This window comes from Chelonia mydas, chromosome 9 (assembly GCF_015237465.2).
Source record: "Chelonia mydas isolate rCheMyd1 chromosome 9, rCheMyd1.pri.v2, whole genome shotgun sequence".
Taxonomy (NCBI): Eukaryota; Metazoa; Chordata; order Testudines; family Cheloniidae; genus Chelonia; species Chelonia mydas.
Window position 1 is genome coordinate 75,541,645 of NC_057855.1, and position 107,330 is coordinate 75,648,974.

Below are 107,330 nucleotides of genomic sequence, written 5' to 3' on the forward strand. Positions count from 1 at the left end.
CGTCTCTTTCCCCAGCTGAGGTGGCCATTGTGTCTCTCAACATACTGCCTTCCAAATGCAGCACTGTCTGAATCACTAAAAACAAACCAAAAAAAACCCATTTACTCAATTGCTTCTATGACTGCCTTTGATGGTCTATTGCATGCATTAACTATTTTCTTTCTAAAGAAATTCCACCTAAATTCCTTTCCTAGGTCCTGACCCTTCCTAACTTAATTCATACCTCCCAGGCTTTTGTATTTTGCACAAGCTCAAATAGGCCTGTGGAGTCTATTCTTTTCCAGAGATTTCTGACCTTGTTTCTTTCCTCTTTCTGAACAATTAAGGTCTGGTCTACTCATAAAACTTAGATTGGCGTAGCTACAATACTCAGGGGTGTGAATAATCCACATGCCTGAGTGCTATAACTATTCAGACCTAACCCCTGGTATAGATGCAGCTAGGCTGATGGACAAATTCTTCTGCAGACCTAGCTAATGGCGCTCACAGAGGTTGAGTTCCTATAGAGAGAGAAAAACCCATTCCGTTGCCATAGGCTGCATCTGCACTATGGGGTTACAGCAGTATTTATATGGCTCTGTCGTTATGTCTCTATATCGCCCAGAGTGTAGATGTGGCCTACGTTTCCTAAATGAGTGCAGGCCCAAATTCTCTAACCTTATTCCCATTTAGCAGTACTCATGCCAGGAGTCCCACTGAATGCCTGAATACATACTACTCAGCAAGAGCATAGGTTGGAAAATCCCACAGGACCCCTTGCGGTCACTTTTCAAAAGAATACTGCACATAAAGTTCCTTCTGATTGGCCTTGAGCCTCCACCTAGTCTCAGCCAGAGCCTTCTTCCACATACATCTATGACCTTTATCTCCTCCAGCAGATGTACCAGAGGTACAGCGGGCTTTAAAGGTGGTCTGTTCTCCTCTGGAGATAGAACTACTTTTCATCGGAAAGTGTACGTGTGGGGTGGCGCTGATTCCACACAGCCCCTGTATAAATCTCATCCCCAGGCCACCAGACCAGCCTCACGTCCCTATCACACTCACTTCAGTTGTTGTATTGGCTCCTAGCATCAATGCAGAATCACACTTGAGATTTTTATCTGTCTTGTTTTATAGTTGGAGCCACATGGGCAAGCACTGAACCCAGCACAACTCCCACCTCCATCTCATTCCTTCCCACATAGTAAAGGAAAATACAGTCAATACCTACAGCCTAAAAATTGACGCCTAGTAATATTAGTGACCTGCTAACCCCAGCTCAGAATACCAGGACAAATGTAGAGTATAAAACTCTGGGCCTCATTCTCCTCCCATGTTTACATACTGGTGGAGTTAATAGAGTAAACATGGTGTACATGAGAGTAGAATCCAGTATTGTGTATCCAGCCTCTCTGACCTAATACAGCCCCAAACTGAGGATTTCCTAGGTGCCCAGAACTTCTGCTTCCCAAGAAACCAATAAGTCCACAATCAATGCACAAATATTAACAAAACATACCTGTTTTGCTCTGAGTTTCACCTGCACAATGTTGAGTTAGAAGGAACCTGAGACTTTAATGGAACTCATTCTTCTGCCTCAGGACGTGAGTAACACCCATTGATTTCAAAGGAGGTTACTCATATCCTGCTGTGGGAGAACAAGGCTAGAGGGGGTGAATCTACACATAAACTGGAACCAATGAAAAATGGAGGCCAAAGCCAATATGAACTGAAACCATTTCTGTTTACACAGTTCTGCATTTCCTGGGGTTTAGGATACTTTTATCTTATGTCCTTCAGGGAGCCTGTTTTTCATTCTCAGTTTCTTTCCCCCATTTATACTATATTGTATTCTTTTTAATATTAATATCAAGCTCACAAAATTTCACCCACTGTGAATAATAATTTTGGCCAGTAGATTAAAAAAAACATTAGTTTTCTTTATTACCAACCATCATGGCAAGGAGGGGCAAACAGATTTTGTGCCTGGGACAGTACCTTTTTATCACAATTTGCTATAGCTTTAAATAATAAAAGAAAGAGCAGGTCACTGTTCTGGAGTGCACTGCAGTTAAAAAGGCCAAACAAAATGCTACATTCTGCTTGTTTCCTTTCCGGTGCAGGGACAGGTCGATGTGGGTATTCCTGATCCCAGAGTTCATCACTGGACTTTTTGGTCTGAATCTGCAGGCTCTGTACTGTCAGCTTTCCCACATTAAGCAGGGCTGGGCCAGGTCAGATAGGATGCACAATTAAGAAAATCTTTAGTGCTACAGAAAGTGGTGTTGATAATTCAGTCAGTGGCACATTTTCGTCTTGAATCTATCAAGAAGCAAACTCCAGCAAAGTGACAGGGAATGCTGTCCTTTTGGGTGAGATGTAGAACCATAGCCCTGACTCCTTGTGGTCATTCAAGATTATATCAAACTTCTGTAAAAATAGAGATGTTGACCCCGGTGTCATGGGCAAATTCTGATTAATAGGTCTGATCCTGCAGTTGTTGCACTGGGAAGTCTACGCACGGAGTGGCTATAGAATCAGACCTATTCCACCTATCTGAATTCCTCTCCCGCACGACTGTTTCAACTGGATACTATATTCACCTGAAACTGTTGTGTAGAGTTGCTGTATCGTACACTATTAGGGAGATGTTAGTCGTATTCCACTCCAGAGGAAGCTGCATTTAGTTGGTGCGTAAAGCGATCCTTTTTCATGTTTTTCCTTCCTAAAACAATGTCTTAATCAGTTATATTTGTAAAGTGCTTTGAGATTCTGTGATGCAAGGTATAAAGAAGTGTAAGGTATTATTAGTAGTAAAAGCTGAAACCCCTTCTCTGTAATACTTTATATCAAGGAGACCAGAATGGAACAAATATTCCAGCTTTGTTTCATGAATTCCATATACAATGATATGTGTGATTTGTGTTCATGTGTCTCTTGATGTCTTAAAGCATTCCCTTACTAGTAAATATAGGGAAATTTAACTAATGTGAATGGAAAGGGGAGTATGAGAACCAATCAAGTGTCCAAGTCAGGAAAACCCTACAGTTAAAGTTTCAATTAGAGAATTAGTGCAATTGTATAGAACATATGTAATATTTTCTATATCTGGTTCAATTGTTACATTTAAACTTTTACACACTATTAGTTCCTTAATCTAGATCATAAAACATACCGGGGCTATGCAGAGTGGCTCTGTCAATATGAATCTTACTGTGACTAGGTGAACTCACGCCGCACTGGACAGGAATGGGTTAACTCCTCCTTGCAGGCTGAGGAAGCCCTGCCCCCACATCCCTACTGAGCATGCCCCAACTCCAGTACCAGTATAAGAGTGAGCAGCTTAGGTCAGTCTGGGCTGACTACCAGAGAGGAAGGATGACCATAGCAGGCTTCAGAGCCACAGTAACCCCCAACAGCAGAAGCCAGAGGAGCCGAGACCCCAGCAGAGATCCAAATACATGTGGACGTGCCAGGGACTTTGGAGCCACTGGAAACAGCCCAGGCAGAGGAACCTGGGAACCCTAAAGCCACCAAGATCACAGATGCAGGAGTCAAAGTAGGAAGTAGGCCGGGGAGGGACTAGCCATAGTTCCAAGTATGGTCAGTGTGTTGCAGCTGGATCCCTGCTGACTCAGTGGTGACCTCGCTTGCTGCTGCCAGGAACCTGAGCTGGGATTCAGTGGGGTCCCCCTACCCAAGCTGCCACCCATCTCTCAGGTGGCAGCCCACTGCCCTGCAAATCAGGGTAACTCTATTGATTCTGTCCCCAAGCCTTGCTGCCTGGTGAACCAGGGTAACCCTATCAACTTTAGTCCTTAAGTTTCACTGCCTCGTGGTACCTTTGAGGAGCAGTGGGCTGCTGTCTGGGGTCCTCTGCTCTGTGTCACCATCCAGTATCCTTGTTTTGAACCTGTGACTATCACTCTGACCCCTGTTTTCTCATTAGTTGCCCCAAGTATTCAATTGGAACCTGGGTCCAGTGGTCCCTCCCACTAGGCTGGGGGGAAGGGGCCTTTAGAACACCTCCCAGGTTTTTCCAATAAGGCCTTGCAGTAAAGGGCAGCTTGAGGGACAGGGTGAACACCCTGCACTGGATGGAGACCTCCCACCCCATCACACTTACATTTTGGAATTTCCTGGCTTTTGAGCCTTTCTCATTGGTTCTATGATGGCTCTGCAAAGCAGGGCACTGCAACTCCCATCTGTCTCCTCTCCACTGCACTTCTCTTTTCCCTGGTCAGGGAAAGGTCCTGAACCAGGTAGTAGCTGGGAAGGCAAACAGGGAGCAAGAGAAAAGCCCTAGGAGCCATAACTGGAGCAGGCTGTGACTGTTGGACATCACAGCTGGGTGCCACGCTCTGTGTAGGATTTACTGGGAAGCAACAGTGGCTGGGCAGGAAGCAAGTGCGTAGGGTCACAGTGGGTCTGGCTTGGAAACTTGTAGGCTCCTCATTGCTTGAATAGATACTGGACTGGAGAGGGAACCCCAGGCACTAGGACTGCCTCTTGATTGGACTGCCTCAACATTTATCACTATTGCTCACTTTGAACTGTAACCGTTTAAGCTTCTGTGCCTACAGCGTCTACAACCTTTCCCTTTCCTGATAGCCCTAGTAAAACACCCTTTCACTTACCCATGTGTCTGAAAGTATGTCTACACTTCTCATAAATATACAGCAACAGGTAGCATAAAATCCCTCCTTACATGTAAAGGGTTAAGAAGCTCAGATAACCTGGTTGGCACCTGACCAGAAGGACCAATGGGCAAAGAAGATACTTTCAAATCTGGGGGGGATGGGGGAAAGGCTTTTGTTTGGCGCTCTGTGTGTGTGCTCCCCAGAGACGAAGGGAGAGGTCAAGCAAGTAATCCAGCTCCCACTGAAATGATACATCTAATATTACAGAAATAGTACGTAATAGCAAGGAAATGCATTAGAGCAGTGCTTCTCAAAGCTGGTCCGCTGCTTGGCCAGGGAAAGCCCCTGGCGGGCTGGACCGTTTGTTTACCTGCCGCGTCCGCAGGTTCGGCCGATTGTGGCTCCCACTGGCCGCAGTTCGCCAGCTCCCAGCGAACCGCGGCCAGTGGGAGCCACAATTGGCCAAACCTGCGAACGCGGCAGGTAAACAAATCGGTCCAGCCCGCCAGGGGCTTTCCCTGAACAAGTGGCGGACCAGCTTTGAGAAGCACTGCATTTTAACTTGTGAATTGTCCCTGTGCTAAGAGGAAGGTTTATGCCTGTTTTTGTAACTTTAAAGTTTTGCCTGGAGGGGAAATCCTCTGTTTTGAGGTTTTTTGTTTGTTACCCTGAAAAGTTGTCTTCCATCCTGATTTTACAGAGGTGATTCTTTTATCTTTTTTTTAAATAAATTCTTCTTTTAAGAACCTGATTGATTTTTCATTGTTCTTAAGATCCAAGGGTGGGTCTGTGTTCACCTGTACCAATTGGTGAGGATATTATTATCAAGCCTTCCCCAGGAAAAGGGGTGTCGGGCTTGGGGGAATATTTTGAGGGGAATAGGACTCCAAGTGGTCCTTTCCCTGATTCTTTGTCTAAATCACTTGGTGGTGGCAGCATACTGTTCAAGGACAAGGTGGAATTTGTGCCTTGAGAAAGTTTTTAACCTAAGCTGGTAAAAATAAGCTTATGGGGTCTTGCATGCGGGTCCCCACATCTGTACCCCAGAATTCAGAGTGGGGAAGGAACCCTGACAACACTACAATAGAAAAATTGTGGCACTGAGTCTCAGAGCCTGGGTCAATTGACTTAGGCTTGCGGGCTGAAAATAGCAGTGTAGACATTCAGGCTCGGACTCTGAGACCCGCTTCTCTCGCAGGGTTTCAGAGCCCAAGCTCCAGCCCTAGCATAAATGTCTACACTGCAGTTTTTAGCTCCCACAGCTCATGCCCCTCTTGCCCAAATCTGTTGACCTGAGCCAACCGCGGGCATGCCACAAGTCTTTTATTGCAGTGTAGACGTACACTGAGTGGTTATTGGGACCCACCAAGGCTAGTGCCTACAAGGCATAGTTGCAGAAGCACTTACAGTGTTTGCCTCTGAGTTGCAGTACACTTGGTGTGCTACTGGCCTCTGGTTTTGCATGTTCCATCTGTAATTTTGTGGATTTTTTCCTTCATTTTTCCTCTTTAAATAGTGTGGTGTAGTGTTGCTTTTTAATATCCTAGTTAATGTAAACACACACCGTTTAGGGTCCTTCTGGGTGAAGCGTTCTATAGTTAAATAATCATGGTGTGTTAGTTGTTTTGCTACAAAATTCTATATATAAATACAGAGCTATTTATCCAAGGACCATAGGGAGAAGGCAGCTACATTGTATCTGAACAATAGAAGCCAATGTTGGCAAGATATGTTTTATTTTTCATCCTCTCCAAATACACAAAAGGTCAGTGTTCATTTCATAATAGGTCCTCCTATTTAGGAATTATGGGCACTTTCTCTATCCGAACGAGGCTTTAAAAATAACTCCACTGTAACCTTATAATAAAGCCAGGGATTAACAGACCCTGTTGAATGACATTGTGAAAAAAGGCCAGACCTTCACATTTTTACCCCTGCCCACCTATCCTATTCTTTGCTAGATGTCATATCATCTTAGCCTTATGAGTGACACTGCTGTGAGATGTCACAAAGGCAAGTAAAATTCTGGTGGAGTAACCCAAGTAACCACAAATAGAATAGTTGAAGGGAATACTGTATTAGTTTCATTAAACAAAATTCTGTATATCTTTTGCAATACACATTTTGTGGGTTTGCTTGTTTAGTTTTGTTTTGTTTTTTTTTAGCAGAATGCTTTTTAGCATTTTTTGTCACTGGCTTCAGTTGAATAGGATTAGGCCTTCACTGAGGAACCAGTCCTACAAACTTTGACACTTGACATGAGTAACTTTATGCTTGTGAATAATCCCATTGAACCCACTCGTGTGTTAATATTTGCAGGATTAGGCCCACCATTAAGAAATGTTGTTCAAATTTCACAGCTGCAAAGGACAGGAATCCTAATGGTCCCACAGAATATACCAGCCATCTTCTGTCTCTGAAACCATTTAATTCAGTATTGCCAACCCCAAAAGTTCAAAACTCCTGAATCAGGCTCACCAAAAATCATGAGTGTGTAAAAATAATAAATTTGGTGTCTTTTTATTTGCCTTCTGCTTTTTGAGCCTTTAGTGAGCACTGGGCTCACAGTTTGGAGCTTTCTCCACAGCCACAAGGTCTAGAAACTTACCTTTTCTCTAAGAATGAAGGCTGAAATCATTACATATCACTCAACTCCAGGAGCTGGAGCTTCAAGGAAAACAATTATAAGGAGACTCATGACACAATCATGAGAGTTGGCAACATTATTTTGAAGCTTTCTCTTCTTTAGAAAACAGCAGCAGGGAAAGGTAGCTATCTCCCTTCTCTTTTCAGACATTGTTATGGCGTAAGTTGGGCCATGAAGTAGGGCTACTGAGGGTACGTCTACACTGCAAATAAAGACCCGTGGCTGGCCTGTGCCGGCTGACTCAAACTTGCAGCTCTCAGGCTGAGGGGCTAATTGCACTGTAGGTGTTTGGGCTTGGGCTGGAGCCTGGGCTCTAGTACCTTGCAAGGTGGGAGGGTCCCAGAACTCAGGCTGCAGACAGAGTCTGAATAACATGGCAATTAAACAGCCCCTTAGCCTGAGCCCAAGCAGCTAGCATGGGCCAGCTGCAGGTTTTTAATTGCAGAGTAGACGTACCCTGCCTATCCGATGAAGTGAGCTGTAGCTCACGAAAGCTTATGCTCAAATAAATTGGTTAGTCTCTAAGGTGCCACAAGTACTCCTTTTCTTTTTGTGAATACAGACTAACACGGCTGCTACTCTGAAACCTATCTGCTTTGTTTCTCTTCCCCACTCTTTTCATGAAATGAATCCTTGATTTGTCCATCTGCATTTAAGCAATGTGCGGGAATGGATAGCTCAGGGGTTGGGAACTGGATATGCGGTCAAGCTATTAATCACTAGGTTGTCCATTTAAATTTGGCCCTTATTGGTCCTGACCAAAATTTGTCACCATCTGATAGCTATGCAGCAGTGTGCATTTGTTTAAAACATGCCCATCACTGCAGTTCTGGGGTCCCAATATCTGGGGTTTCAAACCAGTTCTCATTGTAAGTGGTGTCCATGTCACAAACTACCTAGCTGGCTTATGTATTCCCCATTCCTGTAGTATCTGAGTGCCACACAATCTTCAACGTACTTGTCCTCACAGCACTGTGTGAGGCATGAAAGAACTATTCGTCCATTTTACAGATGGGAAACTGAGGCACAGAGGCTAAAGTGCTCCACGTTGCAATGCCTAACTAATTTAGGAGACTAAATTGCAGTTTCAGAAGGAATTTAGGCACTAAGGAGTTGCAAAGCTGAGCTCAGCCATGCCTAACTACCTTTAAGAATCTGGGCCTAAGTGACTTATCCTAAGTCACACTGAAGTCTGTGGTAGAGCAGGAAATTGACCCTGGGTCTCCCAAGTTCTAAGCTAGTCTCCAAAACTTATGAAACATCCTTCCTATCAATCCCACTTTCCAAACTGGTACCATTTTGGCAGTCTTACCAAGATTGCATGGCTATGGAAAATGAGTACCTCCTCGGCCCTTCAGGGGATCCCTCTGGTCAGGGTTGAGGCACAGTGGAAGGGCATTGTGGGGAAAGCTTTCACTTGTGCTTCTCATGCTTTGCTTTACTTTTACTATGCCAGAGCCTCAGCTGGTGCAAACTGGTGTGACTCCCTTGACTTAAATGGAATTACATCAGTTTACACCAGCTGAGGTTCTGGCCCTCAGTCTCCAGGACAGTCACTTCAGCCTCTTTCATGAGCACTAAATTCACGTGAAAGTAAGAAAAGTAAACAATTGTGTATTTTCTAGAGAAACTTTATACAGTGTGTATCAAAAACATCATTTCCAGCAGCAGCACTTACAATGTGCTCACAAGAGACACTCATAGGAAGGTAGCTCAAATGTTTTTATAGCAAACAAAGATAGGGAAGGCCAGATTTCTTCCCCCTCTCTTCACCCCCGCCTTTCTTTCCCATACACAAAAGGGTCCTTATTCATGTTAATAACAGGGTCTCTCACACAGCAATCAACTCTATCAGCCAGACAGTGGAGGGAGACTACAGATTCCTCATGCAGAATATCACTGTTTGGACCTTTTCAGCTGCGTTCGAGCATGGTAAACCAGATTCATGATTCTCATACTATTTCCCCATGCTAATTTTTCCCCTACTGTTACTCACACCTTCTTGTCAACCGTTTGAAATGGGCCATCCTGATTATCGCTACAAAAGTGTTTTTTTTTCTCCTGCTGATAATAGCCCACCTTAATTGATTAGTCTCGTTAGAGTTGGTATGGCAACCCCCATTTTTTCATGGTGTGTGTGTGTGTGTATACACATACACACAATCTTCCTACTGTATTTTCCACTGCATGAATCTGATGAAGTGGGTTTTAGCCCACAAAAGCTTATGCCCAAATAAATTTTAGTCTCTAAGGTGCCACAAGTATTCCTCATTCTTTTTGCTGGTACAGACTAACACGGCTGCTACTCTGAATCCTGGAGATGGTGAGGACTAAACAAATGAGTGAGCTGCTTATAATGGGTACACAGAATATAACTGGGCCAAACCACAGCAGCACTCTCGTACATTTTCCCCCCATACCACTGCAGTGAAGGAGATCCCAGACATCCCTCCTCCGACTATGAGTTTCCTTCTTTGTATTATTCACTGATATACCTTTTAGCCTGAAGTGCTCCCAGATTCTTTATGCTGTGTTGTGCTTTTTAACTGCATCAGAGGGCTTGCGTTACCTTGGCCCTGCACTTTGTGTAGCAATTTACAGTAGTGCAAAATGGATGTAAAATGCTACCCTGCTGATTTCTTTAACCCACTTTGCACCCACTTTGTATTAATGCAAATAACTACACGAGGTACAGGGCAATGGTCAAGAACATCCAGACTCTTTTAGGACACTTCAGGCTGAAAGCAGAATCCAGTTTGAACCCAAACAGAGTACTGGCCTCCAGGATTAGATCAATGGAAAGCATGAAAAAGGGATGGAGGCAATGGTGCAGAATGAGATTGTCATGGGAGAGATCACTAAGAAGGGGAAGTTGGTTGGGGACAGCAAAGAAAATACCAAACATGAAAGGAATATTCCCCTGGAAAAGCATTAAAATAGAGAACCAGAGAGAGGCAAAGGAAGAGAAAGAGAGAGGAAATAGAGCACAACAGTGAAAAACTAATATTAAAAAATGTCAGAGATCTGACACAGTTTTTAGGCTGATGGTATTTCACTAACGTATCCCATCTTTCTAGGTTTCTGAGGTATGGGGTTGTTGATGGGGTGTAAATCAAAAAATTTCCCTTCTCCTCTTGTTGGGTAGGCAATTAAGTTAATATGGCAGCTTGAGGGGTTTGAAATGACACCGGGGAAGCAGTTTTTCTCCCTAAATTTTAAATGCGGGATGATTCAGAACAGGAAGTGGCCAGAACAATAGGGGAAACCTGAGTCACCTGACAACATAGAAAAACTGCACAAATACACAAAACAGGAAATAAAAGAATTGGAAAATAAAAAGGGAAGAGCGTCACCTTTCTTTTAGCAATGTATCACTGATGCAATTTCACTGGCAGTCCACCTAGATTTGAGATTTAGAGCTGGTTGAAAAAAAGGGACCCATTTTTCCACAAAAATTTTCATTACAAAAATTGACCTTTTTCATGTCAAATTTCAAATGGTGGGGTTTTTTTTTCCAAGTAGCTCTATTGAGATTATAAATTTGAGTAAATTTCTCCTTTCTCCTTCCCCCATTTCAGAATCAGCTGCCGTACTTTACTCCAGCTCTCCACAAGGGTGCTGCAATTGAGCTTCACATAAAGTACGTGTAACAGCAAACCAGCTTCAACCCTTGCCTGCCACTGGGCTCCTTTTATTTTGATTAGAACCAATCTGCTCTTTCAAAATTCTCATTATCCAGATTGGAGATACAGAGGGTCTGATTTTTCACTACCTTTCAATTTGTGTAGTCATTTACAGCTGTACACAGTGAATAAAAAGTATAAAACACTACCAGTCCAGTTCAGTAGTATTTGATTCCCACTTTGTAAATTCATTTATTTCTATGCAAGGAGCAAGGCAGTGGTGAATCAGGCCTGTGGTCTTCCTTGTTCAAGTCTCTGCTTTGATTCCAGAGCAGGTCAAAGGTCCTGATTCTGCTTTAAATCCAGGGACAAAGATGCCAATTCTGAGTTACATTCCTCCTGCCCCATGCCACTCCGGTGGAATAAGCAGAAAGAAGGTGGCTTAATCAGCTTCCTGGAAATTCCTTGTATAAGGAGCTTCCCCAGACGGTATAAAACCAACATAGCCAGCCCTATAATACTTCCTCACAGCTCCCCGTGCAAGGATGGGCCAGAGGGCAGTGACATGCAAACATGTATGCAAGCCTTGTAGACTATCACATCTTTGGGAAGAAATCGGTACCTGAAAGAGCTCACTGGAAATGGGCCATTTGTCAATAAAAGTCAGGCATCAGGAACAAGGAAATGGGGTGTTGGTGGAGATGGGTGAAATGAATACTAGGAAAATATTACTTCATGTCCCTGTGCATAGCAAAAACCAGCATCCGAAAGAGAAGTTTTGATGTTACTGTCAAAAAGCAGCCCTCTCCACTGTTGGCGATGGGCTTTATATTTTAAGATGGGAGGCTACATACAGAGGATCAAATTAGGGATGATATAAATGTTAGTTTCACATCAGTAAGTGGGTGCCAGGGAATCCATGTTCATGCAACTTCAGGCAGAAGAGGGTGTAAGTAAGAGTTGCAAGGCGCCTGCTTTAATTTTCACCTTCTTACCCTCCCTCTTACTTGCTTTTCCTCCTATATCACTAAGTTCCAGCTCCTCTGCATCTACATTACACCCACTTAGATTCCCTAAGACTCAGAACTACGGACCAATGTGTAATTTACACACCACCTGTGAATTTGGCCCACTGACCTAAATTCACTGCTGGAATAAGCAAATGAGAATATATTGATTTCAGTATATTGCACCTATTTATGCCAGTGGTAACTCTGCCCCGAGCATTCTGGGCCTGATTCTGAGCTTATTTTCACCCATGTAAAATCAAAGTAATTCCATTGACTTTAATGGAGTTATTCTTGATTTACACCAGGAAAAAGAGTGTGATTCTGACACTAGCATGCTACAGCTAGCTGGAAAGAGGTCTGTGAGGTATGGTTTTACTCTGTACAAAAAAGTGCAGTGCAAAGTTAGCCATGCTTTCTACAGGATTTGCCATAGCCAGTCTGTTTGTTTTCATTTGTCTTGTTTTGTTTTTCTTTGTTGTAAAATTACCAATAAACACTGGCTATGTTGGAACTAAACTGTATCTGACTCTTATGTGGGGCAGTTGCTGGCTGACACCTTGGGAAGTGGTTTGCCTGTCCTGCCAAAAATGTTGAGATTTCAAAAACTCTTGCTGCCTGAATCGGGACAAAAATTGGAAATGTCGAACGTTTTCACAACCAATAGTCTGGAAAAAAAATTCGGTTTGGGTCAATCAACATTTTTCATTTCATTAATTTGAAAATGGTTCATTTCAGTGCTGACCGTTTTTACTCCCCCCCCCCACCCGCCCGCCTATAATTAGCTTACATTTCAAAACAAAAAGTACCAGAAACAGGATTATTTTCATTCTGAGAGCTTCAAAACTTGTTAAATGTTTAAGTTGATGAAGTGAGCTGTAGCTCGCGAAAGCTTATGCTCAAATAAATTTGTTAGTCTCTAAAGTGCCACAAGTCCTCCTGTTCTTTTTTGTTTAAGTTGAGAAATTCCTCAAGACCACACCTTTCCTGCAAAAAGTTTTGGTTTCAACGAATAAGCATTTTCCAATGAAAAAAAACATTTAATTGAAAAATTCCCAACCAGCATTACTCTAGAGTGCGCCATTATTTGGCCAAAAGGCTGATCAGTTTGTAACATTTCTCTATTTAAGTATGTACACATTCAAGGATCTGCAAAGACAGAAGAACTGGTTATTATGAGTTCTCTCACCAACAGCACTGTCCTCTGGATTCTGGTAGGCCTTTTCAGATAAAAACAAAACAAAGGTAGTGTTTTAATTTATAAGGATTTATTTTGGTCAGAAGTCAGATTGGCTGCTAAGTATCTGCAGCTGGTCATTCAGATTAATAGCTCCTGCTTGCCAAACACTTGCAAATATTCAAAAACAAACAAACACTCTACCTTGATCCCATAGGGATCCTTTCAGTTGTATTGAAGGGCTTCAATCCACCTTTCTTCCTTCATTTTAAAAGCTGCTGTGGTTTAATTCGTTTTCTGTGACTGATTGGCAGATCTGTGTCTGAAACTTCAGAGGAGTCACTCTGCCTTAAGCATGCTCAGCAGAGTTGTCCATCATTATTAAAAGGGCATATGCCATAGGTGAGGTAGAAGCTTTGACAGTTCCAACTTCTGTAGTTTCAAAGGTCTGTCATAAAGAGTGACAAGATTTAGCTTTTGTTTCTCATGCTTCTTTGGGGGCAAGGACAGAGCTGCTGCAAAGAGCCAAGACTTAATTCACCAAATGGATTTCTTGAACAGAGCCTGACTGAAAAACTACAGCTTTTCAGTGGGACTCATTTAAGCTTGAAGTTCCAAAATAAAAAACATTGGGGGTGTATTTATATTTTAAAACTATTTGCAGCATATAGATTCAAAGTCTAGTCTATATAATAAACTAGTTAAAGAACAATAAAGCAGATGCTGTATGCCATGTTCAAATGTTGAACTTTGTTCTTTTCCATTTAGAATAGTCATAAATATCTGAATGTGTCATTCACATGGTGGCTAGCTTTAGTGCAGCTAGAGGTTTTAGAACAAATGAATAAACTGAACAGTACTAAGTCACAAGGACCAGATGGTATTCACCCAAGAGTTCTGAAGGAACTCAAATGTGAAATTGCAGCACTACTAACTCTAGTATGTAACTTTTTGCTGAAACCAGCCTCTGTACCAGATGTTTGAAAGGTAGTTAATGTTACACTGCTTTATAAAAGGCACTCCAGAGGCAATCCTGGCAATTACAGGCCAGTGAGCCTAACTTCAATATCAGGCAAATTGGTAGAAACCATAGTAAACAACAGAATTCCAAGTCCATGCCTCACAAGTCTGTTAGAATTCTTTGAGAGAGTCAGCAAGCATGTGAATAAGGGTGATCTGGTGGATGCAATGTGCTTGGATTTTCAGAAAGCTTTTGACATCCCTCACCAAAGACTCTTAAGGAAACTAAGTAGTCATGGGATAACAGGGAAAGACCTCTTATGGATCAGTAACTGGTTAAAAGATAGGAAACAAAGGGTAGGAATAAATGATCAGTTTTCACAATGGAGAGAGGTAAACTACAGGGTCCCCCAAGGATCTGTACTGGAACCTGTGCAATTCAACATATTCATTAATGATCTGGAAAAAGAAAAGGAGTACTTGTGGCACCTTAGAGACTAACAAATTTATTTGAGCATAAGCTTTCATGAGCTCCAGCTCATGGTCAGGGTCAGAACCCCATGCTTCAATTTAGAAAAGGGATGACTAAGGGGGATATGATAGCGATCTATAAAATCAGGAATGGTGTGGAAAAAGTGAATAGAGAAGTGTTGTATACCCTTCTACAAAAACCAGGGGCACCCAATGAAATTAATAGGCAGTGGGTATAATACAAACAAAAGGAAGTACTTTTTCCACACAAGATACAACCTGTGGAACCCATTGCCATGGGATGTTGTGATGGCGAAACTGATAACATGGTCAGGGTCAGAACCCCATGCTTAGGGCAGACCTAAACCTCTGACTGACAGAAACTGGGAGTGAAAGATGGGGTGTATCACTCCAACTGCCCTGTACTATACACTTCCTCTGAAACTTTGGTTCTGGCTACTGTCAAAGACAGGATATGGACTAGATTGGTGTAACCCAGCATGGTAGTTCTTACATTCTTATAATTTTGCCTTGAAAGCTTTATTGAATAATGTACTGTTTACCTTCTATAAGTAGCTTTATACAAAAATGGAAGCTAAACTAAGAGAACGTCACATAGAGTCCTGTCTTAGGACTTCACATAGGACACTCGTGGGGAAAACCCTCCAAAGAGTGAGAGAGGGACCAGGAAACCATACAAGCTGAACCTTGTGGAGTTTCTGCAAATGTTCCATCAAAGAGAGGGCTTTGGGAGCTCTGGAACTGTGCCTGCAGCCCTCAAGGTCTCTGGGGATCTTCAGTGAAAGGAAGCTCTAACCCTTTGGAGGGGATGCACCTCTGTATTACTCTGTGTGGTCCACTCCACCTCGGACCATGAGTTCCTGAAGAAACATACTGCCACTGGCACTCTGCCCTGTGCTAGGGAACAGCAGGAAGTATGAGTTAGCATTGCTCCTAGACACATTCATTTCCAGGCAGATATCTACTCTGAATGGTTGGTTTACAGGGGAATGTGCTGCAGATGGGCTTCTGTGCACTACTAGAGAGGGGCAGTCAGGCAGCTTCGCCTCTGCTTCCTCACCCCACACTCACTGCCATGCTTCTGACCCCATTTGCACCCTTCTACCCATATTGATGACAACAGCCTACATTACTTCTCCTTAGGATTCTTCTTCTTTTCCCTTATCAGTAAAAGTAATTGCCAACTGTATCAGGATGTAACATCACTCTGATGTAACCAAGAGCACGGCTCATAGCGCCAGGAAGGGTAGCAAATGTTATACATCAGTTCCTGAACTCAGACAGATCACTGTACTTACGTATAACCATTTCATTAAAGATTATATTACTGGACAGTGACACACTGGCCAAGTCCCTGCCCCCACATTGACAAGAATTGGAATGATTGCCAGGCCTCTGATGCAGTCACCTCTTTCTCCCTGGTTATTGTTCAATAATGTGGAGATGACTTACCTCTGGGGTCCATTAATATGTGAACAGAAAATTGTTTGTCTTTGGAATAGATCAGAGTGCACTCAAAATGGTAGGCATGTTTCAAAAATAATTTAGCTGTGAAGCAAACTCCTAGGCGTTCGCCCAGGTCTTTAGCCTCTCGTGCTCCTTTCAACTTACACACGATGAACAGTGTTTTTTGTATCACTAAGCTAGAGCCTCAGCTCGTGTAAACATGTTAACTCCATTGAGCTCAATGGAACAATGCTGATTGATACCTGCTGATGATCTGACCCAATGTATACACTCAGTTTATTTTAAGAATCCAAGCATCCACAGTGTGGATTAATATAAGCGCATTTGCCAGGGCTGTTGCCTCCTGCCTTTTTTATGGATGGTTTATGAATGAGTATTTTTGTGTAGGTGTGCACTACACACAGCCCTGATACACAAGTTCTATCACAGACTCAAGAGAGGGGGAAATTTTGTTAGCGATCCTTGTTAAAATATTGGCATTACTGTGAAGCTATGCAAGTGTTGAAAAATGTTAGTGCCATGTGCCCAGTTCCTAAGGCTTGAAATTCAAAGAAGATACCAGTCAGCATGACAAGTGATTTTTTGGAAATGTATACCTTCCAAACCCAGTTAGTTATGCCCAAGAATGAATGTAAATAGCGGTTTTTAATCAAGTCCCATCAGCACAATATCTAGCTATGCCTTTCTGTTCCCCCTTCTCTTTCCCAGAAATATAGAGTTGTGCCCTGGCTTCCAAGAAAATGCTAAGAAATTCAGAAAGCAACATGATTAATGATTTACTCAACGCAAATCTTATTCCACTTTCTTTTTTCCCATTTTCTTGTCCATTTCTTTATTTTATTTTCACTCCTTTTTTCCCCTGCTCTTCTTTCTGTTCTGATTGGGTTTTTTTAACACACCTTTAATCTTTCATCAAATATTAATACTACAGCTTGTAAGATATTTTCAAATTTCAAAATTTGCTGATGAAGAAAGGGGACACTTTTTTTTCTCCAAAACCTTTTTTTCCATTTTTGACTATCTGTAAATAACATCCACACTTCCCACCCACCCCCATCCTCCTCCTTTTACAGGCCCAGCCCTCCTCTTGCTTTTTCTTCCTTTTCCTCCCAAGCTGTGTTTCCCCATTCCCACTGTTTATTGTTTTCTTCTTTTTCTCCTTTATCTTTTCTGAGTTATGTCTCTTCTCCCCCATCATTGTTCTGATCTTAATTCTGCTCCTTTCAACTTATCCTCCCATCCACAGATCCACTTCTGGATCCAATATACCTGTTTTAGTGCCCCCTGTGGTTCTGCCTTCATTCTGAAGTACCAGAAAATGCTCTGTGCATCTGAATACTCCCATGGTGCCTTGGAAGCTTTAGAAACATGCCATGGAAGAATTCCAATTACACTAGGCATCGGGGTACAGTATCAGCAAAACTATGAAGGACATAAGAGCCAAGTACTGGCACCAGGAAGGGTTGCATGGCTTGTGGATGGAGAAGTGAGAGAACTATTGGTTTTTAAATTGGAGTGGTGGTGCTCAACCCAGATAAAAGAGATGGGTGTCACTCCTGTTCCTGTAATCTATGTCTTTGATGCTCAAGTACAGCAAGTCAGTAACCCTCAGATTCTTATGCATATCTTCATCTCCTCTCACCTTGACTAAAAAGCAATGTCTTAGGCTATAATTTCGCTAAATTCCAGCTCTTCAGATTCCAGCAGGCATAGACTGGTGTTTCCTGCCTTTTCATGTTCAAAGAAACCTGATCATCAATTCTATACTCACACAATTCCACTGGCTCCCCATTAATTTCAAAATCCAGCTCTCCTTCCTTGTTTTCAAAACCTGCCATATACTTTTCCATCCTATCTTATGATTCTTGTCCAATCTACCTTATATCTAGCTCCGGCCTCCTCTCTGTCCCTCAATGCAGACATGCCACTGTTGGTGCCAAACCTTGCTTCTGTGCAGCTCTTGCCATCTGGAACAGACTTCCTGTATGACTCAACCTCACTGACTCTCGGTATCATTTCCAAACTCTGCTGAAAACTTGTCTTTTTCTCCCTTGCCATTACCCCATAAAAGTTTGCATATAAGATGCTAGGCAGCAGATATGCAATCATTTGATTTCTGCAGCTTAGGAATAGCTCTGTTAGCTCTCATACTTGAAGCAATTTGAATTCTAGAGGAAGTCTGGAGCTTGTGGAATGTTGGCAGGTTTTTAGGCCTTTATCGTAAGGCTCACAAGCAAATGGCAGTGATTTTGTAAGCTTTTCTGTGAGTGATGTTGTTTGCTAGAGTTTGAATTACCAGAGAACACCTTGCTATGCTATAACCCACATAAAATGCATTTAAGGAGGTAAATTATGACAAAAAATAATTTAACCCAACAACAACAAAAAGGAAAAAGGAATTTACACCCCCCTGCTAAAGGATAGGCTTATTATCTACAAGAGGATCCAATTCCTTTTCCTAATCATGGCAGAGCTCCGAGACCATGCAGCTTTCAGTGCAAAGAATGTCAAGTATTCACCTCTGGAGAACTTTTGTACTCTGCATATCATAACTTTTATGCTCATGATGAGGAATAAGACACAACACTACTAGCCATCCCTTTTCATGTCAAGCAGGTAATAACTAAAAAGTTGGATCTTGGGGAAATACTTACTGTGCATTCAAAATAAAGTACTGTAGGTTCGTGCTTGAAATTGCAAAATTTATTTTATACAATATATTTTTCTCATTAACAATCTCAAATTTTAAAGTATCTTGATGTACCTTTGTCAGAGAGTCTCCTAAAAATTAAGGGGATATCTTTCACTTAAGAAAATAAAATCCTTAGGGTAGCAGATATGCTTCACTGTAGCTGAGTTAGAGCCTGTGAAGGAATAAGATTCCTGAGACTGAGTGCTGAAGATTCCAGGAATTCTCTCAAAGGTGATATGATTAACCAGTCTTTTGTTCCTAGTCAACAAACACATCATGAAAGCAAGGCTGTTTTCACTGGATGCTGTGCTGGACTCTCTCACTATCTTTCTGAAGTATATGAAGGGCTTAAATTTGGTATAGATTTATGGCTTCTCTTCTGGATATTAGAATTGCCAGTGAAATAAATAAGTTCTACATAAGATATGATTCAACATCCAATAGTAGTTACTTTCCCTCCAAATCCTTTTAATTGATATTTTAATCTATTTTAATATAGATATAAATGTAAGTACCTTTTAAATGGTATGATAGTGAGAGGTGCTGAACACAGCTACTCCAGCTGACAAAAACAGGAACAGCCAGTACTCAGCACCTCTCAGGATCAGGCCATTAATTTAGAGAGAGAGAGAGAGTCAAACCCATGGACAAGGTGTAAGTGGGAGGAGAGCGCTGTATGGGATTTCTCCAGCATCGCTCTATCAAAAGTCAAAATTTTCCCCATTTCGTCCCCATGTAGAATGTGCTATGGGTCCAGGTACCAAATCCCATGGGTTTCTTGGCGTCCATCAGAGGCCAGGACATCCACTAGACTGAGGACAAGGCCATCCAGCTCTACCCCACAGGGAGATAAGTAGTTCTGTAGGTAACCAAGTTCTAAGGAACCAGCACCTTAAATTACAACTCAAAATTAATAGGAAGGCCGACAAAGATCGCCACAAGTACACAAGTACTCCTTTTCTTTTTGCGGATACAGACTAACACGGCTGCTACTCTGAAAAAAGATCACAAAGTGTTCCTTGAGTAATGTGTTCCTTGCAAGAATCACCCTTTAAACATGCAAGGAAGCTTCATTCTGCAGCAGCTGCAGTTTCTCAATTGTGTTTAGGAATAAAAAATAGCATAAATAAATTAAAGGGAAGTCACAAATTCACCCCAAACTTCTACTGAAGTCTTTCAGTACCTACTTATGTACATGCAAACACATACAGAGAAAAGGGTAACACTTTAACAACTTTCCAAATGTGCCCCATTACTCATAAATTTACAGGAGATTGTATCCATTCTTTCATCGCTTTCTGTCACAACATTAACCGTTTTTAATGCAATTTTTAGTGGAAAGTTATTAATTATTATTCAAAGGACCAATATGACTAGAATTACTTATAATGCTATTTTTTCTGGTGGACTCCGCATGTTGAAATAATTAATTAGTTACTTACTGATTCAGCAATCAATAAGACCAACCCTGATCTTCCTTCACCCTGACTGGCTGTTTGAAAGGCATCTAGCTAGGGTAGCTTATTTTAGTGTTGATTGCTTAGTATATCAAGCTAATCATTTCAGACAGTAGTGAGAGGGGTTCCTAACACACAGGAACAATTTTGCTCATTCATTAAAACAGCAATTGTTGATCTAAGCTTAATATAGTGGAAAACACATTAATTCACTTGTCAAATGCTGCTTATACATAATAGACTTCACAACTATCTATGGATACTCAAGTTACAGGGGAAAAAATACGGATATGTGTGCAGATTTGCATAGAACCTTGTCTCATGTACAATGGAATAGCAGCTAGAACTTCACCTACATATTTTTATTTTTTGCATAAGCCTCTAATCACTGCTGCACAGAATGTACCTTGAATGTGTCTATGATTTGGAAGTGTGAGTTGTCAAGTGGAAGTAAGTAGGAGAGAGCAAAAATCATTGCTGCAATGTTTGTGAAGTAAATGAGATGCTGAATAATTTCCTTCCAACAATGACTCTTTCAGAAGAGAGCTTGCTGTTTAGCTTTTCCTGACATGACAAGACTGGGGACAAATCGCTGGTGGTCTTCATCAGAGCTCCAACTGAATGAGGATGGGTGTGAGTATGATTAGAACATGGGTCTCGAAGTCAGAATATCTGGGTTCTATTAATAACTTCCTCACTATCTTACTGTGTGACTCGGACAAGTCATAGCACTTCCCTTTGCCTCAGTTTACCCAATTGTAAAATGAATGTAATACTAATGAGCCCTTTTATGTAATAATATTACGACTACTTATTCCTGTTAGAGAGCTTTACAATGTTAAACTCTTTTGACTTTTTTATGTGCTAATGTAACCCACATATCCACGTAAGTGGTGGAGAAGATAAAATATACTGCATCCCATCCCTGTTCATCATCTTGATCAGCTGTGACAGGCAGAAAAGAACTGGTATGTTCTCTGTCGGTCAGTGGTTAGAGTCTATAATAAGTGCCAGATTATGTATATATTTTACATCCATCTGAATTTAGGGAGTGCTGTCTGGCAGAACATCAGGCGCGTTGGGAATTTGACTATCTAACCACCTCTACCTTCTGGAATTATGTCTCTCAGGGCTTGTACACACTAGCACTTATGTCGGTATAAAGTATGTCGTTCAGAGGTGTGAAAAAGCCACCCCCATCCCCACCCGCCCAGAGCGTCATAAGTTACATCAACCTAAGTGCCAATGTGGACAGAACTATGTCAGCAGGAGAATGTCTCCTGCTGACATAGCTACTGCCCCCCACAGAAGTGGATTTATTATGCCGACGGGAGAGCTCTCTCCTGTTGGCATAGAGTGTCTGCAGTAGGGCAGCTGCAGCAGTGCAGCTGCGCCACTGTAGCAATTCTAGTGTAGACTAGCCCTTAGTGAAAGTACCTCCCAGCAAAGTATGAAATGCAATATCATAGAGTCCTAGCTCTTTTTTTCTTACAGTGTTAACTAGTCCTAATAAAAAGCTACACATCTCACAAGAGTAGTAAAGAATGAAGAGAACTGTAAATTGGCCTGCCAGGTAAGTGACAAAAAGAAAGTGTTTTCTTTCCTCAGGTGAACAAGTTGTCAAAGATAGGTGGTTAAATTACATGTTGTCGAGGCCAGCTCCAATTTTCATACTCTTCACTTTCTCCCCATTGTATTAGACAGATACTGTACTCGAGCTCCCCTGTCTTCTTAGGAACTGCAGTCTTATTCATCTGCTGCTGCTACACTACACCTACCTAAGCACATGTATAATAGAGTTCAACAGGACTACTCATGGATTCATAGTCTTTAAGGCCAGACTCCCACCTGAGTATTTGCAGAATTGGGCTTTAGACCACTATGTCCTAACAACTCCACATGGAAAGACTCGCATGGGGGGCCAATTTTAACCACATATTGGGCTCCACATGGGCATAACGGCCCACACTTGCAGAGCAGTTTGCAGAATAGTCTCTGGTGCTTCCTTTGTAAATTCTTCGGGGCTGGCACCCTGCCTTCATTTGTCTATAAAGTGCCTACTCAGGGTGACCAGGTATCTGGTTTTCAAGCAGGCATGAATCCTGGCAGCTCTGCTCAGCACTGCTGACCGGGCCATTGACTATCCGATAGGTGCTGCTGCACAGTAGGGCTGGCAGGCTCCCTGCTAGCCTCCGCGCGGTGCAGTTCCAGGAAGCAGACGGCATGTCTCACCTCCGGCTCCTACGCATAGGAGCAGCCAGGGGGCTCCGCACGCTGCCCGTGCCCCAAGCGCTGCCACCACAGCTCCCATTGGTTGGGAACCATGGCCAATGGGAGCTGTAGGGCGGCGCCTGCAGATGGGGCAGCGTGCAGAGCCACTTGACAGTGCCTCCGCGTAGGAGCCAGAGGGGGGACATGCTGCTGCTTCCAAGAGCTGCTTGAGGTAAGCGCCACCCAGAGCCTGTACCCCTGACCCTTTCCTGGGCCCCAACCCCTACAGAGCTGCTTGAGTCCCTCCCACACCCTGAACCCCTCATTTCTGGCCCCACCCCGGACCCTGCACCCCCAGCCCAGAGCCCATACCTCCTCCTACACCCCAACCCCCTGCTGCTTCCGAGAGCTGCTTGAGGTAAGCGCCACTCAGAGTCTGTACCCCTGACCCCTTCCTGGGCCCCAACCCCTGCCCCAGCCTGGAGCCCCCTCCCGCACCCTGAACCCCTCTTTTCTGGCCCCCACCCCAGACCCTGCACCCCCAGCCCAGAGCCCCCTCCTATACTCCGAACCCCTCAGTTCCACCCCCCAGCCTGGAGTCCCCTCCTGCACCCAAAACCACTCATCCCTGGCCCCACCCAGAGCCCACACCCACTCCTACACCCCCACTCCTTGAGCCATCCAGGTGAAAATGAATGAGTGAGCAAGAGTGGGGAGAGTGAGAGACAGAGGGAGGGGGCATATAGTGAGCAGGGGCAGGGCCTCAGAGGAGGGGTGGGACAGGGGGCGGGGCAAGGGTGTTCCGCTTTGTGTGAGTAGAAAGTTGGCAACCCTATGCCTACTGCACTGTGGTAGCTATACAAATAATGAACAACAATATGTCAACTGGGTCTTATTATAGACCTACATCTTCCTCTATCCTTCAGTAATCTTATTTTAGTGTTGCTTTTAGTTTTGTAATAATATGCCTCTGATTTTATAATTATGTATAATCACAGTCTCTGATTATACTTTCATCTAGCTTCCCATTATAATCTCAGGGTTTTTTTAATTATAATCTTATTTGAACTAAGGGGTCCCAGAAAGGGTACCAGAAGTTGTTCTCATTTGGAATGTCCTCCTCCCGAGTCCGTTTTGCCGGATTGAACGGCTAAAACTGGAATGCTGGTGTCATTATATTGGTTGTCGCGCCCGGCCGCCCCTCCTTCTTGTTGTCACGCCTGGAGCCGCCTGCACCCGCTGCGCATGCGCAGTGCCCGCATTCCATCATGGCGGAGCCGTCTGGCGGCGTCTGGGGCGCTTGGCAGCGCTGAGGTTGGGTAGCGGTTACGCTCGCGTCGCGCCCCGCTCGGTGAGTGGCGTTACCCCCAGCCCGCCTGCCTGCCGGAGGGACTCCCTGCCGGGCACTGCGGAACCCGGGCGGCTGGGGCAGAGCGGGCGCTCCCCGGCCGGGGCGGTGCGGTGCGTGCGGTGCCAGGAGCCCGGGGGGAGGGCGCCATGGGGCCTGCTGGCGAGGGGGTGTGCGAGGGGGGTGGGGCGCTTACTGGGAAGCTCGTGGGGTGCAGGGGGCGCAACGCGGGAGGTGGGGGCAGGGGGCGCTCCGTGGGGGAATGGGGGCAGAAGGGTGCGGGGAGGGCAGAAGAGGGATGGGGGGCAGGGAGCGCACCGTGGGGGACAGAAGGGTGCAGAGGGCACCGGGAGAGGGGGGCAGGGTGTTGACCGTGGGAGGTGGGGGGCAGGCTGGTAGGGAGCGCACGTTGGGGAGCGGTTACTGACATTTCTCTCCTGTTGCGGATATCTGTCTCCTCCCCCTTTTCCGTGGGGCAGGCAGATGGGGTGCTGGACTGAGGCTATAGTGCGGTCCCCCCTTTTGAGAAGGGGGTTTACTCCCACGAGCCCGCCCCCATCTCCTCCCCAATGTGTCCCATACGGAGCCAGCTGGAACATAGCCAGCCTTCCTGTTGCCTCCCCTTTGAGCTATCTCCAGCGAGTCCCCCATATTTCTCCCCTGCTACTTTCCGTTTATTTATGTGGGGGGGAGGGGGTCAGGGTCTGGAGTCCCTCTCTTTCCTCATCTCTTCCCCATCCCCCCCTCCCCGGCAGCCGGCGTTGCTGCCTGCAAATGCCACGTCGCCTTCTACTTGTTCCCTTTGACTGGAGTGATCAGCAAATAGAGACTGAACACCTCCCTCAACCTCTCTCCTCTGGGTGGGAGGTGGGCAGGTCGGTCCTGCCATCTGATCTATGGCTAGTAGCGACCGTGTTTTACCCCTGCCCTGTACCCCTCCAGCTAGGGGCAGCCGTGAAGGTGGGTATCCTACTGTGGCTACTTTCCAATGTGATCCTATTATTGGCGTTTAACAAAAGGCCATTGCTGTTACTTTAGTGTGTAGTGCTGGTGCTTGGGATTGGGGGCCTGCAGGGACCCCTGTCCCACAGTATGCAAACTTTCCTTCCTAACCTTTTGCAGCAGGCACTTTATGAAGTGAGTATAGCTATAATCTTTTCAGCTGATCCTGGGTGATACATAGCTGGCAGGTGTATTTAGCTCAAACTCAGAATTTATTTCCTGTTTATAACTATTCTTTCTCTGGTAGCTGACTTCTTATTCCTGGATGATTTTAAAACTAAAGATAGGTTCATCTTTTGTTTTTAAGCTTGCTGTTGAGACTCCTATCTCTGAATGATGGAAACATTATGTGAAGTCAGTGTATGTTGTATTTTTTAAAAGAACTAGAATTTTTCAATTTCCAGCCAGTTTCTTTGTGTTTTAAAATCCTTTTCTTTCTATGGCATTTAGATTTTGCTTATATCAGAAATCATTGCAAGCTTTGCCCAAAGCCTAAGTATTAACATTGACACAGAAAATAATGAAATTTGCAGTAGAACTACAAGGTCGTGTATATCTTAGGTATTTATATAAGTCTGCAATATCAGAGTGCCTCACAATCTTTTAATGTATTTGTCCATGCAACACTCTGTGAGGTAGGGAAGTGCCTTTATCCCTATTTTACAGATGTGGGGGGCATGAGGCACACAGATATTGGCCCAAGATCATGCATTATGTCTGTGGTGGAGCATGGAATTGAATCTAGGTTTCCTGAGTTCCAGAGTAGTGCCCTAATCATTGGACCATCCTTTCTGTATTTTAAACCAATAAAATATCTTTGGATTTATGTACTAAAATTGACAAAATAGTAGTAGTTTATATGCTGTCCAGTGTCTTTATCAGAAAAAAAAAATTCCCTATCCCTGCCTTCCAAACGCCTCAAGTAAAAGGCAGAAAGGGCATGTTGGAAAAGGGATAAATATGAATAACAGGAAAAATGGTTGTATTTCTTGAGACCTAAAATTATAATGTATGAATTTTTGTGCCTGTTGGAAAAATAGCTAGCTGGTATGCTCTCTTCCCTTCCAAGACTTTGCCTCACTGTATCCCAAGTCTTGCAGTCTGTGGGTCATTGCATTGTGATCTCTTGTCATTAAATTGGGTTAAATTAGTCTGATATTTCATAATGCAGAGTTGAAAGGTCTCCCACCAGTTTCGTCCTTCCAATAGGGTAGGGGAAAGTGTAGTGAACATTTTCCCTTGTATTTTAACCTGTAACTTTTAATTACAAGATTCTGTGAAAAGATCCCTTGTATAGACCATCTTAAAGTTTCTTGGAACAAGCTATTACAAGTAGATCACTCGTAGGTTCAGGATTGTTGCAACAAGATTTTCTTTTCCAAAATCTTGGCCTGGGCTGCAGTTAGGCTGCATCTTGGCAATGAATCTGAATAATTATAACTTTTAGTATATCTGTAGATATTACGCGTATTTCAAAGTAGTTTTCATCTTTAAAGTAATATTAAAATAGCTTATTTCTTGTCATGCCCAGCAATTAATTGTACTAAAGCATTATACCTAACAGTATTTTCAAAGAACTGACTGTTGGAATTACTTGGAACAGTAACTCAATGTGTACACTTTTAGAGAGAATAAAGATAACTCTGTCTACACAAATGTGTTTCCTGCCGCAGTCCTTGATCACGCACTATGTCCTTCTTGAGGTTAAGTTGAAACCAACTTTGCAACAAAGTCAAGCAGAATATTTTGGTAGGACATTTTAAAGTGGTTTGGGTTTTTTGTTGTTTTTTTGGAGGGGGTAACATTTTGTATTCTGTTGACTGTGTGTGGGTCTGTCAATATTAATACCACTCTTTTTTATTTATTTTTTGGAAAAGTTTTGATGAGACCTTTAAAACCCAAATCCTGTCTGCACTGTGTAGACAGTAAAAATTCCAGTGCACTTTTCATAAGAGAGTTTGTCCTGTTGGCCTTGGCAATGCTTCCCCCCCCCCCCCCCCCAACTGGCAAACTCCCACCAATTTTGTACAGTCACTGCATTTCAGTTGTACTGTGTGTTCCTATAGTATATGGTTGTCTGTATACACATTGCTTGAAAAATATTTTGGAATTCTTCTGGATAAAGTATTGTATCTAAACAAAAATATGCATTTGTTTTAAGTTCAGAAAACTGGAACTCTAACTCTAACACAACCATTATTTAGTGACCCTGTGATTCAGGAACTTTGAAAACTTAGTCAGCTACAAAAAATACATTTGGAATGAAAAGTTCTGGGGATACTTTTCTGTGCCATAAATACTTAATTCCACATAATTAAGGGAGACTTAAAAATATGCCTCTGAAAGGAGGTGTGTGTCCTCATATTAATAAGGTTTTGATGTAGTCTTAGAGACTTCAGAAGGGAATCTTTATTTTAATTACAAGTCAACTTATCGCTAAATTTCAAATGATTATGAATAAGAATACCAGGTCTCTGAATCAAATTATTGCTACTAGAAAATGTAATTGATGCAAAATTCCAAGTCCTGTTAATACCAGCAAAATAACTTCAGATTTTTCCTTTCACCTGCTTTCTAGTGTGCAATATAAGGCAAATTCTGATTAAGTTTGCCCAGGTCAAGATGGTTAGTTTTCAGCTGTTATCTTTACTGGAAGCCAGATCTTAACTGAAAAGTTTTGGATTCCTGAGTGAGGCGCACACACTGAACTCTTTATTACATTCTTGAAGAGCTTATTGTAAAAGCAGCGATAATTTATTCTTTCAGTGGTGCTAACACAATCCTTTCTGTGTATCGACCAGCATAGACAGACCACTGGCTCAGAGCCCTTAGTCTATTTCCAGTCTTAATGTAAATCTACTATTGTTCTGTCTCTCTTGATTGATATGGAAACTGCCTCAGTTTTCTGAGAATTCATTTTTTTCAATATTAGATCTGGATCTTAATCAGTATATCTGACTAAAATTGACTTTCTTTAGAAGATCATATTAGTAATCCAGCATTTGCAAAGACCTTGAAGTGCTTCGGCCCTCATTATATACATAAAGGCAAGGAAGTTTTAATCTTTTAACATACACACTCTTTGGAGGTTGGAACTTGGTGCGAGGTCCATCACTTTATATTATTCCAAGTAAGAAGCAGTTTCTTGTTTTGTAGACTAACCTGCGTTAGATAGTTTTAAATTTAAAATGACTTGGTTAGACTTTATTAGATACTTCTGAAAGGGCACTGTCAACTTTGGTATAGTACTTAATTTTTGTTCTGTTTTTCTTAACAACTGTATCCATTGACATTTGTTAAATACTCTTCCCCTATCTTGAATGTAACATGTCTGCTTTTAAAAGCTTCAATGAATGTAGTACCTTCTACTGGAGAGCTTTTAGTAGAGCAATTTTTGTAGTTATATTTTAGTTTGTAGCTATTGAGCTAGCACAAAGAATACATTTTCGAGGCCACACGAGTAGAGAAATGGTTGATTTTTCTTTACATTCCCTATCAGGTAAAATATTTTCAAGGTAATTCAAATTTGAAGAAATTTGCCTAACTTTATCAATTGATTTTTAATCTCTTCCAGTTTTTTAATAATCGGACAGCATCTTTAATGACTGGGGCCTTAATTTCCAAAGAATACATTATGCACTAGAACATCTTAATTACTTGGAAGTTATTTTTTAATACTTACATAATACTGAAACTCTATTAGCTTCATAATTGAGCTCTTAACATGGACACTATGCTATTACATGTATGGGGGGTGTGTGTGTGTGTATATATATATGTGTGTGTGTATGTGTGTATATGTATATATATATATATATATATAATACACAAGGTTGTACTGTGTCATTCTGTAACACCAAATATGACTTATACTCCCGAGGGAAGTCTGTGCCAAAAGATTAAAAATTCTGTGCACAATATTTTAAAATTCTGCATATTTTATGTCAAAATAACAGGATATAATCATGCCATTTTCAGTTATTTTGATAATTTATTTCAAAATACCTGTCAGCAAGTGTACATGTAACAAATACAGATAACAAAAAAGTTTCGTGAAATGTGGTTTGACAAATAGATTCCTTACTAGGCGTATTAGTACATCTATATGGCTCCACAGAGCACATGGCAATATTCATATTTCCATTATATCAAGCACAAAAAACTTTAAGGGTGTGTCTACACAGGAAATAAAATAATGTGTCTGGCCTGTGCTAGCTGACTCGGGGCTCAAGATGCGGGGTTGTTTCATTGCTGTGCAGACATCTGGACTCGGACTAGAGACGGAGCTTTGGGACCTTCCCACTCTGCAGGGCCCTAGAGCCTGAGCTCCAGCCCATCACAGTACAGTCTGGGTTCAGCTGGTTGGGGCTTGGTGAGGTGGGGGGTTTGACTGCAAGGGTAAAGGTCCAGATGTAGGGGGGTGGGAGTTGATGGGGAGGGGAAGGTCTGGATGTATGGAGATTGGGCAGATGCAGGAACAGCTCCCCACACAGTGATTCCCTCCTCCCGTGGCTGGGGAGTGAGCGTGGCAGAGTGGGATGTGTGTGTATTTGGTGCTTTCTGCCGCCAAGGGAGGTTCCAGGGGGTGGGTTTGATCCACCCCGGGGAAGAGGAAGCCCCCCCCCCCCCCCCCCAGCCAGCCAGGACTAGCAGCTGGAGCCTGGTGCAGGGTAGGAACCACCAGGTGGGCCATGCCCTGCCATTCCACAGCTCCAAGTGCAACTCAATAGCGAGCAAGAGGGACAATGTTTCGCACACATGTCCAGCCCCGCCCCCCGAGGAGGTGATTTATGTCTCCCTCGGCTGCTCTTGACGTGCCTGCTCAGGACTGCTGCCCAGAATGGGTGTTTAAATCAGTTATTCTGCAGGGAAAGAGTAAAATCTGAGGGGGACATTCATTCTGCGCTTGTGCAGTGGTGCAAAATTCCCCCAAGAGTAAACTTAAGAGTGCCTGGGTAATGAGCATCATACACAATTTGGCTGGCCTTGGAATTTATTTGCTGGTCTTAATGGAGTTGATCATTGGGTGCTCTGTGATGCCTTTCACCTGTTCTACTAAATGTGTGCAACGTTTCATGTCCTTTTTTGATGTCGGGAAGTCTTCAGAGAAAAGAGGGCTACTTTCATCTTAATTTTACGTAAGGAAAACCTGAAGTACGTTATAGTTGTGAGTTGCCCAGTTGAGCTTGCACTGTTAAAATCAATAGGCACAAGACCAAGTCAACGGTGAATTAATGGTAATCAGAAACAGAACCCTCCTAGTCATATGCCCTGTTCTGTTCTGTGAATCTTAGTCTTCCTGATCATATGGAGCTGACAGTTTTCTTTTTCAAGTTGTTTAGTAGCATTTTAAAGTGAAAGAATGTAAATGAGTGTCAAAATTTTTAAATTTGGGACTTGAATATTTCTTATTTGGAAGAAACTTGGATGAGTTATGATCCAGTGAGTATATAGAAAAAAACTAAACGCTGATAAATGGAGAAGATGAAAGAAAAGGGCATTAAATGTTTCTACGTAAACATTGATTCAATAGTTAATAAGTTTAGAAACTGTTTTAATAGACTTTTTTCAATCAGCATTGTGACTGACAGAATAGATATCAACGGTTTAATTAGGAGCAGTGTGGACGTACCTTGTTTATGTTGGCAATAGGTTCACACACTTTCTTTGCTACCTGGTGTTATCTTACTGGAGACTTGCATAGGTGGCATTTGGATACAAAAAACAAGTTAATATACAGCAAAATCTATTTACCTGCCTAAAGCAGAATATGTGCTGACACACAACAAGGAAATATTTAGTCCTAATCAGTAATAATATATTGATCAAATAACTAACTAACTAGATGACATTTCAGATTAAAAAAACCCCCAATATATTTCTAAATAGCTTTGAGATTGAAGGTTCCGAGCAGGTTTAAAAATAAAGATGAATCTGCGTAAACTGAATTCTGTTTTATGTCCAGTTTTTCTACCTACAGCAGGGTTTCTTTATTAAAACAGTCCAAACAATGAAAAGCTAAAGATTCTCATGGATTGCTTTCTCTCTTATTTATAACTCCATAAGATCCCTGAAGAAATTATAATAATTGTTTCATGAAAAATCTATAGTATTGGAAAAGTATTTAGAGATTTTTCTGTCTTTTAATTTTAATTTGAGATGAGGATAAGCTGCTTGGGCCACAGTTTGGGAACCAGTGAGCTAGAGTAAATTTTTTTTTTTTAATGGGTGGAAAATAAGTGACTGCAGCATAAAACGTTTTTGTGAAATGCAAAAGAGCTTTCTGATGTATAGATATACATGTGTAATTTCTTAACTCTTCCTGGAAAGTTGAAAGGAGTATGTCTTGAATCTGTCATCTAATGTTTGCTGTGGGGTCTGAATCTAATTAACTGTTCTAATAATTATAAGCACAGAAATGGATAATGATGGGAGAAGAAGACACTTGTAAAAGTGCTATACAAATTAACGTCCACCAAAAAGCCATAGACTTATATGCCCTTATGTATCACCACTTGTAAACACTGTACTCTTTGATATGTTTTCAAGCACTTCTATTTGATATATAGTGTTGGCTGCAAACAGCATTCAGTGATGCATTTTATTCTCTTGGCTAGTACAATTGTACGATTTCCCTCCTCTCCCCAGCTCCAGACACACACTTTTTTTTTCTTGCATGCAATGAACTTGCATCTTTCCATAACGTATCACAGCTACTACATGCTGTTTGTTAAAGTGAAATACCAGCAAACAAAGTTGCTATTGTGATAGTCAAATTATGGTAGTCTTTTTGTTTCATTTTAAGTTCTTGATACATGTTTGTGTTTTTGCTGAGTGAGTAGTATTTCTTGATACTTGTAGGTTTCAGAGTAACAGCCGTGTTAGTCAGTATTTGCAAAAAGAAAAGGAGTACTTGTGACACCTTAGAGACTAACCAATTTATTTGAGCATAAGCTTTCATGAGCTACAACATCCGATGAAGTGAGCTGTAGCTCACAAAAGCTTATGCTCCAATAAATTGGTTAGTCTCTAAGGTGCCACAAGTACTCCTTTTCTTTTTGATACTTGTAGAATGGCTACACATCAAAGCCACATGTCATACTTTGTGACATGCCATTTTGATCTTTGTAAAGGGCTGCTACTCTGGGAAGATTCAAATGAGCAATCAGTATAATTTGTTTCATTACCTTCCAAAGCAGTAGATGGAACTGGAGAGAGAACACAAGTTGGCTCATGGAGGAAGAGAGTGGTAGGTTGCAGGAAAACTGGAAGATAAATAAAAAGCAAACATCTGGGAAGGGGTACTTCTGTTATGGAGAATAGTTAACTTCTCCCATCAAATGAATAGGTGGTTGTATAGGTAGAGGGCCATCTTGAAACACCCACAAAAGAGATTTTTATATGCTAAGAACTCTTTGGTAGCTATGCCTTGGTATACTGTCCTTGGACTAGGTAGTTATTACTTTGTCAGGTGAAAGACATTTGTTAAACCAGATGTTAAGCTGACTGTTATAAATAAAGTAACACAATGATTATACATATCTACTGCTATTTAATGCCCTACAGCAAATATCTTCAACACTGATAGCTCTATAAAAGGGGTTGGTTTATTTGGCTCTGCCTTGTGGAGGTTTAAGCGAAGTCAGCTACTTGCTTAATCTGTACTGTAAATGTGTTGCTCTAATTAGGATTACTGAAGGACTGAACAGGAATCAGGTAGCATTTAATATTTACAAAGACTTAAGCTATAAAGGTTGTGGTTTTTTGTTTGTTTTACCACCCAGAGATTCTAAATATTAAGTAGAGTGGATAAAAAAAAGTACAAAAGTGTGTGTTCAAATCTATTTATTTATGTTACTAATTCTTTCTTTTCTTCCCATTGATAGTCTTAAATTGTTGTACACTGATATTGTTATCTAAAAGGTTTCTCCAGCCATGGAAATTGTTAAAAAATGGAACATCTATGAAAATGAACTTTCTGGTGTGTGTACAGCAACAAATAGTAATACTTTTGCTATCTGAGGCATAGGTATCTTAAAATACAAGATTTAAGATTTTATATAACTAACCTATTAAACATTAGGTTTGAACCGCAGCAACCCCAATTTTTCTGCGCAACACTCTCAATTCCTAGCACTCAATCTTTACCAAAGTGGAAAGAAAAACAAACAAAAATCAGTCATTGTTAAGGATAAGATTTTGTCATGAAGGTCACAGAAGTCATGGATTCCCTGACTTTGAGACCTCCATGACATGTTCAGCTGGGACTGGAGCTGTCAGCCAGCGGGAGCCCAAGAGCTCCGAGCTACTGGCCCCGGGGCTCTCAGCCAATGTGGGCGGCAGGGGCCCTGGAGCTGTCATCCATTGTGTCAGCCTCCCCTACCCCACCCTCAGCAGGACTCTGGCTCTCAGTCCCCCCACCACACCACCCCCACGGGGCTCAGGCTTCTCCTCCCTCCTCCTCCTCCTCCTCCTCCTCTTCCCCCTCGCCCCCCCTTCCCCGTTATCTTTTAGTAAGAGTACACAAGCAGGTTGCAGGCTTCTGTGAATTTTTGTTTATTGCCCAGCAAGTCAGTCTAAGGCTTGCTCTTTACACCAGTGGTTCCCAAATTTGTTCCACCGCTTGTGCAGGGAAAGCCCCTAGCGGGCCAGGCCAGTTTATTTACCTGCCATGTCCGCGGGTTCGGCCGATCGCGGCTCCCAGTGGCTGCGGTTCGCTGCTCCAGAACAATGGGAGCTGCTGGAAGTGGTGTGGGCCGAGGGATGTACTGGCCGCCGCTTCCGGCAACTCCCATTGGCCTGGAGCAGTGAACCGCGGCCACTGGAAGCCGTGATTGGCCAAACCTGTGGACATGGCAGGTAAACAAACAGGCCCGGCTCGCCAGGGGCTTTCTCCGCACAAGCAGCGGAACAAATTTGGGAACCACTGGTGTAAAGAGCAAGCCTTAGACTGACTTGCTGGGCAATCAAACTGGGACATGATAGTTTAAATATCCTTTGGAGGTTTAGTAAAAAGGTGTGTTTTTGTTTTTTCCTTGCTTTGGTGTAGCAGGGCAGTAAACACTAAGATTTCTCTTAATTTGTACCAAGGCCTGTAATTTTTTTTATTTTGAAGCATGAAACTAAAGCAAATCATGCTTTGTAAATGAGTTCTTACATTGGAAAAGTTTGTATCTGAATCATAAATTGACATTGTAGACCAAGCACATTTCTGATTCCCATAAGCAGACTGACTCAGAGCTAGCGGAAAACAACTTTTGCTTTTTTAGTGCAGATGGAGGCCTGAAAACAAACTCCTGATTGTATTAAAGCTGTGAAGCCCTGTATTTACTGCTGTTTTGTTGGGTTGGAAAAGAAGTGACTGGTCTCACCAGTTTCTTAATAGAGAACCTTTCCTGGGATATGATATTTTTTAATGATCTGTATGTTTCATTGTTCCCTATTAGACTGCTGCTTCTCTTTGTTCACTTTTTATTGAGTTTACATATTTGACAGTTTCATCTGAAAGCATTTTCAAAAGTTTTTTGTCCTATAACTTTTTAATCCTCAAATACTCAACCCAAATTAATATCCTCCATAAGGTAAAGTAGACTTAAATCAGCCACTTTGTGGACTTGAATTTGGTACCTTGCCACTTGGGTCTTCAAATTAGCCACTCATTAGTGCAGAAGAAACCCTCAGAAGCACTTCCATGTCTTTTCTGTACAATGGGTTAGTCTGAATAGACGTACTCATTACCTTGAGACTGTTTCCAGGCTTAATAAGCAATATATTGGGTTGTTTAGTTTCAGACAAAAGGCTACCTCTTCCCCAGGTACTAAAGAAAGAGCTGGTAGCTCGCTGAGTGAGATCTCATAAGGGATCAGCATTCATCCAAACATTTTGCTTTTGCTGCAGAAACCTGTAGCCTCTGGAAGAGGTTAAAAACCTGCTGCTTTTTTGGTGACTGAATAGGGTCTGACGTGTTGCTGCTGCTGTTTGTTTTGGGGTAGGAGTCATGGACTGGGATCCTCTTGTGCTAAGCACTGTAGAAACACATGACAAAAAGACTGTCCTTGCCCCAAAGAGCTTACAGTCTGATCTTGTCTGTCTAGAGTTTCTTTAATTTTAGGTGCAAAGCATTCAGCCTAACAGTTTTCTAAGTGTTATCAGCCAATGCTGTGTTTATGGTTTCAGCTGTTGTGGAAGTCTTTTACAGACATTTTCAGTCTTTGTTCCCTGTTTTCTGGGTTCTTCATTCTCACTTTCTGTCTCTAGCAATGGCTCTGCCTTTGCGACGTAAATCTGTAGTTTTCTAGCCCAAGTCGTTCATTTGCTTATCTTTGGACGGTTTTGTCTGTTTTTCCTGCAATTCTTAAGGCCATTTTTTCAGATTTAGATATGAGATATATATGTAGGATTTCGAAGTACAGTGTTAACATACAAATAAAATGGATTCCTTCAGGCCCTAAACATCCAGAGCAATGCTTTGAGATGTAATTAGCCTATTTTCACATAAGAAATTACCTTTAATTGTGTTAAATAAGTTTAATGTACTAAGTGTTAAAGAATTCATGCTTTATACCTTCAGGACAGCATTAACTGAACAAGTTAGCTGATGCCAAACACTGTGTATTCCCAGCAAGTGGAAAGAAACAGACTGTTGTGCACTCATCTGTTTAAACACGCGCACAAACCAACAAAAAACACCTGTAGGTGGAAAACATCTTAATCCCATTGCTCCTTGTAGTTGGAGAATTAAACACTCTAAGAGCCCAATTCTGCAAGGAGTAGAGTATCCTTAATTCCTGTTGACCTAAGTGGGAATAGCGCATTTCAGAAGCCACTTGGCTCCTTCATAGTATTGTGCTCTAAGGATGGGCTCCACAAAGGTACTTAAGCACCTAAATCCCATTTTCAGATACCACTACGATCCACAAAACTCCCTCTAAAGTCTCTTGGTGCCTAGTTTTTTTCCTCTGGGCATCCATGCTGCAGTCAGGGGTGAAAGTAAGTCTAGGGACTTACCGGTACAGGGCTGGGCTGGGGCTGGCTTTGGGCCCTGGAAGGGGCGGGGCCTCGAGCAGAAGGGGCGGGGCTGTGGGAGGTCAGAGCCAGCCCCGCCCCACCCTGTACCGGCAAGTGCCTCCTTCCCCCTCCCTGGGGTAACAGCAGCAGGCGGGGGCTCTGGCAGCGGTTTAAAGGGCCCTGGGCGGTAGTGACGGCCGAGCCCTGGGCCCTTTAAATCATCCCCAGAGCCCCGCCGCCATTTCCCCAAGGCTTCAGCCACCGCTACCACCCCAGGCCCTTTAAATCGTCCCTGGAGCCTGCCGGAGCCCTGGGGAAGCAGCGGCGGGGCTCCGGGGACGATTTAAAAGGCCCAGGGAGCCGCTGCTGGGAGCCACAGACCCTTTAATTTGCGCCTGGGGAAGCCGATCCACCCAGGTACGGCACCCCGGCTCTTGGCAGTACACCGTACCGGGGCGTACCGGCTTACTTTCACCTCTGGCTGCAGTCTCACTATAGGTGCCCAGGTGCCTATAGTCCTGCCTAAACCCCAGAGCGATTCATAAGCTGGGAAAGACAGGCATTTGGCTGCCCAAGTCTTGTGCAGGGGCCTGATCTGGTAGGCAGCCTCAGAGCATGCCTAGCAGATGGGACCCCTCAGACAAAGTCATACAAAACAGGTGGAGGCGGGGGACAGAGGAGGAGCTCCCATATAATGTTTAGCCTAGTGGATAAGGTTCCCACCTAGGATGTGGGAGACTCCTAGTTCAAGTTTCTTCTCCTGAGAGGGAGAAGGGATTTGAACAGGGATCTGCCATCTCTCAGATAAGTGCTCTAACCAGTAAACTATAGTCATTCTAACTCTTTCTCTGGCCCAAATAATACTTAAGTATTCCATTGTTTAATAAAGTGGAACAACTTCAATAGAAGAGAGTGACCTCAGAGAAGGCACATCAGAATGCTCCATAGTCTAATGCAGTGGTTCCCAAACTTGTTCCGTCGCTTGTGCGGGGAAAGCCCCTGGTGGGCTGGGCCGGTTTGTTTACCTGCTGCGTCCGCAGGTTTGGCCGATCGTGGCTCCCAGTGGCCGCGGTTCGCTGCTCCAGGGCAATGGGAGTTGCCGGAAGCAGCGCAGGACGAGGGATGTACTGGCCGCCGCTTCCAGTTAGGAAGTTAGGTGCATGCCCAAATGGCAATATAATAGATGTTTGTATTGTATAAGTTGTATATATGAGCCTGATACTAAGTAAATAACCGTTTAGTTAAAATATACAGGGGTGATCCTTGATGTGGCAAAGGTATGGTCAGTCAACTGACCACCTAAATCTAACTTAAAAAAAAAATCTAATAAGCTTTCAGCATCATCTTGCATCCGTGCCTCAGTTTCCCCATCTGATGGTGGTACTTCTATTGTAAATCACTTTGAGATCTACTGGTCAAAAGCAATATTATCTAGCTCTTATTTACTTAATCCCTGCAGAGGTTTATAAATTGCTTCAGTAAAAGGATTACGCTTTGAATCCATATGATTGCAAATGAATTTCCTTGGATTGGAGCTCTCAAAAAATGTCCAGGACATATTATAAATGCAAGGGAGTCTTCCTAGTACCAAAGCCATTGCTGATATTGTTTCTCTGGTCCTGTCTACACTATAGGGAAATCAAGTTAACGAAAACAGCTTTTAAACATAGTTCTTTCCAGAAAGGTGCCAACACAACTTTTATGCTGGTACAAAGTCTGGAACGTGGCCCGTGAAAGGATTTGTTATAAAATCCTTCTTTCTGTATATTACCTGGGGAAACTGTTTTTGGAAGAACCGTTAAAAAGCAACAACAAAAGTTTCTCTGTGCTGTTGTGGTTTTCTGCATCTCCAGGTACTCTGCCATTTGTTTAAAAGCCTCCAACAAAAGAATGTTCATAATTGCTATCTTGGATATGCTTCTGAGCAGTAGCGCTTCCTATATGACTGCAGGAGCAGTAAAACTCTTAAACTATGGCCAGCATGTGTTTCATATAGTTTCTGGTACTGTCATATGGAAAGTAATTCTGCACAGGAGCATCTTGCAGGTAGCACTAACATAAATCACTGTGGCATTCTGCTGCTTATTTGGGTATTAAAGGAGGATGAGAACAAGTTAAACAGCAGGGTTCTTGCGAGAATGTACTTAATATAATAAAGCTGTGTAGTCTCTTTTGTAAAGAATCTTCTGTTCTGTCTCTGGGGTTAACTTTATCCTTTTTTCCTAACACTGAGGTCTCCCAGCCTGAGAACACAGGCCTAAATTATACAGTATTTTTCCCAGTTCTAAGTACAGAAAATGTTTGACTGCACCTACTTGTTGGGTAAGCCCTAAAGAATATTTTCTGTGTCTGTCAATTCAACTTGTGGTGGCTTTTTGGCTAGAAGCCAAACTTTATACAAGACAGGGTGTAGAAAAATTCACTTGAGTATCATTCTGGATTATTTCCAAAGATGTAGTAAAAACATAAGAGCATTGAACAAATTAGTGTTATGGAGAGGTGGTGGTCTCTTCAGAACTAAAATTGTAACTAAGCTTCTGTTAAAACCTTGATTTTTAACACCCTCTCTAATTTTGCCATAAATAAACCAGTCTGCCTAAAACTTCTCATGTGTGGTCCTGTGGCACAGGAGAAATATTTTAAGATTGGAGTGATACAACAGAGTGTCTGAGATCTGACTGATGATGAAAAACTGGGAATGTATTGCAGTTTGTGAAACGTTTCCTATCTCAAAATAGCCAGCTCTGTAGTAACTCCGAATTTCTTCTTTTGTTCTCACTGAAGACTGATTTTTGCCTTTTTTTTTCTCTCTAAGTTTGGAGTTGTGCCATGGCTTGGGCAGGTGTAGGGTGTTTGAACCTGTAAACTCCAGAGGTCATAAACTCTACTGGCAGGTAATACTAGATTTAAGATGTTCAGAAGTCAGGACGCCTCAGTAGGAATTGGCAGGGTGTCCTGTAGAGTCCCAAAGCAAGTCAGGAAACCCCAGCTTTTTGTCTGCCTCAAATGTAGCAATTTCATCTACATAAAATTTTCACACGTCAAAGTTTATAAGAAGCTTTTTTCCAAAAAATAAAAAGCTCTAACAATCTTTAAATTCGTTCTAATATACATGATAATTATTGGGAACAGAGGAATCACGTTGGAAAATCAGAAATATAAAATATTGTACACCAAAAAATCAGAAATATCTAGAAAATCTGGAAGTATTTGAGGTACCAATACCAGGTATCTCTGACCCCTTAGCAAATTTGGCCTTTTGATTTTTTTCAGCCAGATTCCAGCTACCGAAGATAAACTCTACGTATCTACATGAAAATTGTGGTTTCCCTGCTTTTAATTAAGGACTGCAGACGTTATTTTCCTCACCTCTGTTGCAGCCCACAGACCGCATCCTGCTTATTCCCATCCACACATGATCCATGCAAGACCCAGTCCGTGTCCCCCACTACTCAAGGAGCTAGATACTTCATTTAGCCTCCCAATAGGTTAGAGTCGCCACATTACAAATACAGACTGGAGTTTAAACTTTCTCACAGCTATCTGGATGTAAAAGTGACAGATTTTCTTTCTTTCCTTCTCACCATAACTTTACTCAAGACAAAGCAGAGGTAAATACCATATTATCATTATTTAAATCAAGATCTGATGTCTGTGTAAAAGCTAGGTTCTTGTTCCACCTGAAGTTAAGGGGTTGGTGAAAGAATTGCTGGATGAAATTCTAAGGCCTTTGTTACTCGAGATCAAACTAGATGATCATAATGGCCTCATCTAGCTTTAATCTATGAATTCATATGCTCAACATAAAAGAATTAACGTCGCACTTAGTGGGGTTGTTCTGCAGGGAAGTGGAAAACAAGTGGCAATGAAAGGACAGTTATTGTTGGTGGGTGAACTCAAATGAGTATTTCTTGGTTGGCACATTTGAAGTACATTTAAATTGCTCTTTTTTCTTTTTTTTCAAAGACAGGAAATTCAAAATCAGGGATAAAAACAAAACGTATTAACTATAATAAATCTAAGATGTATACAGATCACTCTAGCAATCTATGTGGTACTGTAATTAATTTTTCACTGTTTATGCATTCTGTTTAGCTTCAGCTCATTGCTTTATTTGGACAGTTAAATCTGATTTGGTTAATCATGCTCATGTCTTGAGAGTTATGCTTTAACAGGAAGTCTTTTTACTTTTTCAGAAATTTGTTTTTAGTGTTTGTGAAAAATCTTTTGCAGATCCTAAATGTTGGGTCTGAATTATCTGGCAGCTCATTTTAAATATCATTTGAAGTGCTTGAAAAGTTTGACACCTACTAGACAGAGCCAACATGAAAGATTTGAGGGTGGCCTTTTATTAGTGAGGTCCTGGGCCAACATTGTTTCTTTACAAAATAAAAATCACAATAGATCACATGAGACTATGTATATGTGTGTGGAATTGTATTACTTATTGCCAGTAACGTTAAGTCTGCTGAGACCCACTGGAACACAGTTCCATGGTTTTCTCAAGGACATGTGGTGCCCTTCTGGGGAGACTTTTGGGTACTGGGAAAATATTTTGATGTGAGTCCTAGTCAGTGGGTCTAAAATGTATTAAATCCAGAAATAAATACTGATATAGCATCTGAGTCCAACAAAAGGCAATTATATTTTGATTTATACAAGACTGTAGGAAAAAAATCCATACAGACATTGAGTATAAACAACCTTTTTTCCTTGGAACATGCTAATTTGCTTTCTCTTCCTTCCCCCTCCAGTTACATTAAAGTAGATACTGCTACTAATTAAGAGCCTTGTACATGCTGAATTCTTACTTCAGGTATTAAGATAAAAGTAGATTATTCAAAAGTAGCATGAATGTTCATAAAAATTAGTAAAATTGTTTCTATCAGGAAAAATCTGACTCAAAATACAGTACCAGCCCTGATAAAACAGCTGTCAAAAAAAGCACTGCTGCTTTTCTGTGGAATGTTTTTCCCAATTTGTTTTATTAGTTGTCACTTCTTTTCATGCAAAACTCGCTGTGCTTACTTTCTTTAGACCATTAAGCTGTGAATATAAATGACTGGATTTTCTCTGCTTTTACAAGTCTGCCTATGACTTTATAATATCCACATTGCTTTTCTTAGGAGATTTATTTCACTATAAACTTAATTGTTGTAAATTGTTGCCATGCTGTTAGTGTTTTATACCAGTTGTGAACTTTTTTATATGTTGAAAACAAATGCAAGTTTTTGCATAAAATAAGGTGTAATGTCTTGTCAAGGAAAACTAATAATGACTTCATATCTTAACTTCTTGTTTTGATGGCATTTCCGTTATACAATCCCAATGGATATAGTTTTAACAACTTACTTGGCAAAAGACTGTTTGATTTTTTTCCCCCTTAATCTTAAACACTGCCTATTAAGCTTAGATGCCATCTGTTAAGTAAAAGTCTGATATTTACCATTTCCTGTATATTAATATTGCATATACATTTTACTTTTTGATTGAAGTAAAATATATTTTAAAAACCTTTTTTTTAATTTTTTTTTTTTTTTAACAAAATGTTCTTAAGTAAAGAATTTCATAGTTCAGGAAATAATATCTAGTGCAGGGGTTCTCAAACTTCATTGCACTGCAACACCCTTCTGGCAATGAAAATTACTACATGACCCCAGGACGGGGGACCAAAGTCTGAGCCCTGCTGCCGGGCCGGGGGGACGGGCCGGGACACAAAGCTGAAGCCCTAGAGCTTTAGCCCTGGTGGGAGGCCTGTAACCTGAGCCTTACCACCCAGGGGTGAAGCCCTTGGGCTTAGGCTTCAGGCCTGGGCAGTGGGGCTTGGGCTTTGGCCCCAAGGCCCAACTAGTCTAAATGCTAGTCCTGGCAACACCATTAAAAGGGGGTTCTGACCCAGTTTGAGAACCGCTGATCTAGTGTCACTTCACTGCTACCCATTTCTTGTTATCTGTTTGGTTGCTACATTTTCCTGTTTATATAGCCCCCCCCCACACTTTCGGACTCCTTGTGTTCATTGAAGCACTTGGTAATACTGAGCCAAAGTCAATGGGAATCCATAATAATTGTAGCAGCGTGTTACAGGGAGCAAGAGAGAAGGGAAGGCTGGTGTTTCAGCTGTCACGTCTCTGCGTTTCTCCTATATCTGGAAGTGAGGTCAGTCACAATGCTACATGCATCCAATGAAGTGGGTTTTAACCCACGAAAGCTTATGCCCAAATAAATTTGTTAGTCTCTAAGGTGCCACAAGTACTCCTCGTTCTTAATGTTATGTACAGTATTTGTTTTGTGGGAAGCTAGTCATATAGACTTCTCTCTGTTTTTCTTAGGCAGTCTCTATTACAAAGTCTTCTGTGGAAAATGTTGCTTTCTTTTGTAACTTTTCTTTTTAAATATGATTACCTGAATTATACCATCAGAATATTGAATTGCTCAAGTGTACTTCTGAGGGAAAGTTTAAATATGAAACACTTTTACCTACTTTCTTTTTACCTGATCTTCTAGTAGTGTCAGATGAAAGTTTATGAATCTTTATATATTATGCATACAACACATAGGGTATCTAAGCATAGCTGCTTCAATTCTGTGTAAACAGTAATCCAGTATTCTAGAATTCAGCTCTTGGGAGGCTGTAGGAGAATCTTCTTAAGTGTTAATTTGGCTGGCAGTCTCAAATGCCAGTGTTCAAAGGGACTAAAAACTATATTAGAACAAAGCAGCATAATACAGAAGTAAACGTGTGATCATAACACGTACGTATTATAGTGTACTTAATCCGTGGAGTTAAATGAACTACTACACAAAGTTGAAACAAAAATGTGAGGCTTGCTGATGCTTGTTAAAGTATTGTTGAATGCAAACATAACCAAGTTTCTTCAGTTTTTGTATCTTCCATAATAAAGTCTACTAGAACCAAAGATACTTAGATACAAAAGTTAGAATATTTAATTTAATTGCATTTTACTATTTTTCACTTTTCAAGCACAGTTGCCAAATTTTATATGCAGTTAACTTCAGCTACTAAAGTTTAAAAAGAATATGTACTGAAAATAACTTGAGTAACTACTTTTAGGGATGAATGACGCATTTTGATGTTCTACTGATTTTAAGATTCTGTTACCAAAACAGTACTGTTGATAGCTTGTTTGTGGGAAGCACTGCAGATTGGCAGACTAAATCAAAACTCTGTATTTCTTATGAGTATCAAAAGAATACAGAAGCTTTGTTTCTTATTTTAAAAAATAGTAGAGTGCATCTTATACCAGACCTTTAAATCATACTCCAACTAAACAGAGGTTTGGAAACAGATCCTCCAATTAGTACATCATTTGGAAACCTCTATGGAGAAATGAATCTGGCAAAAATTGCATTTGTAAAATCTGATTTTACTAAAATTAACGGGTTAAATTGCATGCTGACTTGAAAACCTACACTGTACGGTGACAAAGTCCCCGAAAATCTAGCTACTGCCCATGGATTAATTCTCAGAATATGCTTGTGACATTCCCTAGGGTACAATCTGGACTGTTGAACAACTGTCTCCTCAATTTTCCAAAATGAGGTGCCTTTTACACTGCTTTGCTATGAGAGCAACCACTCCTGGTCTGCTCTCACACAGCCTCTAGCATGTGAATTACTCCCAGCGGTGGTATTTGAGTGCTCTGGCCAGCCACTCCTGAATTATATTACAGAGCTACACTAGCAAATTCCCAGTCCCAGACTTCTCCCCAGAAATGTGCTTCTTGTGCTGCCCATTACTCGCCTGGACAATACAAGCTCCTAAAAAATCCATTAAGAGAAAATGATCTGCACAACCCTTGTTATCTCAAATGGAGTTTCCCAACCAACTTCAATCCAAACACACACTGGTTAAGATAAAACAAGTTTATTAACTACAGGAAGATAGATTAAGTGATTACAAGTAATGCGGCATTAAAGTCAGAATTGGTTACAAAGAAATAAAAAGGTAAAACGCAAACTAATGCCTAACTTAACAAGCTATGTGACTTCTAAGTGAAAGTCTATCTTACCACACATTCTAGCTGTTTTACTGGCTGAATCTTCCAGCCAGGATCTCTCCCAAACCTGTTTCCTGTGTACCTCAGGTGTTGTGGTTGCTGTGAGTAGACATAAAGGGAGAGATGATTTGTGTCCTCTGTTCTCACCTTTTATAATTATTTTCCTCTTTGAAAATCATCTCCAGCTGAGGTTCAGGACACAGTCTGTTTGCATGGGAACCTCCAGCTGTTCCATTGCCAAAATGTAAATTTCTCACTTACACCCTTCTTCTGTCAAAGAATGGCTGCTTAACCAGGTGATAGTCCATTTGACCTGGCTGTGGTGTCAGTTTGCCTTTTGTCTTTGAGGACTGGTTTGTGCCTGCTTTTCTAAACTTGGAATATGTCTCAATATCTTAACTTTTATGTGCAGTGTTGCCACACCTATTTTATCAGAACAATAATGATCAGTACATCGAGTTTTTCAAATGATCCCTCACAAGGCATACTTTGTACAAAATCAGTTATTTTGTTGTAAAAAGGGTGAATTTAGGGATACAGACTGTCACAATGCTTTTGCAACTCAGAAAACTACAAAATAGCGCAATCCATGATGCTTTCAGATGGAGTTAGTTTCCTGCTTCAGGTTGACCTAAATCATAATTTTGGAATTTGTGTATTAGTTCATCTTTTACTAATAGTAAAAGGGTGGCATGTGGATTTATTCAGCGCAAATAGCTATCCCAAGCTTTACAAAAACTAATTTTTACTGAACCAAAACTTGGATGTTAAGCTAATAATTTATCAAGTTAAATTATTGCACTATTTCATTGCAGTATTGGCCAACAGACTAAGCTAGACTTATTTAATAAATTTTGTTAAAATAGCATATCCCACCAATGACAAATGGGGTTGAAGTTTTGGAAAGTAAAGTTTCTTCTTTGAGTGATGGTCCCTGTTGGTGCACATCATGCGCCTAGAACCACTGAACTTGAAAGCATTGTCCATTGGTCTGTGCATGCACCCTGGCTCACATCATGCCTCTGACCAAGGGGATAAGAGCAGGACTGACAGACTCTCTCTCCAGTTCCTTCTCACCACTACATGGTCTGGGTCGGAATCTTTAGTGTCCGCAGCTTTGGCTTCATTTTACTAAATAAGAATCATCTAGTTTGTAAACAGTTTTAACAGTTTTCCTGTTTAGCATCAGATTAGTCATGCACAAGGAGTCATGGCTCTATGCATCAGGGTTCCCTAGGGAGGTCCAGAATAACATCGAGGACCTCCTCTTCGATTAATCGCACCTCTTCAATAAAAGACGGATGAGTCCCTCCATACCTTGAACAATTCCAGGGCTACCCTCTGCTCGCCGCACGCCTGCCCTTAAGAGGAAGTTTCACCACCAATCTGTCAAATCTAAACACATGGATCAGCACTACTATTGCTGCCCTTCTCCAGTCCTCTGGGACCTTAACTATCCCCAGAAGTTCTTGAAGATAATTGCTAACAGTTCCAAGATTGCTTTCACTGGTTCCTTAATTACCCTGTGAGGAATTTCATCAGGCCCTGCCCACTGGCATACATCTAACTTATCTAAATATATTTCTTTTCCTATTCTGATGTGTTCCTTCCCTAGCGTAAGCTTTGTTCCAAACTGTTAATGTAAGAAATATAAAGTTGCAGCACTTAGTACATAGGGTCTTGATTATAACTGGCGCCTCTAGACACCACTGTAATAGAAGTAATAGGGCTGTGAATTCTTACTATATACAGTATATAATCAGAAAAATTGATTTGGGACACCACAGGACATGAGGGAGTAAAGGCTGAAAACTTGTATTTTACTATGCTGATTACTTTCATGCTGCAATAATGTAGCATTTAAAAATTGTCAATAGAAGTACACCTTCAAACATAAGAGCATTCTGAATTAAGGCTGCCACAACATAGTAATAATTATATCTGAAATTTCCTTGAGGTTGCAGTATTCCTCTAGATACATTATTTTATGTTTAGAAGTTTGAGACTGGGATAGAAACTTTAAATATTTATTTGAAGTTGCAGGTGTCAGGATAATTTGTATACATATTTTTGCAATTTGATATTTTTATTTGAATGCTGTTTCCTTAAGGGTTTTTTCTTAGCTGTAAAGTATTTATTTCCATCTTCTGAGATGACTTATTCTTAGATCAAAGACAGTCTTGCAAAATTTTGGATGACTCATGTATGCTAAATTCATGCTATGGATAATTTTAATGACGTAGCTTTAAACCACTAAAAACAGGATTGGTACAGTGTAAGCCATGTGACTTTCTTACTTTAAGGATTGCTAATGGCAACATTAAAATTCAGTTATTTTAAGTGGAATAATTATATGCAATCAGATATCAATACATTTTTGTTTGCAGCAGATCAAAAATATCATTGAGTGAATGATTATTTTATTCAGGAAGCAAGTAACTTACTAATGTAGGCATGCTTAAAATAAACTTTGTGGGACAATTTCTGCCCTCACACCTGTGCAGTCCCATTTGTTCTCTTAAAATGCCCTTGCTAAAAGCACAGCTAAAAGGTGTTTGGTGTCCAGTGACATTATTTATTTGTATTTGGTAGTGTTTGATATTTCATAATATGCTGAGAAGTTACAGTAGCTTTGAACTAAAACTACTGCTATGTCAATTATCATGAGAGCTTCCTCTGAGTGAGGGAAGTTTTCAGTTAGATGTTGTAGGTCTCTTTGACCTTGTCTACACCAAGGATTTCAGGGATTTCTCGCACCTTCACTGTAGAGCAGCTCTGAACAGGGTTAGATGGCACGGTGACAAAAACTACATCAGTCACTCTACTTTAGTGCTCCCACCATTGCTACCGTGGTGTAAATGCATTAAGTTCTGAAATAATCACAGGAATCATTTTTCCCCAATATGGAGCATGATGCAGCAGACTAAAAGAGAATTTACTATTATACACTGATTTAATAATTTAATAAACTGAAATACTCAAGGCCGCATTGTAGTAATCTGTCTAAATTGTAGAAGATGGAGAGGGAGAAAGAAATATCAGCTAAATGTAATACAGCATTTCCTGTATCCTGTTATCCTATGCAGCACATTAGACTTCATAAATATACAGTAGACCCCTCAGAACTGTACAGCACTCCTCTTCCCTTCTCCAATGTGGCAACCACAGTCCAGTCAGTAGTCTTTCTTGCTGTTAATTTTGATACTAACTTTTTGATGTAAGTGAAGGGGTTAGGTTCCAGGGGAATTTTTTTCACCAAACAAAAGACTAATACATACATACACACACTAAGTTTTAAACAAACAATTTAATACTGGTACACAATGACGATGATTGTGAAGTTTGGTTGAGGTGGAGGAGTCAGAGGGTGGGATATTTCCCAGGGAATGCCTTACTGCTAAATGATGAACTAGCAATTGTCTGAGCCATCAAGGATTAACTCTCACACTCTACAAGGCAGCAGGAAAGGAGGAAGGGCAGACAGAGAGACACAGTGTGAGTGAGAGATGCACATTTCCCCTTTAAGTACACTGCCTTGTTAATTAGATTAGCAAGCTGAACTGTAGCTGCTGCCAGCGCAAGCTCCCTCCCTCCTTTCGTGTGTCCCTGCTCTATGGAAGATGAGGTAAGTGGGGTGCAGGGGGGAGGGGGACACCCTGACATTAGCCCCCCCTCCTTCTCCCCACCTCCCAACACACACAGCAAGCGGGAGTCTAGGGGAGCAGCACATGGCAGTGGGACAGCTGAACTGCTGGCAATTGATAACCTGCAGGGCAGCTGCTGCACAGGGAACTTAGGGGAGCAGGGAGCTGATGGGGGGGAGCTGCTAGGGGGCTGGCGGTCCACCCTGGTTCCAACCACCCACCAGCTAGCTGCAATGGGCTGTTCTTCCTACAAGTAGTGGACAAAGCAGGTGGCTGCCGCCAAACGACATTAGAAGGGAGCATCGCACAACTTTAAACGAGCGTGTCTAATTGATCAGCAATGAAACAAAGTTAACTGGGACGACTTTAAGTGAGGAGTTCCTGTATTTACTTCTGATTTCTACGTGATAGTGCTCTTTCAGTTTAAAGATGCATACAGTGAATTTCAGGAACTTACTTGCAGAAGTAAGGTTCTGTATGGCACAAGTCTGTTCCTTAGCATCACACGCAAGAAAATGTTTTGGGCTTTTAGTGTGTCTAATGTAGTGGGCCTATAGATACACCCAATAAATATTGCTTCAGATTAAAAACTACTAAATGTCCTTGGAATTAACAATAATTTTTGCTTTCTTTTTTTTTTTAAGTTGCAGTGATTTTGAAAGTGGCTCTTGTAGTAACTTTTTTTGTCTCAAATTGAAATGACTTTAACATCTTTGGGATAATTGCTTTTTTGTGGAGTAAGGAAGTCTGATATTTTGTTCTTGGAACTTTAAAATGTCAGTGAGTTGATGAGAGTGTCAGTAAAGGAACCAATTCATATAAAATCTTTCTTCTGAAGAAGAGAATCTAAGCTGCTAAAAGCTGCTATATTTTTCTTTTCAAAGTTTTGATAGACACCTCATGTGAAGGGCAAACTTCTATAAAAGTGAGGCTAGTAAGAAAGTTATTAAAATAAAAATAGCACCCTAATCTTGATTCCGTGTTTTCATTTCAGCAGGTGGTTGATGTTCAACACTGTCAACGAATGGTCATTTTAGCCATGATGGCCGACCAGCCACCACCATTAGAAGCCACACCTATAATGAATGAAGTGCCACTTCTACCTCATATGGTTAATGGGGACAGCATACAACAGGCAAGTACACCTGTAAAACTAGAATGCATAACAGTCAGTTCAGACTTTGCCTACTATGACATTAATCGCCTAACAAGCTAATTGGAGTGATGCATATTTCAACACTGTCCATAATTGGGCTATGTTTTATAGAGCAAGTAGAGAAATTGTGCTTGTACTACTAACAATTCTTGTTTGAAAACTCCTTGAAAATTGGGACACTAACAGGAAATGGAAGGGAAGTCAGAGTAGTACTGATACTCCAAATCAGAGTTTTTCTGTTGCTGTCTTCAGTCTAACTTCAGACACAAATACGGAGAATGGAAAAAAATCACTAAGCATATAGAAGGTTATGGAATCATGAAAATAAGAATTGTTAGCATTTAATTTCAGAAAGGGGAGCTACACAAAAATGAGGTTAGTGAAACAGAAATTAAAAAGTACAGTGCCAAAAGTAAAATCCCTGCAAGCTGCATGAAACTTTTTAAAGACACCATAACAGAGGCTCAACTTAAATGTATACCCCAATTTAAAAAACATAGTAAGAGAACCAAAAAAAGAGCCACCATGGTTAAACAACAAAGTAAAAGAAGCAGTGAGAGGCAAAAAGGCATCCTTTAAAAAGTGGAAGATAAATCCTAATGAGGAAAATAGAAAAGAGCATAAACTCTGGCAAATGAAGTGTAAAAATATAATTAGAAAGACCAAAACAGAATTTGAAGAACAGCTAGCAAAAGACTCCAAAAGTAATAGCAAAATTTTTTTAAAATACATCAGAAGCAGGAAGCCTGCTAAACAACCAGTGGGGCCACTGGACGATCGAGATGCTAAAGGAGCAGTCAAAGATGATAAGGCCATTGCGGAGAAACTAAATGAATTCTTTGCATCGGTCTTCACTGTTGAGGATGTGAGGGAGATACCTGAGCCATTCTTTTTGAGCAACAGATCTGAGGAACTGTCCCCAAATTGAGGTGTCATCTGAGGAGGTTTTGGAACAAATTGATAAACTAAACAATAATTTTCCAGGACCTGATGGTATTCACCCAAGAGTTGTGAAGGAACTCAAATGTGAAATTGCAGGACTTCTGTCATCTGTAAACTATCATTTAAATCAGCTTCTGTACCAAATGTCTGGAGGATAGCTCATGTGATGCCAATTTTTAAAAAGGGCTCCAGAGGTGACCCTGGCAACTACAGGCCAATACGTCTCACTTCAGTACCGGGCAAATTGGTTGAAATTATCGAAAAGAACAAAATTGTCAGACCCATAGATGAACATAATTTGTTGGGAAATCGTCAACATGGTTTTTGTAAAGGGAAATCATGCCTCACCAAACTACTAGAATACTTTGAGGGTGGTCAACAAGCATGCAGACAAAGGAGATCCAGTGGATATAGTGTATTTAGATTTTCAAAAAGCCTTTGATAAGGTCCCTCACCAAAGGCTCTTAAGCAAAATAAGCAGTCATGGGATAAGAGGGAAGGTTCTCTCATGGATTGGCAACTGGTTAAAAGATAGGAAACAAAGGGTAGGAATAAATGGTCAGTTTTCACAATGGAGAGAGGTAAATAGTGGTGCCCCCCAGGGATCTGTACTGGGCCCAGTCCTATTTAACATATTCATAAACAATCTGGAAAAAGGGGTAAACAGTGCGGTGGCAAAATTTGGAGATGATACAAAACTACTCAAGATAGTTAAGTCCCAGGCAGACTGCGAAGAGCTACAAAAGGATCTCACAGAACTGGGTGACTGGGCAACAAAATGGCAGATAAAATTTAATGTTGATAAATGCAAAATAATGCACATTGGAAAACATAATCCTAACTATACATATACTATGATGGGGTCTAAATTAGCTGTTACCACTCAGGAAAGAGATCTTGGAGTCATTGTGGATAGTTCTCTGAAATCATCCACTCAATGTGCAGCAGCAGTCAAAAAAGTGAACAGAATGTTGGGAATCATCAAGAAAGGGATAGATAATAAGACAGAAAATATCATATTGCCCCTCTAAATCCATGGTACGCTCACACCATGAATACTATGTGCAGATGTGGTTGCCACATCTCAAAAAAGATTGGAATTGGAAAAGGTTCATAAAAGGACAACAAAAATGATTGGGGTATAGAATGGCTTCCGTATGAGGAGAGATTAATAAGACTGGGACTTTTCAGCTTGGAAAAGAGGTGATTAAGGGGGGATATGATAGAGATCTATAAAATCATGAGTGGTATAGAGAAAGTAAATATGAGAATGAGTAAATAACACTTCCTTAATACAAGAACAAGGGGCCACCAAATGACATTAATAGGTAGCAGGTTTAAAACAAACACAAGGAAGTATTTTTTCACACAGTTTACTGTCAGCCTCTGGAATTCCTTGCCAGAGGGTGTTGTGCAGGCCAGTACTATAACGGGGTTCAAAAGGGAGCTAGATAGATTCATGGAGGGTAGGTCCATCAATGACTATTAGTCAGGTTGGGCAGGAATGGTGTCCCTAGCCTCTGTTTGCCAGAAGCTGGGAATGGGTGACAGGGCATGGATTGCTTGATGGTAACCTGTCTGTTCATTCCCCTTGGGACACCTGCCATTGGCCACTGTCAGAGAGCAGGATACTGGGCTTGATGAACCTTTGGTCTCACCCAGTATGGCCATTCTTATATTCTTAATAAGCAGTAAAGCTTAGAGAGAATATTTCTCACTAGACAAACTTGATTGCTTTGTTATAGAATTACAAAATCAATAGAAGAAAAGTGTGTATTTGGATTTAATAAAGTATTTGATAATTCACAAAATCTTTGATTATAACAAACTGTCTTAAATATAAATACCAGTCTGGATTAGAAATTGGTTGCAGTACCATAAAGAAATAATAATGTTGGAAGGAGGTGTAGTAGGATATAGCAAGGACCGGTTAGGTTGGTGATATTAAATATCTTCGTTAATAATCTACAAAAAGGAGTTCATAGCACACTAATGAAAATTGTTCATGCTAATTTGGAAGGAGATCAGAATATCAGTGAGGACATAAGAATAACACGAGTGCTTACTGAGATTAGAACTGTAGGCAAAAAAAGATGATGATCAGCTTGGTAAAGTGTAAGCTAGTACATCTAGGGAACACTAAACTAGAAGTGAGTTTGCAATTGGATATGGCATTCTAAAGGTTACTGCATTGTACTAAATATAAAGAGGAAGTGTTATGTGACCTAGAGATTATAGTCTCTGTACGCTTTTAGCGTGACCACACTGGAAAATGCTATATTAGGTTCCGGGCATCTCATTATTTTAAAGATATTGATAAACTAGAAAGTGTTCAGAGAAGGAACAAGCAAAGGAATATGTTATACTTTTACCAGCAGAATTTAAATAGCGGGTGTGGATTTGGGGAAATTAAGAGTTTATATCACACAATAAACAAAAGCTAAAAAGCATATGAACTAGCCTACCCTAGCATTTTAGCAAGGTGAAATCCCTCTTTTTAGACACTCATCAGCTGAGAGAATATTCAAATAGCTGATGCATCATGTTACACCAGAAAAATAGTAAATTGAAAGTTAGTGACCAGTTGGGTTTCAGGAAGACCACCAAGAAAGGGAGGTTCCAGTAATTAAAGTGAGAGATGCTGAGGACTGAGATGAGATGGTTTTGTGTGTGAGCAGGGAAGAGTGGGACCTTGGAGGTGCTGAAAGGAAGAAATGAATGACACTATTTGAACACAGCCTGACTGTGAAGAATAGAGGAGTGAAAGATAATTACCAAGCTCTGGCCTTACGTGACTTGTAGGATGGTGGTTGTTTCAGCAATAGCGAATAGGAGAGAGTGGGAAATGTTTTGGAGGAAGAATAACGTGTTCTGTTTGCGCCATGTCAGGTTCAAGTTGACAGCAAGTTTTTCAGAAGGAAGCAGAGAGATAGGATTGGATAGAGGGAAGAGAGATATGTGAGTTGTCAACACAAAGTTGGTAGTTGAAGCTCTCCGTGGATGAGATCACCCAAAAAGGGTGTAAATGGAGAAGAGAAGCCAAAGGCACAGCTTGCAGAGCGATTTCCTACAGGAATCCTAAAACAGAGATGCCATCGTTATTGGATTTAAAGCAGCCCAGCATCATGTCTTAAATTATGTAGCAATCCCTGAGGCAAAAAAAAAAGGTAGGGCTGGGTGCTGCAGAGAAACCCTACTGCTATAAAAGCTGTAGTAGCTGTCATTCTTCCCTAACTTGTGGCAACCATTTTCCTCAGCCAAGTCTTCATGCAGCAGCGAGCCATCAGGAAAATGAAAAACTCTGGTAGGTTCAAGAGCTTCATCCAGCTGGAATTTTAACTTGATCTACAGAGTTATAAAAAAGATAATCAGATCATTGGGGAACTTCATCTCTGCTTCTCATTGGTTGAGGAACCCATGGTACCTGAAACTAAAGGAAGTTTCATTCCATCTGTCCATTTTGGAGGACTTCCTGACTGTGTGATTTACTAAGATCTGGCATGTTTTACATCATAGCCATTATGAGGGCAAACGTCAAGAATAGATTCTCAGAGTTGCTTTGGCAATGACTTATTTAGCATCTGCACTGTATTTAGGAGGAAAATATTTTTGGGATAATGTCGCAAGACTAGTGTTTAACTATTCCAGCAGCAACTGACATCTGGTGTGTCTTAAACTGGGCTAGGCAAGGGGCAGAATGCTAGTTATTAAAAGTCTGGTCTGTAGTGATTGGACCCTACAGAGAAGTGTGTCCTTGTGGGAGCTGCTGCATGGATTCTCCCAGGTTCCAGAAACCACTTGGTATATAGAAACCAGTTTAGTTTAATCCTGAATACTGTCATAATCCTCTCTCTGTGTAGGATATCAAAAACTTATTCTGAAGGTGTTCCTGGCAGCCTTGCTTAGAAGAGTGAATGGGAAAACTGAGTGCTGATTCCTGCAAAGAACCTTAAGCTTATATTTTAACATGTTGTTCTCTGGACATTATCTTCTTCCTTTTCCCATAATAATTGATGCAAATGAGAGCAGATTAAACTACTTAGTGCGTCACAGATTTGTGTTATAAGGACTTGAGGTTTTAGAATCCTGGTATTCATTCCCTCTGCATCAAAGGCTTAAGAGGGCAGACATCATCCATCTAGAGAGTATAGAGTTGGAGAAAGTCACTCATTGGGGAGAATTCTTTTTAACAGTGGTAAATTTCTAAATTCACTTAAACAACTAATTTTGCAGTGTACTTTCACTTTGAGCAGCCGGGGTGATTTCACTTCTGAAAATTTTGAAGACAATATGCCATTTTACTTACATATATTAAAATAACATGTGGCAAAGTGTTGGGCTGTTGCAGCATTTGGCAGAATGATCATTAACAGAAGGCAATTAGCTATTTCCAAAGTCCTATGTGTCTGGACTTCTTTTGAGAATGAAGAATTTTCTGTAGTTAATTCTATAAGTGCAGTGATACCTTTCTGTATACTTCCTCGAATTTTAGCATACCGTGTTGTGGAGAGGTTGTTATAAAGTTACTGTTTGAGTTATTGATTTCAGTTTCAACTGTGACCTATGAGCCTACAGTTCACTTAATTTATAGGACAATCTCTTCAAAAGAACACCACCTCCTCTTTAGATTTAGAGGCAAACTTTACAGACCAGGCCCATATCTAACTCAGTTGTCATCTGCCAGAAGGTTTGAACTACACTTCAGCAGCCAAACTGTTGTGCATATGAGACTAGCCATAGTGTAGGAATGATTCTCCACCCCCCCTTACATCTGAACAGGCCATAGCTGAAATTGTTTAAAACATTAATATTCAGCTAATCAAAACAATACTTGTTATAATTAAAAATTAAATCTCCAAATTACTTTCTGTAATGATCATAAAATCAATGCTGTAGCTGGGATATGTTGATGATGTTTTCATCCTCTGGACAGACGACTTCAGCTCCCTCATAGATTTCCACCACAGCTTCAGCAATCACCATCCATCCATTAAACTCTCTCTGGAACACTCCCACACTAGCAACATCTTCTTGGACACCACGATCAGCTTCAACAATGGAACCCTACAGACAACTCTATATGAGAAACCCACCGATCACCATACCTACCTTCATAGATCCACTCACCACACCAAGAAATCTGATCTCTACAGCCACATAGTGTGCTCCAAGAAGAGCGTCTGGGATATACACCATAATACACTCAAATCCACCATCACCAAATAAAAACACTCAACCAGAGAAGTAGATCACATCACTGGATGGGCCAGTCAAATACCTCAAGACAACCTACACCAGCATCTGCTTACCCTATGTTTAGGCTTGGAAGGATTAGGTTTTAATTGGTAAATGTTGATGATTTTCATACACTCTCAAACCAATGAAAAAATACTTGCATAGATGATTATCTAAATTTACAATTAGACAAAGTAAGAAATCCGCTTGAACTTAATGAGAGTTTGATTTAAGCATATTGACTTGTGATGTAGACTGTTTTTTTTTTAATGGCTACAAATGGTTATAAAGCTTTAACCTTTTGAATTTTAAATTATTTTCAGTCTCCCCTATTGCTTGCTCCCTTACAGTTTCCCATAACTGTGGAAATGTGCATCAATAAAATAGAAAAAAAATGCTTAAAACCCATAATTTTGTGTAAACTGGAAATTTAAATGGATAAAAATAAAAGTTTAAAAATATACATTGATATTATCCAAAAGCCTTTAAAAAAATCAAATGCTAATAAGCTTACTTATGTTGCACAGCAAGAGTCTGTAAATCCATGTGTGCCTTTGAAGTAATGAGAGGTTCAAGGTGGGTTACTGCAGTGTGAGAGGTGTGCAGTTGGGAGAGAGCTCTAATGCATTCTGCTGTGGCTTTTCTGCCTTCCTAATATGCCTCATGGCAGACATTGAGGATTTAACTATTTGAACCATTTAATATAGACAGTGTTTAGGATCCCTGTGGTTTTAGCCATTGTAAAACTAGCATTCTCTTGTGGTTATACTATGTATACTCTGCTCCTATAACCAACTGAAAATGTAGTTTGAGATGTAGGTTGAACCACAGGCAAAACTTCACTATAATACATGGTTTAAATTGTCCCCCAGCCATCCTGGTTCCTGGATGAATTGGCAGGGTATCAAGAATGTAAGATTAGTTGGATGTGATGCCATTTATTTTAAGGCAAATTATAGCTCATTGTTCAAAGTAAAAATTAGTTAAATCTGTGTGGTGTTGTGTTGTTTTTTTTAATTCTTGACTAACATCAGCAGTAAATAATCCCTGAAGCCTTTTTACTTTCCTTCATTCTTTAAAGGAGGCAAAGATTAAATGTCCATAGAAAAACCACCAATATACAAAGTAAATACTTAGTTTTTTAGTGTAGTGAGGTTTTTCTGTATTACATAATATAACTACAATATTGGGTCAGACCAACTGTCCATCAATCCCCTTATGCTGTCTGACAGTGGATAGTACCAGAGCTTCAGGAGGAGTGTACAGAACAGGGCAGTTGGATTGATCTGCTTTTGGCAGTCGGAGATATGGGGTTGCATCTATGATCATTTGGCTAATATTCATGGACTTAAGATCGACCAATCCTCCATGAACTTAGCTAGTTCTTTTTTAATCCAGTTATACTTTTGGCCATCATAACATCCCACGGCAGAGCATTCCACAGGTTAATTGTGCATTGTATGAAAAGGTGCTTCCTCTTGTTTGTATTAAACCTTCTGCCTATTAACTTCATCAGGTGACCTCTGATTTTTGTGCTGTGGGAAAGGATAAATAATTTTCTAATCACTTTATCCACATCATTCATGATTTTATAGACATCGATCAGTTTCCCCCCCCTTCAGTTACCTCTTTTCTAAACTGAACAGCCCTAACTCTCCTCATATGGAAGCCTTTCCATAACCTTGATCATCTTTACTGCCCTCCTCTGAACCTTTTCCAGGTCTGCTATATCCTTCTTGAGATGAGGCAACCAGAACAGGACACAGTATTCAAGCTGTGGGCATACCGAGGATTTATATGGTGGCATTATGATATTTTCTGTCTCATTTTCTATCCCTTTCCTAATAGTTCTAACATTGTTAACCTTTACAGTAGGGTGTAAAAGGTAAACACAAAGTAGAAAACAGGACAAATAATCCTCAGTGAGCTCCCTCAGGTTTTAAACTGAGTAGCCTCTGCATGCAAACAAGCCAGGCACTTAACATTTTATGTGTATTCCATTGGGCTGTTAATTGGAACAACTATGATCTTGACACTTCACAGCACATGTAGGCAAAAATCTGGCGCATATTCATTTTGAACTGACTAAAATCTTGTTTAATCCCTGGTTAAATGTGTTTCTTTTCCTTTAAGACTTTACTTAATATTGATTAAATAAGCTTGTGTCAAAAGCAAGGAAATTAGTATATACGGCTTCCAGAGTTTTGTTTTGGGAGTAACATAGAAGCCTTTTTGTGTGAATTGGAGGGCCTGTATTTATCTGTATTTACTTTACAGCTGTGGTAGTGTTAACTTGCCAACAGTTCCTGTCCCTGCACAGCTGATCAAAAGGTTGTAATAAACAATTGTAATGTGCCACTGTTTGAGTGTGTAACTTGCTGTCCTCATCCCTTCTGCTGCAGCTCCTCCAAAGAGAAGCTATTACAAGCCATAGACCAAAACACACACTTGTAAAAACAAACTGAGAATTAACTTAAAGCTTAAGGCAATTTTTAATGCTTAATTGTATTGTTGTACAGTGGTACAAATAATGGATTATAAACATATTTTCAATATAAAATATAATGCACAAGGGTTTTGTCTTCAGAAATAAGACTGACACAGACTATAACCAGAGGCTTTATCTATTTCAAACAGTCAGATACAACAGTCAATACATATCTATTTGATTATAAAGGAAAATTTTAAGTAGGTTGAATGTGTCTAGGAAAATTATAGGCTGCTTGTCCTCAAAAAGAGAAGGCATGGAAAATATTAATGACCAAGTTCAGAAATAATTTTATGAAGAAAAATTAATTGGTCTTTGGAGAACTCATTGTCAAACTATATTTTAACCTATTTTCAGTGTGGAAACTCTTGAGTAAAATATCCTCTTGGGTAGAACATCTTTTATAAATACTCTCTGTAGATGCCCGATCTTGTCAATCTAATTCTGAGGCGGTGTCATAGAGAAGACTGTAAAGCAAAATGTATTGACTTTGCATAAAGTATTTATTTCTTAGATCATGTGGTAGTGGTATTTAAGTAAAAAAGGGAAATGGCATGGAAAACAAAGTTGACAAATTCATCTGTAACTAGGGAGGAAATGACTGGTAAGTATTATCGGAACAATTTTGAATGTTTCAGAATAAAGGATAACTATAATTTATTGAGACTGATGGGAATTCAATCCACATTATTAGTATTTCTAAACTTGCCCTATTTGCATCTATAAGAAATTTTGTAAGATGAGACTTGAAAGGAATTTTTTTTAAATCTCTAAAATATTTTAAATGACGTTTATTGAAATTACTGTGTTTTTGTTTTCAGGTTATACTTGTGCAGGTAAACCCAGGAGAAACTTTCACAATTAGAACTGAAGATGGACATATCCAGTGTATCCAAGGTAAAAGAAAATTCCACTGAGTTCAATCAAATGTGTTAAACAGAAAAAAAAAAAAAATTTAAAAGATTCTTCATAAAACTACTGCCATAAGACTTCCACTACATAGTCATAGGTATGTTTACATGTTTTCAGTCATACAGTGAATGAGTCTGTTCAGTCTGTACTGTAAGCATGAATAGGAATCCACTGGAAAATAAATGTTAATCTTGAAGAGAGTTAAATATCTTGGATGTACTACATCTTAACAAACTTCACTGGTTATTTATAAAATATAGTGCGGGCCAATTTGAATCTTGTCTTAATTAGATAACACTATTGACTTGTAATGATTGTGTCAGGATTTTAACACTTCAGTTTATTGAGGGTTTTAGCTACCTAACTCCAAATTACTTTAATATGTATTGAATGGCAAAATCTCTGTGCAATCTCTGGGTAAGGAATTATGTCCATAGCCTCCGTTTGTCAGAGGGTGGAAATGGATGGCAGGCGAGAGATCACTAGATCATTACCTGTTAAGTTCACTCCCTCTGGGGCACCTGGCATTGGCCACTGTCGGTAGACAGGCTACTGGGCTGGATGGACCTTTGGTCTGACCCAGTATGGCCATTTTTATGTTCTAACACTGTGGTATTTGTAGTCTGTTGCTATTCAGGAGTAAATACTAATATCCATGTAGTTACAGGGAGCTTGTTCCATAGTAGCAAATGGCAAGTCTGCAGATTTAAACATTGGTTTAAAAATGTGCTTCATATGATTATATTATATAGCACAATACTTCCAAGATCAGCTTTCTGAAAATAATTGTTGTATTCTCTTAACAAAAATGGTTGCTGTTTTTTACAAGTGCAGATAGCCAGAGTAATAAGTAATGTTACTTTAATTCTACTCATCAGAAAGATAAGAAAACCAGCATTATCCTATACAGATATTTAAGTAATATCTCGTATGTGAGAGCATAAAGCAGTTATGATTATTTCCTATCCACAGGTGTGTTTTTAGTAAACCCAAGTAGTATACATACAAGTGGAGCATTTATATGGGGCAGTATGACGAAAAGTTTCCAAACGCTTTAGTGAGGCATTAAAATTGTATTCCATGCACTGTTTTGAGTGAACGCGAATCACGCCCGTGAACAGCAGTGACTTTATATCTGCTGATGAACACTATTAAAATATTTTTTGCGTTTTTTAAATGGAAAAAGTACACACTAAGATTTGCTTACCATTTTCCTAGCTTTTAAGTCCCGTTTTTAAATTCAGTTGTCTAAAGATGGTTGGATAAATATGGATTGGCAGCCTATGTAACTTAGCCACGTTTTTTTTAAATGAATGAGAGCTTACCTTTAGGCCATCAAATAAAAGTGGGGAGGGGTGGGGAGATTTCTGACTGTGTAAAATTTGGAATTCCCACTGTGGTAAAAAGTGCTAACACTTTTAAATCTTACACTTTTTTTCCTTTTCAGGTCCGGCACATGTTCCTATGGTGTCACCAAATGGTTCTGTGCCTCCAATATTTGTGCCTCCTGGTTATGTATCTCAGGTAAGAATTAATTTACAGTTTTTTGTGCTTTTGCATCAGAAGTTACTGCTCATCACATCCCTAATAAAAATGAAAGACAATTTCTAAAGCTGCTTAATAGCTGTAGAAATCATGGTTTCCTTCACAAGACAGATCTAGTATATCAGGTGTCTGATTTGTGCACAAAGGCTGAGATTTTCAAGAATGCCTTTTGACTTGGGTATCCAATTCCAGTACAAATGGGAATTGCCTGACCAGTTCCCTTTGATGGCTTTGAAAACCTTAGCAATATTTGTCTTTTATTGGCAGTAGGAAAACCTAATGTAAGTTGGAGAGAATTCTTTCAATACCAGTCTGATTGATGAGTTTGATAGTCATATTCCACAAGTGCTACCACTATTCAGTAAGAGCAATAGTTGCTTCCAGACATTCCAGTTGTGTGATCATGGATATATGTAGCGGAATACAGAGCCTTTCACCCTTTAGCTCACAGATTTGATTTACTCCCAGGTCAGCCATTACCAAAGTAGTTATCTGACTGTTTGGGATCTGTGCTGACATGTGAAAAATCTTAGTTTCTTATGGCACCTCTCACTGTAGTATCTAATCCCAGCACAGGTAATTCAGGTCCATAATCTAAATCGGGGTGGGCGAACTTTTTGGCCCAAGGGCCACATCTGGGTATGGAAATTGGTTGGCCATGAATGCTTACAAAATTGGGGGTTGCGGTGTGGGAGGAGGTGAGGGAATCCAGCTGGGGGTGAAAGCTCTGAGATGGGGCAGGGGATAAAGGGTTGGGGGTGCAGGAGGGTGCTCTGTGCTGAGACCGAGGGGTTCGAGGGCAGGAGGGGGATCAGGGCTGGGGTTGGGGCATGGGAGGAGGTCAGGGATGCATGCTCCGGGCAGCGCTTACCTCAAGCAGCTCCCAGAAGCAGCATGTCCCCCATCCAGCTCCTACATGGAGGCGCGGCCAGGCAGCTCTGTGCGCTGCCCCCTCCACAGGCACCGCCCCTGCAGCTCCCATTGGCTACAGTTCCCAGCCAATGGGAGCTGCAGGGGCAGCATGCAGAGCCCCCTGGCTGCCCCTAAGCGTAGGAGCCAGAGAGGGGACATGCCGCTGGTTCCAGGAGCTGCATGGAGCAGGGCAAGCCCCCGACCCCGCTCCCCGGCGGAAGCTCGAGGGTTGGATTAAAACGTCTAGAGGGACAGATGCGGCCCCCGGGCCATAGTTTGCCCACCCCTGATCTAAATCATAGAGAAATCTGTTCTTGCCCTTCCCAGATTCTAGCAAGTTCTATTTGGAGTATGTGGATTTTTGTTTTAATGTTTAAGTATTAAAGCTCTCCAGATATGTGAAAAAGTTTTATTAAAAAGAGGAATTTTGCAGCATGTTCAAAAATTGGTAGTCTAGTTTTAAATTAATTGAATCTCCTTTTGGAGCTCATTCCGTTGCCAGACTCCCTCAAGCAAAACACTAACTCTGAGACCTAATTTATGCATCACCTCCAGACTAGATAACAAAACTCAGGACATTACCTGTTAAATGCATTATCCCAGAGCTGCCTTGGGTCATGGGTTGACCTACGTGGATGGCTTTGAAAAATCAGAAACAGAATCTTACACTGTTGATGCAAGGGACTTGGGAGCTAGCAATGGTTATAGGTAGAAGAGTCATATGCTTTCGATTGTGTGTCTGCATTGATTAAACCTTTAGACCAAGATATAGTAGATTAATTTTCTGTTTCTAGGAAATTGTGAATGAGTGGTTCACTGACCAGATTCTTGTAGGAGACTTCATCTATTCCTCTCATAAGTTAAATGTGGAGAAGGCGGCATTTCTTTATACTATTGCTATATTGTCATCCAGGATTAATAATTAGCCTGATAGGACCCCAAGGCGTTACATAACTGATTTCATTGGGGGGTGGGGTGGGAGAAACTAGATGGGAGGGGAGGTCAGTGTTCCAGCTTGGTTTTCACAACTTTTGCCTCTCCCAGCCAACATGATTTTGATCTTGCCCAGGTTTCATTTGAGCCATCCAAATTCTTATCTCTTATAAGCAATGGGGTGTCCAATATTGGCACCTGTAGGGAACTATATACAGCTGGACGTCATCAATGTATTGTTGCCAATGAAATCCATGTTGCTTACCACCTCTCCAAGAGCTCTCATGTAGGACAAGAGAGATCCCGCTGGGATTACATTAGTGAGGGCTTTGGGGAGCAAGTAGTTTCCCATCAGTTCTTTGGGTCTGGAAAGGAATTATCAAAGCAATTGTACTGCAATTGTCTAGTTCAGCTATGTGATGTAAGCAGGTCAGTAGTACCTTGTGACTGACTGACTGACAAAAGCTGCAACTGTGTAGAATAATGGCGATATGGGATCTGAGCATTGTTATGAGGTTATCTTATAGTTGGCCTGTTTGTCCCCATGCCATGAGTCTGCTTTAGTCCTAGTTCTCGGTGGTAATAGATGTCCAGGTGATGTAAACAATCACAATAGGCACTAGATGACAGAGTCAACAGACTTAATAAGCATGGTCTGCTTTTCCTTGAGGGGATCCCTCTGGAATATAGCTGAAGCACATTGTTTGCAGCACTGTATTTAAACTTGAGCTAACCATAGTGCAGATAAATGAGACTTCTGTCTCCCATACTTTCTTCTTTTATATCAGTCTGTGATGTCATCCTCTCATCCTTGTGTTTTTGTTTTTCGTCTTTTCCTGGCCAATGTAAATACTCCCTAGATCTTTCCTCAGGTTATGTCTTCTGCACTTTTATAGTACCTCTCAAAGGATTTCAAAGTCTTTCTCTTTATCGACATTTATCCTCTTAACACTTCAGTGTAAAAGTTAAATATTTTATTCTTTTTGCTGAAGTGTAAGCTGAGACACAATGCTAGTGATTTGTGCAAGAGTACTTGGTAAGAAAGTAGTAGGAGTCTTTACTCCTCCTTTTGCTTTCTTTTTTTCCTCTTTTAGGCCTTCTATCTTACACTTTTTCTGTGTTCTTCCTAAACTGTGGAGATCAGAACTGCCTGCAATATTTGAAGTAACACCAAAGCTATTCAAATCAACATGATTTTTTTATTTTTATTTTCAAACTGACTAATTTCAAAAATCAAATTTTCTTTGAATAGCATGTCTGGAAATATTTTTCAAAGGCATTTTTAAAAGGAGGAGGTTTGGTTCTTTGAATGCTTGCTCATATCGATTCCAATTAGGTGTGTGCACGCTGTGTGCTCGGCCATCGGAGAATTTTTACACTAGCAACACCCGGTGGGTTGGTTGTGGAGTACCTTGGAGTGGCAACTTCACGGTGCTGGATACATACCCCAGCCAACCCAGTGCCCCCTCAGTTCCTTCTTACCACCAATGACGGTCGTTGGAACTGTGGAGCTTGGCTTTGCTACTCTCCACTCTCCCTAGTGTTCACCCTACAGTTTGTTCATAGTTTGTTTTGTTGCTATAGATTAATAGTTGTAGTTCTAGTTATAGTATAGTAGTTTGTATTAGTGGGGAGGAAAAGGGGGTTTCCCCTCCTCACCGTACTTGATTGGGCTTATGCCCAAAGCTCCGGGCTTTAAGCGCTGCAGATCCTACTCCAAGCCCATGCCAACGGGTGACCCCCACAACTCTTTCCCCCAGACACTTCAGGCATCTCACCAGGCGGAGAAGTGCAGGATTTGCAACAGCTTTCGTCCCCGGACTAAGGAGGAGCGGGACTTTCATTTGAGACAGCTCCTTATGGAGGCGACTCTTAAGTCCTCAGCCTCCAACAGCGCAGCAAGACCCAGTGCCAACCGCTTCGGTACGCAGCGCCCCAGCTTCAGCTACAGGAACGGTACCGCCGCGGCACCGCACCAACATCTTCAGTCCGGCACTGCTCTCACTCACCTGGTCAGAAGCAGCACTGGAAGCCAGAAAAGGCTGGCCCACCTCAGCAGTCACCACCCTTTGCTGTGGGACGAGGTTCTGGATCCAGAGAGTGCCTGGGGACACAGGTGACGGCCTCGGCACTGTTGACTCCGGCACTGAGGATGGAGCTGTTGAGTCTGGTGTGTCTGGACTCCCCAACTCACAGCATGGTTGAGGTCCAGTTGCCATCTACACCAGATACATTTGCGGCGGCAAGGGATCTGATTGCCTTGACTGTATCAGCATCCCCTCAAAAGACCGAGGCACTGCCACCTGTCCGCGTGGCACCATCTAGGGGCAAGCTGACTCTTATTCACCCGCTGGCACTGTTGGTTGAGCCTTAGCACCATTCCCAGTCCCGGCACCGCTCTCCATCGTGGCGGCAGTCGTACTCGCGGCACCACTCTGGCACTGGTCTTGACACTGCTCCGGTCGCCATCCAGGAGTAGACGCCGGTCATCATCGTTGAGACCCAGGTCCAGACCCAGGCGCCAGTCCAGGTCCCGGCACCGATCTAGGTCCAGACACCGCTCCCCAGCATCACGGCACCGTTCTTCTCCATCTTGGCACCAATCTCTAGCTTTGCAGTACCGATCAACTTTGTCTCGTCGACGTGATTCAGCGCAGACCCACTCAGCACCACCATGGCCATCGCTTTCCGCCTCTCACTCATCAAGGTCTGAGGCAGGGTCACGCTTCTCAGACCGCCACCACTCGGATCATGGCCGCCTGGGTTCGGAGCGGATCAGTGGCAAGCGCAAGAACAGGGGCCTGCTCAAGGTTCCACCCAGTGGCCCTTTTGGACACCCTGGGTGTACCACCAGGCCCAGGGTGTTCTCTCTGGGGCTTCTCGCTCGGCCCTGTCCGAGTTGCAAGTGCCTGAGGCTTCTTCCAGCCATCCTGCTCCCAGAGGCATGGAGACGGTGGCGTCGTCCTTGCAGGCGCCAGCTCCTCTTCCTTGAACTCCAGCTCCCGGCCCGAACACTGAGGTCGTGGAACCGGAGCAGCGGGACACAGCTCAGCAAGAGGCCCTGGATGATCCTCTCCCTCCTGTGGCGGCATCCTCATCTTTGCCCGATGAGACTGTGGCGGAGACTGCTGTATCGGGTCCCACCTCCGATAGACCTCTGTGCCCACCAGGAACTCTTGCGCAGGGTGGCGCAGAACATGAACCTGCAAGCAGAGGAGGTGCTAAGGGGGAGGAGCGGAAGTGTTTCGTTCCCTCCAAGGGGTATGATTATCTCTACACTCACCCACAGCCCTGTTCACTGGTGGTGGCCTCAGTGAATGAGAAGGAGCATCATGGTCAGCAAGCCCCGACACCTAAATTGAAAGAGGCCAAGCGCCTCGATTTATTTGGGCACAAAGTCTACTCCTCAGGGGGGCTCCAGCTCTGGATTGCAAACCAGCAGGCTCTCCTGAGCCGATACAATTTTAATTCTTGGAACTCCATGATGAAGTTCAAGGAACTGGTTCCTCCAGAGAAGAGTTTGGGGCTCTGGAAGAGGAGGGCAAAATGGTTGCGCGAACCACTTTGCAGGCCACATTGGACACCGTGGACTCTGCTGCTCAGACCTTCTCTTCAGGGATAGCAATGAGGCGCATTTCTTGGCTGCAAGCTTCTGTCTTTCCACCAGAGCTTCAGCAAACTTTGCAGGATTTTCCCTTTGATGGAAGGGGCCTGTTCTCAGACAAGACAGACTCGGGGCTTCAAAGACTTTAGGGCCATTATGTGTTCACTGGGGATGCACACACCATCTACCCTGTGGAAACCATTTAAACCGCAGCCTCAATGCTCCTACCCTCCTCCTCGGCCAAGGCAGGACTTCTATAGGAGACGGGCGTGGTGGCAGGAGAAAACCCTCCAACCACCAATCCAGCCAGGCCCAAGGTCCTTCCAAGCCCTCGGCGGGTCTCAAACAAAACTTCTGAAGGGACGCCCGAGGATGGTGTACCGGACCTCACTCAGAATCCTACCCCATTCTTGAATCATTTATCCCATTTCCACCTCATAACCATGGAGCGTTGGGTTCTTTGCACCATGGAAAGGGGATACTCTCTCCAATTTTTGTTCTCCCCACCCTCCCTCCCCGTCCCTCTTCAGGGACCCCTCTCGTGAGCAACTCCTTATCCAGGAGGTGCAGTCGCTCCCTGCCATGGGGGCGATGGAGGAGTTTCCAAGGGAGCTAAGGGGCAGGGGTTCTACTCCTGTTACTTCCTAATCCCCAAGGCAAAGGGCAGGCTTCGGCCTATCCTGGACTTGTACGGACTCCAACAAATTCATGGTAAAGTTGAAGTTCTGCGTGGTCTGCTTGGGCACCATTATACCTTCCCTGGAGACTGGTATGCCGCCCCAACATGAAGGACACATATTTCCACGTCGCAATTCATCCAGCTCACAGACGCTTCTTCCATTTTGTTGTCAAGCGCGAACATTATCAGTTCACTGTCTTTCCCTTCGGCCTCTCCAAGGCCCCCCGGGTGTTCACTAAATGTATGGCGGTAGCGGCAGCCTTCCTTCATCAATGACGGATACAGGTATACCTGTATCTCAACGACTGGCTCATCCGAGGGCGCACCAAAGAGCAGGTGCAGGCTCACCTTCAATTCGTCACAGACACATTTCAACAGTTAGGCCTCCTGTTCGACGTGGTGAAGTCAATGCTAGAGCCGACCCAGAGGATAGAATTTATCGGGGCGGTCCTAGATTCCATGCGGGCTCGATCCCTCCTTCCGGATGCTCGCTTCCAAGCCTTGTCAGGCCTCATCAGGAGCCTTCAAAGCTTCCCAGCCTCGACGGCAAGAACGTTCTTGAGTCTTCTAGGACTCATGGCTTCCTGCACATACATGACCAGACATGCCAGACTACGGCTCCGCCCTCTTCAAGCCTGGATGGCATCAGTCTACCTACCGCCCAGGTTGAGTCAGCCTGAATATGGTGGTTACTGTTCCAGAGCGGGTCCTGGCCTCCTTCCAGTGGTGGCTAGACCCAAGGGCAGTATGTGGAGGAGTCCCCTTCCACACCCCTCAGCCTTCCTTGTCACGGATGCATCAGCCCCTGGATGGGGCACCCACCTCGGGGACATCCAGATGCAAGGTCTATGGCCCCATCCGATCTCTCTCTCTCTCTCCATATCAACGTTCGGGAGCTGATGGTGGTGCATCTTGCGTGCCAAGCCCTCCAGGAGCGGTTGCATGGTCGTTGCGTGGCAGTCCTCACAGACAACACCACGGCCATGTTCTATATCAACAAGCAAGGGGGGGCTTGTTCCTCCCCCCCCCCCCCCCGTGAAGAGGCCATTTGACTGTGGGAATTCTGCATAGCCCACTCTATTTAGCTGGTGGCATCGTTTCTCCCAGGGGTCCAGAATACGTTGAAGGACCTGCTGAGGTGGTCCGCCCAATCCCACAAGTGGTCGCTCCGTCCCGATGTCATCCAGTCAGTCTTCCTAAAGTGGGGGTTTCCCCAGGTCGACCTGTTTGCCTCGCGCAGCAACCAGAAATGCCCAGCATTTTGCTCCCTCCAGGGCCACTCCCCAGACTCTTTCTCAGACACCTTCCTACTCTCGTGGATGAGCAGGTTGTTTTACGCCTTCCCGCCATTTCTCCTTGTACACAGGGTCCTGCTCAAGGTGCGCAGGGACAGATCAAGACTGATTCTGGTTGCCCCGGCGTGGCCCAGACAGCATTGGTACACCACGCTGTTGGAGATCTCGGTGGACGCCCCAGTTCCGCTGCCTCTTTTTCCGGATCTAATCACTCAGGATCATGGCAGCCTCTGTCACCCCAACCTACGATCCCTCAACCTCACGGCATGGATGCTTCATGGCTGAGCCACTCCGAGCTAGTCTGTTCTCATTTGGTACAGCAGGTTTTGTTGGGTAGCAGGAAACCTTCTACTCAGGCCACATATATGGCTAAATGGAAACAATTCTCATGCTGGTGCACTCACCGCAGCACGCCCTCCCCACCCAGGCGTCCGTGCCTCTCATTTTGGACGATCTCCTGAGCCTGAAACAGCAGGGCCTGGTGATATCATCCATCAGGGTTCACCTGGCGGCCATTTCGGCTTTCCACCCAGGAGCGAATGGCTGATCTGTCTGTGCCAACCCCCTGATCAGCAGGTTCCTTAAGGGCCTGGACTGTCTGTACCCACAGGTACGACAGCCAGTCCCCATGTGGTACCTGAACCTGGTCCTCTCCAGGCTTATCGGGGCCCCGTTTGAGCCGTTGGCCACCTGTTCCCTCCTATACCTCTCTTGGAAAATGGCTTTCCTCGTCGCTATCGCGTCAGCAAGGCGTGTATCCAAGCTCAAAGCTCTTACCTCGGAACCACCATACACGATCTTCCATAAGGACAAGGTGCGGCTACGACCTCACCCAGCCTTTCTTCCCAAGATGGTATCGACCTTTCATATCAACCAGTACATTTTCGTCCTGGCTTTTACCCAAAACCGCACGCTACTCATCAGGAACAATGGCTACACTCCCTAGATGTTGGTAGGGCCCTGGCCTTCTACATTGAGCATACAAAGCTGTTCAGGAAAATGACCCAGCTCTTCGTCGTGGTGGTGGAATGGATGAAGGGCCTCCTGGTCTCATTCCAGCAGATCTCCTCTTTGGATCACTTCCTGTATCCGTGCTTGCTATGATCTGGCCGGTGTTCCAACCCCACCGCTCACTCTATAAGGGCCCAATCCCCATCGGCGGCTTTCCTGGCCCAGATCCCAATCCAGGAGATCTGCAGAGCCGCTACTTGGTCTTCAGTACATACTTTTACCTCTCACTATGCCATTGTCCGACAAGCCAGAGACGATGAGGCATTTGGTAGAGTGGTCCTACAATCCACAGTATTTCACTCCGACCCCACCACCTATGTAAGGCTTGAGTCACCTAATTGGAATCGATATGAGCAAGCACTCAAAGAAGAAAAGACGGTTACTCACCTTTGTAACTGTTGATCTTTTTGAGATGTGTTGCTCATATCCATTCCAAACCTGCCCTCTTTCCCCTCTGTCGGAGTAGCCGGCAAAAAGGAACTAAGGGGGCGCTGGGTCGGCTGGGGTATATATCTAGTGCCATGAAGGCACCACTCCAGGGGGCTGCACAGCTGACCCAAGGGGTGTTGCTAGGGTAAAAATCCTCAGATGGCCGTGCACACGGCGCGCGCACACCTAATTGGAATGGATATGAGCAACACATCTTGAACAAGTTACAAAGGTGAGTAACTGGCTTTTTTTCAGCTACGCAGGGATGCATGAAAGAGTTTTTCTGAGCAAGCCTTGAGAACCCATCAACCTGCATGCTCAGGTCCCCCTTCCCGTTGTGTCTGTGCACACACCTGCCTAATGCCTCTTTAGTTCCAGTTTGCTTATGCTTTTACAGCAGAAGACCCTCTTGCAAGACTTGGAGGGGAAATGTATTTTTAGCTCCTCCAGATCACTTCATAAGTGATGTTGGTGCATGGGACTAACCGTGCATATTACTACATAAAGCACTGGCAAATACACAGCGTGAATAAACTGGAAAAAAAGATTACTTGTTTTCAATTATAGTTATCTTGGAACAATAGTAAAGAAAAAATCATCAGATGTAAAGGGGATTCTGTTTGCTGCAACCCAAAACTTTACTGATGGTGATTTAAAAAAAAAAAAAAAATCTGGTGAATGTTCATTATTCTAAATCTTTCAGAACTAAAACTCCTTGTTTAGTCTCATGAAATTAGTATATTTGGACCAAAAAGTAATATCTGAGATAAACAGCTCCTAGGCTATAGAGAACTTATGCCTTGACCCTAGTGGAGTGGGAATATTGTGGAAATGGTATTTAAATACTGTCCAGCTCAACTGATTTGGGTGACCACCGGGGAAGGCCTAAATAATGGTAGAAACCAAGTTTTTGAAATAAAATTTGGGGTTTCTAATCTTTTTCTCAGCCCAGTAAAGATGAGGACTCACCTTGCAGTTCTGAAAGATGTACAAAAGTAAACAAATGGTGGTAATGTTGGTCTCTACATTAGTAGAATGGAATAATGGGCCTTGACTTGTACCAATGACAAACTATAAAATTGTAGCTGAAACCCTTATTGTAGTCATTAATCTCCTTTGTCAAACTGAGTGTTTTCCTAATTAAGTTCAATAGATCCATGAAACTTTGCCATTACTTTTAGATTTATCTACCTTTAGTGAATATACTTTGTTCATTTGATGTAGAAAACTTATTTTTAGAGAGAAATTCACTCATATTTTAAAACAAACATTCAATACACAAATGACAGGTTTTTTCATTTGTTCTTTTAAATTGAAGAAGGTAATCTATATTTTTTTCCAAAAAATCCTAATAGTCAAATGGCAGTATAATTAGAGGTCACATCACAGCAGATTTGTCGTAATAATCCATGAGTTGACACATTCTCGTTCTCTTAAAAAAATACTTTTCTTTTACTTGGTCAGTTTGCTTTATCTTTTATTGAGGAGCCTTTCAAAATATTTTTGGTATAAGTAACAAATCTACAGCCACAATTTCTGCTTTGCAAACTGTGAAATGCTGTGATGACTTCTAATAGCCAGCTCTTCTAGTAGAGGATCTTGATAGAACTAGCAGGATAAAACGTACTGTCCTCTTCTGTGAAACTGCTTTAACTGTGAACTGTAAAACTTTTTATACAATAATATTGCTGATGTGTTTAATTCCTTCTCATGCATTAGGTGTTAACAGGAGCAACTTAATTTGATTTTGTACAGGGCTTAGAATTTGAGAGAGGTTTACAGACTAGTACGTTGATTTCTGTAGGTTAATATGTAATGTGCAAATGTCTACAAGTACATGAGTTATATATTTTTAGTAACGTGGTTTAGTTAGAAATTATTGGTGGTTTAAAAGCAGTGTTAATTTTGTATGATTTACTTTGAGGACTGTATATAAGAAGCAAATCAGTTAATGTCTCAATTTTGTCTTTGCCAGTGTAAGTCTAGTGTGGGCTTTTCTCCTTGAGTCCATTGATAATTAATATGTTATCATTATTTTATAGCACCAGTGTTTTGTAACCTACATTTTTGATGTAACACTATGATTGGAGGTGGCAGTCAGAGGGGATCCGGTTACAGACAAATCTAATTTTAAACCAGTTTAAGTCCTCTGCTTATTCTACTGAATTCTGGTTACTTCTCAAGTGCCTGTTTTGCCTCTTTCATCAGAACATATATTCTGTCATCTAGTGTCTCTTCTGTTATATCACTCAGCAGCTAGTGAAGCTCTTCGTGAGGGGGTGGGGAAGAGGGAAAAGGAAGGTAGTTGGTGGTTCTTTGACTTGAATGGGATTTCAGGAGATCCACCTCATTATCTCTTTAACTTCTGACTACATGCAGTCTTAATCTAGAATCAGTGATAGCTTGTTTTTGATGGTGGGAAAACAACTTTACTACCAACACAATTCATGTGACAGTATTAATTTCAGAGGCCTTTGGACCAACAAGAAGAGTGGATACTGAAAAGTTTAGTCCCTTGGATAACATTTCCATGGAGCCTAAGAGATATTGGATTCATTTACTTCCAGATACCACAAGAAGGCTATAGGTGTTCTGCATCCATTATCAGCTAGGATCTTTCCCTGTGGATAAATCCCAAATTTTAGCCTATGCTTGCCTCTGGCAGATGGCCTGAAGATCCAGCAGGATAGGGCATTGCTTATTGTTTCACAGTTGGTCCTAATTGTCTGATGTAGTTCTATGAGTCCTTCTTTATGTTCCTGCTCATATACGTGCTCGCCTAAAACCTTTGTTTCATCCTAAATTCTTGCCTAAATTAGCATTTAAAGGTGTGTTAACTAACACGTGCACATTTTAAGTCTGGCATAGGCAAGGCAGTATATATATTTCAGCATGTGCTAAGACAATCAAATTAGAGCCTAAAGGGAGCCAAGATTTCAATTCAATCAGATTAGGATATGTTAAAGTATATGATGCATTGTCTACACCATTAGTTAGTTTATATTAGCTAAAGTGCTGTCACATCTCTTTATCCCTAGTCTAGACAAGACCTAAGGCAGGTCATATGTCACTTTTGACATCTATTTCCCCATGTTAAGTATCCTCACACCTTCTTATCGACTATCTAAATGGGCCATCTTGATTATCACTACAAAAGTTTGGTTTTTTTCTCCTACTGATAATAGTTCATCTTAATTAGCCTCTTACAGTTTGTATGGCAACTTCCACCTTCTGTGTGTGTATGTGTGTATCTTACTATATGTTCCATTCTAAGCATCTGATGAAGTGGGCTGTAGCCCATGAAAGCTTATACTCTGATAAATTTGTTAGTCTCTCTAAGGTGCCACAAGTACTCCTGTTCTTTTTGTTGAAAGAGGTAGGGGTGGCGTTTATGGTCAGTTCAAGTTTACTTGTAACCAGGAATATGTTATGGATATTTTCTGGGTTACTTATGTTTCTGCCAGTTTTTTTTTTAAATGGGCATGCTCAGAAATTTGGGATTTCTTGCAGAAGAGTTTGAATTTATTGAGGTCCATCACAGTGGGGATTTTTCTCCCAAAGCAATACAGGTCAGTATCTGGTTATGAATATCAGTTATTTTAAGATGGAATCTAATCTTAAACATTAAGGAATGTAGATTATACAAAATTATTTTTACTGACTTTTTCTGTATTTTTCATTGCATCACAGATGGTAGAAGAAAATGGAGTTCGTAAGGTGGTGATATTACCACATTCGTCTGAATTCCATCCTTCCATGCATCCCCCTCCACCACATGTGCCACATTACATGCATCCTCACCCTGCTTTGCTTCCCCACCCACCTCATCCAGTGTACTCTCCAGTTCCAGGGACAGGAGAAATACCACCGCAGTTCATTCACCAGCCTCCTCCACCAGCACATGTTTATCAAGAACAAGGTAAGCCTTGCTAATATTGTGCTTTAACTGACAAAGGGGCATAGTCTCCTGGTTAAGGCACCAGGTCTAGAAGTGAAGAAATCTGCATTCTGTTTGCCACTCTGTCAGACTTACTGTGTGACCTTGGATAAGTCACTTAGAGCTAGAACCACAAAGGGATTTAGGCACCAATGCAATGTACAAAACCCTCACTCAGTTGTCACCTAGCCCTGTAGGTGCCCAAACTCAGAACCTACATTTTCACTGTAGAAGTTCCCTGGTTACCTAACTTTTTGCCTCTGGGCAAGCACACTGCTGTCTCAGGCAGGCATCTGGATGCCTGTCTCACACCGAAGTCCTAGAGCAATCCTTAAACCACGGAGAGAGAAGTAAGGCCTGGAGGACTGATCCAGTAGGGGTGCTCTGACCTAACTCCACACACAATGGCTGGCGATATTTTGAGAGAGTATGGGATATTCTAATGTTAAAGCCGTTCCAATTTAATTAAAATCAAATTGGGCGAGATACAGCAAGAGAATCACTCTATAGTCCAGTGGTTAGGGCACTGACTTGACAGGTGGGAGATCCCTTCTCATCAGGCAGAAGGGATAATTGAACCGGGGTCTCCCACATCCCAGGTGAGTACCCTAACTCTTGGGTTATAAGCGGGGGGGCCCTCCCCACCTTGCCATTTTGTGTGAGGCAGGAGCCTAAGTGGTCTGGCTCCAGGACAAGGGTTCCCGGCTGTGGTTTGTAAGGAGAGGTAGGCGTCTCCCTGCAGCCTAGGCTAAAGGTACTGAACTCCATGGGAGGGCAGTACTTAAGAAACATCCCTCTTGGTAAGAATTTCTGAATGACTAGCTTAGGTTACTCTCTGTCTAGCGTGCTGGCTTTTGTGGATCCCATTCTGAGATGCCTGTCTCTTCCCCCTTCATAGTATAGGGAACCTAGGTGCCTAACTCAGGCTTTGTGGGTGCGGGCCGTAGCCTCTTCAAATCTTAGTTTCTCTATTTGTAAGTGGGGGAAATATTTGCCTTAGAGGGATGTTGTATGCCTAAATTCATTAAAGTGTTTGGAAATCCTCAAATGAAAGGTGTTATGGATGTGCAGGCTCATAGAGTAAACTAAATTTATTTTAATTCTGTCTTTCGGGTGGATATAGTAGAAATGTAGAAATTTTACTTACCTTAGAATTTTTCTAATACCTTATATGTTAGATTTAATATCTTTAAATCTTAGTCTTTGCCATGCAGATTCAATAATGATCCCATTTTAGAAATTGCTTCTAACTTTCTGAAAAAGTTTCTGCTGATGTTGATACTCTTCATACTTGGTCTCAACCCAAAGGTGAATTTTTTGGGAAGTTTTAGGAAATTTTCAACTGCTTTTTATCTTATGGGGAGATTTTATTCAGGGTTTGTTTTTTCTAACAAAGTCAGGTGTGGCTGAAATTTAAAAAAACACAAACCTTGGCACACACAACTGGTCCTTCAGGTTGAGGGTGGCAGGAGTAGCTATACATATGTGAACACTCTCAGTTAAAGAGCCTACTGACATAACCTTTTGTAACATAGCAGGCCTACATAGTTCTCCTTTTATGAGCAATAATAGAAAAGAGGATATTTAACAAGATGGGGCTATGCAAGAGTACCCACTGTCATACTGTGTGGGGAGCTTGATCAATGATAGTAATGGTGGCAACTTCTTGGGGAGAAAAGCTTAGGGAAAATTTTAAAAAGCACTTAAATCTGATTTTCCAAAATGATTAAGGATCTTAAGTCCCTTAGGATTCTTAAACAATCTTGAAAATGTTACTTCTGCTGTTTGCACTGCTATGTCACAGAAAGGAGGACGGCTCTAATCAAGAGGCATAGTTTTGGAGGTGGGGGATATTAGGTAAAGACTAGCAAAAAGGAAAGATTTAACTATTGAGAATATGAAGGACTAAAAACAGAAAATAGGAAAAGTTTTAAAAAGAGCTAATGAGAGGATTTAAAAATAGTAAAAGTTACAGTTCAGAACTAACTCACTGGGTATGGATTAAATACAACAAAAAAAAGGAAATGGGCATAAATTAAAGGCAAGGGCTACATTTAAAACAAATAAGAGCAAAATTAGCAATACAGTAGAACCTCAGAGATATGAACACCAAAGTTACGAACTTGCCAGTCAACCACACGCTTCATTTGGAACCAGAAATACAGAATTAGGCAGCAGCAGAGACCCCCAAAATGCAAATACAGTACAGTATTGTGTTAAACGTAAACTACCAAAAAAATAAAGGGAAAGCAGCATTTTTCTTCAGCCTAGTAAAGTTTCAAAGCTGTATTAAGTCAGTGTTCAGATATGAACTTTTGACAGAACAACCATAACATTTTGTTCAGAGTTGCGAACATTTCAGAGTTACAAACTACCTCCATTCCTGAGGTGTTCATAACTCTGAGGTTCTACTGTAGTATAAAACAAAAATAAACTTGGAGCTGTCTACTTTTACCGCTACCTCTCTCTCTTATTTAGACACCATTGATCCTAAAATTCTGAGTGTATTGCCTGGAACTATAGGAAGCCCCTGCCAATCAGCAGCATGAAATTCTTAGCCGTTCCACTGGTGCCCACACCCATCTGAGCAACGGTGTGAAAATTGTCAAGACTTTGGTCTTCACTTGAGTGCGGTTTGTCACAGCTATGAGCAGCACCAGATCTGTCCTACAGACTCAGTCAGATAGCATTGCACTTTACACTTACTTTGAATTGGCAAGGTTTTTCAACTCCTGGCTATGTTGCAGTTACTTTTCTAACTTCTGGAGTGTTTCTCTATTGCCAGCTAAGCAAATTCTACTGAATAATAAAACATACAAATGTTGTTTTTTAGAATCTCGTTCCCATGGAAGGACAAATTTTATTCAGCGAGATGAAAGGACTGTCAAAATGCAAGAACATCTGAAGAAAAGACTTAAGGAGAGACAAGCTAGTGGTCATACTAATAATAAACTTAACAGCCCTCCTTCTTCACCGCATAAAGTTCACAATTCTTCCAGTACAAATGTTCAGAATGGATATGGAAATGGAAAGGGACAGCAAGTAGCATGCGGGGTAATAAAGCAAAAACAAATAGGAAAAACAAGAGCAAGCCCACCAGCAGATTCAGAGATGGGAGGTAAGTAATAGCTTGTCACTTTTGTCATGTAGGCTTTTTGATAGAAATACCTAAAGTATCTTACAGGTCTTACTCCTGGGGGCTGGGGGGGAATTTTGTGCCACTGCACATGCACAGAATTCATGTCCCCCGCAGAATTTTTTTTTTCCCCCAAAGAAAATACATTGTCAGGAAGGCACTGCAATTACACCTTTCACCCACCAGGGGTTGCTGTGGTGCCAAACAGAGGGCAGGGGAGAGGCTGTCTTCCTCACAGTTCCCTGCTCGCAGGGCCAGGTGAGGAGGCATGGGATATGAGAGGACAGAGTAGGGCACACAGGGCTGCTGGGAAGTCAAGGAGTCTGGGGTTCAGAGAGGTTAGTAAGAGGGACATAATGGGGCAGGGGCACAGAGCTAGTGGGGTGAGCCAGTGGCTGAATGGGAATGGGGGTGCAGAGACACATGGGAACGGGGAAGGAGGGTGGCTGAATGGTAGTGCAGAGTCTGGGAAAAAGTGAGGTGCAGGGACACATGGGAACGGGGGAGGAGAGGTGGCTGAGCAGGGATGGAGGGGAGGAGTGCAAGGACGCACGGGTATGGGGCAGATGTGCCTGACTGAATGGGAGAGACTAGAGGTCAGCCAAGGTCTGCATGGGGGTGGCTCCCTAACAATCCCTCCCTCCCTTCCCCTTCTCCTCCTCCTCCCCCCCTCCAAAAAACCCTGTTCCATACTTTTCCCACCCCCACCCAACAGAACTCCTAGTTCATACACAGGCTCCTGCCCAACAATTATTCCCTCTCCCTCAGTTTCTCCATTACCCCTGACTCCCCCTCCACTTCTGAGGGGTGCAAGAAATACATTTCTGTATTGTAGTTTTAATGAATTATTACTCAGAGTTCTGTATCAAAATGTCTAGTAAGAAATCTGTTTGTCAAAAAAAATTAATAATTCCTGAATCTTTTTGTTGGCATCTGTATCATTACAGATGTACTTGCTGACGGTATTTTGAAATAAATTTATCAAAATAATTGAAACTGGCGTGATTATATTGTTGTTTTGACAAATAAAATATACAGAATCTTTAATTTTTTGGTGCAGAATTCCCCCAGGAGTAAGGTCTCTTGCAGTTACTTAAAAAATAAAATAAAAAGATTTAAATTTCTTTGCCTTTTTAGGATTTATAGAGAAGGCCTGAAATGTTTTCAATTGTTTTAGTTGATTTTTTTTTTTTTTAGCTTAGAGATATTGGGAATGTCAAGTCTGGTGTTCTCTGGTTTTTTCGCTGGAGTACCTCTTGGGAGAATCTGGAAGCATGTTTATTATAACCTCAAATTACTTAATTGAAGTGGAAGGTGTTGAATCTTGCACAAAGATCCTTTCTCCAAAATTTCAGTTAGTCATTGAAATTCAAGTGGTATTAAACAGTTTATGCACCTCTGAGTAAAAATCTGTTTTGTCAGTTGCTCAACTTTGAGAGAGACTGATGTGATTTTTTGCTAGTTTTCCATACATCATAATTGTCTTCCAGAGCAGACAAGATCTTAGTTTCTAATATAAACCAAGAAAATAATTTTTTGCTTGAAAACAAAAATCCTTTCAGGCTTTATACATAAAAGAAACAAACTCGTCAAGTTCAAACTTTTTTCCTAATGGTTTTTCTCATCACTTTCGCTATAGCTATCCCTTCAGAGTTTATACATGGGTTTGAAAAAAATTAACCATTTGATTTACATAATTTTTGAAGTGTGTTGTGAGAAATTCACTCTTTATCGCTTGCCATGATTGCTGATTTAGAATGTGCATCTCTTAGCCATGTATTTGGAAAATTCCTGTTACTACTATTTAGGGGTGCTTGCTGCTGCAGGGTATTTGACTGTTTTCAAGCTTCTAATTTGTGGGCTAGTTTCATGACAGGCTGTATTGTTTCTCAGTTATTAATCTTGCTCCTTTGAATAGCAACATAGAACTGCCATACCAGATCAGACCAGTGGCTCATCTAGTCTGGTATACTACCAATACTAGACACTTCAGAGAAAGGTACTCAAAACTGCATAGTTCATTTACGGAATGACTTACCCATAGAAAAAGTTTATTCAAACCCTCCAGCTACTGGTTTGTTAATGCCTTGAAACATGGGGATTTCTTTTTCCCTAACTTTTAAAATTGTTTTCTGTAAAAGTGGCTATATTCCCACTAGGCAGATAAATTCTAATTCTCGTTTGGAATCTGCTAAACTCTTGTCCTTCATCTTGTGACAGAGTTTCACAGCTTAATTGTTCATTGTGTAAAGTGATTCTTCTTCTCATTTGTTGCCTTTCAATTTCATTGAATGTCCCCTTGCTCTTGTATTATGAGAGAAGATAAACGTGAGTGTTTTACTTATCTTTTGCATACCAGTCAATAGATTTATTCCTCTACCATATTGTCTCATCTCATCTAAACTAAACAGTTTCACTCTTTTCATTTTTATATGGAAGTGCCTCTATTTTATCTCCCTTCACTGAACTTTCTTCTATTACTGCCATATCTTTCCTGAGATAGTGTTACCAGATCTGAAAACAGTGTTCCGTGTTGGGGTGTACCATAAATGTGTATAACAGCATCAGGAATCTCTCTCATTCTAATGTTTCATGTGAGTCTCGGTTATTATAAATCTTCATGAAATTTCAATTGAAAAGTTTTAGTCTGAGCAGTAAACAGCATTTTAAAATGAAATTACTCAGTCTCTTTAAATGCTTTCAAATACTCCTTTGAGCACTGTGATGGACTAAGTGCCAATAATTTTTCAAAAATTAATTATGCAACTGAAAAAACAGCTTTCTGCCTGAGCACTTGAGATACTACTGTATCTCGGTGTATCACACTGGTTTGAAGGAAGGAATGAAATGTAAATTATTTGATCCCAGTTCATTAAAGGATGTGGATGTATGTGCATGTGTAGGCTTGTCGTAAAAATACCCAGGTTTTTTAAAGGTGAAGTGAAAGACTTTACCTATTAGGATTCAAATTGCAGTACTCAGAGGTCTGTTTTTCTGCTGTAGTTGACAAACTTAGCACTTCAATAGTGGAGTAAAACAGATCTCAGAATTTGGGTCTTAGCAGATAAGTAAAGGAGCAACTAACTTTTACTGGTATGTTTAAAGATTTGGCCTTGCAAAAAGTTTAGATTTTTATCTTTTAAAAACATTTCAGTTTTCCTTTAAGGGTGCAATTTCAGCCTGAACTCTTGAATGTACAGGCTTCAATTAAATAAAATGTTTTAAATGAAATATTTTTCACAAGCATATGACTGACTTGAACAACTCTGGGTGGAAATGTGTTCTGCTGTATGTATTTTTACTATGTAATTTAAAAATCTCAAACGCATCTTCCAAATTTATATCCATGGAGAAATTTTGGTTTACAAAGGAAATGCAGCATTAACTATATCACCAGCACATACTGCAGCCAAGACACAATCATATTGTCAATTTTTAACATCTTTTATTTTTATATGAAGATTTTTGTTCAAAGTAAACCAAGATATGCTCAGATTAGGGAAATGTATCCTTTGTTCACACTGTGCAGGATGTACTAAACGGGGTTTGTGTAACGCTGTTAGTTTTGGACAGTTCTGCAAGTCACACAGCCAAAACAAATATGGGAAATGAACTTTACATAATATATACTTTTGTTAATCTCTTAGTGAAGCTAACTCCATCTTGTGGTTGCATTTAGATAATCATTTCTTATCTGCTGGTTTGGGGTTGTTTTTTATTTTTATTTTTTTTAACTGTAATGAACTTTTACGTTTGGCTTTTCAGAGTCTGACACAGAATCCAAAGAGTTGTACAATCTCCACTTAAGCATTGGTAAACCTGTAGTAAGTATGGTCTTTGAAATGTTATGTATAATCCTCTGATTGTATACTTTCTCTTGATAAATAACAAATATTAAAAACAGGATTAAAGCATTTTCTTCAATGATCTTTTATTTGAAATGCTTTAGTGGTTGGAGCTTGAGGCCAAGCATCAGGAGCTCTGTTTTCCATGCCCAGCTCTGCCATTCACTTGCTGAGACATCTGGAGCAATTTACTTAATCTCTGGATGCCTCAATTTCCCAGTCTGTAAAATGGGGATAATACCTGCCTCTGAGATTATTTAATGTTTGTAAATGCTTTGAGATCCTGTGATGAAAGGTACTCTGGGTCTGATGCAGACTGTCCATTGACTTCACTGGGTTTTGGACTGAGCTCAGTTGAGTGCAAAGTATTTAAGAATATAGAGGTACTTACAAAAAGTAGTGCATCATTTTCTGTTTTATTTAAAATCAAATTGGAGCATAGATTTGAGTATTTTCAGACTGTTTGGGACCTTGGAATCTTATGGCGATATTTTAAATAGATTAAAATTGCAGTCTAGTACATGTAACTCCTTCTGTGCATTAATTATACAGAGTGAAATCTGCATTCTTTTGCTCCAGCTTTCCCACCGTTCATTATGTTATGGTAACATTGCTACTGATTCCCTGTGGGTTTAGTGCCAGAAAAAACTGTGCAAACCTTATTTTGGAGGAAATTCAGAGTGCTGTGAAGAACTAAAACCAAATGGCAAAAAAGGCTTGGACCAAATCTTTTAGATTTGAGCACCTTAAAAAAATCTGTACTGAGAAATTTAAACAAGTGGCCAAATTTTCAGAGGTGCTGTAGTCAGTGGGAACTGTGGGTACTCAGCTAGAAAATTGAGCCATTTGTCTGTGTGTAAACACACACCTGGCTGCCTGGGTGTGGTTTTTTTGTTTTTGTTTTTTTAGGGTTCCAAGTCTGAAAACTTTGGCTTAAGTACTTAATGCAAACACTGCAAATGAAATAGAAACTTCACTTCACACCTCAAGACCATTTAAATATGCCCATGGTCTATTTATATAGTGCCCTTGATATGAGCACCCTAGAATGATTAATAGTTAAAATTGAAATTAAAGCTCAGTAAAGTCCTAACTTAAAAAAGACTCAGCACTTCTACTAACTAAAAGTAAAGAATTCCTCCAGTGAGAAATGAGCAAGTACCATGTTAATGACTAATATACCTTTATTATAGCAAGCAAACCTATTTGCGTTATTTGTGGTTTTAAAAGGTTTCTGATATACAAGCAAGATCAGCAGTTCTGTCCTGGAATCTCCCAGTTAGTTCACAGAATGGAGAAAGTCATAGTCTCACTCCAGCAACATTTATATTTGAAGTAACAGTATCCAACAGCGGTAAAAATGGAAAATTTAAATCTGTCTATATGTAAGTCTGGTTTCTTAATTTAAGCACAATACATATGTTCAAATACACTGACATATATCAGCAGTGTTTTTATCAGGTGTATGTTGTCTTGAAGACCTTTTTTCACTTGCAGATCATTTTAAGTAATATCAACAGGCCTTATGTATAAAGGGGATAATGGGCACTTCGACACTAAATGTACATTATATAATTTTATTTTGCAATAAGTTTGTGTTTTGAAGTACATGGGAGAGCTATCACTTTTTTTGTTCCTACAGAGGAGAAGAAACAACAATTACTCTTCCTGAACTCAGACCAGCAACAGATTACCATATCAGGTATGTACTGGAAACTTCCCTAACAGTGTAGGAATACCCATTACCATTATAAATTAGAATTATTATTTGATTTCTTCCTTCTTGAGATGGATGGGATTATGAACTATTTACCAGGGTTCTATGTAAAATGTGATTGTGTCCATGCACTAAGAAAAGGAGTACTTGTGGCACCTTAGAGACTAACCAATTTATTTGAGCATAAGCTTTCGTGAGCTACAGCTCACTTCAGCTCACGAAAGCTTATGCTCAAATAAATTGGTTAGTCTCTAAGGTGCCACAAGTGCTCCTTTTCTTTTTGCGAATACAGACTAACACGGCTGTTACTCTGAAACCTGTCCATGCACTGTTGTTGTTGCCGCTTGTGTACTAATATTGTCCTATTTGTAATGCCTAAATTGGTAAATATCCTGCCTTTGCTGGTTAGCATTTTTGCCTACCGTTGTCCCTCTGCCTGTCTCCTCTCAGCAAAAAAGGAGGAGATAAATGGATTTCCTGAAGTTCCATGCTACTGCTCTAAAGGGTAGAGCAGGAGTCAGCAAGAGGGAGATTCTTCTAGACTAAGGACAGCAACAAAGAAAAGAATAATCATCAGCCCTCCTGGATCTTTTCACATGTCTAGGGGGAGCAGAAGGAGTCTCTGAGCTAATCTGTGTTAAGGTGAGAGGAGGCTTCCAAACTGCTCTCCTATGAACCTTAATAGTACTAGAGGAGGGGAAACTGAGGCTGGTTGGAGTAGTGGGGGAGCAGACCTCTCAGTGGCAGAATGGAGTATTTGTGGAGAGAAGAAGAGGCTTGCAAGAATCAGCAGCTGCCATCCAGAGCTCTTAAGGCCCATCAGAGCAAACAAATCCTTGCCCCTGCAGTGCCTAATTATGCAGGAAAGGAGACTGGCCGGAGTAGTGAGTTTGGGGGCATCCAACAGCAGAAGGGAGGCCCATAATAGCAGGACAGGAGAGGGATTAAAATAGTCCCATGCAGGGCTCTACTCCAATATTTGTTGGATACAGGAGAAGACAATTCTTAAATCCTACTGCAAGAGAAACGCCACTCCTATAATTTGCAGAATGTTTTTCAGTATGCTGCATAATTCAGTGCAGTCTTGCTGCATAGTTTAGGTCTGATGTGCTGCATAGATCACCAGGGCCACCTCCAATCTAAGCAATATGAAACATGCATACATGGTGGAAGACTAGTAGGTCTGGGGCCTTCGGTCTGCATTTACTTAATTTCTAGTCTTGTTCAAGAGTAGTGTTATCTTGGAATTCTTTGTCTTTCTGATTTTCAGATGAGCTACAGTGTTCTTGAATTATTTCACTTGTAGTTCTAAATATATTGGTTAGTTAACCTCCCTCCCCCACCATGTTTTGGATGGTTGACAGCAGCGATTTTAATATAGCCATGATTTTAAGTCTGGCAGCTTTATCTTCTTCTTTCATGTGTGACATTGTGGCCCTCCAAGAAACCACTGTGATTGTCTTTGAGGGTTCTTGAGAGGTAATCCAGTTTTTCCCTGGACATCCCTTCTACATTAAGTTGGTATACTCAGAGGACTGGCCCAACTGTTCTTTTTTGGTCCTGGAAAGGGCGGTTTGAGGAAGTATAATCGTTGTTACGTTCACTGGGAGGTCGGCAGTCACACACAACTCCTTGACACTCAATTCAGTAATGCTATGCGCATAGTGTTGGGGACACTCAAATCTACTCCAGTTGACTGGCTCCCAGTCCTATCACACATCCAGCCTCCACAGATTAGACTATCTGCTCAGACATCTCGCTTTCTTAATCGTGTCAATGCAAATACGGGGATCCCACTGCACCATGACCTGCAGAACCTGCCAAAGACAAGATTAAAATCCCACAACCCTCTATGGAACTGTATCAAGACCCTTACACCCAACATTGATCCTGAGGCTCAATGGAGAATCACATGGAGCATTTTAACCACTCAAAACAGACAGCTCATCGTTGATCCTGTTGAGGAACCACTGGGTTTTGATTTGTCGGAAAGACTGGTGCAGATTGAATCGCCTCAGGACATCTCATGGGAGATGTGGACAAACCCTAAATGGAAAATGAGGCAAACACCTGTATCCAGCTGTGGTCACCAGGCACAAACGATAGAGCACATATATGAATGTTCCCTTTGTTCTTTTGCTGGGAGCTAGAAGGACATTCACCAGCTCACTGCTGTGGCAATGTGCTGGCTATCAAACTTAGATATAAATTTGTAGTTGTTGCTACCTACCCAAGCCATACGAAAGAAGTAGTGGCAGTTAACCTCCATTTAAGTTAGTAGTTTGTGCGATATATATATAATACAAATTTACCTGGAAGACTTGTACCTGAATAATTTGAAAGTTTCATTTAATTTATTCATTTTCTATACCCTTGAGTCTCAAGGCCTTCTAGCATATTTGAATATAAAGTAATCCTCTTCTGCGGTCTCATCCATCTGGTAACATTCTTTAATATAGTTCTGATCATGAATCCGATATGCGTTTCATCGTTTACTTTGTCATAGTGGTGACATCTTGACAGTCTGCCAACTGGGCTCGTGTTAAATGTGCTCCTTGAAAAAAGGAATTCATTTGAAAATGGTTTAACATGAAGTTGTTTACTTTTCTCAAAGGTCTATAGCAGGTTTAAAATTGACTTTTGCTTCTAGCTTTAAAGATGAAGCTTGTTAACTGTAAGCCCCAGAGATTCTGAATTGTTTCATTCAGAGGAACATCAACAGTTAGAATTGATTCTTTAATGCTTTTCATATTTAAAAACTTAAATGTAGAGCTCATGAACAGTGCCAGATTGACAGCCCTCAAGACTGAGCTCCTCTGTCCACAAAATGGTTAAATCCAAAGAAACTGCATTGTGAGCATTTCCATGTTGCTCTTCCAACGTGCCTTTATCTCCCTTACACTGCCAACGACAGTGGCATTTTTGGTGGTGATTTTTGAGACATGAATACCAGTCCACTAGGAACTGGAATGAGATCATAAACTCACTTCATTAGCCCTCTCTTGGACAATTACAATGCTAACAGTATGAGCTATACTTGAACCAGTGGTTTAGGGAAGAAAGGCTCTGTATTACACTTCTAATACAACAAGCCATCTACTCTCTTTTCTCTACCTTCTGCCTCTGATTAAGTGCATTTCTTAAAGTGATTCTCCATGTTCTAAATTTTAGGATATTCATGTGATGATGATCTTGGGACACTTCATTAATTGCCTTTTGTCATTCAGAGTTTCAGCAACAAGCAGTTCCATAAAAGAATCTGTTTCCGAATTGGTGAGTTTTACTACAGAAAGCTGTGAACCAGACCCTCCAGCTGCACCTAAACTAATCAACAGAACGAAAAACAGCTTGAGTTTACATTGGAAGGTAAATAACTTGGCAGGGATATTTAAAATCTTGAAAAAGCAAAACATACTATTTCTCTTTTTTTAAAGTTGGATTTTAAGTTCCTCAGTGAACATTGTTTCTCTACAATATAGCTGAAATCATATCACTTCTTCATCTCCAGGTCATCCTGTTTTCTTCTGTTACTTATTCAATATCCTTTGTATCCCATTAATATGTGAGTTGTATTTTATGCTGAAAAAAAGCATTCTACCATGTATTTTTGCACTGACAAAAGACGTGTATGACCTAGAATATTTGGAAAAATTCTCTACTGAAATAATTGCATGTGAGAGAGGGGAGCATCAACACTTCTAATGCTTAGGTCCCGGTGTGGTAGATTAAATAGCACAGAATGTCGAAGATAACTCTGAAGCCGAATTCTATTATTTTAGCTTGGTTTATGCATCATGCTCTCCCCCCCTCCGCCCCCAAGGCTAACTCTTGAATAGACCATGCAATGTATTCTATATAGAAATGTTATAATACATTGTGAGATTGTTAGGCTGAGTGTTGTTGAGTTTTGTAAGGCTATCCCTGTTCATGTACTTGACGACTGAAGAATCTCTTTGCAATTACATATGGCTCTCTGGTTAATGTAGATTCACGCTCAATAAACATACATTGTCAACCTGATTTTCAAAAATACATACAAGTAAGTGCATAACTCTATTGCAGTTACACATGCTGTCATCAGATGAGCAAATGCCCAGATTGTGAGCACAATTGTGGTAATGTGTGTAAAGTAGGCAAGTAAAAATCAGAAAATCAGTGTCACAACTCTAGATGAGTTCCCTCTCCTAGATGCTCCAAGCTATTACACAAGACCCAAACAGAACTTTTGGTCCCTCATGCTCTTGGCTTCCTGGGGCTGGGCAGAAGTGATGCAGTGTCTCTCTGGCTCTGGGCATCTAGGCCCACTCTCCAAGTGTAGACCCAAAGTCAGATATTCCTCTTGGCGGTGGGGACCCTACAGACCAATTGCATTAGGGCCTATGCTCTCCAGAGCTTCCCCAGTAGCTGTTGGGTGGTCCAGAGTTCCACCAAAGCTGTGGACTTTCTGGTTTACCGTTACTCTCTTTGGAAAGTACATGATGTAACACAATAACGTAGACTCTCTGCAAAAGAATTTCTAAACCGACACACACGAGATCTATAGAAAAGTAACATATACCCTTGCATTCAACACCCTGCCTCAGTTTACTCACCCTTCTGAAAGTCCTTTGGGTCTTAGTGTTTTCCAGGGAGGTCAGGATTCTTTTGCACCATTCCTCCTTCTGCCCAGTCTTGTCTTCTGGTTTTGGTCTCTCTATGCATGCACAAAAGTCCTCCAGCATATAAGCACAGTTTTGGTCATGAGTTCCAGCATGAGACCTTGTGCCCCAGTGTTGCTACATTCATGTCTCAGAGGAGGTAGTGGTGTGACAGGAGTCATTAGCAGAGCAGTAGTCCTTCCAGGGAGGCTCCATTTTCCTGCTAGTGCAAATTTCATCAATTCATGTGGGCATTAATATTTGTCACATTGAATGGCAGTAACCAAATGCCAGTACCCCTCTCCATAACACAAAAGGTATGATGCAAGTAGATAGTGAAAGACATCTAAAAGTATATAAACAGAGTTCATAAGTCAAACTGGAATTCATAAATTCACATACATTCCCAAACTGTCACAATAAGTTCTGAAATGATCACTGAAAGGGTGCTTAAATATAAATGTATTGCGAGAAAAAGATGAGATACAGTGTGGACTGTACAGTTAAAATTAGTTTGCATCGTCTTTACTTAGTTATGTCTAAGTAACACAGTTGGAAACCCTATCCTTGGTATTAAAACCTTTCCTTTCAACATCCAAGTGTCTGTGTAAAATGAAACTCTACTTTTAAACCTTTGATCTTCTCTTTTGTTTGTTTCTTTATTTCAGTCTTCAAATGATAATGGTTCCAAAATAACTAATTTTCTCTTAGAATGGGATGAGGTAAGCCCTTTATTTTTATGATGGAAAAGTTTGCTTGCAAACATGAATGCTTTGCAGATATGAGTGAATATGTATATTGCTTAAGTAGATACACGCTTTTTTATTGTGCCAATCAATATATTTTTTTGTGGCTAGCCAACTTTAAAATAACAAACAAAACTTGGGCCAGATCTATAGTACTACAGCTATTTCAAACAGATTCCATTAAATTACTCTGAGAATACAGTGTTAAATTGTAAACTGTTCGATTTATTTGATTTTTTTGCCATCCTAAGTAATGTTCATAATATATCCATTATTAGTGAACAGAGCATTATGGGTCCATTTCATCAAGGCAATCATAAACGTCACTTAAAATTTTGAGAAGTTCTTACTAAAAAGGTGTTCTGTAATGACTGGACAAAACATCAAAGGATTAACATCTTAGTTTGTGTAGGTATCCAAGGAAGTTTGGATGGTTATTGCTACCTTAACTAAGGTTATGTCTAGGCTAGAAACAGCTCCTGCTGTGTAATTGACAAGACAGCGAACAGCCAGTGTAAGTAACGCAGACACACTGCATCACCCTAACTACACTGACATAAGCCTTACGCCTCTGGTGGAGGTGGAGCTATTATGTCAGCGTAGTAGGGCACTTACATCAACAGGAGGAAGGCTGCAGCGTAGACACTGACATAATTAGGTCAGTGTAAGGCAACTTATGTCGACCTAACTGTGTAGCATAGACCAGTTCTAAGTCTCAAATTTTTGAGTAGCCCTTCCTGTAATCCTTTAGGTGATTTTCCTCTGCATTCCAAACCCTCTTACCAGTAGGCCTTGGTCTTTCTAGCTCTAATGACCATCTTTCCACTCCAGGAATTCTGCTATATTGAAGTCTGTCTCCCCTCCTTTCCCCATTAGTGACGTATCATTTGTTTCCATGTTTGGCTGGTATCCATCGTTGAAAATGTCAGGCCACTGGCCTTCTGATTTGAAAAGTGGTCTAATATAAAAAATAAACAGATCACAACCTGCCCACATGTAATATTTAGGTTTAATGCTTTTATTAAAATTTTGAATTGGTGGAGTAACAGGAAGGTGGAGAGCGGAGGAGATTAAATTTAACCTTAAAAATAGTCCCTATGTAAAAGTTACTTAAGTCTGTCTTTATTTTATTTGTTTAAAGGGAAAAAGTGGAGCCTTCAAAGAATGCTACTATGGGAATCTAAAGCAATACAAACTAACCAAACTTTCTCCTTCTACAAAATACTTGCTCAGATTAGCAGCTAAAAATGACATCGGAATGAGGTAAAATGTGGTGGTGGTTTCACATTTTAATTTCTCAACAGCCCAAGCTAATGTTACTAACCTTTAAATTTAACTTTTCAGTGGGTTTAGTGAGACAGTGATATATTATACAGCAGGAATCGTCCCTTCACCACCATTGCCCCCTGAGTTAACTGAAGCAGGAGTAACATGGTTATCATTAAAATGGAGCCCACCTAATGGCATGCCTTCAGATGACTCTCTGACTTACACTTTAGATATGGAAGAAGATGATTCTGTAAGTTGGGTTTTCTTAATGTTTTGATGAGTAGTCTGTAATTTTAAGTGTAAATGTAACTCATTAAGATTATCCCAAGTGTAATAATACGAAACATTGCACTACAATTAACAGTTCATAAACACGGTATAATTAATAAAACAGCCTTTCATAAAGTGGAAATGCTGAACTATGTAAAGGCCTACACTATCTAATGATAAAAAAAAAAATTAAGCATAATTGCTGAAGTTGCCATCCTCTTCTGTTATGAAGTAATTCACCTTATTAGAGACACTTTATATAGTATAGAACCATATAGACTTGGTTAGAAGTGTCCCAGGGAAATTCAAATGGTTTAATGCTTGAGAAATTGTGGGGACCAATTGCTGCTCTTGTTGTTTTACCAGGAGAGTTGTTAGTGACTGTATGCCTGTTCTTAATTTCTGTGCTTTACAGGGTTATGGTTTTCAGCCAAAATATAATGGAGAAGAACTTTCATGCACTTTACAAAATCTAAGGAGGAGTACTCCTCATAAGTTTAGGGTATGTGCTAAATTACGTGTTTGATTTCCTTTTATTTTTATTGACCAATATTGTATTTCTGAAGCTATTTGCTCATAGCACTTGTTTGGTGTTTCCTAACCATATACAATAGCAGGCTAACCTAGCAGTAGTAATTTTTCAGTGGGATTACATTTTTATTTTATTATGGCGTCAGAGATGTTTTAAAAATAATTGCCTTTCTCTTTGATCTTTGTTTGCAAATTAGTCTGATATTGTCCATAGCAATCAATATATTATATTCATTCTTAACAGCTCTGTGCCTGTAACAATGAAGGGAAAAGTATCCCAAGTGAGGTAGTAGAATACAGCACAATTCCTGATAAACCTGGACCACCAAGTAAACCAAGTGTAAAGGGAAAGATCCATTCACACAATGTGAAAGTTACATGGGGTAAGTCAGCTTGTGTTAATTTTGTCTTCCCTTGCTCCTCGGAAGAGAAATGAGCCTATAAGGCAGGGGTGCACAAACTACGGCCCGGGGGCCGCATCTGGCCCTCCAGACATTTTAATCCGGCTCTCGAGCTCCTGCTGGGGAGCGGGGTCTGGGGCTTGTCCCGCTCCAGTGCTCCATCCGGGGAGTGGGATCGGGGATTTGTCCTGCTCCACATGGCTCCCAGAAGCAACGGCATGTCCCCCCCCTCTGGCTCCTACATGTAGGGTCAGCCAGGGGATTCTGCACGCTGCCCCCACCCCAAGTGCTGACCCTGCAGCTCCCATTGGCCGGGAACCGTGACCAATGGGAGCTGCAGGGGTGGCGCCTGTGGACAGGCAGCCTGCAGAGCCGCCTGGCTGTGCCTCCACGTAGGAGCCGGGGGGGCGTGGCATGCCATTGCTTCTGGGAGCTGCTTGAGGTAAGCGCTGCCTGGAACCTGCACCCCTGACCACCTACCGTACCCCAACTCCCTGTCCCAGCCTGGAGCAACCTCCTGCACCCCCACCACCTTATCCCCAGCTCCACTCCACAGCCCACACCCCCAGCTGGAGCCCTCCTCATCTCTGGCCCCACCCTAGAGCCTGCACCCCCAGCAGAGACCTTCCCCCCCCCCCACCCCAAACCCCAATTTCATTAGCATTCATGGCCTGCCATACAATTTTCATACACAGATGTGGCCCTTGGGCCAAAAAGTTTGCCCACCCCTGCTATAAGGTATCAGTAAAACAAATTTAAAATAGCATAGAGAACTGGTCTAAAAATAGACTATAGTCTGTTTCCATGCAGTTCTTTTCTTCAGAGAAACTTTTAGCCTAAATGTAATCTCCTTAAAAATACAAATCTTTCTCCCAATCCTATCTCTTTTCAAGATGCACTAATGACCAGCTATTCCTTCAGAATATATTTACCAACCGAGAGATTATTTGATTACCCTACTCTTAACTTTGAGTGTGGCTTCCAAGAAAAGTTGCAATTTACACATTAAAACTTAGTCTTCATATAATATATAAGTAGCAAAAATATTTATTTCATTCAAAAAGAGTAGCAGAACTTTAGCAGCTGGCCTCTATCTCCTCATACTCTTACTGTGGAGCCCAACCCACTCTACTGCTGTCTTAAAATGTGTATAATATTTCATAAAAACAGATTCTGATAGGACCCTTATATTTTATGCTCTGTCTGAACATGAAGCTTTCATATTTCATCTTTTATTGCAGTATTATTGCAATTCCAGTTTAACTTCCCATATGAGTATATTCCACAATGAAAAATACTGTTCTGAATAGTTGTTTACAAGATGGTACATGAACCTCATGGTTTTTTCTAAACTTTTGAAATTCATTGTAACTAAAATGTAACTTTCTTTCAGATCCACCAAAGGATAATGGAGGATCAGACATTTCTAAGTACTTCCTAGAAATTTCAGAAACTTTAATTGGTAAGCAATCATTGAAAAGGCCTAATTCAATTTATTGTTCACTTCTGTTCACATGTAAGTATGTATTGTGATTCCTGTAGCAATTAGAATGTTCATTTTGTTATAGATAGGAGTAGTAGTTAATTACGGTAAATGCTGTTTGTATGCATAATTGAACCAATCCAGGATTCAGTTTTTGTTCTGTGATGTGTGTGCCTTAAATTAGTGTATATGGGGAAAAGTTTAATGTTTTAATGTAACAAAACTTTCCCCATGGATTGTAAATTGATATTCTTTCCTTTTCCCGCAGGAACTAAATGGGAAGTAGTGTATAGTGGTTCCGTGAGAGAACATGTGTGTGATCATCTCAAGCCTGGTATTTCATACAAACTGAGAGTTTACTGTGTCAGTAAGGGAGGTGAAAGCCCGGTGAGCCAAGAAGTCACTTGAAAAGAATAAACACATTAGGCCTTGAAAGTAGTTTTATTTCTCCTTTAGTAAAATAATGTTGTGCAGTGTTTCACAACTGTAACTTTAAAATAATATATGTACACTTTTGCTAGGCTTCTGATGTTCTGACTGTACAAACATCAGCTGTTCCTCCTGGACCTTGCCATGCTCCATGCCTGGTTAGCAAAGCTAAGCCCAGAGAAATAACTCTACAATGGGGTAAGGACCAGTGTTTCTGTAGATAAACATTTTCCAGGTTTTGAACATTATAAAAATAGAAGGCTAAAAACAAAAATGATCCCACAAAACTAAAATTGAAATATCAAGAGACTCATTCAAAAACTTGAAAGCTTATGTAATTAAACTCAGTCAAAGGGAAAAACTGTAATGCAAAGCTCTTCAGTTATACTTCATATAGCTTGTGGGGCAGTTGGTGTATTACTAACAGAACTTTAAGGAGCAGCGAGCACAGAAGTTAGGGAACAGTATGCTATGGTTAGTCTTTACCCTTTACCCGTTTGTAACTGGCAATTGAAAGCAAAAATAAGTTGTTGCTTTTTTATTTTTAGCCCTGTAAAGGGGAGAAGTAAGAGATAATATGTATAAATGCCTGATCAAAAAGATTGATATGAATCTTTTACTAACTGACAGCTGTGTTTTTTAAAAGGATTAGAGGCTCGTGAATTGTTGCAGCTCAGATAGATGCTGAAACCAAACATCTGCAAATGTATTTTTAGAATTAATCTAGCTTATGGTTTCATACAGACCACCTTGAAACTATTATTAAAATAAGAGCTGTTGGGTTTTGTATTAATGCAACTTTATATTTCATAGATCCCCCTTCCACAGATGGGGGCTCAGAAGTAATAGAATATGTTGTAGAAATGGCAAACTCTGAACAAGATGAACACAGACAAGTGTATCAGGGTCAGACGACAGAATGCACAGTGAACAGTCTACTTCCTGGCAGAATGTACTGCTTCTGGATAAGAGCAGGAAATAAAGCTGGGGTAATCAATCTCTTTATATAATCAGTTTTTGTTTTGCAAGTAACTATACAGGTACTACCACTAATAAGATAGCTATATATTAGGATCCTGGTGGTGGTGTTTGCAGCATCTCTGTGGCTTTCCATATTAGTCCCATTGAAGGACCAGTTTGCAAAAGCCCTTCTGGCAAAGAGAAGACAGTGAAATTTATGTGCCAGATCATCAGTGGCTCAAAGAATAGTTAGGAGCCCAACTGTCCTTTATGCCTTCCAAAAGTTTTCCCTAATTTTGCAGTTGGAGTTTCGTCCCCGTGACCCCATTTCTGTTATGTCCCATCTAGATTTTGCAGATCACTTTTAAATTTACAGTATGTGATAGGTAGGGTCAGGGTAGGGTAGTGGTAGTGTTGGGCAGAGAGGATACCTCCAAGCTATACTGGGTTGGAACAAGGGATGGGAGCAATGTTAGTCACAGAAGAGTCCCTCTAGAGCAATGCCACTTGCTTTTGGAAGCAAGATGTGACTGCAAGGAAAGGAAGATTGGGGGAGCCATGCATACGCACAAAGTTGAGAGGCTTACCACTGTGCAGAACCCTATGAGTGGGAGCTTTTTGGAGGTTCTGTGTGCACAAAACCAGTTATGTGTAGCAGGTGCCCAAAAAGCTCCAATAGGAGTTATGAAGTTAGGTATTGTGATGCAAAATCTTAGTACTATCAAAATAAAATGGCATCTTTTATTTTCTCCAACCTATCACTGTGCAAATGTGCATTTGTCCTATTTTTCTGTCATTGCTACACTCTTGCAATTGTATTTCCTTCTAGTTTGGCCCTCTCTCTGAAAAAGCAGAGATTTCTACAGCTGCAGGACCTCCTGATCAGTGTAGTACACCTTTGTTAACCTGTAAGGCTGCCACCTGTGTAGTGGTCACTTGGGAGGTAGGTTTTTAAAATTTTTATTGTTAAAGCTTTAGAATTTCATGCACCATATGTAGCACATAAGTAAATTCACAAAGAGAAGAATTGAGTATATTGATGGAATATTTCAAATGGCTTCCCCAGTTTTACCAGTACTCAGGCAGAAGTCAGCTTTGAATAATTTTGTTTTGTAAATGTTCTCAGCTACAGATTTTGTTCTTGTATTGAGAAAATGGAGTGATATTTAAGCCCTTCTCATGGTGTGGGTGACTATTTGCTGTTAGCACATTTTCCTTAAGTAGTGTGCACACCACTGTTACAACTAGTTACTGGAAAATTATGGGACCAGATGGGAATTGCAATCTTTGTGAAGAATGTTCCTGTTTCAGTCAAATGGTGTACTTATAGCCATGCAGTGGACTACCTGGAAGGTCTGAGTGTTACTTATGGAACGGTTTTCAAACTGAAAAACCTCCATTTTGCATGCTAGGACTGTACTATTAATAAAAGTGTTCTGACACCATTGTTTACTAGCATAGTTTCAACAGTAGTGCCTTGTGTGAAAAAGCACTACTGACCAAAATCAGGTGTGCTATAGGGTAGATATGTGCAAACTTCTCAATGCAGTTTTTTGTCAAATTACTCCTGTTTAATACTTGTATTCCCTGTAGCCAGGAGTGTCATTTGTGTAGTGGTTTGAGGAGGACATATACCCTTTTAGGAGTAGGTAGAAACCAGCCAACTCATTTCACTGATAAATTTAGTGAAGCCACACTCTTCGCTACCCATTCCCCATTGATATAATCTTAAATATATATTTATAATTACAAATCATGAGCTATCTGAAAGCTAATCTTTCACTGACTTGAATTTCCCAGAGTCCTGCATGCAATGGTGCTGAAATTTGTGAATATAGGCTGGACTGGGGACAAATGGAAGGATCAATGCGTATCATATACACTGGCCCTTGTCTGAGCTATGAAGTGAAAGGTCTTACGCCTGCAACCACATATTATTGCAGAGTACAGGTATGAGAGGCTTCCTTTTGTATGTCACTTTAAAAATCAAAACCTAAAGATAATTAGCATCTGAATAAGTACTTCATCTAGAAACTAAGGACAAAGTTCTGGTCCAACTTGTACAGATGCACTGGACGAGGAAAAGGATTTGGAGAGCATCTTCTGTCACTCCAACCAAAGTGTGTACACCTAGGAATAGGATAGTGTTCGATTAAACACTAGACTAATGTCTTCTGCATCTCTTCAAAGTCCCAGATGGTTGTGGCCAGCCATCTTGGGAACATGTCCAGGCCTGTTACACCCTTATGCCAGATGTCCTTATTGGAAGGTGCTCAAGATCTGCAAGCTATTGCTTACTATATTTTTAAGGAACACAACAAAGTGTTTCAGAACAGATTAATCTGAGTTATCATGAAAGACAGAATGGTTAAGGACATTCTGCTGCTGTTCTCATTTCTCTCAACCTCCATGTGAGCTGCACGTACTAAAGTGGAATTTTGCCTTTAGTTCTGGACTGATAAGGTTTCATTATGTTTAGGAAAATGCCATCCTCTTGCAAATTTCTTTAATGAAGCACAAAATCAAAGCAGTTTCTCAAAGACAAGATAGAAAAATGTGGACTCCTTGAACACCACAGAATCTCTCTTTCAGGCTGTGAATATAGCTGGAGTTGGATTGTTTGGAGGTATTGGTGTGGTAACAACACCAGCGTCGGTGCCTGCAGCAGTGTCTGTACTACATCTGCTTGAAGAAGATCAGATGGAAATTCCTTGTCCCTTGTCAACGTGCCTCGCCATTCAGTGGGAGGAACCATGTTGCCATGGGTCAGATGTCATTGGATATAATATAGAATATGGGGAAAAGCAACTTGTAACTGTTGGTAGAGTTACAAGCCATATTCTGGAGAATCTGCACCCTGACACTTTGTACAGGTGATTATTCCTTATTTTATTCTGAAACCAGTCTTGTAGCTATTTTAACATACAATGTTCAGGACTGTTTTTTCCCTCCAGGTTTTTTGGTCTCCTAGTCCACTTCATTAAGGTGAGCATGCTGTAAGCCAGAGTGTGCATTTATGTAATGGGTTGTCTTTAGAGTGGTTTCAGAGTAACAGCCATGTTAGTCTGTATTCGCAAAAAGAAAAGGAGTACTTGTGGTACCTTAGAGACTAACCAATTTATTTGAGCATAAGCTTTCGTGAGCTGAAGTGAGCTGTAGCTCACGAAAGCTTATGCTCCAATAAATTGCTTAGTCTCTAAGGTGCCACAAGTACTCCTTTTCTTTTTGCGAATACAGACTAACACGGCTGTTACTCTGAAACCTTTTAAGAAGAGGTTAGATAAACACCTGTCAGGGATGGTCTCAGGGGCTGGACTTAAAGAATCTCTCGGGGTCTCTTCCAGCCCTACACTTCTGTGATTCTATATGAAGGGATAAAATTAAATTCTGTATACTTTGTACATTGTAAATGTAAATTCTGTTTTTTTTAGTTTTGTTAAATACACATCTATATGTAAATGCCCTTCAATCTATTTTAAAAATTAATAGACTAATAAAGGTTAAAATATCACATCTGTAGGTTAACCTGTAAAACTCAAATGGGGGAGGGGAGGGACTATCATAGTCACGGCTATCATTCTGTCCTTAGTCATCACATTGTGCCTGTGTTTGACAGTTTTAGATGCTTTACTAGAGAGGGAAGGAGAATTACCAGCTGAACTGAAATAGGGTGAATTAAGGCGAATTTCCTTGCTTTTTGTTTTAAGATTACATCATAACCTGCTTTAACTCTGAACTCTTAAAAATATTGTAACTTGCATGCTTTATCTTCATGAACAGCAGCAACTGTGCTTCCATTCTGCACTACTTCTCAATATTATTTATGCATTATTCAGCATTATTCTATGCAAAATCCCACTGAAAACCTTGTGGTATTTGTCTCACTTGTATTCCAAATATTACCTCAACTTGAAAGAGATCTTAACTCTTAAACTTTTTTTTTTTCCAAAAATCAACTCTAAAATCTCTAACTGTAGCTTTATAACTTTTGTGGTGTTTGGTTCTTTGCAGATGACAATTGACATTTTGCTTCATTGCAAAATATTATCAGGGGCTTGTATAGGGTTATTTTAGTATATCAGTAATTGAAATTTACAATCAGTAAAATAGTGTATTTTAGTATATTATTTAACCTAGTAGTTGTAAATTAACAACAAACCTTTTTTCCCCCTCTCTCACTTGAAGAATTAGAATACAGGCCATAAACAACTTTGGAGTTGGTCCTTTCAATCATTCCATTAAAGCCAAAACAAAACCACTACCTCCTGACCCGCCTCATCTTGAATGTGTGGTCTTCAGCTACCAGAGTCTTAAACTGAAATGGGGTGAAGGTCCTGGTAGAGCTTTAATTACCAATCCTACACAGTTCAACTTGCAGATGGAGGATAGGTTTGGCAGGTGAGATCATTACTCTACAATTTGGAACATTCAGAAGCCTGCTAATGTTTTACAGCTTCATGTCCTGTTTTGTAGTCCACTGTGATCTTATCAAGTTAATGGGTATGAAATCAGGTAATCTTATTAGGATGTATATCATAAAACTATTCATTTCCTCAGTTCTGTTAGTTGATATAGTTTACTGGATGACAAAAAATGGAAAGATAATCAAGACTGTCAGTGTTAAGCCCACGTGCTGTATAAATCGCATTTGTATGTTTCCTTAGAACTCTTATGGTGGAATCGGATATTCAGTTTCATTTTCCAGTGGAAAAGCTAATTTGGGTGTATCTGATTCATTGTATGGCATGAGAAATTAATACTTAGCACTTGCGTCACATCTTTACTCAAGAACAGTGGTTCTCAAACTTTTGTACTGGTAACCCCTTTCATATAGCAAGCCTCTGAGTGTGACCCCCCCCCCCCCTTATAAATTAAAAACACTTAAATATATTTAACACCATTATAAAGCCTGGAGGCAAAGCAAAGTTTGGGTGGAGGCCAACAGTTCGCGACCCTCTCCCCCCCCATGTAATAACCTTGTGACCCCCTGAGGGGTCCCGACTACCAGTTTGAGAACCCCATTCAAGAAAGTTATGAATTGTTACATTGTAATAACATAATGCATTAACCTATAAGTGTACTGTCAGTTTTCTGTATTTAAAAAATATCTGCTCTAATATTAAAGGTTTAGTGTGCGTAATTGACAAATAGAGTGAACAATTCTTTTTTTTCCTAAGATTATAAAAGCGTATGAACCTTTCCCCCCACCCCCCAGAAGTTCTCAGTTCCTTTAACTTAAAAATTTGAGAGGTTGGGAAACAAAGTGCATGACTAACCATGTGTAACAAACTTCCTGTGTAACGTTCCAGCCTATTGCAAATCTAGATTTAATGACAGATCCCATAAAATGAGTGGGGGGAAAAGGTATTGGCACTCCCTGGTGCTGACAACTCAGTGTTATTGTTGTGAATGACACTAATACACATAACTGTTTATTGCAATAAAAGAGGTCTGTTTGGTCTAACACTTGTGTAACAAACTTAAGGTAAAAGTCACCATTTTTGTAATAAAATTTTACAAACGTCTTTCACCCATCACACACTTTTCAGTGTTAAACATTAACATAAATTAGTTTGTGTAATTCTAACATGTACTTATTTGTAAAAAAAATATTTTTTTTTAGATTTGTTACTGTTTATAGTGGACCTTGTCATACGTACAAGGTGCAGCGACTCAGTGAATCCACTACATACTATTTTAAAATCCAGGCATACAATGATGCTGGAGAAGGGGAGTTTTCTGAAGTTTATGCTTTCACTACAACCAAATCTCCACCAGCATCTCTTAAAGGTGAGCATACAGCATTCTAAGAGGAGTTGTTGTTCTGGTGTGTAAAAATCAACAGTAGCATACCTGTTCTGTTTATTCCCTCTGAAGCACTTGACGTTGGCCTCTGTCAGAAGACAGGATACTGGGCTATATGGACCTTTTGTCTCACCCAATATGGTCCTTCTTATATTTGATAGTAAAAACAGATTCTTTCCTCTATCTAGCCTCTTTGTCAAACACAGGCAGTACAGATGGGCTGGATACTGTGACTGTATCTGGCCAGCTAAGAATTCCCCTACTGGGACGAAGCATTCTGCAGGTATAAAACCAGTATGGCCAGCTCCTGCACCACTATCCTCCCAGCCCTGGCATTGAGGGCATGCTCCTCCAATTCTCTCCTGATATATAGTCTCCTGGGGACCATTGCCAGCTGATATAGGTTAGAGTGGCCTGTTGGCAAGTGAGAAGAGAAAATAAACACATCAAATATTCTTCACTCTAAATGAGAACTTTAAAGGGCCACATAAAAGCAGCTCAGTCTGACAGTCAGAATATTACCTATCTTATAGGAAAGAATACAATTATGAAGACTTGTATGACATATATAGCTCCCAACTGGGAGATACAAGGACCTACACACTGTTCCTCCCTAGTTACTTGAAGGTAATTACTGAATAATTCTCTGACTAGACAGGCATTAGTTTGAGAATCCACCATCTCAGCATAACAAGCAATTTTGAAGTCCTTCTCAGATCTGGTTACAGAAATATAACCTAAATGAGAAGAGAATATTTGACATAAACAAAACTCTAGAAAAGTAGAATCTTATAACTACTTTGCACATAAAAGTAAGTGTCATCTGATTTAGGGCTGGTCTACACAGAAAACTTACATTGGCATAGCTGTTTGTCTCAGGGGTGTGAAAAGTATCTATGCCAACCTAAACCCTGGTGTAGACAGTACTAGTGCTTCTGTCAACCTAGCTGCCATCTCTTGGGAAGGTGGATTAATTCCAGCAATGAGAACCCCTCCTGTTGCTGTAGTGAGTGTCTACACTGAAGCGCTACAGCTGTACCACTGTCGCATTTTATGTGTAGACATACTCTTAGTGAAAAAAATATGAACAAATCATAAGATATGAGGACCTATATCCTCTAGATTGCTTTGACTAACTCTTGTGACTTTTAAGAGGTTTCAAGAGTACATTTGAAAAGGAGAATGCATTTTTAGTTTGAAAGCAAAGCAGTTGCTTGAGTTCTGCCTGAAAGATACTAGGTGCCCACTTGTTTAAATGGTTCAGAGGCTGCTTACTTAGAAATTCCTAAGTATGTAAATTACAATGACTCAGGTTTACAAGGCACTCGCACTTTTGTCCATCCTAACTGGATATCACTCAAAAACAAGAACGTTATTGAATAGTTCTCTATTCCCAAAGGTACTAATACAATCAGTTTGCAAGTAAAAAGTTTTTTAAAGTGCTAGTTCTACAAACTCACCCTCTTCCCAAAGCTTTGTCCATATTAATGTGATAGTTGCAATGTGACTAAAGGTGTGATTTTTTTTTTTTAACTGACACAAACTTGTGTGGACATTTATTTCATTTTACATTAGGCTTATTTTGATTTAGGTTAAACATTATATAAATCAGTTGAAAGTAAACCAAAGTAAGCCATTTTAAAATAAAGTAAGTGTGTCTGCACAGGTGTTTGCAGCAGTTTAAAACAGTTTTACAAAAGATCTAAGTGAGACAGGTGCAACTTTCCCATGTAGATGATGCCTAGGATAACTTGGCATTTATGAACTTGGCACTTCAATTATGAAGACTTGTATGACATATATAGCTCCCAACTGGGAGATACAAGGACCTACACACTGTTCCTCCCTAGTTACTTGAAGGTAATTACTGAATAATTCTCTGACTAGACAGGCATTAGTTTGAGAATCCACCATCTCAGCATAACAAGCAATTTTGAAGTCCTTCTCAGATCTGGTTACAGAAATATAACCTAAATGAGAAGAGAATATTTGACATAAACAAAACTCTAGAAAAGTAGAATCTTATAACTACTTTGCACATAAAAGTAAGTGTCATCTGATTTAGGGCTGGTCTACACAGAAAACTTACATTGGCATAGCTGTTTGTCTCAGGGGTGTGAAAAGTATCTATGCCAACCTAAACCCTGGTGTAGACAGTACTAGTGCTTCTGTCAACCTAGCTGCCATCTCTTGGGAAGGTGGATTAATTCCAGCAATGAGAACCCCTCCTGTTGCTGTAGTGAGTGTCTACACTGAAGCGCTACAGCTGTACCACTGTCGCATTTTATGTGTAGACATACTCTTAGTGAAAAAAATATGAACAAATCATAAGATATGAGGACCTATATCCTCTAGATTGCTTTGACTAACTCTTGTGACTTTTAAGAGGTTTCAAGAGTACATTTGAAAAGGAGAATGCATTTTTAGTTTGAAAGCAAAGCAGTTGCTTGAGTTCTGCCTGAAAGATACTAGGTGCCCACTTGTTTAAATGGTTCAGAGGCTGCTTACTTAGAAATTCCTAAGTATGTAAATTACAATGACTCAGGTTTACAAGGCACTCGCACTTTTGTCCATCCTAACTGGATATCACTCAAAAACAAGAACGTTATTGAATAGTTCTCTATTCCCAAAGGTACTAATACAATCAGTTTGCAAGTAAAAAGTTTTTTAAAGTGCTAGTTCTACAAACTCACCCTCTTCCCAAAGCTTTGTCCATATTAATGTGATAGTTGCAATGTGACTAAAGGTGTGATTTTTTTTTTTTAACTGACACAAACTTGTGTGGACATTTATTTCATTTTACATTAGGCTTATTTTGATTTAGGTTAAACATTATATAAATCAGTTGAAAGTAAACCAAAGTAAGCCATTTTAAAATAAAGTAAGTGTGTCTGCACAGGTGTTTGCAGCAGTTTAAAACAGTTTTACAAAAGATCTAAGTGAGACAGGTGCAACTTTCCCATGTAGATGATGCCTAGGATAACTTCACACCTATTAACGCATTAGTGAATACATGTTAACACCACTGAAAAGTACACTGTCTGATCTACACTAGACTTTTGAAATGTGTATGTTGGAGTATTTTTGCTAACACAAGGTAACGTCACACTTTTAAATGCTGGTCTAGAGACAGTTTGTTTCATCTGGCACATCACCAATGATTAAAGATTGTTCAGGCCAAATTACGTTTTCAGAAGTACCTTTGCATCCCCCTTAAGTTTTGCAAGAGAGTTGCAGAGTGTCTGAGAGCATAATTTGGCCTGCAAAACCTTTCCTTGTTGAGATATGCAAAATGGAAAGAATCCTGACCTCAGCCTCAGTTTTGGGGCTAACGGTTTAAAAAAAAAAAAACTTTCACTACCAAATTGTAAGCAAGTTGTATGTGGAAAAATTGACACAAAGTATAATGGGCTTCCATATTAAATCTTTACTAAGATACTTTAAGATAGTACCACAAAACTGAATATCTGTCCTAAGCCTGTTTAACAGCCCCATTGAGAATCACTTCTTCATTAGTGGTGTGGCTGGGTTACTAAAGCCATGTCCTTAGTCATGTAAAAAAGGGATTACAGTGGTTTCAGGTTAACCATGAAAAAAGTTTTTCTAACAAAAAAATTTTTGAAAGCGCGTGTGTGGATTCTTTTTTTTTTTCTTCCCCAGCACCCAAAGTAAATCAGGTGAGAGAAAACATCTGTGAAATCACATGGGAGCCTCTACAGTCAATGAAAGGAGATTCCATTGTTTACATTCTTCAACTTGCCAGTGTGAGAGAGGTTGATCAGGTAATTTTAAAATTTCATTTGCTATTTTAAAAAAAATTATTGTAAGGAATTTTTTTTTTTTTTTTTTTTTTTTTACATCAAGTCTCTGAATGTTACTAAAGCCATGTCTACGCTAGCGAGCTTGCAGGGGCATCAATGCAGCTGTGCTGCTGTAAGATCGCTCATGTAGCTGCTCTATGCTGACCTCATAAAACCATCTCAATGAGTGGCGGTAGCAGCTCTCCCACTCACATAGCGCTGTGCACACTACCACTTATGCCAGCGAAATGTATGTCACTCGGGTGTGGATTTTTTCACACCCCGAGCGTCCTCTAAGTTTTGCCGACATAAGTAGTAGTGTAGACATGGCCTTAGGCTGATTAGATTTTAAATTGTTCTAATACATAGTGCCTTTGCCCAGCTTTCTTCAAATTGAATGCACTCAAAGTAATAAATTTGAATCCCTTACTCTAATTTGTAAATTTTTAATGAGACCATAAGAGGCACAGAATTAAAGCAGTGTATTAACCTAGGAGGTTAGACAAAAATGATACGGGTTTTTTTCCCAGAGGGAGGGGGTGGAACATGGCGAGCTCTGTTTACACAGTTGTGAACATAGTGGTTTGTAAGTACCAATTCTGAAATGACAAACTTAAGACTCTTGGTTTTTAGACTTGCCCAACCCTCTTGTGCACGCTTTCTTGACCACTACTAAAACCAGGCTCTATAAACCATCCTCCCTCCCTCAGTATGGATTTTTAACCTGGAAAAGTCTGCGGTGCCATTTTATTTTTAAACAAACTTCCTCAAACTATTAAACGGTTGTGAACGGTTTTAACGATTACAACTGGGGCAGCTCGGCCTCAAAAGGATCTTTCCAATTTTTATGCATATCTTCATGTATCACTGTCATACACAAAGCTTTATGATAGTAGTAGTACACCATTGTAAATGTTGAATGCCTTATGTCACTGAAAACCTCAAATAGGTTTTGAACAGGGTAATTTTCAAAAAGCTAGAATTGTTTCTGCTCCATCTCACATATAAAGAACCTCCTATTGACCTGAGTGTACCACCATGCACAGGAGCAGCCTCATTATTTGGGGTAAGGTTAATGAGATTCTTTAGCATACGTGCCAATCTTAACAGGCCCTTCACAAATCTGGCCCCCCTCCTTATCCCAGTATAAACCGGCTGGCTCTCACTCCTTACCCGTCTGTCCACTTTTTCTGCAAACAACTTTGTGCTTTCTTGTACTCTATCCCTTAGGTAGGAGCACTCTGTCAGCACTGATTTTTAAAGCCACTGCCATAATCTCCTCCCAAACCCCACTTGTACTATGAAATGAGTCAAATAGTAGAGGCAAGGTTGAAGAACGGTTGGGGATTTGATGTTTATGTGGGAGAGGGATAACTATGTTTTATCCCCCTACCTATCCCCAGCACTTCATTGTAAATTGTAAACTCTGGGACAGGTGCTGTCTTCGTTTAGGATGGTCCTAGCGCACTGTCTGCACTACCTGTGGTGGTAGTTTTTTCAGAGGCCAGGCTTGCAGGGACAGCAAATAATTTGTCATCTTTAGGGGAACATCGGTGGCAAGTTTTCACTCCTAGTTCTTTCTCACATTTTAAAGACTGTTTGCTAGGAAACACTTTAGAAATAAAAGCAGAGACTCTTTTATTTCTGAAGCCCTCAAATTGGATGCATGGGGAGGGCTTCCCAGACCCTTGCAGGCCTGCTCTGGTTGCACTGAATATTGTGTCTATTGCTAGATACTGGGAAAGTGAAATAGATGAGCAACTTGTTTGCTCTCTTTATTATTTAGGTATACAAGGGATCAGAGACTTCATTCCGTTTCACAAACTTTCAGACAAACTGTGAATATCGGTTCAGAGTCTGTGCTGGACGCCAGTATCAAGATTCTACTGGATTACAAGAACTGTATGGACCTTATAGTCCCAGTACAGTATTCTCATCTCAAAAACAAGAGTTGGTTCCCCAGTGTACTGATTCTACAGCTAAATTTGCAAAGATTAAGAAGACATTAAGTGATGAGCAGTTTGCTTTTCTTCTTCTTGTGGGATTTGCAATGGTTGCTATTTTGTTTGCTTTTGTTATTCAGTACTTTGTAATCAAGTAGATTGTTTGAAGCCTAGTCATTGTTCAGCTTTTTATGACAGTTATTCTGGGTATTTATGTTGGTTAATTCTAAATAACATCCTAGCTGGAAATGATTGTATAAGACATACACACGTTTCCATCTTTGCTGCTGACTGACGTTGAGGCTGGGTTGGCAGAACCTCTCCAAATAAAGAACACACAACTGCCATAGAAGGGGTAATCCTGGGTCCTCTGTAATCAGGGTTAGCTGTTAATAAAACAGCAAAAAACTGCCTTACCACACTGTCTCTCACTATCAAAGCATAGGCCCTTTGGCCAGTTAGAGAAAAGGCGTTATATAAAGTCTTTTTGAAGTGCAACTAAGCAAGTGGTAGTGGATCAGCAACTTTTAATCAAGTATTGTTATAGTTTGGTATACATGAAATACAGCAGCAAAAATGCTTGAGCTTAGAACAGTACTGTACTGCAGAACATTGCTAGAGCAAACCACATTTAATATACTGTAGAAGGAAAACAAAATATGATATTGCTACTTTACAGTTATTTTAATGTTTGGGGTTCAAGAATTAATATTTCAAGCGTTAAAGTAGAGGTGCCAGCATTTTGAGAATTGTAATTAAAAATGCTAGAGGGATGTAATGTACATACAGAGTGACTGAATGTATTTGTATGTAATATTGCAAATTGGTCCTCTTTTGTACTTTATGTTTCTGAATGAAATGCTGTCAGCAGTTGGTAAACAACTGTTGGCCCAATCCACATTTTCATTCTCAGTGCCTGAGAGAACAGTAACTTCCTGTGCGTCTGATTAAATCTTTTCAGCATTTTCAGAGAAGGCACAGATTTTGTCTTTAAGGAGAAAGAGTGCATTTATGATAAATGTTTCACTATTGGCTCAAACTGAGCAAATGTTTTTGTACTATTCTTAACCTAAAAATAAAAAAGTTCAGACTGCTTTTGGATGCTCTTCTATCCTTATCTGAATTATCAAACTATACATGAAATATTTTTAGGCAACATTTATACAATGTTTTCAATTAATTGCTATCACAGTGGTGGCAGTTCACATTCCATTGTGGCGGTGGTGAGAATTTTCAGTTTGCTATGAAACTTTTCCAAAACTTGTCATGCGTGTCTTGACACTGTTTTGAGGAATATTTTTGGTGGTTACTATGCACTACATATGACTGTTCCTTGTCAAACATATTCTTTAGGTATCTGAAGAGAAGTCTGACAGCTATTTTCTTTACGTCAACTGTTTTGCAAGCTGGAAGCCACAAATTTAGACATTTGTTTCAGAATGGGTCGTCTTAATAATTTTGGCATTAAAAGAACATGCCATAGAATGTTACAGATTTAACATACTTTGCAAATGCTACAGCTACATTTCATGTACATCGGGGCAGTGCACTTGCATGTGGGATAGTACTGTTGGGTACAAGCTAATTCTTTCAAAGAATAAAACATCTTAAGGATGTTTCTCCTATGGCTGTTAATAAGTTAGTTTGAGGCATTGTGTTGCATTTCAAATGTGGAAATCCTAAATTATGACATAGTATCAGTTAATATTCTTAAAAGTAGGTCTATGGTGCAATCTGAAATTAACCTTTTCAAAAATGTACTCTTCATTTTGTACTCTATTTATTTTGATTAAAAAATCCTGGAAAATGTATGTCTGAATGTATTGTTCTACTTGTAGCAGAACTTTAACTTAATCATTTATATCATGGAAGTCTCTCTTCAGTGTTGGAAAGAGTTTTATACAGATATTAGTGTCTTTAGTTTGCCGAAGTTTACAAATATGCCTTCATTTCCTTTCATATTTTACTTTTAGAAAACAATAGACTGCCTTCAGCAAATTTCTTTTGCCAAGGGATTTTTTTCTTTAACTCTTAGACAAACAGAGCAAATCATTTAGTGATTTATTTGGCAATAGCATTTCTGATATATTTTTAAAATAATAAAGTAGGCTTTCAGAATAAATATTAACCAAAATCATGATTTCCTAGAAAATTAAAATAAAATGCTTCTGAATTGCCACAAAATGTTCATATTTCCAGGAAATATACTGGAAAGTATAGTGTAATGTAGATTTTATATTGACAGTTATACATTCCAGATTGATGTACCCTAGTGGCATTAACAGATTAGGTATCTTCATTTTTCTTGCATTGTAATTTTGAGATATTTCAAACTTATGTTAAAGCTGCATTGTATTACTAAATTGTAACTATGAAATAGATAATATATTTAATACAGCCAATAAAAATACAAATTTTCAAATTTGATATATGTATTTGTGTGTTTGTGAAGAAGAAAATAACTTCCTTTTGGGACAATCCTGTCATCCGTGTAGTATGTAGTTTAGGATGAAGGAAACAGCAACACGGAATTAGGTTGCTTTATAGCATTAGTGAGGCTATATCATCTTAAACCTACAGATGAGAAGGGTGCTCAGGAAGTTCCAAGATGAAACTTGTGTGCTTCCAAAGGTGGTATCTCCATGTGGGAGGAGGTTTGTGGAGGGGATGTAGTTCTCCCACAGCACAGATTTCCCAGGTTCCCTAGGCAACGATCAGTCCTTCTGTGCTGCTCACCATGCCCTCCTCTATTGCTCTAGTAGGGATTGTGCTGCCATTTGTTCCCCTCCCTTCTTCCAGTGCAGTGGAAAGAGCGGGACTCCAGTAGTTAATTCCAATCGGTTTGTTTACTCCAGGGAATCCATCTAAAGGAAACTCACTGAAATCATGTAGATCAGCTGTTCCCTGGCTCTGCCCAGCCACGATATGTCCAGGAAGGGAGACTGGATTATACCAGATTGCCTCACTTCCTTTCCCTCAAACTATTTTTGGCCCAATTGCAATGGAATTTCCACTGCTTTGATTTCAGTGTTCCATCCAGTGGAGAATACAGCCTTAAAGAATTAGCCCTCCACCCGTTTTCCTATGCAAGGTTACAGGACATGCATGAAGGACAAAAAATAAACCTTACAATCTACTAATGAAATGAGTGAACTTGGGGATGCTGTTCTGTTTGCCTATAAGCCAATGGAGATCATCCTTTGGAACCACTGTGTACTAGTCTTCATAACGCCATTTCTAGTTATTCAGATGAGAAGAAGCATGTATGACTAACGGTGGTGATTGAAAATGGTCTCATTGAAATCAACATTTTGAAAAGGAAAGCGGCATTGAGCGATGTGATCTAGCACAGTTCCGGTGGTGTGTGAAGTGACACAGCCTGTTTTTCCCTGGTAGGTTGTTGTGCTCTGTGTCACAACAACACAAACAACTTCTCGTGAAATGGTGACAGAGCAACAAAGGCAGGATTGCTTGATTGCTTTGACATAACCCTGATTTCCACCAGGGAAAATGATGCTTGAAATAGACTCCATCCTCTCTCTACCCATCAAAGTCCTTTGCCTTTAATGCAAGTGCAGTAATTTGGCTGTCCAAACAGTGTAATTTCATTACCCCCCACTTGAGGATGGCCTTGAGGTTAAGGAACTGGTGCGAGACTTGGGTTCCATCCCTATCTGTCACAAACTTCTTGTGGAAGTTGAGCAAGTAACTTTCTCTCTCTCCCCCCTTCCCCAATCTGTAGCTTACTTTCTTGCTTCCCTTTGTCAGCCTTTGTAATGGACATGCACCTTTCACAATCACAACAGCTTCATATTTTTCTTTCCCTTTAAGTTTTTCCCAGTTATTAAATATATTAAAATGAAGAGAACAAAGGTAGTTTCTTTCAATCCAGCTGGTCTGTTTTGATTA

The 107,330-nt window shown here is 40.8% G+C and overlaps 1 protein-coding gene and 1 long non-coding RNA gene across 7 annotated transcripts; both read left to right on the forward strand.

The window, feature by feature from the left end:
- Nucleotides 1-3,133: 3,133 nt before the first annotated feature.
- Nucleotides 3,134-12,258, forward strand: LOC122461575. The gene is made up of 3 exons (XR_006283534.1): nt 3,134-3,538; nt 9,106-9,198; nt 10,845-12,258. It is a non-coding gene; the product is annotated as an uncharacterized LOC122461575 (long non-coding RNA).
- Nucleotides 12,259-23,560: 11,302 nt separating this feature from the next.
- Nucleotides 23,561-105,848, forward strand: LOC102946904 (fibronectin type-III domain-containing protein 3A). Of its 6 annotated transcripts, none has more exons than XM_043521670.1 (27): nt 23,618-23,703; nt 38,525-38,603; nt 48,366-48,506; nt 58,014-58,089; nt 59,552-59,628; nt 72,203-72,431; nt 75,283-75,567; nt 79,351-79,409; nt 80,661-80,815; nt 81,073-81,132; nt 84,375-84,513; nt 86,453-86,506; nt 87,672-87,793; nt 87,875-88,049; nt 88,485-88,571; nt 88,845-88,983; nt 90,395-90,463; nt 90,753-90,871; nt 91,006-91,111; nt 91,727-91,902; nt 92,703-92,816; nt 93,674-93,823; nt 94,466-94,746; nt 96,059-96,271; nt 97,497-97,663; nt 101,339-101,460; nt 103,265-105,848. In XM_043521670.1, exons 3-27 carry the CDS (start codon nt 48,396-48,398, stop codon nt 103,577-103,579), a joined length of 3,600 nt encoding a protein of 1,199 aa, XP_043377605.1. In that variant the 5' UTR covers nt 23,618-23,703; nt 38,525-38,603; nt 48,366-48,395; the 3' UTR covers nt 103,580-105,848. The 6 variants fall into 6 exon arrangements, with proteins under 6 accessions (XP_007055334.2, XP_037764098.1, XP_043377605.1 ...); XM_043521671.1 differs by having other exon boundaries at nt 23,666-23,703; nt 48,369-48,506; XM_007055272.4 differs by lacking the exon at nt 38,525-38,603 and having other exon boundaries at nt 23,561-23,703.
- Nucleotides 105,849-107,330: the final 1,482 nt, after the last annotated feature.

Coding starts and splice junctions, on each gene's coding strand:
- LOC102946904 (XM_043521668.1), top strand. CDS start 24,475: ATGCCACGTCGCCTTCTACTTGTTCCCTTTGACTGGAGTGATCAGCAA. Junction 86,507..87,671: donor TTCTCTTAGAATGGGATGAG/GTAAGCCCTTTA, acceptor ATTTGTTTAAAG/GGAAAAAGTGGAGCCTTCAA. Junction 101,461..103,264: donor GTGTGAGAGAGGTTGATCAG/GTAATTTTAAAA, acceptor TTTATTATTTAG/GTATACAAGGGATCAGAGAC.